The sequence below is a fragment of the Leopardus geoffroyi genome, chromosome B4 (assembly GCF_018350155.1).
Source record: "Leopardus geoffroyi isolate Oge1 chromosome B4, O.geoffroyi_Oge1_pat1.0, whole genome shotgun sequence".
In the NCBI taxonomy this organism is placed as follows: domain Eukaryota; kingdom Metazoa; phylum Chordata; class Mammalia; order Carnivora; family Felidae; genus Leopardus; species Leopardus geoffroyi.
This window is the reverse complement of record NC_059341.1, coordinates 126,364,195-126,500,844: the sequence shown is the minus strand read 5'-3', so window position 1 is coordinate 126,500,844 and position 136,650 is coordinate 126,364,195. Positions and strand designations below refer to the sequence as shown.

General features: G+C 47.9%; 1 protein-coding gene and 1 long non-coding RNA gene across 3 annotated transcripts; one reads left to right on the top strand and one right to left on the bottom strand.

Moving 5' to 3' along the window:
* Positions 1 to 18,189: 18,189 nt before the first annotated feature.
* Positions 18,190 to 23,980, bottom strand: LOC123590998. Of its 2 annotated transcripts, none has more exons than XR_006709069.1 (2): positions 23,251 to 23,980; positions 18,190 to 18,998 (listed from the first exon to the last, which is right to left on the bottom strand). It is a non-coding gene; the product is annotated as an uncharacterized LOC123590998 (long non-coding RNA). The 2 variants fall into 2 exon arrangements; XR_006709070.1 differs by lacking the exon at positions 23,251 to 23,980 and adding an exon at positions 19,272 to 20,469.
* Positions 23,981 to 46,733: 22,753 nt separating this feature from the next.
* Positions 46,734 to 120,464, top strand: NUAK1 (NUAK family kinase 1). The gene is made up of 7 exons (XM_045466226.1): positions 46,734 to 47,390; positions 79,669 to 79,789; positions 97,364 to 97,515; positions 100,600 to 100,665; positions 110,006 to 110,125; positions 111,929 to 112,061; positions 115,806 to 120,464. The coding sequence occupies exons 1-7, from the start codon at positions 47,133 to 47,135 to the stop codon at positions 116,957 to 116,959; spliced, it is 2,004 nt and encodes a 667-aa protein (XP_045322182.1). The 5' UTR covers positions 46,734 to 47,132; the 3' UTR covers positions 116,960 to 120,464.
* The last annotated feature ends 16,186 nt before the right edge of the window (positions 120,465 to 136,650 follow it).

Below are 136,650 nucleotides of genomic sequence, written 5' to 3'. Positions count from 1 at the left end.
AATTTTGAAACCCTGGGTCCTCTCACATCCAGTGCAGGATGGCCTTGATCATTCCTCTCCCAGCAGATGGCATGTCCATTCTCAAATCAGGTCTGATTGTATCCCTTAAGACTCTTTCGGTTACAGTTTCCAGAAAACCCAACTCAACCAGCACAAGATCAAAACAAAGAAACGAACAAAAGGAGTTGATTAGTTTATTTAACTGAGAAGTTCAGAATAGATTTGGTCCAGCTTTATCCAGAGTGTTATCACCGGAATCCTACCTCTGTCCATCTCCTGACTCTGCTTTCCCATCTTTGGCTTCATTCTTGGACTTTATATGGTAGTAGGATAACCATATTAGGTACCTACTCTAGGCTTAAATCTTTCTAGGTCCAATCCTGCCTAGTAAAGGCATTCTTTTGGCAGTGGTGCTTATACAAATCCCAAGATTTACTCCAATTGGACCGTCTTGGGTGAATATCCATTCCTGAAACAATCCCTACAAGACGAGAGGGATGGAGTTATTGTGATAGGCTTACATCTAAATCAATCACTGTGGCTTAGGGATTCTATGATCTGGTTGGCCAGGTCTGGGTCATATGCCCTCCCCATTTCTAACAGTTGTGGAGGGGTGGTTCTCCAAAAGAAATCTGAGCTACTATTGCAAGGAGAAAGGGGTTGGATGTTGGCAGGGAAGTCAGCAAATGAGTCAGCAAATGAGCATATACTAGTTATGTCACTTGTATGACGTTAAAACAAAAAAATTTAAAAAAAGAAAAATGAGGACATGTCAAAATAGGGTTGGGAAAATTGTGGTACACTTTTAAATGTTTTGGTTAATGAACACTTTCAACACATGCAAAAAAAGTTCCAAGGTCATAGAATCTCATTTGATGATCAGGGTCAGGAGCCTCAATTTGGGGCCCTCTGTGATGGTGAGGCCCAAGCCAAAGGGACTTCCAGTCACACTGTCCACCTCTTGACCCCTCAACTCTTCACACCAAATAGTTACATGTGCTCTCCCAAATGCTGTTCCTTAGCCCGAGATGCCTTGCCCTTACCCTTGTCCTTTTCCTGCTCTTTAAATTCATGCCCTTTAAATTTAAGGGGAGCCTGGGTGGTTCAGTTGGCTAGGCATCTGACTGTTGATCTCAGATCAGGTCACGATCTCTGGGTTTGTGGGTTCCAGCCCCACGATGGGCTCCACTCTGATGGCGTGGAGCCTGCTTGGGATTCGGTCTCTCCTCTTTTTACCTCTCCCCTGCTTTGCTCTCTTTCTTTATCTCAAAATAAATAAATATCATACGACTTCACTCATATGAGGACTTTAAGAGACAAAACAGATGAACATGAGGGAAGGGAAGCAAAAATAATATAAAAACAGGGAGGGGGACAAAACAGAAGAGACTCATAAATATGGAGAACAAACTGAGGGTTACTGGAGGGGTGGTGGGAGGGGGGATGGACCAAATGGGGAAGAGGCATTAAGGAATCTACTCCTGAAATCATTGTTGCACTATATGCTAACTAATTTGGATGTAAATTACAAAAAAAAAAAAATTAAAAAACAAAAAAAAAAAATCAAAATAAATAAACTTTAAAAAACAAACAAATAAATAAGTGCATAAATAAATTTAAGCAACCAGGCCTTCAAAAGACCACACCTGCATCACTTAGCCCAGGGACTGTTAATCTTTTTATGCCTTGGAACCTATTTTTAAAAAATGAAATAGTGATATAGTCATATACGTGCTTCTTTATTAATGTATTTTATAACAAGACCCAGCAGCGAGTCTAATCACTACCATGGTTTCGCTGGAATGATGCACATAGGTGTTCTTTCAAGGTTTCTGCCACAAATGAAATGTGATATTAGAGTATCTGTGATTTCAACTTGTGGAAAGGTCACAGGTACGGCTGATACCTCTGTGGTTTGTTGCCTCCACTCATAATAGAAAGGCATGCTTCATTTCAGTTAGAGGTTAGTGAAAATCAGATAATTTTTTTTTTCTCATCCAAGTCCAGAGAGCCCTTTTTTTTTTTTAAATATATGAAATTTATTGTCAAATTGGTTTCCATACAACACCCAGTGCTCATCCCAAAAGATGCTCTCTTCAATACCCATCATCTACCCTCCCCTCCCTCCCACCCCCCATCGGCCCTCAGTTTGTTCTCATTTTTTAAGAGTCTCTTATGCTTTCCAGGGAGCCCTTAACTTCAATCTACAGACCACGGGTTAGCAACTCTGCCCTAATCTAATTTACATGCCCCTGACCGCAGATCTGGAAACATGCTGTGTGTGTCTCTCTATCACGACCCTTTCTCTTCTGCTCTCAAAGCTGGAGCGTGACGTATGGGCCCCATAAGCCAGCCCATGACCCACCCTTCTGTCCTCTACAGGAGGCGTGGGGGCGCTGGGGAAGGTTGGAAAGGAGGCTGGCAGCCTTCAGCCTCAGCTCCAATCTCTGGCTCGATTCAGTGCCAGGCCAAACTGGCATACTTCATCCCATAAAGTTCCCACTCTGTGGAGAGAGCAATCCAGTGTTTCCTCATTGATGTTTCCCTGGCTCGACCCTTGGAGGAAGTGCTCGAAGCCTCTGTCTTCAGTTTCCACTTTCCTGGTGTTCATAAAGTGTTCCCCGAGGAACCCAAGGTCCATCTTTCCTTCCGGACTGAGGGATTGCATGGGGAAGGAGGGACTTAATAAGATGCTAGAGACCATCAGATGTTTCTTTATTCTCGTGAAGGTTTAGATCTCCAGAATGAGAACCCAAAATACCCAATTCTTCCTCAGACCTAAGGCTTTCATTCGAGTTTTTCTTCATCACACCAGTCTTTCCTCTTTATGCCCTCTCTTTCTCCCACCCTATGCCATGTCCTGATTAGGTGGCTTTGTTTTATAACCAGGCACCAGGAAATGACACGAACCACAGACCTCCCAAATGAACACCTGCTCCCTGTGTTTTTTGAAGGGAAGGACGGATGAACTCAATGGAAGGGCCGATCATACATTAGTTTAACAACCTCAGAGAGAAGAGAATATTGGCTTTCCTACAGTTTTCTTTTTTACCACCAAAAGGTTAAAAAGTGAAAATAAAAAGGCTGTGCTGTTAATGCACACTTTTACCACTGGGCCCTTTGTAGTCAGGCCCCGAGGGCCTCTAGCCCCACAGTGTAGCAGTTTGGTTCAGGTTTCATTTGGCGACTCTTTTGATGTGCCACTTTTGTTCCAGGCAATCTATTGGTTTCTTCCTGGAGCCAGTTGGCTCACCAGGTGATGGGGCTTTCGGTACAGGCTTTGGCTTATTGGGGTTTGGGGATCTGCAGATTGTGGGTAGACCAGAGGTCCCAGCAGGTGGTTGGTTTGTCCCGCAAGACATTTAAAAATTTGAGAGTAAGAGGCCTGCTTTTAAAAAAGTTAGGGTGTTTTACATACAAAAGCCTGGACTTTCAGCCTCTTCTGGAAAATTGCAAGGTCTGGAGGTATTGTCCCACATTCCCGTGCCCAGCTGCCACATTCACATGGGCTGGGATTCTTCGTTGCCCACAGCCACCCTCTGCCCTCTGTTTAAAACCCTTCAGGCTTGGGGTACCTGGGTGGCTCAGTCGGTTCGGCATCAGACTCTTGGTTTCAGCTCAGGTCATGATCTCACAGTTGATTGGTTGGTTTAAGTCCTGCTTTGGGCTCTGCACTGACAGTGCGGAGCCTGCTTGGGATTCTCTTTCTCTTCCTCCCCCGCTGTCTCTCTCTCTCTCTCTCTCTCTCCTCCTCAAAATAGATAAATAAAGATTTAAATAATTATTTCAAAAAACCCTTCAGGCTTCCCCTTGCTGTTAGGATACAGACCAACATTCTTCCCATGGCCCACAGGCCAGCACAGCCTGACTCCTGCCTACCTCTCCCAATCTCATCTTGTGCCTGGAATAATAATACCAATAATAATAATAATAATAATGATAGCAAACACATAAACAACAGCACTAAACATGTGCCAGGCTCTTTCAATCCTCAGGACAACCCTGGGCAGGAAGTACTGTTGTTATCTTCGCTTTACAGGGGAGGAAAGGAAGGCACAGAGAAGTCAAGTCACTTGTCCAAGAGCACACAGCAAGAGCTGGGAAGACTAGGACTGGGACTCAAACCCAGGCAGCCAGCCCCTTGGAGCTGCTGTTCTTAACCACAGTACTTCCTCTCTTGCACCCTAGTCTCATGGTTCCCTCCCAGCACAGGCTTTTATGGGCGCTCTTGCCCCCACCTAGCTTGCTTTCCTGCCCTTTCCCCAACCTTCTTCACCACTGGATTTCCCCTCATCCTTCATTTCCAGCTCCGATGCCACTTCCCCAGGCCGGTTCTTTGTGTCTGAGCCCCCGGAGATCAGAGCTTTGGCTCCTTTCCTCTTGAGCAATGCTCTCCGACAGAAGACTCCGTGAATTCAGATGAAAACCCTCCATGTATGTGGGGACCAGTCCGGTAGCCACTGGCCGCATTGGTTGTTGGGCACTTGGCTCGCGTGACTGAAGAACTGAATCGTTCCTTTTGTTCAATTAGTTTGTCTTAATTAGGTCAAAGTTGGAGTTCAATACGCCCTCGCTCCTGTTGGTTCAATCGGTTTCTGTCTCAGTCACAGACCCTAAGCTCCACCAGTGTAGACACGATGTCGTTTCCTTCCCATTGCTTCCCTGACCCCGTGGTCGGTGCCCCGCACATCCCAGATGCTGGCTGCACCGACAGACTGTAGAGTTTTTGTCTGCACCGGAGAATAGTGTGGGCAGGGGGGCAGTGGGACGCCCCAGGGTGGGTGGTGACACTGCTAACCATGGACTTGGGGCGGGGGCAGAGCTGCATTTGAACCCAGCCTCCAAAGCTTATGGGCTCCGTGAACCTTGGTTCTCTCACCGGGGATGTGGACATAGTCTCTAAGAGGATTGTTGTGAGGAATAAAGGAGTAATGGTTGATAAAAATAGCTAAGATTTATTGCCAGCTTACCATCCTTCCAAGAGCCTTCCACATATGATTTCATTTTTTCCTCTTAGGGAACTGAGGCACAGATGGGCTAGGTGACATGGGACACGTAGGCGGCACTGTGGTGTGGCTGTTTGAGCTCACCTGTTTCCCTCCCCAGCGCCTGCGCGTTACCATCCTGTAATGAGTCTGTTTGTGGCAGAAATCCCTAGCACATGTAACAGTTGCCCACTCCCCCATGTCCCTCCTCCCCTTGCCAGCTCTTCCCTGGTCCAGATGCAGCAGTGAACCCCCCTGTCGCCATGAGCCCCTTCTGGGGGTAGCTGTGGGCAGCCAGGTGCTGTGAGGCCCAGGTGGCTGAGCCCACCAGAGCAGGGGAACTCTGTCCTCAGAATAGGCCTGAGGCCCTAAGGCTTGAGGACAGGTAGGGGCCAGGGCTTCATGAATGGGCTGGTGACCCGTTCAATATCTTGGGTGACCCTGCTGCTGCCCCTGACCTTGTGCGCCTCAACTGGTCACCGTGAGCCCAGTCCAGCTGTGGGAGGTTGGCCTCTCTACCCTCAGGCAGGGAATCTTCCATTTAAGACTCCTCAGAAACTCTTCTTGGAGGGATTCAGACTCAGAGTGGGGGGCTGGGGGTGGGGAGTGGGGAGGAATGGAGAGGAGGAACGGGGAGAAAGGGGAGAAGTGAACGAAACTTTTGGGTGAGAGATAGGCTCTGTCCAGAAACAGGGCATTTGGGGATTTGTAACCTCTCGGGCAGCACTTTGTAACAAGGCCCATGCTGATAATGACAGCAATTATCACACCTTACACGTGCCAGGCCTTGTTCCCATTGCTTTATCCTTCAAAGTGGGTCTTATTACTGAACCCCATTTGACAGACAAGGAAACCGAGGAACAGAGGTTAAGTAACTTGTCCAAGGTCACCCAGTAAGTGGTTGAGCCTGAATTCCAATCCAAGCAGTTGGACTTTAGAACCTAAGTCTTTATGAAATAAACTCAGATTATCTCATTGCCTAAGTGCTTGTCAGGAATGCCAAAGCTTACCTATCTAGAATGCCCTGTTTATTTCATAGCTGGCACGTCAGAAGTCTTGAGAAGAGTGTTGAGGATTTGCTCAGAGATGTGCAGTACTCGTGACCGGAAATGGAGCTGTGTAAGAACCTGGTCCCCGACTTCGACTTCACTCACACAGTAAAGAAAAATCAAGACTCCAATTACGCGAAAACAACCAGAATTCCGCCTCTTCTCTGGCTTCTGACAGAGACTCCAATGAAGCATTTCCAGAAGCACGTCCTATAAGCTACTCTGAAAGAAGGGTCTGGAGGCAGGTGAGGTCTGGACAGTGCCTCGTGAGCTCATGGTGTGTATTTGCTCACTAAAGGAGAACTTTCTACATCATGGAGTTTGGGTAAATGTTTGAGCTGGTGGAACTTAAGGAGAGAGAACTAACTACGGCTCAATTTGGGGAGAAGGGGATAGAATTTAGACAAAATTGGGAGGGCATACAGTTATGGGGAAAGGTCACAGGCTTCAAGTTGGGCAGACTTGGAGATAGACTCTACCTTACTGCCTGCTGACTCTGGGTGAGTCCTTAGAGACCGCCACCTCATATGGACAACGGCCCTCATGTACATGTGAGTGGAGACGAAGTCATTGAAATACCTAAACTGGAGGAGTCAACTTGCCAGTGATAGCTATTAATACTTTTAAAATAATGAACACCAGTTCCAAATGTGTGTTAAGAAAACGCAGGTTCTTTGGGAATTAATAGGTATTACTTGTCAAAAGTTTCTGTGGCCAAATAAGTTTAAGAAACGCTTAGTTAAGCAAGAGATATCAATTTCTCTCTGCAGGACTTCTCAGTGCCTTTAACTGGGGTCTTGTCCAACTCCATTTCTGTTCATGTTTCTTAGGTTTACTGATTCTGATTCCTTTTTAAGGGAAAACTTTCTTTTCCATTTATCTTTTGGGAACTATTTCCCCTTTGTGCCCTCTAAATCTTAAAGTACCTGGAATCTTTTGTGGTTAACCAGCAAGGTTTCCTGAGCTAAAGGGTTGATTGATAAGTGTGTCACAGGAAGAGTTGTGTGGGATAAAACCGGCATTTATTGAGCGAGCACTAACAATGTGCTAGTTACTTTACACACATAATCTTATTTCTTTCTCACAAAGGTCATGTATACGCTTATTATCCTCATTTTATACATTGGGAAACAGAGGCTCGAAGAGCTCAAATATTCAAGGCTACCCAGGTACTTTATGGTCCTGCTGGGCTTAAGACCCAAGTTCAGGCTGACTCCAAAGTTTATGCTCTTGGAGTGGTGGGTAGAAGTTGGATTTTAGGGATGTCAGAAAGTGAAAAGTAATCGAATAGAGGAATGAGTGGCTCCTTGAATATAAACAGAGGAGCCCAGAGGAACAAGTGAGTTGCTGGACCACCTGCTTCTCTCTGGAGTGCTGGAGATGGGGACACACCTGAATAAATGAACGGGGTCAAGTTTCTTAAAGGGTGGCCAGCCAATAAAATGACAGTCTTCATTTAAATTAGGGGATAGAAAATGTGGGTAATTGAAAGAAACTGGCTATTTGGGCCTCCTTTGGCTCAGCCCTGGACCTTACCTGTGTTTAGTTTGGATCGACTGTGATATTCCTGCCTTGTTCTAACCTTCGTTTTGTTTTGTTTTCTTTCTTTCTTTTTTTCTTCTAATTTCAGAAAAATGACTTGGGAATTGGTTTCTGAGAAGTGACTTTTTCATTTTACATGGGATTGCTTTAATAACTTAATATTGTTATCATTTGCAATAATCCCTTGAAAATTGGAAATAAAATCTTTAGGGCACAAAACAAGCTTGCTTTCTCGCTTGTTTGGGACTGCTGATTCTCCTTAGCAGAATGAAATGGCACTGGGGAAAATTGAGCGTAGGGAGGGAAAAATGGAAAGTGGGCTTGAAGCCAAAGCATTTGGGTTCTCATCCCAGCAGAGCTAAGACAGACTTGGGGCTTGGCTGTGTCACCTTGGGCAAGTCCCTTGACCTCCCTGGGTGTCAGTGTCTTCATTTGTCAAAGAGAGGGTTGAACTACGTCATCTCTAAGCTGTCTCCTGACTCTAATAGTCCACAACCATGAGCTTATCGTGTGTGTAGGGATTCACAAACACACAAGGAGACCTCAGGACCACTGGCAAGATCAGGCTTGAGGTGCTGGGTCCGGGGATTACCGAGGGCAGGGGGGTCTCTTTCACGACAGCAACCCCGGGGAACCAGTGCTTGCTGCGGCTCCTATGTCATACCCTGCAAAGACCGTGTGGCATAGTGGTCACACGAAGGTTCGAGCCTCAGCCTGTCCACTCTGCTAGCTGAGCGGCCGGATGACATCCCCTACTTTTAAAAAGTATTACCCCAGAGTTTGTGATACACAGTTAGTTCTGGAAATCCCTGGTGCCGATCAACTCTCAGGTGTTTCCCACCTGTATGGTGATTTCATACCAGTTACCTTTTTAAAAAAATCTTTAAAGTTTATTTATTTTGAGGGAGAGAGAATGCATGAGTAGGGGAGGAGCAGTAAGAGAGAGAGAGGGAGAGAGAATCCCAAGCAGGCTCCGAGCCGCCAGCATGGAGCCAGATGCAGGGCTTGATCCCATGATCTCACGGGCCCTGAGATCATGACCTGGGCCGAAACCAGGAGGCTAATACTTAACGGACTGAGCCACCCAGGTGTCCCCATATCAGTTATCTTCTTTACCTGTGTGCAGACTCGTAGTGAGGGTTACGTGAGATAAGGTGAATGAACAGCGCTCTGTCCATTAGAAATGCTCGATAAGAAAACAGTAGCACAAGGCAGGTGCTCTGTCAATGCCCGTCTACCTGCTGTGTGTGTTATTGCAGCTGCCCACGCTCGTCCAGCCCCGCGCCCTTTCTCACCGCAAACATCCATCTCCCCAAACACATCCTTCTCCCTTGCACGTGCTCCTGTCGTCCGCTCTGCTTTCTCCTTTGAGCCTTAGTCCCAGAGTGGCTGCTTCCCCCCGGACATGACTGTTGACCCCGCTGTTCGGCAGGGTCAATTTTCCAGTTTTCCCAGCATGCTCTAGTTCCACGTCCTCATTGTCGGAGATGGGAATTCTGGAAGTCAGGTTTCCTTGGACATGACACCTAGGTGCTTCCTTTTTATTACAAAAGTGATCCATACTTATAACTGAAAACCTGGAAAATAGGGAAAGAAGAATGACATCTTCATTAGTCTAAAACTAAGAGCCAAGGGCAGAGACCGAGGCCCTTATGTCATATTTTCCTGCGTCCTTTTTGTCTGTCCAAAATGTGTTTGAATGTAATTGGGATCGTGGAATACAGATAATTGTATTTTCTGTAACTACGAAAAGCACTTGAGATATTATCACAAACTCTTCTCTTTGAAAAACAATATTTTATTTTTATTTTTGAGAGAGACAGAGCAAGGAGCGTGAGTGGGGAAGAGGGACAGAGGAAGAGAGAGAGAGAATCTCAAGCAGGCTCCATGTCCCATGCAAAGCCTGACGAGGGGCTTGATCCCACATCCCTGGGATCCTGACCTGAGCCAAATTCAAGAGTTCGACATTCAACCGAATGAGCCACCCAGGCATCCCACACCACAAACTCTTCTTAAGTGCACTTAGTAAAGGGCGTCTAATACTCCATCAAGACCGATGACTCATAATTTAACTATTTTCTTTTTGCTCAATTGAGAGATGTTTGCCGAGGCCCAGGCTGGGCAAGGCACTATATAAACTGTTAGACGCTTAGCTTGTGTCCGTTTTTGTAAGAGTATACATCGTCCAGGGGTGAACACTATTACACATAACAAGGTTTTTTCTAAATTTGAGATTATCCTCTTAGGCTAGGTTCCCGGAAGTTGGAGGCAGCTGACTATGGTTCATGGAAAAATCATAGGCATCCGAGTCAGACAACCAGGGCCTGGACTCCAGCTCTGTCTGTCAGTAACCGGATGACCCTGGACAAGTCACATACTCTCTCAGAGCTGTGGTTTCTCACGTCTGAAATATGGGTAGAAAGTCTCCTTCCCAGGAGGATTGTAGGGATCCAGTGGTAAGTGCTGAAATGAGGCATGGTACTCATTGAACCATCACGACCACAATATATATCCTATTATTGTGTTTGAGTCTGTGAACATTTCAGACATTCTATAGCTTTTCACCAAGAATAGGTCAAGGCCTCTTTGATTACCCTTCTCAGCTGTCATCTCTTTTTAGCTCACTTTGGACCTGGGAATGCCTTAACTAGCCTCTTCTCTCTCTTTACTTACCCAGGCACACCTCTCTATGAGGTTATAGAGAAGGAAGTGAGCCATGGGGTATACTCTAAAGAGAACCAACTTCTCTGTCTTCCTAATCTATCTCCCCAAGTGGCCTCCCTTGGTGCCCAATATCTCCCCTGTGAGGCAGATTCCTCTGGCCTAGAGAAGGGCTCTGGCTGGAGGCCTGGACTTATTATCAGAAAGTGGACTTTGAATTCTGCCTCTGTCCTCAAAGATTCTGGAAAGGAGCTTCTCCGAATCAAGTCTCCTCTGCCGGGAGGAGCCAAAGCGCCCTTTCTCTTGAAGTTGTGAGAATCCAAAGGCGTGTGTGAAGGTGGTCCCTGTGGGACAGGTGGCAGGTGGTGCCAGTGGGGCCTAAAGAGGTTTGGCCACCGAGTTCCTTCACCTCCCACTCTCCTCTGCTCAGGCCCACAGCCCTCCGCTCAGGTCTAGCTGATGTTCGCCCTGGGGGGCTCTTCTCCAGTCCTGCCAGATCTTCAGATTTTTGAAGGAGAAGCCAAAACATTTGGATTTTAAAGCGATCTCCCAAGTTTGAAATGTTAGCAAACCGTTACTTTCCCTTTAAGACTTCCTCCAGCTATCCCCCCCTCCTGGGGAGTTACCCCTCACCCCCCAAACCCGCTGTTTCTCTCCATCCCTCATCACCTTGCATAACCTCTTAGGAGCTGCTTACCTGTCTGATTCTCACATTCGTCTCTGAGTTATTGGCGGGGGGGGGAGGGGGGACGGATTACTTGGCCTGACCTACTCGCCTTCCTGGAACCTAGCACAGGGCCAGGTACATAGAGACGCTCAATAGACATCTAGAATGAACCGATGGATCGGTGACCAATGATGAGCTAAAGCAGGAAGACGGTATGTTACGATGCAGAACTTGCAGATTTAACGTCCAGGCTGATAAAAACAACACCAAAAACCCTTGAGACTGCCTGCGCTTGAGACCATAGAGCCCAGAATGCTTGTAATGAGAACAATCAGATTTCTGCCCTTTCATGTATGTTAAGCAAACTGCCCAATGAACCCCTCCGTCCTCTCCCCCGCCCCCCCACCCGCCCCGGGGCTGCTACTCTGCCGTCCTTGCATATCCCTAGGTGGACACGGATCATACGTGACACTCTGTAAAATAGCAATGCCCATGCATAAAGACAAGTAACACACACACACACACGATGCCAGGATATAAATGACATCAGTTGTGAGGGTAGCCAGGATACTGGTGGAGTTATTTTTTTTAAAGCATATTTATTTATTTTAAGAGAGAGAGAGTGGGGGGGGGAGTGTAGAGAGAGAAGGAGAGAGAGAATCCCAAGCAGGCTCCGTGCTGCCCGTGTGGAGCCTGATGCGGGGCTTGAACCCTCGAACGGGTGAGCTCATGACCTGAGCCGAAACCAAGAATCTGACACTCAACCGGCTGAACCACCCAGGCACCCCTGGTGAAGTCCTTTACATGCAACATTATTATGGTTATAATAGATAATTCGTGTAGTTAGACATAATTTTGACAGTGAACCATACAGAAAGGTACAAAGAATATTAGAACAAACGTCCATGTACCTATCACCTTGGATTACTGTTAACATTTTATCTTATTTGCTTGAAATATTTTTATGTGCATAAAAATTTAAAAAATTACAGATAAAGTTGAGATTTTCTTCTCCCTTCTTTCCCTATCCACTTCCCTCTTCCTCCTCCCCACATTTCCCGCCTCGTGCATTGCAGGTGCTGGTATCATGCGTCTAGATGGGGCCTCCTCCCCATCTTTCTTTTATACTTGGCAATGTTGTTTTGAATGATAAAAATGAGAAAAAAACTTTACCTTTCTTTACCCAATCCCTATTCTGTTAGATACTAGAACGAGAGACCAAAAGTCTCAGTTTTGAGGTCTAAATATTCTAGCAAGCACCTCTAGGAAGTGCATGGTCCCTAGACCCAGGAGGTGCTTTACAGAGCAGTGTTATTTGTTTACTGGGATTATGCACCTTTGGAACAACTAGAGAAACAGTGCAGTGTTCAAAGTTTACAATATGGTGGGTATTCTATTATTTAAAAAAATTTTTTTAATATTTATTTATTTTTGAGAAAGGGAAGGAAAGCTCGAATGGGGGAGGGACAGAGAGAGAGAGAGAGAGTCCAAAGCAGGCTCCAATCTGTCAGCACAGAGCCTGGCGCGGGGCTTGAACTCACGAACCATGAGGTCACCACCTGAGCTGAACACTTAACCGACTGAGCCACTCAGGAGCCCCAACATGGTGGGTACTTTAAATACACAACCTCATTTAGTCTTTCCAGGAGCCTGTGAGGAAAGTATTTCGTCCCCATTTTACAGCTGAGGACACCAGGGCTTAAAGAGGTGATGATATATCCCAGGCTACTCAGCTAACAACAGGCACAGCTGGATTCGAACCCAGGTCTGTCCGACTTCAACGCTTATGCAGGTGAGAGACAGCTGATTAACAGAGGCGGCAAACAGATTCAGGCCTGCTAAGCAAGGTTCTTGTTCTCATTAAATAGGGCTTCTCTTTGGTGCTGCTTTTTTTCACTCAGTCATAATTTTTCTGAAAACTTCTCTCCTTAGGGCAACATTTTCCATCACAAAAGGTGATTTGCTTTGGAAAAGTTTGAGTAAAAACAGCTCTGTATTTCTTGCTTTCCAGAGAATGGAAAAACACATGCTCTTTAGTTGTGTTTTTAATAGCTACTCTAAGAAACAGCACACAGACACTCACATAAATTATTTCTTCTTTGTTAATCACCCCAAATGCCATCCACAGTGTTTCCAAAGAACAGCTGGGAACGTGAGTTAAGAAATTGAGTAATTTCTTAACATATTTATTTTCCTTGTGAAATCTGCATCCTCTGCTTTTGAAAAAGAAATGTGTTTGCGATTTCTCAACTTGGAGTTATTTAACATTTTCCAAGGGCCAGCAGACCCAAATTTAACATTTTCCAAGTGCTTTGGGGGGCATTTAAATAGACATGGTTCCTATCTCAGATCTAATCCCATGAAGCAGGCAAAGATATAGGCAGATCTATGAATGAATAATGGCTAGGACCTGTACAGTGCTTTGCAGGTCAAAAGTATATTCGCATATGGTATTTTATCCAGAAGCCCGGAGGGGAGGGGAGGGGAGGGGAGGGCACATTGGGAAGAACCAGCATCCCCATAAGCAGAGGGAAGGAGAGGAATCGGCGAGCTGAGGGGAAACCCGAAGAAACGGATGTCTTAGATTGGGCTCAGTGAGTCGCTTAGGCAAAAAGGGGATTCAGTGGGAGGATCCTAGGGTGTCTCAGGAAAAGCAAATGTGTGCTCCTTCTCTCCTCCTTCTTTACTTCTCCCGAAACCCCACTTCTCTGGCAGTGGCTTCTCATCTCTGCTTCCCACTCTGCTCCTCTGTTTTCTTCGTTCCCTCTGTCCACGGGCTCTCTGTGCATCTCTGGGTACAGGACACAGAATGATCGCCTCAGCTCTTACTTGTCATCTTGACTCAAGCACCAACAGAGAACCAGAATTTCTTGTACCTGTTACAAATTTTAGATGGACAAAACCCAGCTGGCGCAGCTCGGGTCAGGTTCTTGGAGAGGGGCCATGGGGGCATGGGTCAAGGGGCCAACAAGCGTTTAACAGGCCTTTAAGTACCAGGCAGTGTGCTTATTGTCGAGACCTGACTGAATTTTTTAAACTGTTGTCCAGTGTTTCTTGTAGTGAGGCACGGTGCCTTGATTCGTGATTTCATCTCATCCTTACAGCAATCCTTTGAGGGAGGCATTATTGTCCCCATTTTTTTTTAACATAGGAGGAAACTGAGGCTCAGAAGATTACATTATTTGCCCAAGACACATAGGTAATAAGAGCCACAGCCAGTATTCACACTCAGGCCCGTGAGGCATATATTGCTTCTCTGAATGTTAAGGATTGGGTGATGCAACCACCATTATTTGAAAGATGTGTGAGAACGGGGGAAGGTCATGTTTCCTTCCCAAGTTTCCATGGAGGCTGGTACGCTCCTGTTTACACAGAGATCCTCCCTGGGTCCTGGTTTAGACTATGTTTTGAGCCTGTCTTGGTACTTCATCCGTTGGCTCTCCAACTCCTTCCTACTTCAATCCCAGCCCTAATGCAAGTAACAGCCAGACTTCTCCCCCCACTCCGGCCACCAAAGGTACCCTGGCCTCCAGGCAGCACTGATTTCCAATTTGTTTCTTTGCACCCCTCAACACAAGATAACTGGCAAAATAAGACTGTATCCAAACAAAGCTGTGCCTTTGTCAGACCCTTCTATGTTGTGACATCTTGGAGGTGGGGAGAGATGTGTGCTTATTGACCACGGGGCGATCGAAGGTGGCCTTGATGTTCATGGTTTCAGCCACCGAACTGTTTCCAGTACTGTTATAGAGCTTTGCTTGAGGCAGTGGAGGCAGGTAGTAAAAACCTTGGAGGCAGCCGTGTCTTTATAGCTGATAGGAGAATTCCATTTGGGGAGAGAACTTTATTGGTGAAAACACTGATGAAACTGGTTGGGGTGTGGCCCTTGGAGTGCACACCGAGAATATTAGGAGATCCCCCAAATCCAGGGTGATTTCCTTATCTAGACTGGGCACAACTTTTTAATTCTTTAAATTAAGCAACAGAGCAGAAGCTTCTGGACACAAGGAGATGTTGGGACCACTCGAAGACTGTTCTCCTGACCTTTTGTATCAACTTGGAACAACATTTGGCTATTGCCACACCACTCTCAGTCCTCAGCTTGGGACATGACTTTGTTTTCGATCTGTCTGGAGAGATCTCCCAGCTTGGGTTGGGGCAGAAGAGAGAGATTCATCCACACACGGATATCTGCTTTGAAGGGGGAGGTGGTATTTTTTTAAACTATGTTTATTTATTTATTTAATTAATTGATTTATATTTTATTTTAGAAGGGGGGGGGGCAGAGAGAGAGAGAGGGAGAGAGATAATCCCGAGTAGGCTCCGTGCTCAATGCGGAGCCTGACATGGAGCTTGATCCCACGACCCTGGGATCATGACATGAGCCAAAACCAAGGATGCTCACCTGACTGAGCCACCCAGGCGCCCCTGGGGAGGTGGCATTTTTATGAAGTGCCCTGGGGAAACTACTATTAGAGGGATAACATTAGCTCAAAACTCCAAAAGTTCAATTGAGGTGGCTTTAACAGGTCTCTCTTAGCAATGTAAAATTAATGTTAAACAACAAGGATGGCCCAGTAATTGAATGACTATTATTTATAGTAATATTCCAAGTATTCTATGTTCCATTTGTGTTAACACAAAATACATATTCCTGAAAAACATGTGCACAGATCTCAGTGTGACTCACTGGAGGCATAGAGAGACAGTCAAATATATTTTTATCTTTTTCCTGAAAAATAGAGGTGAAAAAATCTTAAAATGTCCATTGAGGTTGAAGATGCTCAGTCAGGAAATAAAAAAAACACACTAGGTATTTCTTTTTCTTTCTTTTTTTTTTAAATGTTTATTTTTGAGAGAGAGAGAGAGAGAGAGAGAGAGAGAGAGCGCATGAGCAGGGGAGGGGGCAGAGAGAGAGGGAGACAGAATCTGAAGCAGGTTCCAGGCTCTGAGCTGTCAGCACAAAGCCTGATGTGGGGCTCGAACTCACGAACCACGAGATCATGACCTGAGCCAAAGTTGGAGGCTCAACCAATTGAGTCACCCAGGTGCCCCTCACACTAGGTATTTCTAACAGAGGGAATTTAACTCAGGGTTTTGTTATAAAGATGTTAAAAGGGCTGGAAAAACAAAAAGGAGAAGGAGGAGGAGGGCAGGAAGAACAATAGGGAAGATGCTCGGGCAGCACAGCTACTGGTGTGCCCGACAGGAGCTGCTGCCCTGCTGGGGGTGTCGTTGCAGTGAGGTCTAGGTCAGTTGAAGAGGTGCCTCCTCAGCCCTGGCTGCTGAAACGAAGCTGCTTCTGTCAGGGTGGCTGGCGTCCAGAGTCACCCAGTGAGCCCCAGCCATCCCACCAGTCAGAATGCCAGAGGAAGAAACTTCTCACTTCCTCCCACCCGCCTGCTCATCTCCAACCAACAACATTTTCCATTGGTGGAAAGAACCAGGAAGCCAGTAGGCAAGGGAGCCTGGGAAATGTAGTTCGCATATACGTAGCCCCAGGTGTACAGACCAGAGCACAGAAAGGCAGCTGCAGAGATGAGCATCAGTAAGTAAATTATGAGCCCAGTTTATCAATGGGGGATTTGAACAAAGGTTTCCTGGATCACCAGGGCGTCAAAGAGAGTGGTGGAGCTTGAAAGAGAGCTGGGTGTGGAGGCTATTGGGGAGAGCCATGGGGGCTGTGGTTTGGGGTCAGGAAATGGTCATGCAGGAGAGCTGTGACCCTTCCCCCTACTTCTCCTAGTTAAACATTCTACTTACTTATTTAGAAAACCGGTGAAGGGTTTAAATCCAGTTTGATACCAGGAAGGGCCAGACAGCTTATGAAGGCCCAGAATTCTGGAGGCAGAGATAGGAGACCATGGATGAATGAGTCCCTGAGAATGTGCCCACACGTTGGATAGAATTAGTGTTCTTAACTGTGACTCTGTCTCCTAACAGCGTCCTGTGTAGATCTCAGGGGTTGGGGGGTCCAAAATGATATCTGTGTTACAAATAGGACCTTTGTTTGGAATTAGAAGACCTAGTTTGTACCTTTGCTCTGCCCCTTACTAGTCATGGGACCTTTGACAAGAAACCTGTCGAGGTTACTTAATCTCTCTACTTAGCTCAAATTCCTCCTCTGCGAAATCGAGATAGGAGTGGCTGCTTTGCAGGGTTGTTCTGAAGAGGAAATGAGAGAATGGGTGTGAAGCTCCTTGTACACTACCCATAGAACAAACTTTGGGAATGTCTTTTCTGCCCTTCCAGGACCAGCTCCTGTGTCACCTCTTCCTGGAAGCTTCTCCAGCTCTCAGGCAGAATCAGACTGGATTTCTTTTCTGCTCTCAAAATCCCATATGCTTTCCTTTCTTGGAGACCTCCTGGCAAGTTTCTAGGTGGAGTGTTTGTTGTTATGTCTGCCCCTTCCCCCCCTGACCAAGTTTACTGGACCTCCTTGAAGGGATTCACTTCATTTTACTCACAGTCTTATTCCTCTTTAGTAGCAGAATTTTTACCCGGGCACGTGGCTGTCCAGCATGAAGACTCCATTCCCCAGCCTTCCTTGCAGCTAATGTGGCCATGTGATCAAGTTGTGACCAATGGGATATGACTAGAGGTGAGGGAGGAGGTCTGTCTGCCTTCTCCCTTTTCTTTCTCCTTGGGCTGGAGTGCAGACCATATGGATGAAAACAACATCTTCATATTAGTTTCCTGAGGGCTTCCATGACGAAGTACCACAGACTTAGTGGCTTGAACAACAGGATTTATTGTCTCACATTTCTGGAGGCCAAAGACCCAACGTCAGGGTGTCGGCAGAGTTAGTCTCTTCTGAGGCTGTGAGGCAGAAGCTGTTCTATGTCTCTCCCCTGGCTGCTGGTGGTTTGCTGGCAATCTTTGTCATTCCATGGCTTGTGGAAGGATCACCCCAATCTTTGTTCTTCACTGAGTACTCCCTGTGTGCATTTCCTGTGTCTAAATTTCCCCTTTTTGAATTTTTTTAAGTTTATTTATTTATTTTGAGAAAGAGCATGAGCTGGAGAGGGGCAGAGAGGGAGGGAGAGAGAATCCCAAGCAGGCTCCTCACTGTCAGTGCACAGCCTGACGCGGGACTTGAACCCATGAAACCGTGAGATCATGACCTGAACCACAACCAAGTCAGATGCTTAACCAACTGAGCCATCCAAGTGCCCCTAAATTTCCCCTTTTTGTAAAGACAGCTGCCATGTTGGATTGGGGGGCGGGCGTCCACCCTACTCCAGTATTACCTCATCTAAACTTAACTAATTACATCTGCAACAACTCTATTTCCAAATCAGTTTACATTCTGAGGTACTGGGGGTTAGAACTTCAACATACGGATTTTTTTTTGGGAGGGTGGAGCACAATTGAACATGTAACCGTCTCATAGTGGGTGCTGTGATGTGCTGCTCAGATTACCTTTCAGGAGCAAAGGGCTCATTCCCACAGCTGCCCACTCTCAGCTATCAGCCAATGCTGAGAATCGCCCTCAGCTGAAGAGAGTCTTCTGGACCAAGGTCATACCGCCTCCCACGGGCAGCCAGTATCCAACGACTAGTCCTTGTGTGTGTGTGTAAAGGCTTGGCTCCCTCGTCTCAGTATGAAAAACCTGAAATGATATCACAGCCTCAGGGGTCTCCAAGGGGTCGGCTGAAGCCTTGGCCATGCCCGTATCACAGCCCGACTCCTCCCTCTGCTCAATCCAGCCGGTATCCCTTTTCACAGGTGTGGATCCTGCACGCTGACCTCCAGCTTGGAGTCTGCTTCCTGCGGTGCCCAAATGTCAGTAGACCCTACAAATTCAAGCAGAAGAGTCCTGTGTCCCCAAGCCTAAGGAGCTGCCCTATCAGCCCTGGAGTGTTATGTGAGAATGATGCTGCTCCTTCATTCAAGCTGTGACTACTGGTGGTCTCTGTCACTGTGTCACCATCCGTATCCTCAGCGGTTGTGGACGCCTCGGAGAGACAACTTGCGCTGGGCAGGTGAGTGCCCTCCTGGAGCTCTGATGGTCCTTCTAAGCCTGCAGTTTCCAGGATTCCCAGATTCTGTGCAGATGGCATGGTGGGCAGTGGTCCCCAAATCTGTGCATCACTAGGGAAAATGAAAAATACAGGTTTGGGGTAACCTCCAAGACCTCTAGCATCATTGTGGTGGCGCCCAGATGGCTGTGGCGCAGCCAGTTGGACAGCCGTCTGCCGGGGGCACGTGGGGTGCACTGGCATGGGGGAGCTCATTGAACTTTGCTCAGGAGACTTTGTTAAAGCTCTGAGTATCCCTCTTTCCACCTCTGTTACGTTTTTGGGCTTCAGAGTCCCCATCTCTAACACAGGACTAAGTTACTTGAAAGTCCCTTGCTTCGCCTACTTCAGAGAGTTGTATGAGGCCAAACTGAGTCCGGATGAAGGGCTTTACAGGGTCCAGGACCACTGTCTAAAGACACAGGATGTGATGATTGTGATTGGTATTGACACTGAAAGGCTGTTCTGGTCACAGGTTGTGGGAATGATGCTTGACAGATGGTGTTCCCAGAATGCTCCCAGGGGCCTTGTTACCGGGGGATTTTCCACTGAATGCAGTTCTCTTTCAAAGCTTTGTTTGAAACTGGAGCGTCAGCGAGGAGCCTTAGTTCATCCTGGACGCAGGCTGAGCAACTCAACTCACTGAGCGTGGGGCAGTCCTTTTATCTAGGCCTGGACCTTTGGTTGACCTGGGAAGAGAAGCTCTTTCAGTCCCTAAGACAGTTGGCCAAATACAAGCTGCAGGTTCATTGCAGTTTCCAGAAGTCTCTGGACTGAGTTGACCCAAACTCTGCCTTTCTCTTGGATTCGATCTTTGGGACTGGGGTGTGTGTGTGTGTGTCTGTGTGTGAGGGAAAGGGAGTGAGGAAGGGGGTGGAAGAGGGAAGGGCAGGGGACATCACAGCATATTGGAGCTGGAGGAGGCTTTAGATCCACCCAGTCCAAGCTCTTCACGTTGCCAGCCGTGTCACAAGGCTCAGAGAGGTTTAGAATGTTGCCTAACATCACACAGCAGATTAGGAGCCGGCTAGGCGCAGAACATAGGAATTTTAAACTTCTGGGCTTGGGTCTGTTTACCACCCACAGGGTTTGTCCACTGCAGCTACCTCAGAGGTTCCTCAGGGCTGGGGAGTAGAGCAGAGGGCTGGACTCATTTACTTTAACCCAATTTTACATCTCAATAACCGGTTCCTCCCTCTGGTGCTGCTAGATCCTTGTTAGATTAGCTTCTCCTCGGAGGTAGCCATGGGCAGTGACCTGGCTGACCTGGGTTGGCCCTGCTTTGAAATGCAATAGAAAGTTGGTTCTGTTCTGGCGGGAGGGCAGCAAGGGAAGCGTGACACCCTCCGTTTCTCAACAGACTGCCCTGACCACTGCCTGAAATGCTGCCATGAAAGGCCTTCTTTAGGGTTGCCTTTCTAGAGCTCCTCTATTTGAAACGTTAATAAATACTTTTCCATCTGACCTGCTATTGTTGCCTGAGAGTGTCTCAGATCTCAGGGCAGGTCCTGAGAGACGATTGAATGGAGCTCTTGTAGGGGTGGGGGTGGGGGTGGGGCGACGGGGAGAATAAGGAAGTCAGGACCTGGTTTGTGGGGCACACATTTTTCTCACTGCCGGAAAGTCCAGGGTCTCCTCCCACAGATGGAAAGCAGGGGGCTGGGGGAGGCTTCAACACCTGAGTGGGGAGGCTACTGGGGGACAGGGGTCCAGGCAGAGGGCTAGCTGACACTTCTGGTCATTTCAGAGGCATGGAAGGGCTCTTAAGAGCCTTTCCTAATCTCAAGGCCTCAAGGTAGCCTTGGTGAGAAAGCAGAGGTGGGCTCGGAGCAGAGGTGGGCCGTAGGAGGGCTTGCGAAGGGGGTGGGGGTCTTTGCAAAGGCAGGGGAGTCCTCTCCCACCAGTATATGTGCAGGGGAAACAAGAACTCTGCCCCCTCAATATATTTGCAGCTGCCTCCCCCACCATTGGCTCTGCCTTCTCACCCATGGATCAGCATTTCTTTGAAAACAGAGAGAACACACAAAGTTTTAGGGTCATGAATATCATAGAAAATCCAGAAACGCATTAATAAAAAACAAAAACAATCACTTATAATCCTGTTGCCCAGAGAAAACCACTGTGAGCATCTGGGCTGTGTTCTCCTGGTATTTGAGGGTGTGTGTGTATGCACGCATGTGCACGTATATGTGTGTGCATGTGCACATGTGAGTACATGGGTTTGCACACATGTGTGTGCACACGTGTGTACATACGTATACACATGGGCACATGTCCGCGTGCATGTGCACTGTGTGTGCATACGTGTGTGTGTATGTGTCTGTCCATGTGTTTATAGGATCCAGCAGACACAGCCCTCTTCCCCATCCGTTCTCTGAATGTTTTGAGAGAGTCTGCAGAGCTGGCAGGGAAGATCTAAATGAAGAGAAGAGAACATCACAGAGGTGTGGGTAGAGTGAAGGAACAAATACGCAGTGGTGTGGCGCTTCGGGGCCAGCAACGGCTGAAGGACGTGCATGCCCTAAGGATGCCAGGAAGGCAGAGGGATTCCATTTGGAGAGGCTGTGGCCTTGAAGCGGGCTACAGAGCAGGGTGCATGGCCACAGGAGGATGTGGAAACTGCCAGCAATCGGGCACCCTTTGGCCCTTGCGGGTCCTTCCATTGGCTGTGTCCTCTGAAAGCCAGAGGTCAAGGCTGCCCTGGTGGTGTAGGCCACAGGGGGCAGCACCACTGGGGCTCTTTCCCAGAGAAAGCGCACAATGGATTGGTGGTGGTGAGAGGTGCGAAGGAACAGACAACCGAGACTTCCTTTCCAGGGGAGGGGTGGGTGAGAGCTGGAGGAGGCTGATGTTGATGGTCAGCTACTTTACAAGTAAGTAAAAGTCAGGGATGGAACAAAAGCCTCTCCTTTTCACCCAACTCTTTATTTGTCTGTCCGTCTGTCCATCCATCCATCCATCCATGTATCTAGCATGTATATATATCTGTCTCTAAATTCCTGTAGGAGAATACTGTAGGCAGTGTGAGGCAGCAGCTAAGTGCAGGCTTTGGATCCAGTGCCCATGAGCCGGGATCGTGTCTGGACCACTTCACAGTGGTGGGAGTCTGTCTGAGTTGGTGATCTGACTTCTCGGAGGCTCAGTTTCTCCATGTCTCAATGGGCCCAGTGGTGGTTGGGAGGCTTAGGTGAGTGAATCTGTGTAAGATGTTTGGAACAGTGCCTGGCACATAGTAGATGCTCAGTTTGTAGAATTGTATTAAGAACAAAGGAGTGGTTGGGTCATATCACTTTGTGGAAAAAAAATAAAAAGAGCCAGTCACCGGGTTATGGGGTGGGGGCTGCTGTCAGCTTGCCCCCCCCCCCCCCCGTTTCTCTGGTTGGCTCACCCCAGGTTAGATTGCACCTTCCCAGTCGTATCTCCAGGGGCGACTCTCCAAAGGGTCTTTCTGGGCACTTTTCTTCTAGTTTATGCCTTTGAAAATGAAAATCCTCCTGGGAAGGGAGCCGTTCTCACTGAGGTGCTAAGAATTTATCAGATCTTGGCTGGCAGGCAGGAGACATTTAATGGCTCAGGATCAGAAAGGAGAGACCGGGGAAAGGAAGGAAGTAAGAGGAAGGGGGGAGTGTGACAGAGGAGCACAGGGAATGTGTGAGACACACAGCCCTCCCAGGGCCAGATGGGCACTGCTCCCTGCCTTCCCATAGGCCTCTGCTGCTGGAAATTCAGGGCGGCTCAGTGAGGTCAGCCAGGCCCCTCTCACATTCCTCCCTGCCACTTTGTAGGTCATGGGTCTTGAAGAGAGCCTGCTTTCTCACCTGGAAAATGGGAATGATATTCCCAAATTCGCTTGTAGTGAGGTTACACACAATAACGCACCCGTGGAGCTTGAGACGGTGCCTGGCACAAAACATACGGTCACAAGAGCAGCACATGGTCACGAAAGACAAAGCCAGGGGCCCCGGGTAGACATTTCTCCAAAGAAGATATACAAATGGCCGATGAGCACATGAGAAGATGCTCAACATCACTGATCGTGAGGAAAATGCACATCAAAACCACGGTGAGCTATCACCTCCTCCCCAGTAGTAGGATGACTTATTTAAAAAATACCTAAGAAATAAGTGTTGGTGAAGACATGGAGAAAACAGAACCCTTATGCACTGCTGATGGGAATGTGGAGCCATGCACTCACGTGGTTCCTCAAAAAGTTAAACATAGAGATTCCACGTGATCCGGCCATCCCATTTCTGGTACGTGCCCCAGAGAAATGAAAGCATGGCCACAAGGAGGTATTTGCACGCTCAGACGCAGAGTAACATTACCTGCAGTAGCCCAAAGTGAAAGCAAGCAGATGTCCCCTGATGGACACATGGATGAACCCCATGTGGTAGGCACATACGCTGGAGTATTATTCAGCCTTGAAAAGGAGTGAAACTCTGCAAGAGCAACAACGTGGCTGAGCCTTGAAGACGTTACGCTAAGTGAAATAAGCCCGTCACAAAGGGACACAGATTGGTTGGCTCCCCTTCTGTGAGGTAGCTAGAGGGGTCAAATTCCGACCGACAGAAAGTAGAATGAGGGTTGCCAGGGGCTGAGGGAGGACACAGGAACAGGGAATCCGTGTTTGAGGGGAACACGGTTTAGATCATGATCTCCCGGTTTTGTGAGTTCGAGCCCCCACGTTGGGCTCTGCACGTGGACGATAGGGCCTGCATGGTGTTCTCGCTCTCTCCCTCTCTCTCTGCCCCTCCCCTACTCGTGCTCTCTCTGTCTCTCTCAAATAAATAAACTTAAAAACAGTGATTAAAATGGTAAATTTTATGTTATGTATATTTTGTTACAAAAAGTGTACAAAACCAAAGTGAGGAAATTATAATGATTATTAACGGCAATCACTATTATCTTTCCGAAAGTATATTCTTTTTATTTTGTAAACACTCTTGTCTTCCCTAGTCAGCGCAATGCGGGGCTCTCCATACAGGAAAGCTTCCAACAAAACAAACCAAAACCGCTAAGCGAAGAAATAAAAGCCGTGGCAGTTATAAGATCTTCTCTCCCGGGGGCGCCTGGGTGGCTCAGTCGGTTAAGCATCTGACTCTTGATTTTGGCTGGGGTCATGATCTCAGGGTTCATGAGTTTGAGCCCCGCATCGGGCTCTGCACTTACAGTGTGGAGTCTGCTTGGGATTCTCTCTCTCCCATTCTCTCTCTGCCCCACCGCTCCCCACCCCTCAAAAAATAAATAAACTAAAAAAAAAAAAAAGATCTTTTCTTCTTGTCTGTCTTCCTCCTCCATCTCCTTCTTTCTGGAAGGCGGGTCCTCTGTCTCTGCACTGTTCTATTTCTAGAGCCTACCAAAGTGCCAGCATACTAGAATTTTTTTCAATGAATGAACAACAAAGGCTATTCCTAGGAAAGGCTTGTCTCTGCCCTGCTACTTACACTCCTAGACATGCGTCTTCAGGCAGCTGGCAGGTTACACAAAAGCAGCAGAGCAATTAAGAAGCTAATAAAAAAGACAGCCCCTCCCTCCCAGAGGAGGCAGAGCTATCTGAGTTTATTGAGATAGAGCCCACTAGGTGAAAATTCAAAACCTTTCGGGGCAGAGGAGCCAAGACTTTGCAAGAAAACAGCAAAATTCTCATCCCTTTCTACAAATGCTGAGTCCTTCATCACTAACCAGAAAAACAAGTGTCCTCTCCAAGATCCAAGTCACTTTCAGAGGGACTGGCCTCATTCCCTTTGAATTACATAAGAGGCTTTCCTGGCACTTTATTTTATTCATTGAACATTCCTTTGAGATGCTCTAATTCTGGGATACACAATAATCACTTCTTGGTAGAGCAGGATTTATCGTAGGGTTTGAGAGCTAGTGCAGTAAAATCCTTGGAGGCGGGAGTGGAAGACCTGTTGGCCTGTTTGGTTTCTCTTCACAGAGCGTTTGCAACCATTGTGGCCCTTTCTCATCTTGCAGACCACGTGACTATATTTGGCAGGAGAGAAGAACGGAAGGGGCAGAAGTGGGGTCTTTGACTTCACTGCCGGGGGCAGCAGGGGGTCTGGTCGTTGCCCCGTTTTATCCTTAACAGGGTCTGTGTGTGGTTACCGCACCTTTCGCCACCATCCTGTGCTCGCGAGGGTCGCCATTTGTATCAGCGTAACAGTGACTCTAACATCTGTGGCTTTAAACACCAGCCATTTATTCAGCTCATGAGACTGCGTGTGGCGGGTGGTTTCGCTTCTCTGGGCAGGTAGGGCTTACAGCTGCTGGCTCATGCATCAGTGGTCAGCTCCAAGATGGCCTGGCGCTGACTGGTCTAAAATGGCATCAGCTGGGTTGGCTCATGTCTGCTCCGTGTGGCCTCCCATCCTCTAACAGGCTGGCCCGGGCTTGTTCCTGTGGCCCAAGGCCTCGAGAGAATGAAAGTGGACAAGGGCCCTTGAGGTCCAAGCTTGGAACTATCTGGACATCACTTCCACTGCGGTTTATTGGCCAAAGAAAATCTTAAAGTCAGCACAGATTCAAGGAGGGAAATATGATTGCATGATTGCAGGCCTCCCCCCCCCCCCCCCCCAATAATCTACCTTTCTAACTGTACAAGTTTGCTATCATCTGGGATATCATGTGACTGGGAGGAATAATGAGATAGCACTCAGCACAGTGCTTGCCATTAGTCATGCTCAGGAAATGTTGGATAAATACATAAAGGCATCTTGTTAGGCAGAGAATATCATGGTAAAAATGAGATATCATTCTTGTCCTCAAGAACTTAGAGCCAGGAGGGTAGACAGACTCATAAATGGGTCGTTCTAACACAGTGTAGTCAGTGTGGTGATGGTAGTTTGTGGGGGATATTGCAAACACCAGCAAGATGAGGGCTTCCCTCATCCAGCCTGGAAGCAGGGTGGGATGTAGAAAAGCTAGAGGCAATAAAGTGGAGTGGTTAAGATCATGGTTTCCAGCCATTTTGCCCAGGTTGAAACCCAGTGCTGATATAGCTGTGTGACCTTGGGTAAGTCATTTGACATCTCTGAGTCTCAGTTCCCTCATGGTTAACATGTGGGAACATGTTTAATGTTAATGTTTAACATTAAAAGTAGTGCCTACCTCATAGCGTTTGCATGAGTTTTAAATGAACTCATGTTTGAAAAGCTCTTCTAACAGTGACCAGCACATAATAAGCGTTATATGAGTGTAAGCTAGGATTATTATTTTTCATAATTAGTAGATGTTAGTCAGATGGGGGCCTGGGAGAAGTCACAGCACTCTTGGGGTTGGGGGCTTGGTGAGACCTTACTCACTTCTCCCCTTCATATTGTGCGCTGAGAAATGAACACGGCGGTCAGATAGAGGCGAGATCAGTTTCATATCCAGCTAGAACTAGAGACCTCAGCTTGGGCTTGAGGCTGGTGTGGTGTTCCTGCTCCTTTTGCCCCTCTAATAGACTGGTTTACTCACCCCCTTTCAGGGGCTAAGTCCTGCCCTGGTGAGTTTATCACAGGGCAGGAGGAGAGGAGACAATTAACCTGGGTAGTATGCAGGCAGACAGGTTCCCTGGGAGAGACCCCACATGGGACGGTCCCCCTCTTCCCGCCTCCCCATTCAGACAGCTAGGGATTATGGAGGGAGGAAGTGAATTTTCAATACTCTTCTTTCCCAAGAGAGGAAGGAAAGAAAGCTCTCTTGATCACATGTAGACATGAGAGGCGGCGCAGTAGACCGTATCCTTATCTAGTGGATATTCACTGCCCCTCACTTCTCCACGGGAAATGTACACACCCCTGCCTCATGGACGTTTGCTCCCCAGCGTGACTTGCACTGGCCAACACAATGGAGCAGAGTGATGTCTATCACCTCTGGCCCAAGACTTGAAATGTGCTTCTGTTTGGCTTGGCCTCCTGGGCATCTGCCTCTGTCATGGGATCAAATACATACCCCTCGTACTTGTCTTTCAGCCTGGATCCTGCGATGAAAAGACGGGTGCAGCAGACTTGAACCTGGTCTGCGGCCTGGGGGTGCTGAGCCCAGCTGTGCTCAGCAGAGCCACAGAAGAGAGGGAAGCACAGACACGAGAAACAGACATTTCTTGTTGTAAGCCCCTGAGATTTGGGGGGTTGCTTGTTACCGCAGGAAAAGCTGACAACTAAATGTGTGTAATTGGCTGATGGTCAGTGACCACTAAGTGGGAGGAAGAGCATGAACAAGGACAGGAAGCCGCAAGCAGTTCAGGGAGACTAGAGCAACACGATGGGGTTCAAGGCCGGAGAGCAGGCAAGGGACAGTCTGGGGAGGATAGGTGTCAGCGATCAAGGTCTTTGCAGTTAGACTGAAGGAAATGAGAATTATTGAAGGGCTATTTCGGACAGTGATGTGAATAAAATTTGAACTTTTAACACATCCAGCTGAATAAGCAGAAAAGCAGGGAGAAAGCTGAGACCTAGCTCCTACCTTAAATAGCAGGCGGAACTTAGTGGGGCCAGGTCCAAACTGGAATTTAGGTCCTGAACCCTGTCCTACTTGGATGTGCCTGTTGAAAAGGAGAAGGGAGAGGTGAGATCAGGTTTCCGAGTCAAGCTGCAAAATAACAGGTTTGCTGTGGGAAGACCACTGGACCCGGAATTGGAGAAGGTAAGTGTGAGTCTCTTCTGCCACCTGCTTAATGTCACTGGCCTCACAGCATTCTGTAGAATTCTGCGGGCAAGTAACGAAAACTTACTGGAACTATAGAAGCAAAAGGAGGAATTACTGTAAGGATACAGAGACGCTTTACAGAACTTAAGAAAGAGATACAGCTGGGCCTTAGGAAGAGATCAGGAGTGTCAAACTCATCTGGGATCATACAGCTTGTCTCTGCCCATCGGCTTCATTCTTTGTAGACTGACCTTCTGTGCTTTGGTTCATGAAACGTGCAAAGGTAGACACCTCATAACTCGTGAGTTTACATCTTCTCTGTTCGAGTAGTCAGCCAACACTGATCTAGACTCACTTAGATAACTAGAAGAGACACTTTGATTGGCCTGCCTTGGGTTTATTGTCCACTCCCATCTCCATGAAGTCAGGGTCATTGAGCATAAACATCATTAAGGAACAATCATATGGGCAAGGTATCCTGCTCGAAGCAGGATAGTAATGCCCAGATTCATCTAGGGGAGTATCTCAGAACACAGACTCACTTGCTCAACAGAGACCTCAAATGCAGCAGCTTAAGTAAGATAGAAACAAGATAAATATTTCCCGTGTAACAGTTCAGTTATAAGCAGTATAGGGCAGAGAGACCACAGCTGAAGTACTAGCTGCTGGGCTGCATTTATCTGGTGGCTACGACCTGTAGCTTCACCCACCATGTGGTTCATTATGGCTCATCGTCTGATTCACTTTCAAGATGGTGGAAGGGGTAAGACTCCATCCTCTCTAAAAGCATGACCTCAAAGCTGCCCGTGTCTCTTTTGCTCATATCCCATTTTCTAGAACCCATGTGGCCAACTGACCTGCAGAGAAGACTGGGAAATACAGTCTTTATTCTGGGGTGCCATGTACCCAGTTAAAAACCGTAAGTTCTACTGCCACAAATGAAGAGAAGTAGAGTGGTGTGGAAAAACGAAACATCCTCCTACAGCATAATATTTCTTACCTCGACAAGTTGTTCTGGGGATCAAATGACCTGGTAGGAAAGCTTTATAAACTGTGAAGCATAATGTAATGGTATGAACCATGATAGAGAAACCTTCTTATGAGTTATTTGTAGTCCAATGTTGGGATGAAGAGGCTTTACTTTTGAGTCAGGAGTTCCTCGTTTATTATTTGTGTGACTTGGGTGAGTAATTCAAACTTTCTGGGTCTCAGTTTCATCAAAGATAAAATGGGGCTAACAATGGTGGGCTCAAGGTCACTCAAGGGTGTTAAGAAGATTAATTAGGCAATGTATGCCGAGTACTTAATACTAAGCTGGTCTATAGTGTTCAACAGTTATTAGTATTTACAGTTCCTCCTTAAAGTTAACCATTTGATTCCCTGGGTTGAGCTTTAACTGAATTTTGACATCTAATGGAAATCAAGTCTCTGAGAACTTTTCTTGATTGCCTCCCTAGAAGCCTTCCCCAACCTCCTTTCTCCTCCTCTGCCTCTTGCTGTAGAGACCGAATATGTCAGTATTTGCTTCCCTAGGCTGCTTTGTAGCTAAGTGTAACTATGGAGCCAATTCTGGTCAATGGGGTGTGCTGGGAAGTATTTTCATCTCTCATAAAGGGAGAGAAAGACATATGAAGGGAACTTCCCCTTTGCCCTGGCAGACCTCTCACCCTGCCTTCTTCATTTCTTTGCAAGCAGTAGTATGAGAATGTGATGTCTGGAACCATGGCAGTCATTTATGACCCTGAGGTAGATAATAACCCTAAGAATTTAAAAAAGTCAATAAGTTAAGAATGGTAGAGAAAAAGAATATTAAAAGCCTGTGTTCCTTTTTAAAATTTTTACATTTTTATTTTAATTCCAGTTAGTTAACATACAGTTATATTAGTTTCCGGTGTTCAATATGGTGACTTAATACTTCCATACATCACCATGTAGGAGTGCTGAACCAACCCTGGAATGGTTTACCTCCAGCCTTCTCATCATGCAAGATAATAACATGTCTGCATTGCTTAAGTCATTTTTTTCTTGTTTTATTTTTTTTTCCTTGTCACTAAACGCATTCTCATGGAAACCCTCCCATCATCGGAGGAAGGTACACCATCACTAAGGCTGTTCAAAAACATGTGCCACATGCTAAAAAGCCTCTTCCTCTAACAAGTATAGCAAGTGTACCCCCTCTTATGGTGACCACTCTGACATGGACACCATTAATTTTGGATTTATGCATTTTTAAAACGTCCGTGTCATTCCTCTATAGTTATACTCCTGAGTCAGCTCAGCTCTGTTCAACATTTACTTAGTACCACAACTGTATCATGGCATTAAGTGACGACACACATTGAAAAAGAGACCCAGATCCTGCCATTGAAGATCGCACAGCCTTGGGAGAAGAACAAATCGATGAACAGATAATTCCACAAAATGGAAAAGGCAATGGTGGTAGGAAGTACAAAGGAGGGTAACCAGCCACATGGCCGGGGGAGAAGGAGGGGAGCAAATCGTACCAGAAAATAGGATACTTATTAAACATCTACTACAAGGTGTGTGGAGTATATACACATACATACTTTTAACTGGAAGTACCAGTTCTGGATCCAACATAGGCACCTGAGGGCTGCTTCCTCCCAGCAAGGACCAGCATCTTTTTAGCATCAGCATATTAATTCATACATCCATACAAGGCAGAGAGTTGGATGGGGAAAGCACAGCCAGCAGGAGTGTCCCTAATCAATGTATCTAGGATCAACAAATTAGAGTTTGCTTATTTGCATATAGCCAATCAGAGTGAGAGTGTGAACAGCAACACCCCCAGGGAAACCAATCGGAAAGGGAGTTCCTCATCGCCAGGAACTGAGCTTTCTTAGGTGACATTGGTTAGCACTGCAGGGGCCATCCTGTGGCCTCTGCACCCCTTCCCCACTGCCCTAAGTAACTCTGAAGGTCTTTGGCCAGAGGCCCTAGATCATGCTCTGATGAGAACACTCCTATTGGATCCAACCCACGGTGATGGCGGACACAGATGCTGCGGCGTGCATGAGAACTTCTATTTATTCCTACAGGTAAGTGATTCTGACAGGTACCTCCCTGGATGTTAAGGCACTGATCAAGCCTTTTATCCCAAAGGAATATATGCATGTACATCAATAGGGAGGTTTAGTCTAGGCAGTTTAGATAATTTTATATTGGAAGATCTTTTATTGTTAAATAGTTCGTGTGTGTGTGTGTGTGTGTGTGTGTGTGTGTGTGATCTAAAAAGTGGACTCTGATGGGTTTCTACTTATGACAAGGCCAGTAGAGTGAAGGAAATACAGCTCACTGCAGCCTTAGACCCCTGTGGCTCCGACAGGGTGCTTCTAAATGGGGACTATGCCAGATACTTCTGTTAAATGTGCAGATTTTGTGGGCACCACTGTCTCTGTAATAAAATACCATCTGTAGGTTTCACTCAATAGGCCAGAGCCACAGTCAATGTTGGACTCCACAAATCCAGGAAAACACCCTCAGAGGACAAGGTCACCCTTATCCTGGCCATCATTTCCATATGCCATTTACTTGCAAAACTGATGGACAGTTCTCCTTCCCTTATATCGACACTTCTCAAGCTTATCTAATTCTACAATTAGAATGTCATCCTCCTGGCTAGAGTCAAACAGGTAATCTGTGTCTTATTAAAATACATTCCTCAGAGAGTGAGCCTTTACACTTAATAACCATAAAAAGGATGTTTTTACATCGCCTCCTCTCAGTGGATGCCCTTGACAATCCATCCAGTAAGATGGGTTTGACAATTGTACCTGTTTAATTGATGAGGAAACAGACACCCAAACAGAAGCCAAAATTGAAAACCTTGGCTTGGATTACACATTTCTATGGATGATCTAGGCTCCGGTGCCTCACATTGCTCATCTGTGAATTGGACACAATTATGCAATCGCTTTAACTCTCTTGGATGTTATCGGGAAGCCAGAATGAAGCATACTATGTTTTCCTTGTTTGGTTCATTCATTCACATTTAGCAAATGGTTCTTTGCAGTCCTGATCTAAGGGACAAAGGGCTACCAAGATGCCTGAGGAGAAATTGCTGTCACAACGGTAAAAAATAACAATATTCCCCAATAAGGCATACCTTAGTATAATCATCTTCAAATTACATTTGTTAGGTATTAGTCCCATTTTGCAGCTACAGAGGAAACTGAGGCCCAGAGAAGTTAAGCAGTTTGCCCAAGGTCACACAGCTAGTAACAAAGGGAGTTGAGGTATGACCCAGATCTGACTCCAGGGCTTTCCTTCTCCAGATACATGGCCTCTCCTACATTGCACTTTCTCTGCATTTTATTCCTTTCAACTGTGGCTGGGCCTATTTTATTTTATTTTTTCAATGTTTATTTTTTTATGCTTATGTGTTTTTGAGAGAGAGAGAGAGAGAGAGCGAGCAGGGAAGGGGCAGAGGGAGAGGGAGACACAGAATCCGAAGCAGGCTCCAGGCTCCAGGCTCCGAGCTGTCAGCACAGAGCCCAACGTGGGGCTCAAACTCACAAACGGTGAGATCGTGATCTGAGCCAAAATCAAGAGTTGGGTGCTTAACTGACGGAGCCACCCAGGCGCCCCTGGCTGGACCTGTTTTAGATAGATGCAACCAATCCGGCTTCGGCTCAGGTCATGATCTCACGGTCCGTGAGTTCAAGCCCCGCGTCGGGCTCTGTGCTGACAGCTCAGAGCCTGGAGCCTGTTTCAGATTCTGTGTCTCCCTCTCTCTCTGCCCCTCCCTTGTTCATGCTCTGTCTCTGTCTCAAAAATAAATAAATGTTAAAAAAAAAATTTTAATAGATAGATGCAACTGGATGCTAAAGAGTCACATAGTCAAATGGAGATCTGAGCCAGCAGGTGGGCCCATGACCCAAGCAATTTGGTGAGAGCTGCTGGAACATTTTAGGTAAAGGCCTTGGGGGCCCAAACTCTGGACAATTGCTGTATCTTGCTATGGCCAGGTGTGGGCTGGGTGGGCTGGTCACCATCTCCCGCCTCAGCAGCAGACTCTTGTTTCCCTTCCTTAACTACCCAGCTGGCTGCCTTGGTCCGCTTTGTCCGTGTCAGGATCTGGTCCCTGAGCCTCATCCCCTGTGCTATGCCTGCTGCGAGTGGCTGGTACCACAGCTCAAGAGCAAGCCTGCCGGTGGCCCAGGGCCGGAGGTGAGATGCAGAATGTCAGGCTGGAGGGGACTGCTGGATGGAAATACCCCAAGGACACATTAGTTTCCCTGAATGCCCTTCTGGCATAATGAAGGTGCTGAGAATCCAACCAGCTGCCCTTTCAAAAGAACACTGAAGGGGCTGCTCTTTCGGAAAGGGCAGGAGGCCAAGCTGAAGCCAGGCTGGATTTTCTTGTCCTGTCCTTTCCCCAGCTCTTCATTTTGGCTCCCAGGACTCTAATCTGGATGCTGAAAACTCACGGCCTTCCATTTCATTAGAAACAGGAGATGGAGACCCTGAGGCTAACCATACACAAAATATTTTAAGAGTGGCTTTCACAAACATGCTCTTTATTTTTTTTTTTTTCATTTTCACTGTGTCCATGTGATGAAAGGTATCATTATGCCCATTTAATAGATGAGGAAGCCGAGGCCCAGAGAGACTATGTGATATAGCAGAAAGTGTGCAGGATGAGGAGTTGGAAGATTGGGGTCCTAAGGTGGCTTTAATCTCATAAAACAACAATGGACACGAAGGCGGAGAATTTTGCAGTGCAGAGAGTTTTTGCATCTAGCTTTTTAACTCATGCACACAACAAACCCCATAGGGAATTTTATTATTAACTCCCATTTTGCAGATCACACTGTCAGTGACAGACCTGGTCCTGTAACGTCAGATTCTATTTTTTTTTTTTTCCTTGTATCGCTTCTCCCGGAGTTCCTCAAATTCTTTGAGTCTCTATCCCAGGAGCTCGTAATTTTTTGTAAAGTGCCAGGTAGTAAATATTTTTGGCTTTGACAGTCATATGGTCTGTGTCAAAACACCCAATTCTGTTCTTATAGCTTAAAAGCAGGCCATCGATGTCCATAAATAAATGGGCGTGGCTGTGTTCCAATAGCTCTTTATTTACGGCAATGAAATCTGAATTTCACTTAATTTTCAGAGATCATAAAATATTGCTCTTATTTGATTTTTCCAATGGCTTAAACATGTAAAAACCATTCTCAGCTTGTGTAAGGCACAAAAAAGCAGGCGAAGACCGTAGTGTGCTGGTCCTATTCTATCTTTGTGAAATTGGGGAGCAGTAACGCCTCTCTCTTGGGCTTGTGTGGATTAACTAAGACCATACAGACAATGAGCTTTGCACAGAGTACATCATCACCCTTATGCCACCCTACAAGAGCATGAACTTCCCTGGGCCTCAGTTTTCCCATCTATAAAAAGGGCAAGTTTGGCCACTTGTCACAGTACTAGTCTATAAACTTCTGCCAAATTGCTTCTTGATAAAGAGCTTTGACCACTTGCCTTCTTCCTGTCCTAAGGGCATCCACGCCTCCTGGATGTCCCCTGAATGAATTTTTCCACCCCACCTCGGTTTTGCCAAGTTCTTTTTCCCAGTCCTGGTCGTTGGATATTTTGTGCCTTGGCTCATTGGAGTGAGCGTCTGTTTTATGGAGTTTTTAATGGGCAGAGACTCAGCCACTTGGTGGTGCTGTGGGAAGATGTTTTTTTCTTATAAAGCCACCTGGATGCTTCTCCCCGAAAACTTCAGGAATCAAGATAGGGACGCCAGAAATAGTGCTTCAAGGGAAAAGAGGTGTGGTTCATCCCCGCGCATGTGTTTCCAGCATTTGTCCACACTGTGTTAATTTGGGCCGTCTGGGCTCTGTGTTCAGATTCTAGGAATCCTGAGCCGGGCACCTGCATTGGAGGAAGAAGGGACAGGCAGATCTGGCGAGGTTCCTGATCCATCTGAATACCTGTAAGTTTCCGAGTCTCCCCCCTCTGCTGCCGTGGGGGAGGGAGCATCTCTCTCCTCCCCATGTATAACATGCAATATCTTTTGGAGCCATCAAATGGCCTTTATCTTTCGGTGAGCTGACTTTTTGTGACTTTTACAGAACTGCTGTTTGTGAGATGTGATGTCACATGGAGTATAAGCCAAATACCTGAGTTTGAGTCCTGGCTCCTCATGCGTGCACTGGGAGACCTTGGGTAAGGCATCCCGTCTCTCAGCACAACCAGTGAAATACGGGAGGCGGGGGTGAATAAAAATATCTAATCCCAAGTAAAACAGCATTAGGAGATTTAAGAGAGACCACTCATGTGTGAGTGCTTTGTAAACTGTAAAGCATCACATCAGGGGGAGGCATTAGACACTTCCCGAGGGCAGAGGACCGTCTTATATTACCCTTTATCCCCAGCCCTGACACGGTGACTACATCGCCGTGGACGCTCAAATAACATGTGCTGGTTGAATGGATGAACAGGTGGATGTAGAGAGTCATGGAGGGAAGGGCAGATTGGAAACGTGCCTGTTAGATTAAGGGTGTCAGAGGATGAGGCTAGAGAGGGAGCAGGAGGAGTAGGTCCTTGAAAGGAGTTTGGGGCTTTTGTCTCATCTGTCAGGAAGGCAGCTAATGCATCCGTCACCAGCTGGCCGCCTGGGCAGCCCGGCTCCCCTTGGGCCCAGCTGCCAGGCCCTGGGCCATCTGAGGCCTGGGCGACTGCTCCAGAGCAGGGGGGCCAACAGCTTCTGCCGTCACAGGCAGGCTGGTGACTTGTGTGGAATGCCCTGTCTCTCGTGCCTGCTTTTGGAGCCTAAGTCCCTGGTGACAGTAAACATAGCAGCCTCAGGGCCTGACACTGAGCTGCCCTGGGTCTTGGCAGGGCAGGGCTGAGGGGAAATATAAATGGTTAGAAATATAAATAAAAACAGGACAGGTAAATATAGACATTCGTGTAGGAAATCTAGATCCCAAGACTATTTTTTCCTGACCTAGTTATTTTTGTTTGTTTGTTTGTTTGTTTGTCTGGGACAGAATTACTTGGGAAATTTAATTGCTTTACCTGGTTGTTAAAGACCTGATAGAATGGACCTAATATTATTATTTAAATACAATAAGAATAGCTATGATTTTGTCAGTGCTTACTACATGCCAACGTAGGTATTGTACTTGAGTGCATAGACGTAATCTTAGTACTAGAAGGTAAGCATTAACCCTGTAGGATCATATCAGACAACTCTGTAAGGTAAATATTAGCATATACTCATTTTACAGATGAAAGACCTGAGCTCTAATCTTTAATTGCTTACTGGGGTCATAGAGCCGGCAGATGAAAGAGCTGGAACTCAAGTTATCCATCCATCCATTTGTTCATTCCACGCATAACTACTGAGCACCTATCATATTCCCGGCACTGGGGATTTATGAGAGCATCATATACATAAAAATCCCTGGTTTTCCAGACAAACACAACAAACAAATAGGATGTGTAACAGATGGCATGCCAGTAAGTGCAATGGTGAAGAATGAAACAGGTAAAGGGGTAAGTAGCACCAGTGTTGGGATGGAGGAGGAGAGGGTGGGCTGCAATTTTAAACAGGATGGCCAGGAAAGACCCCATGTTGCTTTGACATCTAAGCAAAGAGTTGAATATGCTGGGTTGCCGAGCTGCTGGATTAGAGAGTAGAACTTTGATGACTTTGAACTTTGTCCCATGGGGCAAGTTGAAAAATTGGAGTCCATGGAAGATTTCTATGGATTCACCTTTCCCTTAAGTTCTTTCTTTCTTTCCTGGGCTCTGCATTTCTAGAGTAAGAAATAAGAAGGTAAACTAGGGAGGGGGTAAATTTAGTAAAATCCATCCATCCATCCATCTGTCTGTCCTTCCATCCATCTATCCATCCATCTATCCATCCATCCATCCATCCATCCATCCATCCATTTATACATCTTTCCACCCATCCCTCCATCCGTCCGTCCATCTGTCCGTCCATCCATCCATTCATCCATCCCTCCATTTATCCATCCATCCATCCATCCATCCATCCATCCATCCATCTATCCATCCTTTCAGTGCTCATAGATTACAAGTCAGATCTATACTTCTATCCAAATGAAGAATAAGATCTAGATCTATACTGTTGGAGACAGTAGCCACTAATCACGTGTGGCTATTGGGTGCTTGAAATGAGGCTCTGTCATGGGGGAATGAAAAATTTAATTTTATGCAATTAACTAAAATATAAGTTAAAAAACCCTGGAGCAGTGTAAAATAATTTTTTTATGAAATACAACTTTATTGTTTTGCTGGGGTATATTTCAGTTTGACCGTTGCAAACGTAGCTCTGAATTGAGGTTTACTTTAAGTATAAAATATACTACGGGTTTCAAAGACTTCGTACCAAAAGAAAGATATATAAAATATCTTATCAGTGGGTTTTTGTACTGATTACATATTGAGATGATAATATCTTGGGCATCTGAGGTTAAATAAAATACATTATTAAGATTAATTTCTCTCTCTCTCTCTCTCTCTCTCTCTCTCTCTCTCTCTCTCTCTTTAAACCTTGTTTTTAATGTGGCTGCTAGAAAAGATAAAATTCCATATGTGGCTCACATTATGTTTCTAATTGGGCAGTGCTATTCTATCCCTGACTATCCTGGAGTTCCCAGGCAACGGGGCGGAGCTGGACGCATAACTGAATGATTGTAATGCCATGAGGTAAGTGCTGTAATAGACCCAGGAACTGAGTACTCTGGGGACGGAGAGCTGAGCCTTTCATTCTGTCTAGCATAGGAGCAGAGGAGAGGTGATGTCTTAAGCTGGGTCTCCAAGGTGAGTAGGAGTTTGTTATCTGGAGGACAGGGAAGGGGGCATCCCAGGCATTGGGCACAGCATGTATAAATGTGGAGTGGCATGAAACAGAGGGGCCCCTGGAGCACATGGTCCTTGGTGGGGGGAGGTGGTGTGGATGTGAATCAAGAAGAGTACTGTTAGGGTCAGACCTTGCAGGGAAAGGGAAAGAGCATTAATCAGCAACAAAAAGGTATACTTGTTGGGCACCTGTGTGCCAGCCATTCTGCCAGATGCTCTCTCCTACATTAGCTTGTTTGTTGACTCCACCCATATTTGTTGAGGGCCTACTGTATGCTAGGCATTGTTCTGGGTATTGAGTATATAGCAAGGAACAAGGCAAACGTAGTCCCTGCCCTCATGGAGCTGACACGCAGGTGATAACACCCAGGACAAGGAGGAAAGAGGACAAGTTGAGGTCGAAAGAGCTCCAGCGACTTGGGCACATCACACAGCTGGTGAGCGCCAAGGCCAGGGTTCTAATCTGGGTCTTTCTGAGGTCAAAGCCAATGTTCTTCTTATCCTGGGATGCTGTCCTGACAGGCTAAGGAGTTTGGACTTTGTCCCGAAGGCCATAGGAGATCAGCAGAATCTTAGAAGAGGGAGACACAGAATCAGATAGATATGTGTTTTAGGAATGAACCACGGTGAGCACGAGGAGGAAGGCACTGAGGAGACTGACTGAGGTGTTGTGGTTCTTGCAGGAGCCTCCCCTTAGCCTTTTTCATAGTCCCCTGCCTCCATCATTTCCCTCCCTCCTCAATCTATTTAATTTTTTCTAATGTTTATTTATTCTTGGGAGAGAGACACACACACACACACAGAGTGTGAGCAGGGGAGGGTCAGAGAGAAAGGGAGACACAGAATCCAAAGCAGGCTCCAAGCTCCGAGCTGTCAGAACAGAGCCCGATGTGGGGCTCGAACCCATGAAGTGTGAGATCGTGACCTGCGCTGAAGTTGGACACTTAACCAGCTGAGTCACCCAGGCGCCCCTTAAATCTATTTTTAATACAATGGCTAGAGGGAGACTTTTCAAACCCAAGTCTGATTATGTCACTCTTCTAATCAGAATCCACCAATGGTTTCCTGCCTGACTCAGTATAAAACCCAGAGTTCTTTCGTCATTCCATAAAGCCTACAGGATTTTGTCCTTCATTCACTCTCTGGCCTTAACACCTACTATTCTCCTCTATTTCATTCCACTCATGATGACCCCCTCACTGTTTCATAAACATGCCAAGGATATTCCTGCCTCAGGACATTTGCACTTATAAGGCTTTGTGCCTGGGAGGCTCTTCCCTGAGGTATCCGTATTTATCCCCCATATAGCCAGATTGTACAATGCTTGCTTCCTTAGGGACTCTGCTCAAACCTCACCTTGTCAGAAAGTCTTCTCCTTACCACTGTCATCATTTTCTACCTCTTTAACTTGCTTTAGTCTTCTGGCCAGCCCTTACCATCACCTGACTGGTAGTACATTTATTTGTCAGTGGCTCACTATTTATCTGTCAACCTAAGGAAGGCAGGGTTTTTGTTCACTTCTGTATCCCCAGTACCTAGAATCGTGACAGACCCATGGTAAATACTTAGCTAATATGGTTGAGTGTATTCACCCATCCAGGGAGCAAAATGTGGAAATGAGCTCTTTCTATCCCCCTGCCTGGACAACCCCCCCCACCCCCGCCCCACGTAACCCCAACGACATCCAAAGGCTGTTCTATGATAGCCAATTAGAGTTATTGTCCCACATGACCCCAGTGCATCCCTGCATGTGATATATGTACTCTCCACTTTCCAGGGTGGCAAGGTGTGGTCTCCTGCTTCTGGAGTCCTGCCCGCACTTCCCCTGTTGATGGGGAGTTTATCACTCTTCAGTTTCTTTTCTCCCCAAGAGAACCTTCCAACGAATCCCCACTGTTTTATGCCCTCTGAGACAGGCTACCTTCTTTTACAGTACAATGTTCAGGACAGAGGAAACAAAGTCAGTGGAACCACTGGCAGTTATCTGCTTGCTCTGTCTTCTGCACACGTGAGCAGAGAAGGGAGGAAAAGAAGAAACGGGCAAGGGGCTCGAAGCTGCAGCCTCCAGAAGGAATCAAAAATTGTCAGCACGGAGGGGCATCAGAGGTCATCTCGCCTGGTGATGTCATTCCACACAGAGGCGAAGGCACCTGCCCAAGGCAACACCCCCGGGGACAACAGGGACCAGAAACCCTACCTCGTCCTGTTGGCGGTCTCCATACTACGGTGGATGCCTAAACAGATGCTGTCCTTCCCAGTTGGATCCCCTACCCTCCCCATCACCAAATAGGTGAGAAACATTGCAAGGGTACTTGGTCTGGGTTTTTTTCAGTTGAACCCCTGTAATAGCAACTGATTCTACTTATAATTCTCTTCCTGGCCCTCCCTTGTAACCTGTCAGGCACAAGACCGAATATAAGATATCGATAGCGTATCATAGGGAAGGTGGCAAATCGTATTAGCAGCTGACATTTATTGGGTGCCACCACCATCCCAGGCTGTTTATTGCATTAGCTCAATCAATCCTCAACAAAAACCTTTTGAGCTGGGTATTTTGAATGTCCCCATTCGAAAGGCGAGGCAACCTGAGAAAGAGAGATGAAGTCACCCAAGATCGCACACCTCGTAAGTGGTAGAGCCAGGATTTGAACTGAGCTGATTTTGACATTGGAGACTAGGCTCGTACCTGCCCTCCTTCCTGTTTCTCTAGCTGCTCAGCAGGGGAAGACACATAGCTTTCTGTTTTGACTTGTGAGTAAATTTTACTTTTTATCTTAGTCCTCTGTTTCACCTTCAAGGAGCCTGGGTTCTCCCAAGAAGTTTGGTGGCCAGTGGTCAGTTAAATGCTGTAAATTGTGTTTATTACCCATAAGTTGGAAGCTTCATGAGGATGAGACAGGGCCTGTGTTAGATGCCTGGTGTACAGGAGAAAATTAAGAGATATTGTTGAATGACTAAATTTGTCTTACCGGTTTATGACTGTTGATTACTGTGCTTAGTGGATCCCTGATACGTGTAATCCAGGAAAAGTGAAAAGAAAAATTCCGGCCCCAAATGATCCGCTTTCTCCTTAAATAAGCGAGTACATGGAACATATAAAAGTGGCACTTTCAGTTCTAAGTCTTCAGATGGTTGTTAGGATCTTCCATTTTGCTTTTCACGTGTAGATACAGACTTAGCGTAAGCTGTATGTATTAGTTAGGGCAGCACTAGCTGCTGTAACAAATAAACCCTCTAATTTCAGTGACTTCATAGAAGATTATTTCTCACTCACGTACCAGTCCAATGTTCTGGTGCGAGGGGGGTCTTCATTCCCCTTATTCAAGGTGATTCAGGGACACAGACTTTTTTTTTTATTTAAAAAAAAATTTTTTTAATGTTCACTTATTATTGAGACACACACACACACACACACACACACACACACACACACACACACAGAGCATGAGCAGGGGAGGGGCAGAGAGAGGGGGAGACACAGAATCTGAAGCAGGCTCCAGGCCCTGAGCTGTCGGCACAGAGCCAGACGCAGAGCTCGAACTCACAAACCGTGAGATCATGACCTGAGCCAAAGTCGGTCGCTCAACCAACTGAGCCACCCAGGCGCCCCTTTTCAAAATTTTTTAACTGTTTATTTAATTTTGCGAGAGAGAGACAGAGCATGAGGTTCAGAGAGAGAGGGAGACACAGAATCTGAAGCAGGCTCCAGGCCTTGAGCTGTCCGCACAGAGCCCGACTCGTGGGGCTTGAACCCATGAACTGTGAGATCAGGACCTGAGCCGAAGTCGGACGCTCAACCGACTGAGCCACCCAGGCGCCCCTGGTGACACAGGCTTCTTTTATCTTGTGACTCCACCATCCTCTGGTGTCTTGGAGCCCTCTGCTTCCAGCTAGGCTTTTTTTTTTTTTAAACACCCTGGCCTGGAAGAAATGAACATCACTTTGCTCAAATTCCATTAGAGAGAACTAATCATATGGCCAGGCCTGGATGCAAGGGAGGCTGGGAAATCTGTCCCCAGCTGCGCAGCTGTCTGTCAGCTCCTCTGTGAAAGGACAAGCATGAATATTTGGTGGTTAGCTAGCAAGCTTCTGCCATAGTGAAGAATATGTAACTTCTCAGGTTGCTCTTTAATGTAAGATGTCTACCAGGCAAAATTCTTAAGTCAGAAACGTCACAATCTTAGGTAATTTTCCAAAACCTCATCTAGAAAAATGGCAGGCTAGCGTCAACCAAAGCATAGGCATTCATTGAGATGAACTGAGATGTCAGGTAGCTTGGAATAGGGGTCAGAACAAAACCCGAGTCAGAGACTTGGGTTCAAATTCTGACTAAAGCAGTTACTGCCTGGTCATAAGCAACTTGACCTCTTTGAGCCTCCCGGTTCTTAACAGCCAAATGGGGGATCATAATGTCCACCTTGCGGTTTTATGATGATTGGAGGAAATACATAGAAAGGTCCTGGCAGACTGATCGTGGATACACGATACTGGTATTACTATGTGTTCTGAACAAGTATTTCTCAAGAAAGCAAACGTCCTTTCTTTTAAATGCTTTGAAAACAGAAAGCGTAATAAAGAACAAGTCATTAGCCTTACATATATATAAGTTGTAGCACAGTGCCGATGTCATGCTTCCAACTTCAGATGTTATAACCTCTGTCACGTAACCAGAATGAAGCTAGGAGACAGAGTCTAATTGAGTAGTATGATTAAACTGATTTTAATTGCCTCAATGCTAGTAGGAGTCATGCAAGATGAAAAATAAGCATAATAAAAACAATGACTGATTGAGTGCATACTTTATATCCTTTAACCTTCACACCAGCCCTCACACATATTATTGTTACCGTCCCTAACACCACCTATGTTATAGCCACCACACTTAAAAAAAAAAAAAAAAAACAACTTGTTTATTTTCTTAAAAAAATTTTTTTTTAACGTTTATTCATTTTTGAGACAGAGAGAGACAGAGCATGAATGGCGGAAGGTCAGAGAGAGAGGGAGACACAGAATCCGAAACAGGCTCGGGGCTCTGAGCTGTCAGCACAGAGCCCGAAGCGGGGCTCGAACTCACAGACCACGAGATCATGACCTGAGCCGAAGTCGGAGGCCCAACCGACCGAGCCACCCAGGCGCCCTTATTTTCTTTTTTTATAAATAAGTAATATGGTTTATTATCGGTTATGGATCAGGTAGCAGGGAGTCCATTCAATGTAACAAAGAAACATTGAACAAATATTTTCATCTCAAGTATAACCGCATAGTTAGGAACTTTCCCTGAAAAGGTTAAAGATTTGTTTTCTTTTCTTTTTTTGAAAACTACTGGAAAACACTCCTCACACAATTTATACAGGAGATAGAAACTAGTGAAAAGAAATCAGAATTTATATCTGAGTAGAAATTGCAAGGTAATTAGGTCACCAACCTTACAGAAACACTTCACACCACATACTTTGTTATAAATTATAGGCACTTTTGTGTGCGTTGACCTTTATTTGAAAAGTTGCTGTCAATTGCACCAAAACAATATGATATATTACGTCAAGTATTTAGAGACCATGATATAATTAGGTTATATTCAATAGAGAATCAGGGGAGCTCAGATTTTAAAGACCCTAAAATTCATACTGAAAAATCACATTTGCTCTAGAGGTAACAGCACTTGCTGTCCTGGCAAATGAAAGAAAACTGTGTGGGTGCTTTTAAGCTCCACCACCCCCCCACCCCGCCCTGTCTCTTTCTCTAAGGGTGGAGAAATGCACTTGCTAAATCAGTACTTTGTGGTATGGGCCGAGTGAAGTACAGAATTGCCTAGGGAAAGGGGAAGATATCTGGAAATGTAGAAGCAATTAAAGTCAATAATTGTACAATGCACTGAATTCCTCAAAGATAATGGGTTTTCTTCAGAGGCCAATCAAATGTGCTGCAAATCACTAGGAATTGCAGTGCCTGCCTATAGAAAGCCTGGTGGTGGCACTCATCTCCGCAGCTCCCCATTTATGAGTTTCATAGGGAGTCCCCCCTCCGACTTCCACCTGCCCACCCTGCAAATGTAACATCCAAGTGTCACAAGCCGCTGTGGCCTTCTGCTGACTGTCAGTAGTCTCTCGTCCATCCATACACTCAGGCCCGGAGGACACTACAAGATGAATGCACGGTAGCCACCACCCTTTTGAAGGTCAGAGAGTGGAGGCATAGAGAGGGAAAAGAATTGTCCGAGGTGGTCCATTGCACGGATTGTCCGAGGTGGTCAATTGCCTGGGATTTGAACCCAGGCAGTCTGACTCTGGAACTCAAGCTCTTAATCAGGCAGCCTGGGATCTTGCTGGAGGAAACGCTTTATCTATGTGAAAACACTTGAGCACAATGTGTGATAACATTGTGCTGAAGTGTGGCTCAGATTATAAATGCTATAGGAATTCAGTCTGGAGAGGAACTCCCAGTGCTCGGGCATGACTGTGTGCCAGGCATGGGACTGGGTGTTTCCACCCTTCCCATTTAAGGAGAGGTAGCATGGCACATACAGAAGGGGAAGAGCATGAGTTTTGGAACTGCACAGGTAGGGTTTAAATCCTGGCGTTGCTATTTATGACCTGTGCAATCTCAGGCAAAGTCAGTTTTCTGATGTGGTGGCCTTAACTGAAAATAGGGAGTATGACAACCACCTTACAGAGGACGGTTTACTATCATAAAATAGTATCAGAATACGTTAAGTGCTATTCACTCAACAAATACTGATTAAGTCGCAAGCATTTGGAAGCAACACTATTAGCCAGAATGCTACATTACACTTATAATAAACCCCTGATCTCACTGGTATAACACAGCACAAGTTTAATATTTGCTCACACTACTTTTCTTTTTTTAAAATGTATTTATGTATGTATGTATGTATGTATTTATTTAGTGTGTGTGTGTGTGTGTGTGTGTGTGTGTGTGTGTGTGGGAGAGAGCGAGCGAGCGAGTGAGCACGGGCAGTGGAGGAGCAGAGAGAGAGAGAGAGAGAGGGAGACACAGAATCTGAAGCGCGCTCCAGGCTCTGAGCTGTGAGTACAGAGCCTGACAGGGGGCTCGAACTTGCGAACGGTGGTGGGGGGAGATCATGACCTGAGCCGAAGTCGCCACCCAGGCGCCCCTCACGCTACTTTTCTAATGCAGATTAGCTGGGCCTACTCTGCCATCTTTACAGAGACCCACACTGGCTTGGTGAGGCTCTATCTCTGCATTTCCATGGTTGTCAACGTAAGATTGCCAGGGTTGAACTTTTGGGGCTCTCAAGACGTGCGGATTTGCCCATTGGCCCTTAAAAGTTTCTACCTGAAAGCAATGCGTATCACTTCTGCTCTCATTCCATTGGCCCAAGTGAGTCATATAAGGTGGTAGATTCCTACCACATCCCTTGGGAGTAAGAGGAGGGGTTGGGGGGGGGGGAAGAACCAGGAAATGCTTGGTGAACAATTTTCATCACCACTATGCAGTCTGTTTACCTGTAAAACAGATCGGGGAATCCATGTTTTAAGAAGAAGACACAAAAGCTCTGAGAGGTTAAGTCATTTGACCAAGGTCACACAGCCTATCCATGGGGGATAAACCGATACTTTGCTCACTCTGGCTCTTTAATTTCCATGCACAATGTCTAGAGACTTTATATATAAGCAGAATACAGTTTCAGGATGGGGGCGGGGGGGCCCTGCAAAGTGTGGAGGATAGAATAGAATTTGCATAGACATGGCCTTCCTGTTTGTATTATGCAATAATCAGTGTGCTCTCGGGGAAGGCAGGAGGGGGCAGAGAGGGGTTTATGTCATCATCAGCAGATGGACAGAAGTTTGGACAGAGAAGGATGCCTAACGCTGGAGTGTGGCAGAGGCACAGGTTTGGGGGACAGGATGACTGCAGCACTTTAGGCCATTTCTCTGGCAGCAGGGAGGGGGCTCCCAGGCAGGACAGGCTGTCGCGGGAGCCCAGGGTAAGGTGAGAAGGGGTAGACATGAGTGAAGACAGCAGGAATGCCGAAGGGATGAACCTGAGAGCTGCAGAGGAAGGTGGAGAGCGGCTCACTGGTGGAAAAGTAAAGAACCACCAGGCGGTTTGTACAACGCACGGGACATTCTTCATACCTCACGCTCCCTATCCCAGTCTGGTATACTGCACCATTATAAAAAAAATTCCCTAAGGCCTCTTTTTCTCTTGCCTTGCAGCTTCTTAGGAGAAGGTGTGTATGGGGGTGGGGGGCAGCTTCACCGCGGTGGGACGCCCTTCCACCGGACCCTCGGCCTGCGGGGTACAGTCACCGTTACCACCTCCGAGATCTGGTCCTTTCAGTTAGAGGAAAACTCCCAAGGCCCAAGGGGGCCAAGAGGCCTGCCGGTCGCCTCTTGCTCAGAGGGCTCCGGCCCTGCTCCCTCTGAGGTCCCCGGTTCGCCCAAGGCAGCCTCCGAAGGCAGCCTTCGCGGGCAGGGTGGGCGCCCGGCTCGGTCCTGGCGCCCCTGGCTCCGCACCTCTTCCACGCCCCCAACTGCCTTCCCTTCCCGGGCGGCCGGAGCCCTAGCTGGTGTCGGAGGGCAGGCAGTACCGCGGCGGGCCCCAGGTTCAGCCTCCGGGCCTCCCTTCCTCCCCGACTCCGCCTTTCCTCGGCGAGCGCGCGGGGCCGGGGTCGAGGCGCCCCCCCCCCCCTTGGGGTCCTCCGCCGAGCACAGCCGCCCCAGCCGGAGGAGGGGGCCTCGGAGGCGGGGTGCCAGCCCCGGCGGGGCGGGAGGGGTGCGCACTGCGGCGGAGGGGCCGTGACTCACCGCCTGTAACCCAACACCCGCCCTGCTCCCCTCCCCCAGCCTGTCCTCCGTCTCCGGCCTGGCGGCCGCGGCGACACCTAAAAGAAAATGAAGGGGCGCCCGGGCCCGTGGCACCCCCGGCCGGATCGCGAGCGGGCCCCGGCGGCCTCCGGCTCGGAGCGCTCCCGCTTCCCCCGTCTCGGGGCTCGGCGAGCCGCCGCCGCCGCCGCCGCCGCCCGGGCGCCAGCAGGCAGGGAGGCCGAGCGGCCGGAGCAGGAGGCGGCGGCGGGAGCGGGCCCGCGGTAGCTGCGGCGGGCGAGCCCGGGGAGGGGGCGCTGGGGCTTAGAAGCCCCCGGGCCCCGGCCCGGCCGAGCGAGGACAAAGCCCCCTGGCCGCCGCTGCGGCCTACCCCGCGCGGCACAAAGGGCGAGTCGCGACACGCACCCATCCCCCTCCCAGCTCGGGTGGCCCCGGGCCCCGGGCGGCGACGGGGAGGTGGGGAAGCCCCGGCCACGCCGCCCCTCGCTCCCCTCCCCCGGGGCCGGCCGAGCGCGCCGCCCCCGCCCCCGCCCCGTCTGCGCGTCCTCCCGGGGAGGGGTCGGGGGGCGCGGCGCCCCACATAACACTCCCCCTCCTGCGCTCGGAGCCACCCCTCTCCCCTCCCTCCTGCAAACACCGCCGCCTCCCCTGCCACCGCCGCCACCTCGCCTGACGCTCCGCAGCTCGCCGCGGCCGGGGGGCGGTGCGCGGACCGTGCGCGCCAGGGGCGCCAGATGTGCAGTCGCCGCTGCCGCCAGTGACCGAGCCGCAGCCCGAGCGGGATCGGGCCGCCTCCCCGATGCTGCGGGGGCGACCTTGAACGCGCCCCGGCTTCCTCGGCGGGGACCCCGACACCGCGAGCGCCGTGCCCGGTCCTGCCCTCTCCAGCCCGGCTCGCCCCGCGTTCGGACATGGAGGGGGCCGCTGCGCCCGCGGCCGGGGACGGCCCAGACTTGCGGCCGGGGGCGCCGGGCTCTCCCCCGGAGGCGGTGGCGGGGGCAACCGCAGCCCCCGCGGTGGCGGCGGCCCCGGAGCCCAGGAAGCCGCACGGGGTGAAGCGGCATCACCACAAGCACAACTTGAAGCACCGCTACGAACTGCAGGAGACCCTGGGCAAAGGCACCTACGGCAAAGTCAAGAGGGCCACCGAGAGGTTTTCGGGCCGAGTGGTGAGTGCGGGAAGCCCCCGGGGGCGCAGGGTCGGACGCGGCGGCGGACCCAGGGCGCGCGGGGCGGGGGTCTTGGGCACCGGGACTCTCTCGTCGGAGAGCGGCTTCCCAGGAACCCCCAGACAGACTCCTCACTCTCCCCAGCTCGCCGTGGCTCAGGCGTGTCTCTCTCTCTCTCGAAACACTTGTTACATCCTGTCTGCGCATATTTTGGGGGTTTTTCTCCCAGCAGCAAAGTAGTGTTTATGATTTGCAAACACTTTGCAACGTTGGGACCGTGGAGGTCTCCCTCGCGGGCACGCATTCAGACCAAGCCCTGGAATGCCTCGCTGCTCTAACTCCGAACAGACCCACATCCTCAGCGGGGTGCTGTGGTTCCCCAAGTCCTGTGTCCTGTAGATGAATGCGACCCCCCACTCCCACTCCTATTCCCCATCACCCTGGTGCTGCTGTAGCTGCAAGGGAGGGTGGGCTCCTGCCTCTGTTTTTTGTTTGTTTGTTTGTTTTGTTTTGTTTTGTTTGTTGTTGTTTGTTTTTAAAAGAGAAGGTTTGGGAGCAAAAGTTAAAGGCTGCTGCATGCCTGCGGGTTGTGACAGTTTGCCTCCGGCTTCTGGGAGGACTGAAATGCCCAGGGCATGGGTAGCCACACAGATGCCGAGCTGCAGCCTGACTCCATTGCATTTCAGGTCCTGGTTTCAGGGCTACTGAATTGCGGGGTCTGGCCCAGCCGCCCCACTCTTCGTGACAGCTGAAACCCTGCCAGGGTCCCAGCCCCATTTGCAGCTCCTTGAGTGCCTTGGGGTCTCTGCGTTGTCCTGAACTTGGTTTGTTGTCGTTTTCCTTTCTGCAGAACAGGCCCTTGAAATCCACACCGCTTGTGGCTAGAGGGTTGGGTTCAAAGTGACTGACTGTTGCAGAAAGATTTCGTGTGGTGTGTGGCAGAAAATTAACATGGTTCTTTGATTTGAAGCGTATCAGATGTATTTTAATCGATTTAGGGCCAAAGTCAGGAACTAATTATGATACTCCTTGCGTGCACTTTTGGGGGGTGTTTCGGGGCCCAGAGTTGCTTACACACTTAACAAATGACCACGGCGAAAAAGCAAAACGAACTGGCGAGGGAAGTGGCAGATTGATGTTGGTATTTTTCTTTTCGATCTCTACAGGAACAGTTCTGGTGGGGGTAGGGGGTACCAGTCAGAAAGTTTAGCCCCGCAATTCTCAAATATTTGGATACCTGGATAATTCCCGCATCCTAAGTTTCCCTGTTTGGGCTGATCCAACTGTATTCTATAGCTTAAAAAAAAAAAAAAAAAAAAAAAAAGGGTCTGTGATAGGTTAATTGGAAATTCGAGACATTGTGCATTGTATTTTGAAAGGCGTCTTCAGTAAACAAATCCTACAGCCAACAAGTGGTTCAGAATTCATTCTGGGCAGGTGCCACTTTTTTGTAGGTTGAAAATTCTGTACACACGGTTGTAAAGATGTACTTTGAGGAACGCACTTTCAGGTTGGTGGAAGAAGAGGCTGAGAAACATGCACTTCATTCATGCTTTTCTTCTGAGGTGATATTCCCCAGGCTGGATGTTGAAGAAGCAAGAAGTAAGCCTCGGTCCTTGCTCGTGTTGTCTTAATAGCTGTTGAAGAATCGCGCTGGGAAGCTGGAAAGCGGAATAATGAAAAACAGACGCGGCTGGAGCTGCAGGTTGAGGATGTGAGCCTGTGAGGGGTTGAGTGGTAAGGGTGTGTCTGGAGGACACAGAAGCCCGAATGCTGGGGAGCGGCCGCTAGCTGTTTGAAAGAATGAGATCTCGTCTTATGGGAGACACCTTTCTGAGTTTCCCTGGGGCTTCCTGTCAAGCATTCGTCTTGCTGTCTGATCCACAGACGAGGCTAGAGTAAAAGGGATTGCATCAGGAGACGGGAGCCTGCCTTTCTCTTTTGGTGGGTGTCTTTCCCTTTATTTGCAGAAACTCTGAACATTCCGTCGGGATTTAGTTGGACGGCCGCTAGGGGGCGCCCTGAGAACGGGAGAAGCTCCTTTCTCAGCCGGGAGACTGAAGTCCTGCTCTCTTATTGTCCAGCCCTGGTTGTTTCCCATTGTGCTCTTAATTTCAGCTAAATCTCTTGTTTTACTAAAAAATTAGGTGAAGATTTTGAGTCTGGTAGCAGATCCCAGCTCAGAAGCTGGAAATCCTCAAACTGCTTTCTATTTGATACATAAACTTAAGAATGTTAGCAGAATCATGTGGTGAGAACCTTGCATTAACCAGATGGGAAAACTGAGGTTTGGAGATGGGAAGGCCTCCTTGGCCTTGAGTCCTCCCCCTGCTGAGCACAGTGCTCACAGATGGTGTAAGAACTTAAGTGAGGAACAGGAATTGTCAGGTGGAAAATTCCCTATGCCTGGCTGAACAGAAAATAAAACAAACACACAAAAAAATTGGTCAGCAAGTCGTTCTTGCCTGTCCAGCGCTTGGTGATTCAGAATCTGTCCAGAGCAGCAAGGAATTTTCATCTGAAGTGTGGACTTGGAGTTTGCTTCTGGTTCTAAGGATGCACCTTGCTTTTTGGGGTGCGGTTGAAGAAACCCGAGAGAGCACTGTCTCCGGCCTGCCTTTTCAGTCTTCTGTTTTATTTTCATTTGTGCCCACGTCCTCTCAAGAGGAGCAGAGGCTTGAAGCTGCTTGGCCTGTGAGAGTAGCTGGCGTCCCAGGTGGGAGATGCTGTGGAATCAGTGGGACACCCCCTCCCCCTGTTGAAAGCAGCTCAGAGGCAGACAAGTGTTTAAAAATGAAAATGTTGTGGCTTTTAATTGCACATCTGGAAGGGCCTTTGGAATCAAACAGAGCACTGCACAACACCGTCTTCTACGTTCTGTGAAAGCCACTTCCGAAGAGAGTTGCAGGATCCCGAGCTCAGAGTGGCCGACTCGGCCTGGCCTGGTCCAGCCATGCTCCCCTCTGATTCCCAAATGTGGTTTGTGGCCACTGCCTGAGGGTGTCAATGACACAAGGGCTCCGAGTGGCTTGTTCCGGAGATGAACACATCCGACAAGGAAGCACTCTCGCAGAGGGGCTGAGAGCCCTGGCCAGCATTCAAATCCTGACTTTTCGCCAGCTCTGTGACCTTGTGCAGGCTATGTTACTATGAAACCTCAGCCTCCTCATCTGTAAAATGGGCTGGCAGTGGTACCATTTTCATGGACCTGTTGTAATAATTGAATAAAATCGTCTATAGAAAGCCTCAAAAAGTGAAATTCACCAATTTAGTTGCTTTCTTTTAGCAGATTCTTTTTTTTCCTCATCTCACGTGGACTTTCATTTAGATTTTAAGACCATCAGAGGGACATGGTGCATTGGACAAATTAGCCTTGTATCCCTCAGAGTGGTAGGGGCAACAATCGGCTTCTCGGCTTGATTAGGGAACACAAGGTGAACAGAAAAGTGCGCCCATGAGGAGCCGAGACAATCAGCCAGATTGTGATAGGATCTGAAAGCATTTCTACAGCCTTGAATTTGGGCTTTGTTTCTTGCACAACTTTTGTTTTGATACAGTTTTGGGCAGGGCTGCTGAGTGGAGCCCTGTGGCATAACACGGCATGCATTTTCTTTGAGCCAAACTGCCCGGACCTTCAGGCTGCTCAAACTATTGCCAAAAAAACCCAAACCCCAAAAACAAACATTTTGAGGAGAGGTGTCATGTGATCACCTCACCGTCAAGGGTTCGACTTTTCCCCTGCACCAGGTCATCTCTCCCGAGCCGGGGGCCGAGGTCTTCAGGAGGGGTCTGGCCCGGGAGTGGCGGATCAGCGGGCAGAGTGTACCCCTGGTTTGCCGCGGCGTTCCTGGCTGCCGGAGCTCTAGCTTGGGTGATGGGGCGTCTTCACTTAGCAAAGGAACTGCTTTCACCAAAAATGGGTGTTTGAAACCCTAGCCCAAAGTTGCTCCTAGCCTGGTGCCGGGAAACTGCAAACGAGGGGCACAATGTAGTAAGCGGGCCTGCTGAGGCAGGTGACGTGTGGCTGTCCCGTGGGGGTGGCTGGGGTACCTTATTGCAATTATGGCCCCAACCCACTTTCAGGGACTAAAGGGACATTGGCAAACATGTGGTCCAAACTTCTCCTCTTGGAGACGGGAAAAATAAGGCATAGAATCGTTAAGTGATTTCTCTGCGGTTGCACAGCCAGGAAGTAACCGAGCTGGGTCTAACCAATCTGATTCTCACTTTGGTGTTTTTCCATCACTTGTTTAATAAATCTTTACTAGAGCAAGATGTGATGCTCACTCCTAAACAGCTCGTAGTCCAGTAGCAAAGATAAAATGTACTTACAAATTTTGAGCTAATTCTGTGCAGTTCAACCAAGAGTTATTACCCTCTCCCCTGTGTTTCTCTCCATGTGAAAGGCCGGGACACAGGCATGACTGAGACCCACGGGGCTACCCATCTGGTGGAGGAGGCAATAAGCAGTCACTAGGTCTGAGTACCTCCTTTGTGTAGGACTGGATTATATCAGGTGATTTTCACGTTGGAATGTAGCTCCCGAAGCTTAGTACATTTCGCTGAGTTCAATCCTGCACAGGAACACCCCCTCCCCAATTGCCGCCGCTGCTGTGATTATTACTGGCTGATATTTTTGAAAGCTTGGGGTGTGACGTGCCATGCTAACTGCCTTACAGACATTTCCTCTCATCGAAGCCTTACAACAACCCTGAGAGGTGTGCAGGCTAGCTAGACCCATTTAACAGATGGGAAAAATGATGTTTAGGGAAGTTGGGTAACTTGCCCAGGGTCATACAGCTAAAGAATGTCAAGTAGTCGGTTTCGAAACCCGCTGCTGCTACAGAAACGGAGAACCTTCCTCATGTTGCACAATGGATGGCCTCTGGATTTGGGCGTGGTTCTTTGCTCATGGTGTCAGAAGACCAGCCATGGGGTGATTCTTTTCCCTGGGGGGGTTTCTTTGCTCTGTTTGGGAAGGGGCAGTGGCATAGTGGAGGATTAGCGAGGGCAGTTGATGTTCAAGATGACCCTTGATTTGGGTTTCAGGAGACTGAGATACAGGGAATTTCAGGCAAAGGAGATTTTAGGGTGAGCAGGCCGTGTTGCTTAGGATGCAGGGTTTGTGCTGGGAGGCAAGATTGACAAGATAGGATGGGGCTAGTAATAATAATATTTCATGATGGTAATAGCAGCTAATACTTTATGAGGGCTTATACCACGGGTCAGGTACATCACCATGTACATATTACATTTTTTTTTTTTTTAATGTTTATTTGCTTTTGAGAGAGACAGAGTATCAGCAGGGGAGGGGCAGAGAGAGAGGGAGACACAGAATCCGAAGCAGGCTCCAGGCTCCGAGCTGTCAGCACAGAGCCCGACGCGGGGCTCAAACTCACGAACCGTGAGATCGTGACCTGAGCCGGAGTCGGACGCTTAACTGATTGAGCCACCCAGGCGCCCCCATTGCCACGTACATATTAACTGATTTAATTCTCATAATGAGCCCATTTTCTAGACGAGGAAACCGAGTCACCGACTGTGAAGGTCACGCGCAGCTACAGGATCAGGGTTTGGACCCAGGCAGTGTGAATGCAGAGACCTTGACCATATCTCTTCCTCTAGGTGGGCTGACCTGGGTTCTGGTCGCAGCGGGGCTCTGAGCCCAGCAGTCTGGTGTGCTGGCTTGGAGAGGGGAGGCTAGCTTGGAGGTTTTCGCAAGAATTGAGGTATGAGGAGATAAGGATCGGAACTGCGTTGATATGTCTGCTTCTGGCAAACTGCTTGTTGGGCCATGAGTATGCTTTAATGAGTCAAGTCAGGGAGCTCTCCATCTGGACACACACTGAGTTCTTTGTTCCTCGAGTAGCCTCTGATTCTGGAATCCCTAGCGGGTCTGGAGAGGTCAGCTGGTTCACCTCCCTGCGTACAGGTAGAGATGTGCCCACACCGCACAGGACGTCTCACTTCCTCCTGGGAAGCCGCAGGAAAGGAGGATTGAGGCGAAGTATCTTGTCTGTTGGGAAGCCCTGTCTTATTACCTCCTGTCATTGCCTCACGTAGTGCCAAGCGCATAGTAGGTCCTCAACAAAGTCTTGTAGGATGGAACTGAAGTGAATGCATTGAGCAAGGGAAGATCTTAGGAGATGGAAAGGCCGTAGGTCATCGTCTCTGACCTCAAGGAGCTTTCTGATTTGGTGGGAAGAAAAAACAACGGCTGGAAACGAATGGCCGGTTACACAGCGAAGTCTGCAAAGACAGGCAGACCGTTCTCCGCACAGATTCCCTTTCTGTTACATGTGCTCAGGCACTCGTTAGGGAGAGAGACGTCTGTCCGGGGCTTGTCGGCTTCCTGGCCGTGGCTTCCTGTCCTCAGTGGCTCTGGAGTCAGACAGCCTCAGTCTCATTTGTCTTTCCCACATGAAAGTCCTGGAGCATCTGTAAGTTATGATTTGTGAAGTATCTGTTTTAAAGCAGAATGCATTTATCATCGCGCTGGCCCAGACGACGCTACGCAGGGCAGGAATGAGAAGATCCCAGGCCCCAGAGTAGGAGGGGCTCGGCCAGATGACCCACCCGTGAGCAGAGTCTGGCTGTATTGATAACATTCTCTGGAAACAGCCCAAGAGCAGCCAGATGTTGACTTCACGGCGGGGCCCTTCGGTAAACTTTTAACTGCGTTTTAAAATGGGGATGGCCAGTTCCACTCGTCAGCCTACCCAGTGATGCAAACACACGTCCACACGGAAACGTGAACGCAAATGTTCCCAGTGGCACGATCCACAAGAGCCCTAAGTAAGAGCAACCCAAACATCCGTCAACTGATGAATGGGTAAATCAAACGTGGTGTGTTCTTTTTCTTTGTGGAATATTATATCTGATCCATTCCACAATTTCATTTATGGAATACTTATGGGTTATTATTCAACAGTGAAAAGGAATGAAATACTGAAACGTGCTGTAACACGGATGAGCCTTGAAAACATTATGCTCAGTGAATGAAGCCAGTCACAACAGATCTTACATGGCTTGATCCCATTTCTGTGAAATGTCCCAAATAGGCCAAACCGTAGAGACAGAAAGTAGATGAGGGGGTGCTTAGGGCTTGAGTAGGTTGGAAGGAAGTGGGGAGTAGCTGCTGACGGGCACGAGGTTTCTTTCTTGAGTAATGAGAATGTTGTAACATTATGATGGCGGTTGCACAAATATGGGCATATACCGAAGATCCCTGAGTTGTGCATTTAAAACGGGTGAATTTGGTGGTATGAAAATTATATCTCAATAAAGCTATTACTAAAAAAACAAAACAGGGGCGCCTGGGTGGCTTAGTCGGTTAAGCGTCTGACTTCGGCTCAGGTCATGATCTCACGGTCTGTGAGTTCAAGCCCCGCGTCGGGCTCTGTGCTGACAGCTCGGAGCCTGGAACCTGTTTCGGATTCTGTGTCTCCCTCTCTCTCTGCCCCTCCCCTGCTGTGCTCTGTCTCTCTCTATCTCTCAATAATAAATAATGTTAAAAAAATTGAAAAACAAAACAGCAACAAGCCGGGGCTCAGGGGGGTGGGGGGAGTAAGGGGCTCAGGGGTGGAGGCCCATGTCTGTCAGGCCGCCAAGATTCCAGTCTGTGGGTCCATAGAAGTCTCGTGCTAATGTTGTACAAGACGAGGAAAGCAGTGACCTGTGTGCCGTGGCCATGAGAGCACCCTGGAACCAGAATGCCCGGATCCACATTCCGTCCCACCGCTTGACAATTTTGTGACCTGGGGGTGTTACTCATCTCCTTTAAGCCTCTGTTTCCTCATCTGGGGCTTATGATGGTTCTTCTTCCCCAGACTGTTGAGAAGATGGAAGAAGGTGCCGCGATGCGGCTGAGCCTTTAGACCCGTGCCTCACACATAGCGGATGCACAGATGCATAGCGGATGCAGCTGGGGCTTTTGCTGGTCTAAAAGGGCACATTTGTCTGAATTAGAAAATGGCGTCCCTCTAGGCGAGTGAATAGGAAAAGGCTCCCCTCCTGGCCTGAAGCAGCCCCAGACTGATGGCTCTGGGAGAACCAGATGCCATTCACTTGTCCCTCCACGGGGCCCCCGGGTGTATATGTTCTGCACACCGCCACCTGGCTTACCTGGCGGTGGCTTTCAGTATTCTTATTAGCTGCCACTCATCACTGCTTTGTGGCTGAGTTGTGATATTCAGACACGACATACTAAAAACACATGACAAAGACACAACCTATGCTGGGGGCTGACGTACCTTCTTTTTCTTTTAATCTAGTGGTAAAGCAGATGTATGAATGAGTGCGTGCTAAGTGCTCAGGACTGTTGGCAATTTCAGAGGAGAATATGACAAGTGCTGCCACCGAGATCCTGAGAACCTAGTTGGGGCGTGTGAGTAATACATCTGGAATAATCTGGGGACACGCAAGGTAGGATATCAGTGGGGTGTAGAGGAAGAGGTTCAGTGTCGTCCCTGCCACTTGGCAGCTGGATGATCCTGAGCGAGCCACACTTTGTCTCCGAGCTTCTGTTTTCTCGTCTAGAAAGTGTGGCTGCCGGCATCCCACCAAGTGGGATTGGTAGGAGAGATAGGATTTGGAAGCTTCTGACGCAGAGCCTGGCGCCTAGCAGGCTCTTGAAAACAAGGGCTGGTGCTACTATTTTGGTGAGAAGTACCACATAGAGTACCCGGTGACCTTCTTATCTTGGATCATGACTCTCCCTGCTGAACACGGAATTTGCCACGTCCTTCAAGGTTCCCACCTGGGTGTCCAGACTCCCACTTCCTTATTACTCTGTCTCGGCCCTTGGTCCGTTCCCTTCAGGACATGTAAACTATGGGGTGCCTGGGTGGCTCAGTTGGTTAAGCGTCCGACTCTTGATCTCTGCTCAGGTTATGATCTCACGGTTCATGGGTTTGAGTCCTGCGTCGGGCTCTTCACTGACAGTGTGGCGCTTGCTTGGGATTCTCTTTCTCTCCCTCTCTCTCTCTCTCTCTCTCTCTCTCTCTGTCCTTCTCGCTGCCCCTCCCATGTGTGTGCGCTCTCTCTCAAAATAAATAAATAAATAAAAAAAGAACATATGAACTATGTGGGTTTGACGAATTGTCTGTGTATGCCCTCCCCTTCCTCCCGCTTTGGGAGGGAAGCAGGGGTGCGTTCTTACTCCTCCCTGCATTCTGGCCTGTGGCCTGGTGCCCTTCCTATAGTAGGTGCTCAGTAAGAATGAATGAATGAATGGATGACTGGGGAGTGCAGCAGCAATCCTGAGAAGGGGGGCTCTGTGACCATGGGAGGCAGCAGGAAGGGTCCCTTGGGTCCCCACCCTCTTCCCTTTCTGGGTCACCCCCCTCCTCACCACTGTGTGGACAGGCGTGGAGAGCCTAGCATTGTCAGGTAAGTGCCTCTCTCTTGCAGCTCTGCACCCCTGCTGGAGAAGAATAGGAGGAGGGAGGAACCTGTTTCCCACCCTGGGCAGCTGCCCCTGCCCCCCACCCCCGCCCGCCCCCCACCACCTCCTTGGGCTGCTCCCACAGCCCCCCATCTGAGAAGCCTGGTGGTCAGCTCTGCAGAGGAGGCAAGCTTTAGATGCAAAGTGCATTTGCAAGATTTGCAAACCGTTTTCTCCCTGGGTTGTAAATCAAGTGCTTTAGGAATTGTAAACCGACTGGAGTGCAGAGTTAATGTACGTCTGGAAAAAACACCATCTTGATTTGCCTTTTAAACTCAAGAGAAGAATTCCATGTCGCTTACTTTCATTAGAGATACTGAGACAGCATGAAGTTTCCCCAGGGACCGTGCTAGGAGGCATGTGTGGTAGGTTCCCCCTTCCCTGGGAGGGGAGGGGGACAGCCGGTTCCAGTGTCTCAGAGCCCAAGGGCAAATTTCCCAGTGTGAAGGAGGGAGCTGCTTCTTTGTGTTAGAATTTTCTAAGGGCCCCCTCCCCTCCCCCACTCCCTCCTCTGTGTCAAGCTCCTCATATTCAAGTGGCTCCAAAGCCACCAAGACCGCTGATTGCTGCAGGTTTGGAATCCTTGCTGGCCATTGTCTTCCCCTCATGCCCTGGGCTCAGCTCACGTGTGATTTGCCTAACTGCCAAGGGACATGACTGCCAAGGGACACTCTGTGTCTTCTACAGGATGGTGAAAAGGAAGTGGATGATCCAGTCTATGGATCTGAAAGGGAGCATGGGGGCGGGTTGGGTTTCAGAGCCTGCCTGAACCTCCTGTGTAACCTTGAGATGGTCAGCCTGGCTCAGTTTCTTCATCTGTGACGTGGGAGTGGCTGTGAAGATAAATGAGCTGTGTGTCAAGGTCCGAGAAAAGTGTGTGGTCCACAGCAAACGCTCCTTAAGTGTTATTCTTGGAAGGAGCCCTCCTGGGAAAGGCAGGCCAGCGTGCCGGCTGTCCTTGTATCCCCGGCCACCTGGGTGCTGCGTTGTCACTTGAAGTAGGTACCCTAGTGTTGAACCCCCTTTCTTCACCTGTAAATCGAGGGGCTGAGACAGACTGTTCTCCAGGCTCACAGGAAGAGAATCCTGGGATTCACTGAAGGAAATTGGTAGAATGTAGATTTCATTTCCCGTTGCTCGGTTTTTGGCCAAAGGACTCCTTGTTGCAGGGGAAGGGAAGTGTCTTTATTTCTCAAAACTCTTTTCCGATTGTCTGGTGCAGGCTTTGACAAGTGTAAGGAGACTTTTCCCATGCGGAGGGCCATTACCTTCCCGGTTCTCGGATCCCATTGGATCTGTATACACTCCCCTTCAGCTCAAGGCAGGCACCGCTTTTTCAAGGATGTCTGTGAGGCAGGTTCTGTGCCAGATTCTGTGTGAGACAGAAAATTCTCACTTTTAAAGAACCTATCGGGGCGCCTGGGTGGCGCAGTCGGTTAAGCGTCCGACTTCAGCCAGGTCACGATCTCGCGGTCCGTGAGTTCGAGCCCCGTGTCAGGCTCTGGGCTGATGGCTCAGAGCCTGGAGCCTGTTTCCGATTCTGTGTCTCCCTCTCTCTCTGCCCCTCCCCTGTTCATGCTCTGTCTCTCTCTGTCCCAAAAATAAATAAACGTTGGAAAAAAAATTAAAAAAAAAAAAATAAAGAACCTATCAGTTTTCTCATGTGGAAAGTGGGACGGTAATAGCAGAACATGCTTCCTAGGTGGATAATTACCTTGTAATGGTTCTTAGTAGAGTTGAAAGTGAACTTTTCCTTCAACTAGCAGAATGAGTGGGAGGGAAGAGGCTCACACTCCATTGAGTAGGTGAGCTCCGAGCCCAGCATGTGAATGTGTTTGGATGGAAAGTCAAGGCAAGGATGTGCTCACTCTAGGGAGAACCCCAGCTTGCATTTTCTTCGTGGTCATAGGATATCTGTTTCCCAGGCAGAATCAAATGGACGTCCAGGGGACGCCTGGGTGGTTCAGGCAGTTAAGCGCCCAACTCTTGATTTCTGCTCAGGTCATGGTCTTGAGGTTTGTGAGTTCCAGCCCCGTGTTGGGCTCCGTGCTGACAGTGCGGAGCCTGCTTGGGGTTCTTTTTCTCTTCGTCTCTGCCTCTCTCTTTCTCTCAAAATAAATAAATAAACTTAAAAAAAAGCGACATTGAGGGAGGGAAACCTCCCTCATTGCATGAATGGGCATGCAAGCAGCTGACAGCAGAAATCCTGGAGAGGGGAGGAATTAAGTGGAAATCTCCACTGAGACCCATCCACCTTCTCGAATGTGTAGGAAGGTTCAGAGCAGATGGAGGGTATGTTCCCTAACGGTCTTAATAGCAGGAAACATTTACTGGGTGACGAGTGTGTGTGCCAGGCGCTGTTCTGAGTATATGCCTTCTGTCCTCTATCATCAGTGTGTTCATTTTGCAGTTGAGGAAGAGGAGTCTTAGGAAGGTCAAACGACTTGCCCAAAGTCTCAGAGCTGGGATTTAGGGCAGGGCTATCTGACATCAGGGTCATGGTCATAATCCCTCAGTTCCCTAGCCTTTCGTGGGATGGGACCTTGGAAGCTTCTGGAGCCCCCTGCTTTGGTTTTTTTCACCCACACACTGGATGGTGAACACCCACTGAACCCAGGCTCAGAGAAGTGGTCTCCAAGCTTGTGAACATGGCAATTGGAGGAACTTTGTTGCATAATCTCAACTAATTCAGTTATCCTTCTCGTTTATGTCCTCCCGGTGCCTAGTTCAGGGCCTCACACACAATAAGGATGCAACAAATACTTGTTGAATGGCTGTGGGGCGTTAAGAGTCAGCGAATAGTGTCAGGAGTCTTGGGGTCCGTCCCCTTCTTGCCACAACTTGAGCTGTGTGACCTGGGGCAAGATGTGTCCCTGCTAGGCTGCAAGATGAGGGCCGTCTGTAAGATGAGGGCTCTGGGACAGATTTTTTGTCAGGATTGATTATTCATTCAACAGACATTTGTCGAGGGCCAGCTGTGTGTCAGACACTGCTCTGCTCTGGGTGATAGCGAGAGAGTGATGGTCAGGAGATGGGGTTCCTGCTCTCCCAGAACCCCCTTCCCAGCCTCTTCCAGGGTCCGCATTCGGTGAGTCTGTGTGTCTTGTGCCCACGCTGCTCTGAAGTGGCGGTCACCGAGGCTTCCCTTGTCCCTCCACTAGAATCCCGGCTCCGCCAGGGCAGGGATTTCGTCGGTTTTCTTACCGATGAATCCCAAGCGCCTAGCCCCATGCCTGGCGAATGAATAGAATGTCAGTGATGTGCACGCACGCAGGCCCAAATGAATGATTCAGGTATCTCTCTCGCTAATAAAATCACTGCATGTGAAACTTCTGGGGCTAAAGCCCAAGAAGAAAATTAAGGCACAGAAGTACCATGTTCCAGGAAAAACTCCGTCTCTATAAAAGCAAGATGCAGCCAAGGTTGGGAAGGCAGGTTTATTATCTCTGCTAGCTGTGGGATTAGGGAGTCAGGCAGGATTCCTCCATTTGTCATCTGGTGATGCTTTTTGCAAACCACAGAGAAAACAAAACAAAAACAAAAACTCTGCCCCTCCGCCCCTCTCCCCTCCAGCCCCCCTCCCCCCCGCATGCCTTCTTTATTTCAAGCAGAAAACGCACTTGCTTCTTAAAACAGCTCATGAAGGAAAAAATTATAACAAATATCTTGCATTTCTCTGGTGGCGGCACAGTCTGAATTCCTTTCAGCCCCACAATGAGTTCTAATTTTATGAAATGTTTGGATTAGCCACCAATTTTCCGGTGGAATTTAGGAGGCTTGTCCTTGTCCTTATGCTTGAAGCGGAGAAATCTCATAAAATCCATGCAGTGTCCTGGGCCCAGTGGGACGTTCCAGCCAGGGACAGAATGACCGACCAACAACAGAGTGGCGGGGCCGGGAGAGATGTCTCTGGCAGCCGTGGGCAGGCTTTGCGGGCGGTGCTGTGTTCCTGAACTGCAGTCTCTGGGGCTTGGCTGGGCTGCATACCTCTTCCAACTGATCATGGGCTATAAAAATTCCAGCCCGAGTACAATGCCTTGTACCTGACCTTGTACTTTCAATTCTTGGAGCCAGAGAACATTAGGGCATCTGGTAATTGGGTGAGAGGCATTTGATAACACATGGTGCTCTAAGCGCCCACCCCGCCTCCCCGCCCCCGTAGTACATATTGCCTGTGTTATCATTTCCCGTTTCCATTTCTTGTTCTGCCTTTAGACCTGTGCTGTCTAATAAGGACACATGTGGCTGTTAAAATTAATCACAGTTAAAACGAAAACTTCAGTTCCTTGCTCACACCAGCCCCCTTTTAAGTGTCTGATAACCCTGTGCGGCCAGTGCCTACCACTGGACGGTGCTGAAAATGTTTTTCCCATCGCCATAGAAATTCCAAAGGGCAGCGCTGCTCTAGATGCGGAGTTTAATGGGAGAAGTGTGCCACCCCCTTACTTGGCGTTATTGGCTCCATACACAGTGTTTGTCACTCTCTCTGATTATCTCTGAGCAACCTCATTCATCATCTCTTCTGTATCTTGGGTCTAGAACACTGCCTGGTATGTTGCAAGCACCTAGTAAAGATTTTTAGGATGAATGAAGTCTGATTCAGCATTGGTCTGCATGTGCCTTATGCATAGGGGGCCCAGATAATCGAACCAACACTTAAGAGGATTGTAATCATTGAATGGATTCACCTGGCATTTGTTGAGCACATACTGTGTATCGGGCGATGTGGGAGGCTCCGGGGGTGATACAGACACGGATCTTCTAGCTTAGCCAATCCAGCGGTTCTTAAATTTGTGGGGACACGTGAATCTCCTCTGCTTGTTGAAACGCACCATCCTTGGCATGTACCCCAGAGAATCTGATCCAGCACGGCTGGGGTAGGACTTAGGGGGACCTGGGAGTCTTTAGCATTGTAACCGAGCAACGCAAGTAAGCATGGTGGGATTGGTTCATGGTCTCTGCTTTGAAAAACACAGCTCTGGACAATGGGAAGCTAGTTGCTGCATTCATCTGGATACACCACCCCACTTTCTTCAGTGCACACCTTTTCTTGTGGTAACTGGAGCACCCTATGACCTTGGGGTTCTTATATTGGGCCTGAAGCTTGAGGTCTCTTTGCCTGATATCCTCCCATGGGGTAATAATAATGGCAAACAGTTACATAGCAGCGATCGTGCCTGGCTGTAGCCTAAGCGTGTTAAATCACTGACCTAAGTTCATCCCCGCGCTAACCCTAAGAGGTGCACACCACGGCTCTTCCCATTTTACAGTGGATAGACTGAGGCACAGAAAATGAAGTCACTTGCCCACGTTTGCGGTACCCGTAGATGGAATTCAGACCCTGAAATGCTGTGACGCCGCTGCTCACAGTCACTGGGCTTTGAGCAGCTGTCTCCTGAATGTTGGACGGGCCTTTATATCCTTTTCTGCCAGTTGCTTGGAAGCGAAGTTCAGGTGTGTTGATGAAATGCCTGTTTAGGGGATTAACATCTGTGGCCATTATGAGCTCTGTTGATCTACAGATGCCCATCCCTGGCCTCGAGGAGCGGAATTAACTCACGCCATTTGTCAGATACTCCCTTGAGCCTGCCACGTGCCAGCCCTGCACAGTACCGCCAGGTGTAAGGGACTCGCACTTGACCTAATGGGGGACACGAGGGATAGGCAGGGGCTTCCTGAGAAAGTGTCACACCCAGGATAGGCTTTCTTCTGGACAGGGAAAGCAACGTACACCTTAAAAACTAGGTGTTCCCTCATTTTGCTGCATGTGATTCTTGCTGTTTTTACATAGTTCCACTGTATGCCTGTGTCACCCAGTAGGGCCTCTGTGTGTGTGTGTGTGTGTGTGTGTGTGTGACAGGGGTCTTTCCCCCACCATTTTTTAACCACTTAGAAATTCAGGAAACCCCTTAGAGTGGGGAGCGGCCCAGAATTCTCGACTCACTTGTGAGAGCCTTGAAAGACAGACACTTAGAGAGAAAGATAGACACCGACAGGTACTCCCTATGTGCCTCCTACAAGACACACTGAAGGAGGGCAGCTGACACGTGACTTCTCATTTCAAGCAGCTTTGTCATGGGGTGATGGTAACTACCAATTTGCAGTGAAAGAAGAGTAGCTGATCTGCCCACGGGGTCAAGGCAGCACCTGAGTTAGCTCCGGTCCTTCCGACCACGCTGAGGGCCATTCCCACTACATCACTTGTTCTCAGTCCTGGCCGAGCAGTGGAATAACCTTTTGAAAGCTCTCTGGAGATGGGGCCTGGGCATCGGCATTTTTTAACAGTCCCCCAACGTCACTGTCCTGCACCGAGTTGAGAGCCCCTGGCCGGCGCACGCTGACTGCAGAGGTCCGAGGGTCTGTACTCCTGAAGATGCCCCCGTTGGTGCCTGGCCAAGTGGGGACCTTCCCCACAAGAAGGCAGGTCCCCTCCCCGAGCCTTTCCACCGGTTTGCTTTCTCCAGGGAGGAGTGGTGTGTCCGAAGCCATCCCACTGGACCTGGGCCGGGACCTTTTGCTCTGTTGCATCAGAGGCTGCCCGTAAATCGGCAGCTGGCTTGTTTTCTTTCTAGGCCCCAGTTGTAGCGACCTTTGTGTGTCTGTTTATTTCAGGGAAATAATTCCATCCTGCAAAATCAATTCCCTGGGGGCTACAGAAGTACATTTGGAGGGACTTCTTTTAGTGGGGGTGACCTGAAATGTCCTCTTGAAAGAGGCCACAGCTGGTCCCCTTCTCCCAGCCCCTTCTCACTCTACCCTCTGACATTGTCCTCTCGACCTCTTGAGATTTTGAAGGTCTCATTGTAGTTTTCTTACTTACACATATCTCTGCATAAGGCCTATTTGTTAACACTAATAACAAAAGTAATTTGGAGCACTCAGCAGCATTGGGCACACTGCTCGGCATTTTCTGTGCGTTATCTTATTGTATTTTACCTTTTCTTGGCAGTGAGAGAGTAAAGTTTGCTATCTAGGGCTTTTGATCCCTAGCATGGAAGGGCTTACAGTCATGTCATGATTTGCTGGCCTTGTCGGAGGATGAAGGGTTCCATGGACTGTAGAGGCCGCCATATTGGGGCAGTCAACTTGGCGGGGATGACAACGGCTAGTTGGCTGATTGCACAGAGGGTGTAGGGAAAGCACAGGGTAGTGCTACAGCCTCTAGTGTTCAACCTACCTTGAGCCTCAGTCAAAGAAATGGAGAATACGGGTTAATCTGATGCATCGGGTAAGTGGACATACTGAGTTACCATAGAGAACTCTAAGTGTATTTTTGCAGGTAATTGAAGCTCACCCATTAAAGAGCCAGTCTTTTAAAAAATTATAGCCATTTATGATGGAAATCCCTTATGCTTTCTTTCCTTCTTAAAACAAAGTACCTTGAAAATAAGACCTTTTATTTTTTTTGATGTCTTTGGGGAACTTCTCCTGAATGGTCCTCAGAACTTTGTTTTGGAGTTCTTGTGTCTGCTATTTATAGTTTTTCTGCTTTCTCCCTCATCAGCTTTCATTGCTTTTTGTGACCTTTTTAAGTGATAAAATTCTTCTTCCCCTATAGCAAAAATAATACGTGCCCAATGCTGAAAGCTCACACAACACAGAAAAGTTAAAGATTAAAGTTGTCCTGTCTTGATTCTATCAGTGAGGCTGCCTCTGGCGGCCTTCTACTTCCATTTTTCCACTTCCCCAAAGATTTGCTGTGACCACGCTTGTTATAAATACTAGTAGGAGAATTGTGGGTTACCATCTGTGGGGGCTCGGTGCATGGATTCGATGACATTTCTTGGGTGGCTTTCCTAAGGGTTTATTTCCCTTCCTTGTATAATCTTCACAGCTGAACAGGCCCCAACGGTGACTTTAGTGAACTTCTGTTTTCTCCTGTAACAGGATGAACCATTGTGGGGGGCGTAGGGCTGGCCAGGGTCACTCAGGGAGCCCGCGTCCAAGCTGGGTCCAGTACGTTTTCCATTTCACCATCTCCCTGTGTTTGCGGGTTAAGGGATATGTGGCGTTGGAATGAAGGAGATGCTGCTGTATTTGAATAACTAAGACCAGGAAAAGACCTACCTTGGAGGGGGCTCCAGTGACAGATTTTTAAACTTCTTTTCTGCGGGAGTAAGTAGCAGAATGTGGCCTCCTGTTCGGCACACCAGACCCACTCTCTGTTTGAACATCAGTCTTAGATTAATACCGAGATGGACTCAGAAACACACTTGAAAGCAACTTGCATTATTATCCGTACATAGCTTACATTTTATGACCTACTTAAAGATGCAGGGAGCATAAATCTTGGGGAGGACTGTCTTATTTACTTGTTCGTCTTTTCTGCAGATGGGATGCTTGCATCAGAGCCGGGCTGGCCTCAGATGTCTGATCCAGGACATTTTAGCTGAACTGTATGAGTCCATTAAACAAATGTAAGGGTTTTTGGGAAAAAGGGCTGTGTCTCAAACCAAATGTTTTACATAGAGAACATCTGGGGAATATTGGTATTTGTGTGTACAGTACATCAGAAAGCAGCTTGGTGGGGCTCAGCTGGGATGTTTCTGGCCTGTGGTTGCTGGATTTGACAGTTTTGTTGTAAGGGAAAAGTTCTTATGAAGTGTTGCCATAAAGGCAAGGCTCGCTCCAGGAAGGGCTGTCCTTGCTTAGCCGCGCACTCAAATTGTTCTGATTAGCTCCCTGGCCGCCTCGTCCACGAAATCTCAACAGTCTGATATCTGAGCTAGTTTTCCCCAAGGCTGAACCCCTGGAGAAGGGAGGGTCGCAATGCCAGGACTCAGGGTGTTTCTTCTTTGCCCCGTGGTTCCGGAGGTTTGATGAAACGTAGGAACAGGTGTGACCCAGCACCAGCCACAAAATCCAAGTACCTGGGCTGACAGTTGCACGTTGCCTTTATGACCCTGTGGGGGCCTGGGGAGTCCTTTTCTCTTAGTGTCAATTTTCCTGTCCTGCAAAACGAGTAGCCTGTCTCATGGGGTGGTGGGGAGAGTACAGTCAAGTAGGGCAGCATTTCTAACATAGTGTGTGGGGGTTGTTTGCACACCCGGGTATTCCATCCATGGGTTTGTGGTCTTACCTACAAGTACAGAGGCGATGTAGACTGGAGTGGAATCCGGGATATTATCTGGGTGGGTTGTCTGACTTTAGCAGCCTGCAGATCTTGGGCCAGCCTGGTGGTAGTGAGTGGATGGATGTTCTCATCCTTACAGAAGTTAAGACAATATTATGTTCATCATGTCTGATTAAATTCAACACCACTAATGTTCTTGGAATGTCTGCTGTGTGCCAGACTCTTTCCTAGATATTGGGGACACGAGGGTGAACAAGGCAGTTAGGGTTCCTGTCCTGTAGGCTCTGTTTGCTGTGTGTGTGGTATTGACCATGAATGATCCTCCCTTTTGTTGGGTTATATGTTGACTGTGATTTAGGTAGCACGGATGAGGACTAGTATACTCATGTGCTCAGGCGGCCATAACAGAATTCCATACATCAACTGGCTTAAATAACAGAAATTAATTTTCTTATGGTTCTGGAGGCTGGACGTCCAAGATTGGAGTGCTGGCAGGGTTTGGTGTCTGGTGAGGCCTCCCTTCTGTGCCTGCAGACAGCCACCTTCTCACTGTGTCCTCGCAGCTCCTTTGTGGGTGTTTGCATGCTCGCGGGGGTCTCTTCCTTTTCTTATAAGGACACTCGCCCTGTTGGATCAGGGTTCCACCCTTATGGCCTCATTTACCCTTACTTACTTCCTTAAAGGCACTTCCTTCAAATAGAGTCACATTGGGGTTTAGGGCTTCAAGGTCTGAATTTGGGGGGACACAATTCAGTCTACAACAACTGGTAAATATTTTATACACGTGAACATTCTTTGGCAGAGAATAATGGCTAGACTTTTTCCACCAAGATAGGTCAAAATGATCCTTACGGAACCCCCAACCAGCCAGAAAAAAAAAAGGCAAAACTGCATGGCAATAGGATACAGCTTTATTGTGGTGTGAGAGGAAATTATTGTAAAAATTACATCTGGATGGTTCCTAAGGATGGCATCTTGACTCATACCAGTCAAGTGAGACATGGCCCATTTTATGGAGGAGGTGACTGAGTATAAGGCATGCACTATGTGTGAGCAAAAGGGACAGTGGAGATGTGTCCTTTTTAGGGATGGAAAAGTGAGTGGGTAAAGTCAGACTCAATTCTGGTCTTATTTAGGAGTGTGAGTGAGACATGGAAGTAGAAGTGTGTGTGTGGGGGGGGGGAGGGGGGGCGATGCATGGAAGGACTTCTCAGGAGGCCCCACCTCTGAGCACATACATCAGTTCACCTGTGATCTCACAAAAAGACACTTTTCTGGGAAGGGTCTTGGAGTCCTAGAAAAAGCATCTTCTTGCCCAAATTCTAGGGTCATGTGTTTACCTATTGGCATCAGGAGGGACTGGTAGTTTCCTTGTCTATGCTAAACCCTCTGTATTTTCTGGTCCCATCCCCCACCCTACCTACTCCCAGGCACCTGCCTTGACTTCTCTAGCCCACGACACCGAGGGTGCTTGCCTCCTTAGTAACCTTGTTCTCTTTTCTCATGCCAATGCATTGACATCTCCCAGTAGAAGTTAGGGGTCTTGGTTGCTAATGACAGAAATGACATTGCTAATGACTCTGTGACCCATTTAAGGAGAAAATTAATTTGTAAGGTCTGGTGTATCCCACAGGACCAGGCTGGGGGAAGGAAAAAACCCAATGCCCCAGCCATCTTCAAACCACTCAAAATTCAATTCTGGGGAAAGAGCGTCTTCTTAGCCAAATTCTAGGATCATGGGTCCACCCACTGGTATTGGGAGGGTGCCTTATCTTGACTGACAGTCTCTTTAAAACTGCATCTAATGGCATCCTCAGAGCAAAGTCAGGGCATTTCTGCCGGTAGAAGGATGAATGGGTACAGGACAGGGAGGAGCTCCCATGTCCCCCTCCTTTTCCAGTTGGATTACAAGCAACTTGAAGGGAATGCCTGGGTCATGTTTTGCAGGACCTGGATCAGTGCCTTATCCAGAGCAGATCTCCCAAAATTGCTTGCAGGAGAATTGACTCATGATTGCTTCATTTTGGGGACACACCTCCCAGACCCTCCTCTCTGATTCTGCCTCTTGCCCAAGTGCATTGGCTGGGCTCACAGAGAAAACCAAGGAAGACCAATGGATGTGCTTTTGAAGATGGAAGCATTTAAATATTAGCTTAAAACAAGACGTGGGGTGGGGATAAGGCAGTGTCTTCAGAGACTGATACAGCTCATATTTATCAGATACCCACTATGTGCCAGGCACTGTGGCACTCGCTTTGTGGGTGAGGTACAGAGCTTAAGAATACAGTTATTAGGTTTAGTGAGACCCAGATGTCCTATGTATTAGTTGAGTGCCCTAGGGTGAGTTACTTCACCTCCCTCAGTCTCAGTTTATATTCATTGAGAAAGCAGAAATAATAACATTTTTGCAAGAATTTAATGAGTGAAAGGTTGAGAAACAGGGTGGTGCCCAGTGCCTGGCCCATAGTCAGGGCTTATAACCAGGAATTATTAGGCTTACTCTCAGCTATTGTGAATTATCTCCCAGTGCTTCCGGGTGGGTACTATTATTATCTCCATTTTATTGATTTATTTATTTGCTTGTAAATAATGGAAATCTATTTTTCACAGTTCCGGAGGCTGAAGTCCAAGGTCAGGTGCCCGGGAATTCTGTGTCTGGGGACGGCTCCCTGCGTGGTTTATGATCGACCATCTTCTCACATCGTCCTCATTTGTCATAAGGGACCAGAGAGCTCTCTGGGGTCTCTTTTCTAAAGGCACTAATCCGTTCTTGAGGGTTCCACCCTCATGACCTAATCACTCCCTGAAGGCCCCATTTCTAAGTACCATCATGTTATCTCCATTTTAGAGACAAGGTCAGGCTCAGTGATTTCAGGACAAGTAGGGATTCAACACTGGAGAGGCAGATAAATAAAAGAAGACTCAGTGGCAGGTGGCTGTGTTTAGACATCTTTTTAAGGGTCCTTTTCACCCCCCCCCAGCTATATTGAGATATTATTGACATATAACATATGTAAGTTTAAGGTGTAGAACGTGATGACTTTATACACATATATATTGCAAAATGTTAACCCTTAGTTAACCATTCCATCCCCTCACATAATTATCATTGTATGTGTGTGTGTGTGCGTGTGCGTACATGTGCACAAGTTCATGCATGGTGATAACACTTAAGATCTCCTCTCTTTAACAACTTTCAAGTACGTAAGGCAGTGTTGTTAACTGTGGTCATTATACTGCACATCGGATCCCCAGAACTTACTCATCTTATAGTTGGAAGTTTGTGCCCTTTGACCAACATCTCCCATTTCCCCACCCCTCGGGCCCTGGCAACCACCAACGTATTCTCTATTTCTATCAGATTTGCTTTATTGGATTCCACATATAAGTGAGATCGTACAGTATTTGCCTTTCTGTGTATGATTTATTTCACTTAACAAAATGTTCAGGCTCCTTTTTAATATCTTGGAGTCCATTTGAGCCACAGCTTTTTGCCCGCAAGGCACTGGAGGTAAGGTGAGTAAAACAGAAATGGTCTCTGTGTGAATGGCAACCGAGGTCAGCAAAGCAGACCTATATCTGCATTCCGGGGGCTCATGGTAGGGGACAGATCTGGAGGAGTTGGTCAGCTGAAGAAGCTAGTTGCAGATGATAGGGAGTGGAGGGATCCCGGCAGATAAAATGACAAGCACAGGAGTGCCTGGGTGGCTCAGTGGTTAAGTGGCTGACTTCGGCCCAGGTTATGATCTCACGGTTTGTGAGTTCAAGCCCCGCATTGGGCTCTGTGCTGACAGCTCAGAGCCTGGAGCCTGCTTCAGATTCTGCGTCTCCCTCTGTCTCTGGCCCTCTCCTGCCCTCACTCTGTGTGTGTATCTCTCTCTCTCTCCAAAATAAATAAACATTAAAAAAACTATATTTAATAAAAAAAAAAAAAAAAGAAAATGAAAAGCACAGATGTCCAGAAGCATCACACTCTCCACTCGGGCTGTTCTTTGGGTCCTGGTAAGAACCACAGTCCCCTGCCCCAACCTCCCTGGGGGTAGGAACTAAGTGATGGGTGCTGGATGAAGCTCATGGAGGTCACCTGCCTAAGGGGATGGCAGAAGATGCCCGCTGGGGACTGAGCGTGCTCCTTGGGGGTCAGGCTGCATTGTCTGGGGCTGGGCATGTATAGCTGGAGGTGCTGCTGTGACAGGCATGCCCGGCAGGTTTGTAGGGAGTTGATTAGCAGGCTGGGAAGCATCGGGGTAGATTGTGCAGTGGGGCTCTGGAGCAGGGCCCAGCCTGCTCACTCTCTGGGCAGTGGACAATGAGAGCTTCCTTTGGACGGAAAAGAAACTCTGGTTTGTGAGAAGATGCTGAATGAGGCCCCCAGAGGGACGGATTGTAGCCCATCCACTGTTCCTTACCTGTCCGGTATGTCTTTGCACACTCTGATTGCCACGATTCAGCTTTCCGAATAGGAGCTCTGTCGGGATAAAAATAACGTCTGAAGAATCTTTCCTTTCACTTATTTATAAAATCATCTGTGGTTAAAACACGCAATATAAAGCCACGCCCCTCCTTTTTTTTTTTTTGCACATTCTATATATTTCACCATCTTAAGAAATTAAAAGGGGCGCCTGGGTGGCGCAGTCGGTTAAGCGTCTGACTTCAGCCAGGTCACGATCTCGCGGTCCGTGGGTTTGAGCCCCGCATCGGGCTCTGGGCTGATGGCTCGGAGCCTGGAGCCTGTTTCCGATTCTGCGTCTCCCTCTCTCTCTGCCCCTCCCCCGTTCATGCTCTGTCTCTCTCTGTCCCAAAAATAAATAAACGTTGAAAAAAAAAAAATTAAAAAAAAAAAAAGAAATTAAAAAAACACTTTTTTTCTTTGTTCTGCTCACCTGGATCAGCTAAATTCAAGTGACTAATTCTTTTTGCCCCCCTTTGGAAAACTAATTACGTTTCTCAGGTCTTTTGTGGCCCTTGTGCATTGTTCGCAAGGTCAGGGCTACAGCAGCAGCCTGAAGTTAATATTTAAAAGCACGGTTTTCAGTGAATTAAGAAATAATGGGATAAAACCCTCCCAAGTATGCCTATTCATGTGTGATATCAAATCAGGCTTCAGAAATTGGAACGAGGTTTGGACTGAATTGGACTAAAGACCGCGTCCCCTGCATGTCTGTGGGCAGAGAGCCCCCGACATTAGATGGTGAGATACTGTGCCGTGATGTGAGACGGGTCCTACTTTGCCAGCACGCTTGGGAGTATCTCCCCATCTTGGCTTATTACTAACGCAGCAGGTCTGGGGCTTGGCTGCTCTGGGGCCTGCCTCGTGTGTGCATGGCTAATCTTTGGGTGGCCGTTTTAGTCCTGCTGCCAGCTGTGGCTTGGAATTTGATTAGCACTCCTTGCCCAGAGTATTAATCTCAGACTGAAGTGAGATTCAGGAATCTTCCTGCACCTCCAGTGCTGTTATTAACTCTGTGAACTTGGGCCTGTGCTTTCACCTCCCTGGGACTCAGTTTCCTCACCTATAAAATGAGGGGGTTGGCATAGAACATTCTGAGGTCCTCGCAGCTCTGACATCTGATGTAACGGTGATCAGTGATCGTTATACCTCGTGCCCGTGACTGTTTGCCTTCTCAGCCCTCCACCCTGTACACAATCTGTCATCCTGGTGGGGCTGGACCGCTTGTCATCCTCATCTGCAGATGAGGAAACTGAGTCTATGATAGGCCTGCCTGAGTACCACTGTTCAGGGGCACCTGGCCAAGTTGCCGTGACTGAGGGCAAGGCCAAGGTGCTGATGTGGTTTCTTGGCAATTCTGGCCGTGGTTCTGCTGGGCTTGGAGATTGATAAATACGAGTTACACAACCCTAAGCATATCCAAGCTGGGTTACGAACGGCATCAGAGTTATTGGATGCTACCGGTCGAGGCTGTCCAACCTCTGCCCTCCGGCCAGGCCCTTCCTCTCCCTCCCCAGGACAGTTGGAATCTGGAAGAAAAGCAGCTGCACTTTAGAATTCTGAGTTGGTGTTGCATTTGGCTTTTAGAAACGTGAAAGCCCAAAAATAAACAGCTGCCTGGCCACTCGAGTTCCAGCTAAACAGGCCTGCGTTTTCCGTCTCTCTGTGACTCTGCTGTGGTCTGTGTAGCATCTCTTGTGCTAGCAGAGGCCTTTTTTACGCAGGGGGGCTTGGGGTTGTTCATTAGAGCCTGGAGAGACTTCTGGAGGCTTCTGCTAAGAGAAGGCTCCCCACAGCCCCAGCCACATCCTCTCTCACAGAGCGGTCAGAACGCGAGGCTCCGGGGCTCGCTTCCTCTCTCCTCCTTTGGAGACATTTACTTTTTCAGGTGTGGGAGCCCCAGGTTGTGTGCAGAGCATGAAGTAACCCGTTAGCAGCCAGCTTCTGGGGCCTCGCAGCATGGGAGCAAACCTTCCATTTGCCGGGGGTTAAATTAATGCGGGTCGCAGCATCCCCTCAGGGAAGCAGCTTGTGTTCAGTCCCCCTCTATATAGATGGGCAGTTCATTAATTCTCACTAATCATCCAGTGTTGAATATGACCGCATAGTGTTTGGGTTACGGCGTAAGAAATGCCATCATGGCGACATTAACTCTGGTTTAAGTAACATAATGGCAGTTCTCATGCTTCAAAGTGCGGCAGAATCACCTGGGAAGCTTGTAGCAACTGCTGATGCTGGAATTCAGTACATCTGGGGTGGGGCCCGGAAGCTGCATTTTGACACTCAGCACCCACAGCCCCCCTGGGCTGCCGGGGCCTGGTGCAGGTGGTGTTCTCGCTCCCCACTCTTTGAGGGAGGAACTGCGCTCCCAGACAATCAGATGATGTGCTCTGAACTGGCTTGTTGCTTGCTTTTGCCATGGCCGCTGTTGTTAACTTTCCATTGGCCTTTCTCCGCACCCCTGCCCCCCATCCTTTGATTCCTGCCTGGTCAGCCATGGCCGCTATCTGGTGTTTACAAACCCCAGTACAGTACAAGGAGTGTAAACGTGCCCGTAATTTCTGAGCTGTGAATTCCACTTCCTTTGTGGCATCACCCCATGCAACAATGACACGCTTAGCCCAGTCCTTGAAGAGGGGGTGTGGAGAGCAAGGGAAGCCTTGTGTACGTCGATAAAAAACATCCCAGGCCTCTCTGGGGGTCCCGTGAGCAGGCCCTAGCCCCGTCGGATAAAAATCTGATTTGCCGTTCAAATTCTGGAAATAGAACACATTTTTCATGGCAGGAGAAAAATGAGCATCATCGGAGGACACATCATCTCTGATGGGGAGTTTTTGGAAATCAAGGATGGAGAACTGACTTAGAGAGGATTATATTTTCAGAACCTTTTACAAGATTAAAGGGCTGGTGGTGGTACAAGGGGGTTGCCGTTCTTTGAAGAAAAAGCTTTTCCTTACACACGCCATGCTCCCTGGCGTCTGGGCGCATCTCCTCAGCGCGTGTTGATACAGCTCTTGGCTTCCAACCTGCTTCTGTCTGAAAAAACATCCATGTAATGACATGAATCAACAAGCCGGAGAGGAAGAGGCCCATGGGCCCCGTGGAGGACTTGGCTCGGGTCCCTGTAGGGTCGGTTGCATCATGGCAACTTGCTCGAGTGTTGTCTCGAGTTGGCCAGGCTCCTCAAAAAGAGCTGGGGGTCATTTAATTAATTAGGGGCTTTGGCTGCAGGATGGCCTCCTGGGTGGCATCACCGTGGTGATGGCCACGCATAGCCTTTCTGAATGGAAGCCATTTGGTGATCCTGGGGTCTTTGGATCTGTGTGGCCGGGGTGGAACTGTGCCTTGCCACGAACTCTGACCATCAACCAGATGAGAGCAGGAACCCCTACGCCGGCCTCCGCCCTGATTTGGCTGCTTACCTCCACTGCAAGTGGCCTCCGGGCCCCTTGGTGAGAAAAGATCCCCAAGCTGCTCTGACTCAGTGCCCTGGAGCTCCCGTGGAACGTGGCCGGGTATGAGATCACACCTTGTGAATGGCCGGGAAGCTGCCAGCTCCTATTGCCGGGATTAGAATGCAAGCTTGTTCCTACTAAGTGATTCTAATGCCGTGTTTATGGTCATGTTCCTTCCCCGCTACTCAGACCCCCAATTCTGCCTCCTGAGACCTCACATATGACCCTACAAAACTTCATGTGCTTGGAGGGGTCCCTTCACACTGACCTTTGAGAGCTTCTGTCACTTGCCGTGTTTGCTGTCTACCCCAGGTTCATCCACAGCTTCTAGAATCATCAGGTGGTGGACTCAGGCTGCCGCGGGTGAAGTCTTAGCACTATCTTTTACAAACTGTGTGAGTTTGGGCAGTATTTGTCTTTTCTGTGCCTCAGTTTCCTCCTGTAACAAATGAGGTTTTAGTTAGGATTAAATGAGATAAGGTCCCCTGGCACACAGTTAACACTTAATAAATGCTAGTTACTGCTATTACTAAGAATATTGCCACTGGTCTTAAACTGTTGCTACGTCCTGGCCAAAGAGCATTAAGACCTCACTACTCAAAGTGTGGTCCCTGGACGTGCATCGCTATCATCACCTGGGGGTGCGCTTGCCAGAAGTGCAGAATCCCAGGCCCCACGCTAGACCTTTGCATCCGGAATCTGCATTTTAACAAGCTGTCCGTGGCCCCTGTCTGAGAAACACTGTTCTAGGACAGTCTCTGCAGGCTGACGTGGCAGTGAATGAGCATCTGTGGGAGGTGGCTGTGGAGGGAAAAGGGCAGTGATTCTCCTGGTCAGAGCCTGGCAAATGTAGAACCTGCCCAGAAATACCTCCACTCCCCAAAGCAGGACAGGAAGACGGCTGGCTGCCCCGCTCTCTGCAGGCGCATAGGCTGGATGTGAATTTTAACCTGCTCTTGCTTACTTATTACAAATCTGGGGAAGGGGAGGAGGTATGTACTGAAAGGGGAGGGGAGAGGCCTATAAGATGATTTGCTGTGGGTTCGTCCCCCCGAAAACATGGTCCAGGACCCTGTGTCTGCCAGGCCTCGTTTATAGTCATCACCATCAGTAAAAGCACCTAGTGTGCTCCAGGCACTTTACTTATGTTATTCCTACTCCTTACAACAGCCCCAAGAGGTGGGCCTTGCTAGCCCCATTTTACCGATGAGGAAACTGAGATCTGTGATGGTCAGGCTCCCGGAACGAGGTCAGCTAGTCAGTAAAAGCCTGGCTTTCGCAGCCACCGTCTGCCTCCCAGAACCCGGCCCAGTGACCAAGCTCTTAACATTCACAGCAGCCGCTGTGGCAAAGGACACCCAGCGGGCTGCAGAACAGGTGGCTGATGGTGATTATTCCAAAAAGGAAAAACTGCCTCCATGGAAGAGGAGACTGGGCCTGTTACATTTAACAAGGGTTGGGGACTGGCTGGGCTCAGTGTGCCTCTTAAACAGGCAGGCACCGCAGGGCAGAATTCACAGGTCCGCAGCCAGCCCCGCTGCTGCCTACGGTTTAAACATTAAACTATAGGGTGGCCTTATTTAAAGGCAGACCGTTTTATAAGGCACACGGTGCTGTCTAGACTTGGGAACATTTATGAAAGTGGTTGTACTGCGCGTGAGTTCCCGTCACTCTGAAGGCGGAGTGACATCTCTCTGGCTCGTGCAGGAACAAATTGGATGTTTTGGGGGGAGGGTGTATGGTTTCAGACATTTGGTAATCTCTTCCTGCTGGGCCCTTTCCCCACCTCTATCTTTCTTTGTCGATGTGGGCGAGGACTGAGGGAAACTGGAGAGAAGGTTTTCTCCAGAATTCTGGCACCCGTGTGTGTTTCTTTGGTAGCCTCCGGTCATGAGGAAAATTGCGTGATCACTTGTGTAATTTTTGCTTGTTGCCCTTGTCCTTCTCCTCCTCTGCTCCCCACCCCCCACCCCAACCTTGAGGGCTGGGGCAGAATCTTGCTGGTTTTCCCTTTTGTGTAGTCCCAGCACTGTGCTTGGTGCCTGGTAGGTACCCAAAAGGAGTAAGTGAATAAACAGTCCAAATGCAGAGAGGCCGAAGTGGATGTCTTGAGGCCATCTTTTAGCCTCATTCTAGGCCATTCTATTCCCCTGGTCACCTGCACAGGTGACCATAAGAAGGAGATGGGGGCAGGGGGGAATAGTCCTGGGGTTGCTTTATCCTTCTGTCTGGTCTCAGGCTCAGATGCCATGGTGATCATGGTGGGTGAGCCCCAGCTGCTCTGGGCTTCCTGACATGTCAGAGGAGGGTACAGTTTAAAGACCTGGAGAGAGATTCTCCTGACTTTTATGTACTTGGGGAACATATGTTCCCTAGGCCTTTACTTGCTGGCCCATGAGGAACCAGGAGGAATTCAAGTGTGCTCCAAGAATGAAAGGAAGGAAAGCAGGAAGGCCCTATATAGGGGGCAGTCTCTTCAGGTTAAACATGCTGCCATTTATTGAACACTTATCCTGGGCCAGGCATGTTCCAAGCACCTGACGTTTCATCCTCACAGGGTACCTGTGAGGCAGGTACCCTTCTTTCCCTACTTGATGGATGAGGAAACTGGAGCACAGAAAGGTTATGTCACCTCTCCAAGGTCACACAGCTAATGAGTGGTTTTAGCCCGGACTCAAAGCCATGTTCCTGACCATTACACAACACGGCTTTGCCTTGTGCTGGCTCAGGTTATCCTTCGACTTCATGAAGCAGGCACCACCTTAAGTTACAGGAACTACACTTATAGATCTCTTTCTCCTTTTATAAACAACTCTTTAAAATTGTGGCAACCATTCTTAGCTTTCTGGGTCCTACAGAAACAGGCCATGAGCTGGATTTGGTCACAGGCTGAATATGCAGCAAACCAAGAAGCATTTCAGATGGTGCAGAATGTCCCCACGAAGATGAAGTAGGGAAAGGTGTGGAGAGAGGGAGGTGGCCAGGAGCTGCCTCATCCCCTAAAGGGGTCAGGGAGGGTTTCCCTAAGGGATCCTGGAGCTGAAGCCTGAATAAGGATGTAAAGATCCGTGACGTGTAGAGCACTTGGCATAACGTCTGCACCGTATAGGAAGTGTTCCACGACCACCTGCTGTTATTACAGTGGTTGTTACTGTGTCCGTGGTTTGCCATTAACTGGCTCTGCGACCTTGGGTGGGTCATCTCACTGCCCTTGGGAGTTGACATGAGAGTCTCCCCCTGGCCTTGACAATTGCATGGTTCTAAGTGATTTCTAGCCCGCCTTCTTCGATGGACTTCCCACCAACCCTTTGAAAGAGGGGGCAGAATGAGCCCTCTTTTACATTTTCAATAGAAGATTCATTGTACGAAGAGGGAAACTTTTGTGGAGGGACAACCACCATGGTTATTAACATTTATGGAGCCCTTTTAGTTTCCTCAGTGCTGAGTGGGGTTTTGTTAGAATGTGAGCACTTTCCTTTTCATCCTGGGCTGGAAACATCCCCCTGGCAAACGGCGCTGTGAGACAGTCGGCCTCCTGCCCCACTGTTGGGGGGAACTGACCAGTAGGCTTATTTTCTTACCCCCCAGAATGTCTTTACCCTCCCCTGCCCCTGGATGGGGAAAGAATTTCTTCCTATTGTCCTTTGACAGTAGAGCCTCCTTGAGGCCAAGTTCAGCCTGCTGCATAATCAAAGGGGTGGTTTCTCCCCTGGCCCATCTTTAGTCCATGGAGGAATGCAGGAGGTGGTCCAACAGCCACCCACATCCTCCATGGCCTGTGTGTGCTCACAGTCTGCTTCCTCCCAGAACAAGCTCCCAGGATCGCAGACCCTGCTCAGACAAAATAAAGCCTTCCAGTCATATCTTTACATTTGACGTCAGCGCAGGGAGGCTTTTCTCGCTGCATACTGAATGGGGCTTTCGGAGGGCCTTGAGCCCGGCACCCTGGTGAAAAGGGGCCTTGAAGCTGGAGGCTCATTCATCTCTGGGCAGCCTCCTTTTATCCGGCCTCCGCCTCGGGGTCTGCTCCCAGTCTAGGGGAGGACGGTGCCTCTCCCTGGGTTTACAGCAGGGCGTCCAGCGTTTCCAGTCTGCTTTGTCCATTCCTTGATTGCCCTTGCAGTAGGATGCCAGAGAAAAACGAAGCATCTTCCCAGTGTGCCTGTCTTGGTGGTGGTGTTTGACTAGAGTGGTCCTTCTTTTTATGCTCCGCTTTCACTGTCGCCTCTCTGGTCTGGGCTCTCATCACCTAACCGCAGACATCACCCCTGCCTCCCCCTCCCTTCCCTCCTTTCTCCTCCCTCTTCCTTCCCCTTCTGTCTACCTAGCACCTGCCTGCCTGCCCACACTAAGGGTTTTTCAGGCCTGCCACGTGCCAACGCGGAGTTAAGCACGGGAGATAAAGCAGTGAATAAGATCCCCGCTAGTTTAGAGCCAAGTAATGACACAAATACTGATTTCATTACAGCTGGGGAGGCTTTTGCAAAGGAGAGATATGTGGGCCTGCTAGTCCATTGACATTTGTTGGGAGGGCAGCAAATGGCAAAAACAGCAATGATAATAGTAGCTGCCCAATTCTCATTGAATTATAGATGGGCTGATTGTAGTTTTCATATATAGTGCCTGGTGGGGACCCGGTGTAAACCAGAAGATGCAAACGTTCCCAGATGTGAGTAGCTTCCTGCTGAGGCTGACAGGGCTTCCCCCTGTCGTAATCGAGGTGTGGCCGTGGGCTGCTGGTAATGAGGACGCTGTCTCTCCGGGGTATTTCATGTCTCTGTGATCCAGAGGGATGAGTTAAATGCCTTCATCTAGGAGAGGGTGGTCCAGGTGAGAGCTGACGTCATAGGAGGACCACTTTGGAAGGGACTAAGCTGGCTGTTGGTAACAAGCTTCCTTGTTACCCACGGACACCTTCCTCCCCGCCCCCCCTCCCCCCCCCCCCAGAGTACTTTTTGCCTCCCTTAGAGCCAGGATGAACTAAATTACCAAGCAACTTGTTTAGGAGCAAAGATGAATCCACTGGCCAACATATTTTTCCTCATTAGATTCCCGTTGTCATTTAATGCCTTTTTATTTATGTGTTTCTTTTGAGCGATTGCTCTGCTCGTTGGCCCTGGCAGGCCTCTACAGTTTGCATTTGCAGACATTGGCACGGGGATCATCTGGGGCCAGGCAGGGAGTCTGGCTGTCCCTCCCTTTGTTTCATCCTGATTTTTCTATAGCAGAGCCTTTTTGTCTCGTCACGTCACGTGCGATGGAAGGTGCCCGGGGCCAGAGGAAGGATGAAGGAAGGATTTGGCCTCTGAGCAGTTGCACAACCACAGCATAGGCTGGAGTCTTAAAACCCTGCATTTGAGCAGAACTGGCCTGGAGAAGCACCGTGCAAGGAAGCTTTCACCAGCCATTGCTGCGGCAGCTGCCCGCTGGGGCTGAGTGATACTGATTTCACCCATCCATGTTTAATCATCTATACCCTGTAAACTGAGCTCTTCGGTTTCCTTTTTTCAAAGCATCAGGATTCCTAGAATAAACGAGTTTGGTCACGTGAAGCAACCTCTGCTTTATGGAAAAACAACAACAACAACAACGACACAAGGGAAACAAGACCAAAATAAAACCCCCTAACCCAGCGTCCCAAACCCCAGGCTCTTGGACTCTGACGTTTTCTGTTGTCAGGAGAAGGGTGTTTTTGCTATAAATGAAAGGCGTGACAGGGGGTATTTTGAAGCTTTGTTTTGGTTATTGTCGGTTCTGCCAACAAGTAACATCTGTATTTATTTTCCAAACTCCCCCAATGGCTGATTTGCATCTGTTTAGTCCTCTGAGTAACATTTCATTTCCTGACTTTATAGGTTGCTATAAAATCCATTCGTAAGGACAAAATTAAGGATGAACAAGACATGGTTCACATCAGACGAGAGATTGAGATCATGTCATCCCTCAACCATCCTCATATCATCAGTATTTATGAAGGTCAGTGATTTTTTTTTTTTTTCACCCGCGTATCAGTTACCATTTCTCATACCATGGGGCCTGCCAAGATTTTTAGGTAATTGCCCTTCTGGGCAAGAGCCAAGTAGTTTTTTTCTTCATGATGCAAAAATAGCTGGGTGTTATCTCCTATTTGGTTACCTCGAACGCAACCAGACACACGGAGCACGGCTCCCTTTGGTCATAAATAGCTCTGGCTGGTGCCTTCTTCCGCCTCCCGGCCAGTTCCTTGGCGGTTGCTAGGCAACCCGCCTTATTAAAAGCCAGTATGCGAGACAGCCGTGGTTTCTGAAAAATGGCAGTTTGCTGGGTGACCAGGGTCATGGTGGATCCATCGTAAAGGTCATTGCCTAACGCAAATGCCCCAGTGGTGGAGTAATGAGTTACTCCAAGTTAGGCTCTTTGAGCTGGGAATTAGCTTTGAGCAGGTCCGGGAAGTACCAAGAAAGAGGAGGGATCTCTCGGCGGAGCAGATGCCTCACAAATGGAGTCCCAGTCATAAGTGGTGTTTGTGGAAGAGCGGGGCTGGGAAAAAAGTCACAAAAATGCTTGAGCTTCAACTCGTTGGTCCTTCCTGGGAAGAAATGGAGAGTATAAACTTCCTATAGCCTATCTTTTCTTTTTTTAATATCTTGTAAAAAAAATTACTTGAGCAATATGTATTTATTGCAGAAATTATTGAAATACAAAAGTTAAAATTTAAAAATATTTTCAGGGGCATCTGGTTGGCTTGCCAGTTAAGCATCTGACTTTCGCTCAGGTCATGATCTTGCGGTTCGTGGGTTCCAGCCCCGCATCGGGCTCTGGGCTGACAGCTCAGAGCCTGGAGCCTGCTTGGGATTCTGTGTCTCCCTCTCTGTCTGCCCCTCCTGCGCTTGAACTCTGTCTCTCTTTCTCAAAAGTAAATAAAAAATAAATAAATAAATAAACAAATAATTCAGTTCTAACCCCCCAGTTCTAATATCACTCTGGCTATATTTATTTATATTTTATCTACTTTTCTATATCTGAACATGATTTTTATCCAAAGTTAGAACTTACTGTTTATACCATTTTTTAACTTAAAATTTTTTCATGTTTTATACTATGCATCTCTTTCTATGTCAATAAATATTCCCTGTAGGGACAGTTTGAAAGACTTTATAGTATTCCATTTATGGATGTATCATAATTTACTGAATCTGATTCCTTTTCTGAAATATTTAAGTTGTTTCAGATTTCTAGTTATTATAAACAGAGCTTTAGTGATCCTCCTTGTAATCATTTTTATATTCATTTCTGTAATTTTTTTTTCTTATGAGAAATTTTCTAGGCTTGGACTTCCTGAGTCAAAGTGTTTCTCCAGAATATTTTTAAATATACAGTCGAGTCAGAAAAATGAACCTATTTTTAATTTGGTATAATCGTAATATTTTTAATTATGGTCTGAGCATAATAAGTTACACAGTAGTGGCTAAGAGGAAGCCAGATGGTAACCTGAAAGTTTTTCTGGTATCTATTCTAAGTGCTCCTTCTTCTGGTTCTCTGCTGTGTTTTGCCATTTTTCCTCCTGTTGTTTCTATTTTTTCTCCTCATCCAGAAGTAAATGTTGGTAACAGGTTTTATCTTGATTTTTCTGAAGCTCATTTTTGGAGCCCTTGAGGATAGAATGCTTGAGGGAAATCTTCGTTCATTCATTTATTCTCTCCACAAACATCCCTTGCAGTCATTCTCCAAGTGCAGACTCTGAACCAGTAACATTAGTATAAATTAGGATTGTTAGAAATGCAGATTCAAGGGCCTCACTGAGGACCTGATGAATGGGCAACTCTGGGGTGGGGCCCAGAAGTCTGTGTTTTTTTTTTTTTTTAATTTTTTTTTTTCCAACGTTTATTTATTTTTGGGACAGAGAGAGACAGAGCATGAACAGGGAAGGGGCAGAGAGAGAGGGAGACACAGAATCTGAAACAAGCTCCAGGCTCTGAGCCATCAGCCCAGAGCCCGACGCGGGGCTCGAACTCACGGACCGCGAGATCGTGACCTGGCTGAAGTCGGACGCCTAACCGACTGCGCCACCCAGGCGCCCCAGAAGTCTGTGTTTTAATGAGGATGGGAACCAGTGGCCTACCGAGTGTCTGTGTCTGGTTAAGCACTGTGTTAAATGTGGTTAAAAATCTCATTTTCAAGGCACAATACAAGGCATGATAGAAAAATACTATGTAGGTATACAAGCAACATATCTAGCACTGTGGAGTCCTGGAGCTTAGATGTTTTTATGACATACAGGCTGGGCCATGAAGGAGGTGTGTTTTGTTTTTATTTTGTTTTTTCTTTTTTTGAGGAAGAATTGGCAAAAGTAGAATTCTACGTTGATAAAATGAATCTGAATATGCCTGTCAATGAGGGGAATTTCTAGAGTTTAGAAGTGAGTGGAGATACAAAATGCAGGATGAGAGTGAGTTTTATACAATTCTGAGTGTTTTTCCTCCATGTGACCTGATTACCATGAAAACCTGAAGGCAGCTGTAAAGGATGACCAGTACAATGTGGACCCGTGTGGGTGCCATGCTCTGTGTGCGGTGCTGTGCTTGGGATTTCTTGGCTCAGGGGAGGAGCCTTCTTTATCAGGAAGTTGGAGAGAGTGCAAGCCCAGTATGAAGTTTGCAGATTATTTGGGAGATGGTCTGTGATAACTGAAGTCTGGCACAGAGAAGCCTGACTTCTTCACTGGCATCGTGCTCACTTTGGCCTTGGGAATCCTGAAGGTGGAATGGAGAACAGGAATCTGTACTCTCAAGGGAAGGACAGAGATGAAACTTAATGGGAAAACATTCTGTTATCAAGGTCAGGTTGGTCTCAGTTCAGCTCCTGCTGGAGGCTTCAAGAAGAAGAGAAGCCCTTGCTTATAACTTTAAAGATGGGTACCACATAATTTAAAGTTCTTTGGGTGACTAGAAGTAATTTCCATCAAGGTCTCAGGTGGGAGTTTGGGCCTCAGTTCATAAAACCCTATCAATAGGTTTTCGGGAGTCAGGAAAGAGCCTGAGTTCTGAAATCAGACTCTTGTGTTTTAGTCCCAAATCCTTCACTGTGGCCTCAACATGAGACTTTGAGCAAGTTGAAGGGTTTCTCAGGGCATCAATAACCACACCTATAAGACGGGGGTAACAGTTCTACCTCTAAGGGTTGTTGACAGGATTAAATTAGATGATACATGTTCTGGTAAGCTCAAAAAAGGTAATTATCGTGAAGACAGTGTACTCATTACAAGTGGTTCCTTTGGCCTGGTCCATTGGCAAGGGCCAGTGGGTAAGCTGCAGAGTGCTTATAAACCCCCTGAAATAGTGTATAACTGCACTGTCCAATACAGAAGCCACTAGCCATAGATGGATATTTAACTTAGAATTACTAAAATAAAATGATTAAAAATTCAATTTGTCAGCCCCACTACTCACATTTCAAGTCCTCGATAGCCACATGAGTCTTGGCTGCCATATTGGACAGCGTAGATTCAGATCTTGTTCATCCTTGCAGGATAGGACCATGCTGGTATGTAATGTTTTAGATGTTGGGCAGTGCCTACATTAGTTTTTTCTGAGGAGAGGGTGGGTAGGTTTTGTTAGATTGTCAGAGGGATTCCTGACCTCAAATAGGTTAAAAAAAAAAACCTCTACTGCCACCAAACATTTTATGGCCTGCAGAATACCATACAAATGAAATGAATTGTTTTTATCCAGAAAACTCCCAGGGACTTAAATGTGGATTTTTTTTTTTTTTTTTTTGGCTTTTAATTTCTTAGAAATCTCTGGTTTCTGTTCTGTTCTCTTTCCCTTCTCCCACGCAAGTTCTGTTTCTCCCACATCCACTAAATAACTGTGGAGGAGGGCAGCTCTCCTCCCTTCCCCGGAGGTTTGGAGCCAGGGATCGCCAAGGCGCTCTTCCAGCCCCTACACCTCCACCTGTGACCCCACAGTCTCCAGGGTCTTCTGACTTTATCTGCTTTGCTGCCCAGGACACTGGGACCCGGCTTTGAGAGCTAAGTTAGATCTCTCGATGTCATCTGTAGAACTCCGTATAATTTGCAAAGCTCCCCCACGTCCCACCTTATTTGCTCCCTGTGGCAAACCTGTGAGGTGGGTAGGCCAGGTGTCCCATTTTTCAGTTGTGGAGACTGAGACCCTGGAAGGTTAGGACTTGCTGGGTGTATCAGTTTGGTGTAGCGGCCACAACAGGACGCCACAGACTCGGTGGCTTGCACAACAGAAACGTGTTGTTCCTCTGCTCTGGAGACTAGAAGTCCCAGTTCTGGGTATCAGAGTCAGAGGGTAGCTTTCCTCCAAGCCTTTCTCCTTGGCTTATAGATGGCAATCTTCTCCCCGTGTCTTCATGTGGTCTCCCCTCTGTATGCATCTGTGTCCAAATTTCCCTTTCTTGTAAGGACACCAGTCACACTGGACTAAGGCCCATTCTGATGTTCTCATTTAATCTTAATGATCTTTTTAGAGGCCCTGTCTCCAAGTAGGGTCACATTCTGAGGTCCTGGGCATTGGAATTTCAACCTATGAATTTGGGGAACCCAATTCAGTTCATAACACAGGGTATCATGGCTAGCTGGTGGCCCTGGCACACAGGCCTAGTGACCCCATTTGTCTTTTCCTCCGCTGGGCCTCAACCCTGTATTTCTGATCTGTGTCTTAATTTGCAGGCTCTGCAGCCTACCTCCGTGCCCTAGGCATCCTCCTTAGGTTGGCCTTTTCAATCCTTTGCATCCCTGGGGTGTGGTAGGGGCAGTGTGGTGGCAACAATGGTGGGGACACCTGAGTGTGTGGTTTCTCAGCCAGTCACAGTGTGAAGGGGAACCTTCTCCCTGGAAGCTGATTGGTTGCCTGACAGGCCAATCAAGAGCCTTAGCTGAGTACCAAAATATACAAATTTGCCGAATGAAAAATCAGTGCTTCGCATCTAACCGGCTGTTTGGACATTAGCCAAGTGAATAGGACTATTGAAGATCCTTACAATTTCTTCTTTAGCCAGGACTTTTATGATTTAAAGCGTGCGCACTCACACACACACACACACACACACACACACACACACACCAGTAGCAGCAGCAGCAGTCCCAGCAGTAGCAACGTGGTAGAGCAATGATGTATCTAACCCCGTATGTTTAGGAACTTTGGGCTTTCACAAGGGGAAGGCACTATCTTGGACTGTACTATCCATGATATTGACATACTAGTTCCAGAGAAAAAGCAATTCATTCATTAACAAAATAAAAATACAAATTGGATGCTTATTACATGCCAGGGCCTGTTCTAGACACTGAGAATATTGGGGTGAACAGGACAAGCTCTGGTCTCACGGGGCTGACATTCAGTGAGTGAACAGATACGTGGCTACTGAGCTGAAGCCTCAGTGGAACAGGTAGTGAGCCCGCCGAAGTTGCGGGCATGCCAGGCAAGGGGAACAGCATGTGCAAACGAACCAATGCTCAGAGGAGGGAAGGACCTCGTGTTGACAGAAGTGACAGAGGGTCTATGAGGCTGAGGGAGCGAGTGAGCAGCAGGGGGTGGAGGAGGATGAGGAGGGCCAGATTTTGACCACATTGACTAAAGGAGGGCTGTGGCTTTCATTCCAGGAATAGGGCAAAGCCACCGGTTTTGAGGAAGAAAATAGTTTTTATTTACACTTTAAAATAATACTAATAGCTATGAGTTATTGAGTTTTACCCTGTGCTAGGATGTGTGCTTGTATCATCTCAGTTAATTCCTTATGTCCACGAAATGCATACTGTTAACAGCTCTGGTTTATGGTAAGGAAGTTTTGTCTTAGCGGCCAAATAACTTCCCAAGGTCACACTGGCTAACCAGTGGTGGACCCGAGAGCTGAACCTAGTCCCTGGCACTCTGAGGCCGGTGCTCCTGATCCAAGCCAGATCATCTAGTGGTCTGCAGATGCCCCTAATTGGGGACAAGCGTTATTCTGGAACCCATGATCGAGAGAATTCCCTGGCGTTCATAGGGGTTGCTGCCCTAAATATGTGAGAGCATTAAATCCCAGCTTTGTGGGTATTTTAGAAAATATTTCTGCAGACATCTCAGGGAGAAGTGTGGGGCCCAGATCTGGTAAACTCGAAGATCAAGTGTTTCCTTTCAAATGTTTCTTTCTCAAACCAGACCCTGGGGTTACTTTCCTATTGACCTGTGGGTGAAGGTGATTAACCCTCAAATTTGTCAACTCTGTGTCAACACAAGCCGTAACTGGTTTCTAATGCTAAGTAAATAAAAGAGGATAGACCTACACCTTCTAGTATGTGGTACTAAGGATAATCACTTAATGGAGAGAGAAGAGGAAAAAAGAAATCTCCGGCACCATCTCTGAGATGGACCCGTTTCCAGTCAAAGGAATTCCATTCTCTCAGCAGGGTGGGAATTGACAGTATGGAAATAACAGCTGAAAAGGAAGTGCCCGCCAGAGCTTTCAACTCGGCTGCCTAGGGTGGAAGAGATAAAAACAGTTTTTGCCTGAGGTTCTGATTTCAGGACCCAGAGCGCAAACATCAAAGGCACTTTGTCTCGCCCTGGCTTCCCCTTTGAAAGCCGAGGAGACCCGATCCGCAAAACCACCAGAAATGAACTTCTTGCCGCACAACACTTTAGGGAAACTTAGCACCCCATCTGGTAACAGCACCCCTCAGGGTAGGGGTGGGGGGGAGGGGTGGGTGGAGGGAGGGAGGGGGATGGGGGTGTGTGGAGTGAGGGGGAGATTCCCCTGGTGCCTTCACTTGTCTGCCCTTGGTTTTTGAAATCTCTCTTCCTGGCCCTGCAAGATTACATCGCCTCATTGGCCCTTTGCATTGCCATATGCTAGACCAGGCCAACTCTTTCATCACGTCTCCTATCTTAGGTAAGGGTGGTCCTGGCTTTCTGGAACCAAGTGGGAAGCCTATTGGGCATTGGTCAGCTGTGATCTCCCACCTTTGGAAGAGTTTCTGAAGCTTAAAAAAGCAAAACCAAACAAACAAACGTGCCTTCCTCGATAAGCATATGGGTCTTGTGAGCCTTAGACCTGCCGCCCTGGAGAAGATGTAAAGGAGTCTGTATTCTAGAAAATTCTCTGAATTCCTACCATAAAGACACTTTGGGTGGGTTTTCTATCAGTTAAAAGCTCCTTCCACCTTCCTAGATGTGTACATTACAGTATGCTTTTTCAAGCTACCTTTGCCTCCTGAGGATGTGATAGACCTTTCCGGAAGGGCATATTATTGTTCTTGCCTCCTGGCGAAAATCACTGCCGTAAAACTCCAGCCAGAGATGCAGAGGAGAAACCAAGAGACAGGGTCTTTGCAAGAGCGCAAAGGCTGTACTGTGCGCAGCAGGCTTGGAGGACAGCATTCTACCTCCCCCTCTCAACTTACAGCCAGGGGCGGTGGGGCTGGTGCAAGACCTGCGTCCCTGGGATACAGCAGAGGTCCTGTAGAGTCAGAGTATGGCTGCCTCTGGAAAGTAACCCCTTGAGAATGGCAGAACCCTGATAAACTCCAGTAATGTACGTGAGCCACAGTTCTCAGAGGGAGCCCAGACCACAGTGACAACATTGCCCCCCCCCCCCCCCGCCCCCAGATGGAGGTGGAGTCCCCTGTTCTGTGTCATAACCAGCCCTCTGGGTAACTGTGATGCACTCTCAAGTTTGAGAACCACTCTATTAGAGAAACAGCAGCTCAGCAGGTCACAAACCAAGGCAGGGCTCATTTCTAGCGTCAATTGTTTGGAAATGCCTACAGTGGAAGCAGTTCACATTTTTCTTCTCAGGTTCGAGTGCCTTAATCCAGCTTTCTCAGGCAGCAAGCAGATCCTGACTGAGGCCTTTTTGAAGGCAGGGGATGGCAGAATTGATCTAACAAGGGCTGTTGGTCATTAATTCTACCCAGTGTTCTCATTCATTCATTCGCTCGTCTAGTCATTCATTCATTTGATCACTTATTACTTTCACAAAAGTTTATTGAGTACTTATGTCCCAGGTACTTTGCCAGTAGGGCGAATATATATTTTATTGATCCAAGTGGGCTTCGATTTGAATGAGCCAGGTGCTCTTCTAGTTGCTATTGTATGACCTTGGGCTAGTGACTTAACCTCTCTGAGGCTCAGTTCTGTTATCTATAATATTGGGCCAGTAGCTCCATACTTTCTAGATAAGGGTGTGAGGATTAAACCAGATCATGAATAAAATTGCTAAGTACAGTGGCAGGTACATGCTTAATAAATATGCTTGATAAACCATATTGATTATTCCTGATGTGGTGTTTAGGGCTCTGAGAGGTCTTTTCGTGGCTAGAGTATCACCTTCTTTTGGGAGGTGCTAGAAAAGGTTGAGGCCAGATCGCCTACATCAGGGATTCTGGATGCTGGATGCACACTGAAGTTTCATGGGGCGTCTGTAAAAAATACTGATGCCTGGGCCTCACCCCTGGGGATTCAGATTTAATTGGCCAGCCTGAGAAATATGGACTTAATCCTGCAACCAAGAGGAAATGAGCCCTGCTCTAGAAACTTGTCTTGGTCTGATCATTTGTCATCGGTGAATTCCAGAGAAGAACGTGTGTCTGGCAGTGATCCCCAGTGAGCAGTGAGCGATACCTTTGGGCTTGGGTTTACTTACTTAGCCATTTGGTTGCTGCCCTCATCAGGGACTCAGAGCCCCATGAAACAGTTTGTTGAACTTGGCAAAGTAGTGTATTATGCTTGTGTTTACTCTTTTGAACCCATGGCGAATCGCTGAGCATTTTAACACACTGCCTTTGCTGCCAGATTCGCAAGTTCCACGCGACGTCTCTGCAGACCGGATCCAAAAGTAAGGACTTTCCCTGGTTAATAACACAGCACCGGAGTTTTCTTCACTGTTAGTCAGACGAACGAGCTCTTCGGCCCTGAATCTGTCCAGCCACGTTTCTAATGAGTTTCCTATTAAGTTAGCTATTTGACCTTCAAGTGTATTATTTTCATTGTTTTCATTTGATTACACCCAAGTCATTTTTCCAGAGGCTGGAGATTAGAAATAAAACAACTAAAAACTAATGCTACTCCGTGGTTGTCCTGCCTTGCCCTCTTGGGTTTCCTGGAATTCAATATTTTCTAATGCCTCAAATAATACCACTTGTACTTGAAGTTAATTTTTAAAGAGAAAAAAAAATGGAACCGTGTTGTCGTTTAATATAGGATCTTTTGAACTTAAGTGGGATGGCTCTGCTAATTTGCCTCAGAGGTCAGCGGCATGCGTTGAGGAAGACGTCCCTGAGTCTTAGTCTTCTATTTCTCTGTTCTCCCAACTCCCTTTCATCCCTCAAGAGCACACATGTGACCTCAGGTGCAGATTTTGCCCATGCATATCCTTAATAGTCCTGGATTTGATTCAGGCATGACTAAGACTCGCTCCTTACTAATAACAGGCTAACACATGTACACGTGCTGTGATAATCTGCACAATGAGGATAGGTGATCTTCACCTTACCAGATGAGGAAACCGAGGCTCAGAAAGGTAAGGTAACTTGCCAAGGTCCTTCAGCTGGTAAGTGGCAGAGCCTGGATTTGAACCCAGGTAGCCTGGCTCGGGGAGTCAGGTTCTTAACTATGGTACTGTGTTGCATGATGAGGCAGATCAGAATTCAGAGTTGACAAGATAGTCCTGAACCATACATGGTGGAGCACACAATGGCTAGAAGCAGAGGTGTGATAACAGCAGGGCTGACTTTTCCACCCTGACTGCTGGTAAGGGTGGGATGAGCCCCTGTAGCAAAGCCCTCTGTGGGGAGGGGAACAGTAAGGTGGTCTTCACCGTGGGGAGAGGTTCTACCATACTCGTTGCCCAAATTGCATGCTTTTTTTTGGAACTTCACTGTGTCAAGTACAAGAGCCTTAGCATCAGCCTGGGGTGGTTCTGAGATGTTCTGATCAATTGTCAGGGCTCTCTCAGATTCAGGATTGGGTGAGTGTGTGTGTGTGTGTGTGTGTGTGTGTGTGTAACAAACAGGCCTGGACGGAGCAATAGAGAAAACGATCAGGGAGACTGTGGGGCATGGCTGATGAATGTGTGGTGGTGGTTGATGGAACGCATCACCTTATAACCCTGCTTGTTTCCATGGAAATACCCCCAGGGGTGGTTGTGGAAGGAAGATGGAGTCCAATGGCTGGACCAACATGGTGCCATTGATTCTCTCTCCCATGAAGCTCCTTCCTTTTTCCTGGCCACATCCCCTGCCCTCCTAGGATTTGTTATTGGGCTCCCAAGTAGCACTGATGGTCCTACCAGGAATGAATGGTTCTTGACAAGCCTTCTGCATCCTTTCTTCTGCAGGTAGCTCATACACTTTCTTACTATTTCTTCTGCCTTCTGTGGGGTCCACTGCTGGTAGTGGGTGGCCTGGTTGGCTATGGTTCTCCTTGCACATGCCAACCGACATCCAGAGAGAGTTTTAGTTTAAGAAAAGACAATTAGTGAACTAAAGAGCCTTTCATTGTCTAAGCCAGGAAACACATTGATTCAACTCTGACCAACTCATTGACAGTGGAGAGCTGCCAGCCCAGTTTAATTTTCTCGCTCTCACTGCCATGGGCTTTCGGACTTAAGGGATCAGAGGACCATTTTATGAAGCCATGAGCCCATGAGGTGCTTGAAATTTAGTTCTGGGGAGGAAACTTTTGAAGAATGGATCTTGTATTGACTAACGGGCCTATAATTAGGTTGCAGACAGTTCTTGCAAAGGAAAGATAACTCCATTTCTGAAATGAAAAATAAGCTACTTTCCATGAGGATCCTATGACCTTTAATAAGAGCACATCTCTGAGGAGTGGAACGGTGTGTCTGTTTGAGGTTTCAGGGAAGCAGTAAAATGTTGTCATGCAGGGAGGCAATCCCATGGAAAGAATGAACTAATTTCAGATATGGAGTTAATTGAAGGCAAAGGCATGAGGAGAATCCTGACTGGTCCACTCTAGGCCCTTGGCTTTGTCTTTTTTTTTTTATGTTTATTTTGAGAGAGAGAGAGAGAGAGAGAGAGGAAGAGAGAGAACATGAGTGGGGGAGGGGCAGAGAGAGAGGGGGACAGAGGATCTGAAGTGGGCTCTGTGCTGATAGCAGAGGCCCACTGCAGGGCTCGAACTCACAAACTGCGAGATCACGACCTGAGCCGAAGTCGGACGCTTAGCTGACTGAGCCACCCAGGTGCCAAGGCCCTTGGCCATTTTGCTTCACATCGACAGAAACTAATGTTCCTCTTCTGACGTTACATGTAAACCAGAAAGACATCCTCCATTTTTTGTAACCTGCTCTCCACGGAGCATCCTGTAAACCGATTCCCACCCTCTCCCTTCCCAAGCCCGTCTTCTTCCCAAATGGCCTTGTGTATTTGGTTCTAAAATGGCTGGCGGATGGTTAAAATCCCAAGATCTCCTCACTCATCAGTGTTTCTCCCAGGCCAGAGCATTGTTTTGTAATACGCATTTTCTCGAGTTATACAAGTTGTGTTATTCCCCCCGGGGGCAGCAGGAGGGAGTCGTTAGGAGCTGGGTAATTAGCGTGGTTGTGAAAGCCAGACAATCAGAAGGCAGAGCTGGACTGTCAAACTGAACATCTGATGAAATTCAGAATTAATTTGGAGAAGTAGCTGTTGCTATAGTAACCAATCCCCACTCTCCCTTGAAATGGAAAATAAACAGAAAACAAGAGAAATCATTCAAGTTGGTGTCTGGGAAGAAGGCCTTTCTGCGGGACAGTAGAAGAAAATGGACAGAGTTTGCATTATCAGTCTGTGCAGAAACAATGGTAAAACCATCTCATGCAAGCAAAACTCTCAAGGCATTTTGGGTGGTCCAGTTCCATGCCTGTTTCTTTAGCAATCTTTTCAAGCCATTCGAGTTATCTCACAGATTTTTCTCTCTGATCATCTAGGTGCTTAAAGTCTGTATCACACAGGTTAGCACTTGATTTATTTTATAAACACTGCTAGTTGTATCCAGCTAGGTTGCAGCTCCTCAGGGCAAAAACAGTGCCTTATGTTGCCTTTGTATCCCCTTTAACTAAACAAAGCAAAAAGTGCTCCAGATTGGTAAAAAAGCGTTTTCAGAAAAGCAGTGATGCTGGTCTCTTCAATGAAGGAGGCTCTTTATTGAGTATTATGCAAGGAAAGTAAATGGATGATGGTGGAAAGTGGTGGAGAGTCGTGGGAAGAACAGAAACTTGTAAGTCATATAAATTTGGGGTCAAATCCATATTGGTTACCCGCCCAACACAAATGCGTACAGGTGAGCATTGAAAGACATGCATGAGAATGTTTACGGCAACACTATTCACAATGACCCGCACCTGGAAACAGCCCCAATACCCATCAACAGTAGAATGGACACAGCCCTGACATACACAACGGAGTACTGGTCAGCAACGAGAGTGAACAATCTTCCATTACGTGGAACAGTCATGGGTTATTCTTACAGTGTTGAGCTAATGCAGCCAGCCGGACACAAAGAAGATATACTGCACGATTCCACTTTTAGAAAATTGGCAAAATTTATCCCTGGTATTGACCGATATTCATCACGGAGGATGTTCAGCCTGGAGGATGTAGCCTTGCAGGGGGTCAGCCCTGTTGTTTCACCATCGGAGTGCCGGCTCCCTATTTATGAAGTAGGGATAATGTTAATACCTATCTCGTAGGATTGTTAGGATTAAAGGTGACAATCCATGGCATGCAGTAATTGTCCACTAAGTGTTAACTATTGTTATCACAAATAAGCCTTCTGAGGAAGGAGAGATTACCATCTGACAGGGAAGGCTCTTGAGGGGAAGGGAACTCTGGTCTATTAGGCCCAGGATTCTGGGTGTTGCCCTGTCCCTTGCTCTGTCTATTTATGATGGTTCTTCACAATGTTTGGGCATATCTGACTCCCCCACCCCCCCACCCCCCCCCCCCCCCCACACACACACAGAACTCCTTGTGGGCATTCAAGGCCTCTGCGGCTCATTCATAGCCCTCCTCTCCTTTCTTGTCCCTTAGTTACTAGCACCTGCCAACTGCCGCTGGTTCTGCTCCTGTCTCTGCCCTGGCTCATGCAGCTCCTTCTGCCTGGCCTGCCTTCCCCAGTCTTAACTTGGTAAAGTCTTCTCTCAATACCCCACCCCCACCCGCCCCCTGTGCCATTCCCATCGTGGGTACTTTACAGAAGCGTATCGTTACACTTAAATCCTGGATCTGCAGCAAATGGACATGGCCCCGTGCTGTGGGCTGACTCAAGCTGAGCTAAGTTTCTATTCAGGGTTTTGATTTTCCTGGTAGGCCTGGCATGTCAAGGGCCATAGTTTTCCTTACCATTCTGGAGCCACTGGGCTTCTGGGCAAGACTGGCCAAGAGACACAGGCTTTCATTTTTCAGAAAGGAAACCCTTCCCAACTGGTGGAAAATAAGCTTTTGCTTAGTGACTAATAACATAAACACAGACAAGATTTCTGGGCTTATAAATAACCAGTTGTAAAAGTGCCCAAGGGAAGCGGCCCTTTTTGCCAGAAGAATGGCCAAGAGTTCCTATCACCTCGCTGATAGTGACCTTAACGTGGGCAAGGAGTCTGGGGCCAAGGGCGCGGAAGCTGGTTATTCTTCAGGACAGACCCCCAAGGCCTTGCTCTTTCTAATATGTTAGAAACCCTGGGCTCTTCTGGAAAAAATAGTACTTGATCTCTAAGGCCCTTCCTGCTTGAAAATTTTGTGATTCTGCGGCAGCCACAACACGTTTTAAAGAGCGATGGCAGCGGGGAGAGCAAAGTCGTAGGGTTTTATTTTGCAGGAGCTGGCTGAGAGGCAGATGAAGTAATTCTGAGGAGAGCTCCCGTTTATTGAGCACTGGCCGGAGGAGCAAGACCCGTGAGCTCACGGAGTGCCCTGTGTTTGACTGATGAGACCAAGGGTCAGGGGGTTCACGTATAGGTGTATTAGTGTAGTGGCTAAGAGCGTGGTGAGTGTGGTCAGACTGCAGGCCTCGGCCTGGCTCCGCCTCAGACTCTCTGTGGCCCTGGCAGTTATTAACCTGGGTGAACCCAGAATTTCTCACGTGTACGATGAGGACACTCATAGGACCAAAGCCATATGACACAATTCCTGCAAAACACTGGTCAGCTCAGTGCCAGCACACAGTAGCCTTCAGTAAGCGCGCTGTTACCAGGAGGGACTGGAAGCTTCATACGTCTCACCGTGTGGCCTCCTTGGTGAGTCATTGAGGTACCAAGTCTGGAACTGTTGTTTGCATTTAGCTAATCTAGGGTTACAATCAGGGCCTTGACCCTGAGGCTTGGCTGTGCTGCTTCCTGTGGGAGGGGTGGGGGTGGGGTCGCAGAGCCCAGCGTGGCCACTTGGACAGTTCTGTCACCCGCTGCCTGCAAGCCCGGCCTGCAACAGTTGAGGGGCCGATTTTATCACTTGGATATTATCTCATTCACCCATTGTTCCCCAGCCTGGCTCCTGGTTAGTTCCTCTGGATGTCAGTAGGGGTGTTGAAATGGCCAAATCAACCCGCCAAACTCAGAGTCAAAGAAACCAGACTCTCCTAGGGTGATTGAGCATTGATTAGCATTTTCCAAACATTTTGCCTACGTTTGATCGCAGAACCCTATTTTTCCTGCAGAGTCTCTTACAGGACTGTGCTCCACAGCACATGCATCTGGAACCGTTCCCCGGCCCCCCTCTAAATACAGAAAGCCAGCTGAGGGGCAAGAGTGAAAGGCAGGAGACCGGTGAGGACGGGGCCTGCAGAGCAAGGGGTGGCTGGGGACGTCAGACAGGACAGAATCGAGATGCATTTTAGAGGGAGGCCTAGAAGGACTTACCGATGGGAGCTGTGTAGGAAAACATCCGGTGCAGTGAACTGTTGAAACGAGTGTGTTTATGTCTGCATGATACCAAGTCAGCCGATTGGAAAGAGACCGAAACGGTCCTGTGTCTGTACCAGGCGAGTGACCCACACCTTGTGATAGTCACTGAGGGGACCAGTGGTTTGGCCTCCCCTGGGGACGCATCAGACTTTCGTGTGTAGGGGGGTGAGGCTCCTTCTTTATTCCCCTGTCAGAGAACCTTCCCTCTTTCTTCCTTCCCCACCTTTTAAAATTAGAAAGCCCGCCGTCCTGTGCAGGACATATCACTCCATCATTTTTGGAGCCTGAGCCGTGCCTCCCGAGGCAGCTTTTCCAGTTTCCAAAGTTTATTGTTAATGAAAAGGGCACAACAGGCTGAGATCCCTGGCAGGAGCCAAGGTTGCAGGGTACCCCGAGGCCAGCAGACGCAGAAGCAGCCAATTTTGTCTGGCTGTTCTCCTTCCTCCTCCTCCTTCCCCCTTCATTTTATCAGAGACGTTTGGCTGGACTTGAAGAAGCCAAGAAGGAACTGGAGGGGCTTGAGCTTCTAACAGCCAGTGACAAGGTGTGGGAGGACAGAGGACCCAGGCCTGGGGCATGTTCCAGTTCCATTCCGTTCTCATTGAGTGTATCTGGGAGCCTGGCTCAGTGCTAAGGCCCTGGGGTCCGATAATATCAATCGTCACAATACTAGCTAATGTCACTGAGCACATGCCATAAGTGCAGGCCTTGTTCTCAGCATTTAACAAACCCAGTGTCAATAAACACTCCCAACAGTTCTAAGAAGTGCTTACTAATGTTATTTACATTTTACAGTTGACCAAACTGAGGCACAGAGAGGGCGGGCAACTCCCCTAGAGTCACACAGCAATTAAGAGGCAGACCCAGGAATCCTACTTAGGCATGCCTGATTCTAAAACCAAACGTTTTATGTCTAAAAGTCCAGACTCACAGTCCAGGCAGAGGAAATGGGTATGTAAATCAGCACATAAATGTATGCGGTTTGAAAGTGATACACGTATTAAGTAGCCACCGTGAGGGGCAGAGGGAACCAAAATAGAAGCCATATTTGAGTTCAATCTTGACAGATGGGCCGGAGTTTCCCAGACAGGTAAGACAGGGAGGAGTAAAGGCAGGGGGAAGGAGGTGGGAAACAGCAGTCATTGGCAGGGGAGGGGGAGGGGAGAGAGAGAGAGAGAGAAAGAGTGAGAGAGAGAGAGAGAGAGAGAGAGAGAGATTGTGAGAAACGACAAATGGTCCAGAACTGGTGGACATCAGGGGCCTGATGGGGGAATGGTAGAGACTGATGAGATGGAGGGATGTGGGCAGGGGTCCTTCAGGGACCGTCTTGGGTACCCTACAAAGGTTTTTATACCATGTCCCTCGGGAGTGATGGCTTTCAAAACAATTATTCTTTATTTTGTCTTTGCTCAAAGGATGTCCATCTTTGTGAAAGCCCAATGGGGCCCAATAGCAGCAAAGTGGCTTTGGTGCAGGTGGTGTCGAGGACCTAGTGCCTGTGCTTTGTGGCCTCCCCTGACCAGCACCCATGGGCATCTGCTTGATGCTCCCTCCCAAGGACTTAGTCTGGCAGAGTGTGAACATCACTGCTAGAGAGAGTATCAGGGTTGGGGAGAGAGAAGCGGTTACAAGTATTTTGGAAAACAAGTTCCCTGGTGGTGTGGGGGTTGAGTAGGAAGGGGCTGAGTCAGGGAACCCAGCCTGGGGTGGGGGGATTGCAGTGGTCCTGACATGCCACCACATTAGGCTATGGCATCACGGGTCCCCACCAAGGCCAGAAGCCAGAGGTGAGCCGTGTCCCAGTCTGGCAGCTCAGCCAAACTGTGCAAGTCTCCGAACTTCTCTCGCTCTCAGTGTCCTCATTTTCCAATTACTGGTATTTCCCTGAAAGTTTGCTGTAAGATCTAAATAAGTCAGTACATGTGGGGCACTCAAAACCTTACAGGCGCCTGGCACAGAGTAAAGGCTATGTAATTATTTACTGTAACTGTCCAGAATGCATTTAGGAAGTTTTGAGCTTGCTCATTCGATAATTGTTCATTGAGCTCCCATGTCAGCGCTCTGGGTGCTGGGGATACAGCTGTGAATGAAAGAGACCAACCCTCATTTACATTCTAGTGGGGGTGACTAAATCAATAAATATGCAGAATACACGGAATAGGGCTAGGAAGGGTCCACAGGACCACACAGGACCTGGTGGGCCACATTTGGAACTTTGGGTTCTATTTTGAGTGAGATGGAAAAGTCTAGAAGGTTTTGAGCAAAGAGGTGACAAGTCCAGCCACCCATTTTGGGTTCAGAGTAGCTCGTGAGGTCCAGGTCGCTGGTCCATATCGAATGGTTAATAGATGGTAGATGTTTGTCGTACAGGGGGCCGTTCTGGTGGGCGGGGCTTAGGAAAATGATCCTGATCAAGGGCTGGGGGCCATCGGAGGAGAGAGACACCTTTCCCTTAGGGTTACAGAGGTGTGTCCAGTAACAATAGCGTGATGTCATCATCTACCTGGCCGGAACACTCGCCCAGCCCCTCGTGACGTGGAATGGCCTGACTGCTGTCTCTTGGCCCCTGCTCAGTGACATCTCCGTCGTCCTCCCTCGCACCCTCTGCGGTCATAAGTGAGCTTGTTGGATAAACAGGGTGTTTGTGTGTTGCCGTTCCCCCCACAGTGTTTGAGAACAAAGACAAGATTGTGATCATCATGGAGTACGCGAGCAAGGGGGAGCTGTACGATTACATCAGTGAGAGGAGACGCCTCAGCGAGAGGGAGACCAGACACTTCTTCCGCCAGATCGTCTCCGCCGTGCACTATTGTCACAAGGTACGGCTGCGCCCCGCCGGGGCTTTGCTCACAGATGGTTTTGATGGTGCCACGTGATCCTTTTCATAGAATTCAGGTGATATCTGTTCATTGTCATATGCATGGAGAGCTTATAAAATAGAAGAAAATCACCATCCCCCGTGATTCCAGAATCCAGGCATAGCCCACAAGTGACACTTCTGTGCATTGCTTTCCAGTCTTTTTCCTCCTACTCTTAACATCTATTTTTTTATTCGAATTTCTTATTTTGAATAATTTTAGAGGCACAGCAAAGTTTCCAAGATAATACAGAGAGCTCCCATTTGCCCCTCATTCATTTTTATCCTAATGGGAACACTTTACATTACGGCAGTACATTTGTTGAAACCGAGATACTAACGTTCAGGCATTGGTGTTAACAAAACTACAGATTTTATTTAGAATTCACCAGTTCCCCCCCCCCCCCCCACCATGGCCTTTCTCCATTCCAGGATCCAGAGCACCACAGTATGTGTATTTTTTATATTGGTGTCTTGCCTTTTCACTTAGTATTTTAATGTAAACCATTTTCCCACATTACTAAAAATTCTCTGTAATTATTGTGATTGTTGGCCATTTAGGCTGGTTCCAATTTCTGGTTAATATATTGTAGTGATTGCTATCTTTATATATTAACCTCTTCCACTCATCTGAATGATTTACCTGAGGGATATTCCAGAAGTGGAGTTACTAAGCCGCTGGTTGTGAACTTCCTGTGCTCTTGGTATCTTTCCTCACATAGGTTACATCTGCAAAGGTTACGTACGTACACGTACATTTTATTGCAACACGCCTAATGGGATGTGCTCATGATACAGCCAGGTTGGCTACCCTTTGTCTCTGGAGAAGGAAATGAAGGGCACAAATGATTCTAAGACGTATTTCAGCCATCATTGTTACTAATTATGTTAATCATGATCCCATCCTATTCATGCTGTTTATTTCAGGAACATTCTTTCACTTTGAGGACAATAGTGACTTGAATCCAACATGGCGTCCAAAATAGAGTCAGCTTCTTCATTCAAATGATTGCCACATGGGGCCTTCTGGCTTGCTAAATATTCTGGTTAATTGAGAGTGGCTCTGTAAGTAATTATAAGATGATTATTCAGGGGCGCCTGGGTGGCTCAGTCAGTTAAATGGCCGACTTCCACTCAGGCCATGATCTCATGGCTCAGGAGTTTGAGCCTTGTGTCAGGCTCTCTGCTGTCAGCACAGAGCCTGCCTCAGATCCCCTGTTTCCTTAACTCTCTGGCCCTCTGCTGCTGGTACTCTCTCTTTCTTTTTCTCAAATTAAACGTTAAAAAAATTGAAAAAAAAAAGATAATTCAAATCTAAAACCTTTAATCCACATGAACACTGTTGGACTTCACTTTGCTAACTCCAAAGGCACCGATCAGATCAAACAGTATTTTATGCTTTATCATCAGGCATCATCTTAAAGCACTACAGATCATATTTTCATTATTTGAAGTGGGTGAAGACTTAGGCTTTTGTATGAATGGGGCTTTATCAGACTCATTCCATCTTACTATGAAAACTAAGAATGCAATAATATAAACCAAACTGCTCCCAATATTTAAAACTAGAGAAAAATGGGGTACCTTGTATTCTGTATCTTTCCTCCAGGAGCCTTGGTTTGTATATTTCTGAATTCAAAACACATCCTTGAAGTTTTGTGTTAGAAAAAGGGTAGCAGAAATACAACTTTTGTGTCTTCAGCCAGTGCTTTTGGGGATATTAGGAACTGTCAAATGGAAAGGAAAATAAACAATAAAGCACCGACTATAAACATGCAGATTCTGAACTAAAGAAATCTTTTTTTTTTTTTAAGTTTATTTATTTACTTTGAGAGAGAGAGAGAGAGAGAGAGAGTGCATACGGGAGGGGCAGAATGAGAGGGAGAGAGAGAGAATCCCAAGCTTCCGGCAGTACGGAGCCTGATGTGGGGGCTCAAATTCACAAACCGTGAGATCATGACCTGAGCTGAAATCAAGAGTCTGAAGCTTAACTGACTGAGCCCCCCAGGCTCCCCTAAAGAAATCTTGAATGCAACACTAAGAACTTCTAGCCAGTTGGTTTGCTTACAACAGCAGCTTCGATTGCAAATGCCCTTTATGCCAAATGATATTAAAAACTCACTCCCTGCTGTTTGTGCACCCAGCCCAATGTAGCTGGTTGTCTCCGTTCCACCTCTCTGCCCACGCCCACCCACCTCTTTAAAAGATCATTGGGTTTTACAAAGGATCATGAGTACTAGTTGTTACTGCTGTATAGACCAGCAGTCTGTTGGTTAATGACTGCTTTTCACCCTCTGTAGGCTAGCAGCCTGTCACTGAGCTTCAGCGTCCAGCCTTGCCAGAGTTGGCTTGAATGGAAGGGTCACGTAGGATGGCAGGGACCTGCTTTGGTCAGTCCAGCGGCTAGGGTCTCATTGGCCCCTCCCACCGCCTCCCATCACCTGAGTCCTGCCAGCAGAGAGGGACTTATTGAACCTTCCCTCCCAGCTGCTTAGGAAATTTCCATGGGGGTGTTACTGTTCAGCTCTGAACAGATCTGGATTAGTTTCATGGGTCAGAATAGATTGAGCAAGTCCCCTTTCCAGCCTTGGGCAGGCAGGCAGGCAGGCAGGCAGACAGACAGACAAGCCAGGTCTGTGAGCCCCACTTTCTGAGTCTCCAGCAGAGATATCCGCTTCTTCCCTGGGAAGCACACTACAGACAGACATTGTTTGTCCCTGCCTGCGACTATATTGCTTTCACACAGTGGAATTACATTCCGACAAAGAACCCCCCTGCTGTTTTACAGGCTCGGAGGGAGAATGGATTCCAGTCATTTTTCCCTTAACCACACAGCAAGTGACTAATGCTCTCCTGTCCCTGGTCATTGGCTGGCGGAGAGCTTCATGACAGTGAGAAAGGCCTGAAGGTTGGAGGCGAAGACCACCGGGCTGGCGCATTTCTTTAATCTGTCAAATCGTTCCCTTTGCTCCCCAGCTCCTGCTCCCTCTTTCTTGATCTCATCCCAGCCATCCCATTCAGTCCCCTGCCTGTGTTCTCATTTCAGAACGGTGTGGTCCACCGGGACTTGAAGCTGGAAAACATACTGCTTGATGACAACTGCAATATTAAGGTAAAGCTCGTGTCTCGTTGATTGATAATACGGAGCCTGGGGATTGTGGCTGGTGGGGCTCAAGCAGCCCCAGGCTGCAGCCCAGAAGTCAGGCATCAGGCGGCTGCTGGGTCCTGCCCTGGCAGGCAGGTGCAGGCAGTCATGGGGCTTAAGCCATCAGTTGAGTTCGAACACTGAAATTCAACAAGCATTTCTCCAGCTCCAACTGGATGCCAGACATTGATTTTCATGCTGGGATGACTACAATATAGTCCCCGTCCCCAGGAAGCTCATGGTCTATAATCATCGCCATAAAAACACTTAGGACAGTAACAGGTTGCACATGTTACTGATATGCAACTTGCCTGATATCACTTCCATTTAATCTTCCCAACCCTGTGACACAGGCACTGTCATTTACATCATTTCACCGATAGGGACGTGAGGCACAGAGAAGTTAAGTAACCAACCCAAGGTGACACAGCCGTAAGTAGTGGAGTTGGGGTGTGAGCCCATGTCTGCGTGACTCCTGAATGCTTGAGTTGCCAGCAGGGTCCCAGGTTATGGAAGAGTTGGAACTCCTTCCCTGCCACCCTCCTGTCACTGCCATGCCACCTCCGTCGCCCTCCCAACCCTCCCACCCCCGTAGCCAGCCTTGGGACTGGGCAGCTGCCGGACAGGATGATGGCCTGTGCTGCCGGGAAGGAGCATACCATCAAGGGATGGGCGTACTTTTACGGAGAGTGTTATTGCTGGCTGCTGCTGGAGCTGAGGCAAGCTCTACCGGCCAACGGGGTTCAAGTGCCTCCTGCGGAGCTCTCTGAATGTCCTTTTGATCACGTCTGCAAAATAAGCAAATACGGTTTCAAAATAAACGGAGCCCGCCGCATGGGTTTCATTATGAAATGGCCTCAGTACTCCCGCCACCAGGGGATCCCTCTAATTGGCCGCTGGTGACGTTAGTGCCTCATCCCTGGTCCCGGGACAAAGCATGGGAATGACCTCGCATCGTCCCCTCTTTTTGTTGCTGTTGCTTTCATTTGAGGGGGTGCATCACAGGGAGACTGTTTCCTCTCTTGGAGTTTGGATTCTGTTTGCAGATCGTGGTGGCAACCATGGGTTAGCATCATCCTTTGAGAGGCTCCCAGAAGCCATGTTAGGGTGACGTCTTGTTTTTGCGAGTAGTGGACTGTGGTCACACATTTCTGTGTTGGTCCACAGAATAAGGAGGGAACAATTGGTCAAACAATTTCTTCCTAGGATCAGGCGGTGCAGTCTCAAGGTCTCTCCCTTTCTGGCAAAGTGGCTGGATTATTCTCGTAGGAGCACTGACTGTGTGATTGGAAAATTCTGTCCTGTGTGGCTTACTAGCTGTTTGCCATCGGGAAAGCCACTTCATCCTGCTTCTATGACTATAAAACGGGGTAACCATGATGCTCACAGGCTTGTTTTGAGGACTAAGCAAGATACCCCGTGTGTAGCTTCATACATTGCTGAGCACCGTGCAGTGAGTCAGGGTTCAGAGCGGCGGCTTTGGAGTTGGGTAGCCTGGAATTTGAATTTGAACTGCAACTCTGCCCCTTACTAATGGCAGTATTTTAGATAAAGTACTTGCCTAAGCCTCAGTTTCCTTGTCTGTCCAGTAGGGATGCTGGTCCTGTCTCTGGGGATTGTTGTCTACTTGTCCAAGTTTACAGTGAGTACTTCCTGAGCAATTACCATGTGCCATGACTTGTGCCCAGTCCTGGGGAGTCCATGGCAAATGTGAGGATTTTAGACCATATATACTCAGAGCACTTGGCACTCAGGTCTTCGTGTCCGAAGCACCCGTGCAAATGGTTGGCCACCAGAGAGGACGTTGAACAGGGAGTCAGCTGCTGGCAAGGTGCCTGGGTCCTGGGGAGTGGTGGCCAGGCCATGGCTAGATAATTGGGTTCTTGTCCGAGGGACACATTTCTAAGGGTTTGTGCCTTCCACCCTGGTAACTTTCTCAGCGATTCGTCCTGCCACCTGCCCTGGGAGCTCTCGAAATGAAATGTAGTCTTTACAAGGCCTGGAATGTGAGCCTCTGGCTTGGGGATTGGCTTCTGTGGGACAATGTGACCTCTTGGTCCCATGATGTAGTCCCAGAAGTGATAAGGCACATAGCTTCCTATGGAGTCATAGAATTTCCCAATGGAGGAGAAGAATAGTTAGAATTCTGAAGGCAATTGTTCTGGGAACAATGGTGCAGGAGCCCAGGGGAATGGCTCATGCAAATGAGCCATAGGGCAGTGGGGTTGGGCCTCAAGGCTCCCAGGACTGAGCCCTTCAGTCTGCGCTCCCTGTCCTTTGTGTAGGTGAATAGCAGATGCACAGAACGTTAATAAAATTGAACTGTCGGTCGTGTTTTTTTTCCTTGTCTTTTCGTTAAGAATCTCTACTCCTGGCATTGCCCAAGGTGAAACACACAAGCATGGGCCCACGCGCGCGCCCGCCCCCCCCCCCCCCCCCCCACATCCGCACAGAAACCAAACCTTTCCATTCCCCAACACGAATTTTTCCTTCTGCTTGTTCAAGGGATGCTGCTAGGGTCTGAGAATCCTAGAGCTTGAAGAGCGTTGAGGGTCATTTTCTGACCCCCTTGTTTGCATGATGAAGGCCCAGGAGGTCTAGGTGACATGCCCATGATCATGTGCAGTGAACCATGTGGGCTTTCTGTGTCTCTGTTTCTGCAGAGTGTGGCCCAGCACTTGCCACACAGCGGGTACCCTTAAGCTGTTTGGGTTTGGGGTGAAAGGATGATGGCCAGGATTACAACTCCCATGTTTGACTTCTGGGCAAATTCTCTTTCATCATTTCACACGCACTCCCAAGGTTTTTTTTTTTTTTTTAAATACGTTTCAGCTGGTGTTGATTTGTCTTCCGGCTGTATCTGCCTGGCTCTTCTCTTCCTGACTCAGCACTTTGCTGGAAACATACTTAGAAAGGGCATTGGTGGCAGAGGCAGCAGACACATGACCACACACCGGCCTCCGTGTTCTGGAGAGCCCATGGCATCAGCGTCTGGACCGGAGGGAGAAAGCCAGCAGGATAAGAGCAGCCAGGTCCCTCTCACAGCCCCCGCTGGTGCCTCCCTAGCCTCAGTTCTGGTTCCTTCTCCAGGATTCCAAGGCTGGGGGTGGGGGAGGGGGGCTTTGGCCCAGGAAGCCTCTAAGCATGCTACTGGTTTAAATGTGACCCATGCCGCTGCACTTTGGTGTGAGCCAGGTAACTCGTTGTCCCCTCTTCTCTGCCTGATGTTGATTTGCAAAGGGCACATCTGGCATTGGAAATTATTTATCGGGCCACTGTGAGAGGGCGTGGCTTCTAAAAATATTCGCATAGTCTGTTGGCAGAAAGAATGAGAGCAATGTGCCTCTTTGGGTTGCATTCCCTACTGCGGAGAGGCCTGTTAAAGCCTCTGTGGAGTAAGCCTATGTCTACTAAAATAGACGCCCGGCATAGCAGTAATTTGCAATTAATAAAAATGGGCCAGATTCACATCCCACTCTCTGGGAGAATGGAATGCTGACAATTCCCATAGAAGGGTCCTGTAAAAATGCCTTGAAGTAAGAGGTCCAAGCACTGGGGTCAGCTCGCCTCCTCAAAGAGGGCTGGGAATTTGGTGAGCTCCCAGGGTTCAGAGTAGAGGGGCATAGGGGAGATGGCCTGTTGCCCCTGATGACAATGGACTCAAAGCGGCTGCGGACAAGAAAAGAAATTTGAATGGCTAGGGCTAAGATGAGATAGAAATCTCTGAGGCTTCACAAGGCCAAATGGGGCAGCTCAGGATATGGCCTCTGGGCTTTGATTACATGCGTGTGAGAACTCTGCATTTGTGCATTTATTAATCTGTTCATTTGTTCACTCACCCATTTACGTGTGTGTTTGTGTATATGCGTGTCTCCATGCGTGGCTGCATTCACTCATCTATTTCCGCACTTACTTGTTGAGCAAATTGAGTATGTCCTATGGGCAGTACATATTCGACCACAGACATGTACTAAGTTCCTACTGTGTACCTGGCCCCGTGCTGGATGCTGGGATTTAAGAGTGAACCAGAGGGCCAGGTCCTTATCTTCTCGGAGCTCGGAATCTCACAGTTGTTAAACCAGCATAATGAGCCATGAGAAGGATATAGAGGTGAGTGAGGAAGATAAGGTACTGAATTTGACCTAGAATTCCAGCTGGGGACACAAGCAACAGACGAACAGATATAGAATGTAATTGTCTGGTGGTGAGGACAATCTGGCTTTTGCACACGTGGTTCCCTGTGTTTGGAATGCTCTTCCCACTGCTCTTTGCCTAGCCCTCCTTTCAGTCTCAGCTTGAATGCCTCTTCTTTCAGGAAGCCTTCCCTGATCCTCCTTTCTTGGCAGGACCAGATGGCCTTGCTGTGTGCCTCATAGCGCCCGTGTAATGTGCTCTGGAAGTGCTGAGCAGGAGGTAGTGATTCTGTTAATTATAAAAGGACCAAAAAGCCTTTGCTGAGGCAGTGGTGATTGAACTGGGTTTTGAAGGATAGGTAGGAGTTTGATAGAAATGTGCTGACAGCCTTCTACAGGGAAGAAGCAGCAAGCACAAGAATAGCGCACGGAGGCTGGGAAAGGAAAGTGATCTTCATTGAGCCTCTGCTAGAAGCCGGAGTCCTGTGCCAGACCTGCCACATGCCTTACATCATTTGGATCTCAGAATGTCTCCACTGGGGTGGGTCTGATTATCCCCATTTTACAGATGAGGAGGTTCCTGCAGCTGATATTGGCAATGGGGCTGGCTGCAAACCTAAGGCCGCCGGACTCTAAACACCCAGGCACCTGATCAATTCTGCCTTCTGCCACTACTACCCAATTTTGCCCCAAATCTAGGTGAGCATCACACGCGGGCACTTTTTTGGCCTTTGGCTTCAGTCTGCCTTGCCTTGTCTGGAGGCAGCTTGTAGACAGTTGTTCCTAGGAGGGACTCTCCAAGAGCTGTTGGTAGCCACCGGCCAGGCTGCCGGAGTCATGACGGCCAGGGCAGCTGTGTAGGGACGCCCCAGTCGAGTGTGTGGTGAGCCGTGATGGGTTGCTCATTAGCATCCCCTGAGAAGCTGCTTCTCAGAGGTGCTCTCAGTTAAGAGCTTTCCCAGGTCACTTGGGATTGGTCATCTCCCAGCTGGTGCGGAAGCTGCCGACCCGAGGACCTCAGTGGAGCAGGGAAGGATTAACGAACCGCCTAAATTCAGTGCTGGTAAGCGGTAGGGCTGGGATTTGAACCCAAACCCTCAAACCCTTCATCCCTTACTTCTCCTGTCGTGCAGAACAGCCTCCCACCCTGGGCATGCCTATTCCAGAAGTGGGTGATGGTAATTTCCCTTTGGCTCTTTGGTGGGTTTGTTTCTTAGCAAACAATTGTTAAGCGGACCAAACCACCAGCAACATCATGACGGCTGTAATCTAGAGTCTGTCGTCCCAGGACTATTCCAAGGGCTGCTCGTGCCTGTTCTTCTCTCTCACGAAGCTTTCCGAGGTGGGTTCTATTATTAGTCCCGTTTTGTAGGTGAGGAAACTGAGTGACGTGGCAGGTCCCACCCATCACCCGCTAGTGCCACGTCCACGGTCAGCCCCAGATTCTTCTGATCTGTCCAGTCTGCTGCACTTCCTCTTAGACGCTGCAAATGACCGTCAGACCATTGCTTCCAACACCCTCCTCGTCAGCATGTTCCCCCAGCGTTTACCCACCGGCAAGCAGATACTTCCTTTTTCATCCTGTGAGCTCACAGCGATTATTCACAGAGGCCCAGGGTTAACCGCCGCCCCTCCCCTTTAGGTACCGCGTATAAGTGGACCCATATAATATTTACCCTTTCGTGTCTGGCTTGTTTCACTTAGCTGGGAGTCTTCAAGGTGCATCTGTGTTGTAGCGAGGCTATTTGGAAATGTGAATAATCACTTCCTACCGTATCTTTCTACCTTTGATTTTTATCCAGCAGGACATCCCTCTAGAATGGCTTGATAATAACAAAAACTCCAAAAATTAAGGACCTGCGTGTTGTCTTCTCAGATTCTTTTCTGGGGCCCAGGCTGAACGGGTATTGGCCCAGTGTGGGGACGTGATTTTGAGCCAATACGGGGCAGAACAAGCCCATCACCAGAAAAAATTCAAAGTAGTTACCTTCTCCAAAGGTTACCGATGTGTCGGCAAAATACGACTTTAATTCGGTTATTTTCGTTTTATTATGTTTAAAATCACTATTTCCAAAATTTCAGGTTTGTCAAATTTCCCAGATTTTTTTTATTACACTGTCTTCATGGTTTCTGCCTTTCCCTCGTATCTTCTGTGCTATTTTACTTCATATTTTTATTTTGTTCCGTTCACTTGTAAAAAATGTATTAATTTGAAAAAGGGGCCTTAAATAATTTCCTGAACTGGAAAGCCAGCATTGTTTTGAATACCGTGAGGTTGATAAAGCTATGGATACAGATTTAATGGTGGGGAGCAAATATTTATGGAGGCCCAACTCTGTGCCAATGTCTGTCCTAAGCATTTTACATACTTTTTGTCATGTAATTTTCACCATGACACTGTGGAGGTGGGTACTGTTCCTAACTCTTTATTTCATTTTATTTTATTTTATTTTATTTTATTTTATTTTATTTTGTTTTAGAGAGAGAGAGAGCATGAGCTGGGCAGAGGAAGAGAGAGAAAGAGAGAGAGAGAGAGAGAGAGAGAATCCCAAGTAGGCTCCTTGCTGTTGGTCCCGAGCCTGACACAGGGCTCGATCTCATGAACCTTGAGATCATGACCTGAGCCAAAACCAAGAGCAGGTCGCTCAACCAACTGAGCCACCCAGGCACCTCCCTACCTCCATTTTACAGATAAGAAATTGAGGCTTTGAGAAGTTTTAACCAGTGGCCATTTCTGCTCTTATAGTCGATAGACACTCCCGATGGTATGAAATTTTAGAGCTGGAGCCTAAGTTTAGGTGGTTCAAGGTTTAAGAACTCTGTGTGTGTGTGTGTGTGTGTGTGTGTGTGTGTGTGTGTGTGTTGATTAATATTTCTTTTCCGTTGAAGTGCCAAGAACACGGGGCTAATCTACATTTCTATAAATCTTCTGTCAGTGGCAATGACAGTTTTACTGGGCAAGGCTGATAAGCATCAGTCTGAGAGGATGGGAGGGGTCCCTAACATAAACATGCTTCTCAGGACAGCTGCACAGAAAGCAAGGGCGCCCAGACTTAGAGAAGTCTGGTGCGAGTGTGTGCGTGCAGGGATTTGCACGCCGTGGTGGTGGTGGGTGCCTCTCACGCATGTATTTGGCAACCGTGGACATCACGGGGTAGGAAGGGGATATGTTTTCCTCGGGACGCACACTGCGCTGTGTCTGCACCTTGCCTTGGCTGCAGTTGCAGAGGCCGAAGCCCTGGGACTTCGGGGCAGGCCCCAGGGCATCCAGCCATTCCCTTCCTTTCCTGATCCACAGGGCACACTTCATAAGCTTCCAACCAACTTCCTGCAAGCAAATCGGAGGCCTTGATAAGAAAGTGGAATTCAGGGCAATTAAGTGCAATGTGAGCCCAGAGAATGCGTTTTCTGAGCGTGGTTATACACCAGCTGCTTTCAATGACATTCCATTCATTCATTCAGGGACAACTTTTAGAAAATAGCCTTATTCTGGGGGCTGCATTCAAGACAGAGCCTCAGCGCCACTGGGGCCAGGCTGAGCTCTGGGCATGTGAATCACTCAGCCTATTTATAAGCCCCAAATGGAAATCGGCTTGGAGAATGGCAGAAGCTCAGCTCGGAAGGCTGGGGTGAAGCTTGCAGATTTTCGGGGGGTGGTCTTGTGCACGCAGTGGACTGAAGCTTTAGAGGCACGGGGTTTCCATGGCCGCCTACTAGTCAGCTCTCCTGAGATGCATCACCTCGTCTCCTTAAACCTGTTTCCTCATCTGTTTAAAGAATTGTGTTTAGATATCCATAACATGAAATTTGCCACTTTAACCATCTTTTTAGCTGCACAGTTCAGTGGCATGAAGTACATTTGCATTGTTGTGTAAACGGGGTTTTGGATGAGATTAGAGAAGGGGAAAGTGCTCAGAACAGTGCTCGATACTTGGAGGTTGTTCAGTAAGTGGTGCAAGTTTCTTCCCCTCCTTCCCCTTCCCCTTCTTCTTTTTCTCCTTCCTCTTTCCTTCCTTCCTTTTCCCCTTCTCTTCCTCCTTCTCCACCTCCTCCTCCACCTTCTTCATTTTTCTATTAATTACCTTGTGCTTTTCAAAACATTTTGCCTATTGGCATGGCAAGTATTCGTTGGGTGGGGAGGGAAGACGTGGAACGTGCAACCTGCCTCGGGGACTGGAGTCTAACAGGCAAGGGGAAGTTATATATACGACATATGTGTATACATGCGTACATAAATGTACATTATCTGTATATATGGGTGTGTATTTATGTGATGTATATATTTATGCATGATGCACACACATGTACACACACAGAGAAGAGTACTGCCATAGAGGGTAATGAAACCAGGACAGAAGACAGTGATTCTAAGGGATGTGCCGTACCAGAGAACCAGGGTTGGGTAAAACATTTGCGTGGAGCTTGAAGACTTAAAGGTTTACGTTCATGTTCTCATCTGGATTGATTGATTTTTTTTTTTTTTTTTTTTTTAATTCTCACAATAATCCTGTGATCCAGAACAGGAAAGGATCCTGGGTTCCCATTTTCTGGTGGTTCAACTCAGAGTAGCTAAGGGACCTGTTCCATGTCGCACAGAGGGCTGGCGGCAGAGCTTGGCCTGATTGTACAATGACTCAAAATCCAGGGCTCCGGGTCCATTTCATCTAGGGTCACAAGGTTTGGCAAAATACGGTTCTGGTCAGAGTGCGGGCAGATGAAAATGCCGGGGTATCAGCGGCACTGGTCGGGGTTTTCCAACGTGTGATATGCTCTGTGGGTGCAGAGTGAGTTTAGCTGGGCCACAGGTGGGCGGTTTCCAGATCAATAGTTGTGTACTTCGCTGTGCATCAGAAACATCAAGCCAGTGATTTCCTGGGTGTTTCTCAGGGCAGGCCTAAACTGCAGTGAAGATAAAGGCCACGCGGGGAGTAATTTTGAGTAAGTAAGAGAGCCTGTAGTGGGCGGATGTGACAGAGTTGTGGTGGGTGGCAGGGACTGCAGCTGGGAGTCCCCGGCCCGGTCCTGTGGACTCCTTCCTTTATGAAGACTGAGGACCGGAGAGAGAATGGTGACCCAGCCGCAGACCCACGCAGGCGCCCTCGTGCTCAGATGATCTAATGTAGACATTCGCTGGAACGCTAACAGGCCCCCCTTGGCCTTGCTTCTCTTTGTAGATTGCTGACTTTGGGCTTTCCAACCTGTACCAGAAGGACAAGTTCTTGCAAACGTTTTGCGGGAGCCCGCTCTACGCTTCTCCTGAGATTGTCAATGGGAGACCTTACCGGGGGCCAGAGGTGAGCAAGCTGCTGGTGCGTGGGGGGTGGAGGTGGGGGAGGAAAGGGAGGAGGGAGGGTGAGAATTGGATCTAAGCAATACTTAAGAACAAACAAACAAAAAAGCATGCCATGCAAGAAGACTTTTCCTTATATGATTATAAAAGCCATAATGGAGACACCTGGGAGAAAATTTGAGAAATCCAGAAGATAAAGTTACCTTAACATTTTTGTGACTTCTCTTTTAAACTTTTTTCCAATGTAGATCTCTGCATTTCAAAAAATAATTTCAGTCATTATATATATGTGTATACATATGTGTGTCTGGCTTTTTATTAGCTTAAAATCATATTGTGACATTTTCTAAATTTGTTATTACTTAAAAGCGTGGTTTCTGATAAAGACATGTTTTATTGTACGAATATACCATAACTTAATCACTTCCCTAGATGTAGACAGATTGTTTTTAGTTTTTCCCTGTTAGAACAAATCAAAAACCAAACCCCCAAACCCCTAACTCTGCAGTAACTGTCTTTTAGCATGTATTTTTGACAGCATGCATTTTTGATTAAGGAATTACAGTTTTAATTGCACCTTCTAATTCACGAGAAATGTGTTTATTTCTTTACATGCCTAAAGGCTCTCAGGGCCACTGTGAGAGATGTGTATGTGTAAATGCTATTTTGAAAATGCGTGAGTTGTGAGTGATTATTCTCTTTAAAAGGAAGGTTCTCTTTATGGAGAGATCCACCCGCTGGTTATCCCTTAAATAGCAGCTGCTCAGTGGGTTGAAATGTTTCCTTCCAAATATTTATCTGTTTGAGAGTGTTTGAAGGCAGGGCTGAAGGGTGAAAGAAGGATGCCAAGGCCCCCTACCAATTGTAGTGAAGAGAAAGTCTTTCTAAAATAAGAGTGTAAGGAAGGAACATCAGACTCAATTTACGAAACTCTAAAAACCTGACACACTACATTTATCAGAGGTAATAAATGCTTCTTTGATCTTCGATGACCTCTTTCCAAGGTTCTAAGCTGGCAGCCTGCGATCTGGCCAGCAAGCAGGCTTTATTTGGCCACATTAGTCTTTCTAAAAGAAAATTGACCAAACCTTTAATAATTGGGAGAGTTCACATCAAAGTCCAGTTTCTGACTTCTGAAAAACCAGAGGATCTGTCAGTGCTGGGCTCGCCTGGCTATGTGGAAGCAGTTTGCCAAGGGGAGGCTGCCTCTGTAAGGTGGATCAATGTACTCTACAGTTTGTCTCCGTCCCCAATGCTCCACGTCGTACCCCAGATTCTCTCTTGCTTTGTTCATGTTTGTTGCGTGCCTGGCTCTCATAAGCATTTGAGTCTTTAGCCCCTGACCCATCTGAAGAAGGTGCAGGAAGGAATTGATTCCTGGATTCAGAGTGAAGGGTCCTATGGCCCAGTCTTGTACCCATCACGTTGGCAGAGAGGGGCTCTGGGGAAATATCGTTTGGCTTTCTTATGCCTCAGTAGTCTCATCTGTCAAATGGGGTTGAATATAATCCAGGCCCTACCTATTTCACATTATACTGAGGATCCAAGAAGATAATCTTTTTAAGAAAATTCTCACGTAGATTGGTACTGTCGGTCTCTTTTGGAAATGGAAAGGTCAGGCTCTGAAGCAGCCCACAGCTGCCTTGCCTATAGTTGTCAGGCTGCGGGCGGGAACCTGTCTGCCAGGGGCTACGTTCAGTTCCTGGGGTCGTTGTGGGTGGCTGCTCACAGGCAGTGAGGCCGATGGATTGGAAGGCATCCTGGAACCTGCTTCTGAGCTCCTGTATACCCTGTCTCTCTGCTCCAGGTGGACAGCTGGGCCCTGGGCGTGTTGCTTTACACCCTCGTTTATGGAACGATGCCCTTCGATGGTTTCGATCACAAAAACCTCATTCGGCAGATCAGCAGTGGAGAGTATCGGGAGCCCACGCAGCCCTCAGGTGCGGTGCCCTTGGAGGGTCAGAGGTCGAGCGGGAGTGGTTGGCTGTCCTGCCTTTGCTCACACTTGCTGCTTCTGTGTGAATGTCTATAAGGAGTCTCCCGTTTTTCCTCTTCAGATTTTTGCCTTTTGGCAAAGCTGGCTTGATAACGCTGCTCTGCCCAAACCTTCCCAAATGGAATTTCTAGAGCAAATGCTCTATACAGTAGGCAGGCTGGGAGTCCTGCTTGTGCGAACCTGGGCAAGTCCCTTACCATTTGGATTTAGTCTCTCCACTGTTAATTAAAATTTTGGAAGAGGGGCGCCTGGGTGTCTCAGTTGGTTAAACGTCTGACTTCAGCTCAGGTCATGATCTCATGGCTCATGAGGTCGAGCCCTGCATCGGACTCTGTGCTCACAGCCTGGAGCCTGGAGCCTGCTTTTGGATTCTGTGTCTGTCTCTCTCTGCCCCTCCCCAACTCATGCTCACTGTCGATCTCTCTCTCTCTCTCAAAAATGAGTAAACATTAAATTTTTTTTTTTAATTTTGGAAGAGATATCCTATGAAGTCCTTTCTAGCCCATGCAGTCATATAAACCACCTTCAACTAGACTCAGTGCCAGGAGGGTGGCAACCGCTCTTTTTCACTGCTGTGCCCCGGGGGCATGTGGTATGGCGCTTGGCATCGTTTATTGCTATAGCAACTCTACCCCTCCCCCCACCACTCCAAGTAAATTGGTGGCTTATTTTCTTTCTTTCTTTCTTTTTTATACTGGAAATTTGCTAAGATAATAGATTTCAGATGCTCTCATCACACACACACACACACACACACACACACACACAGTTTAACTATGTCAGGAGATGAATTAATTGGTTTGACTGTAGTAATCATTTAATCATGTGTATGTATACCAATCATGTTATACGCCTTAAATATATCCAATTTTTAAATTTTTCCCTCACCAGTTGTCCTGTAAGAGACAGCACTAACAAATTCAGCTGAGCTGAATATACAAAAGCAGGGGACATTTACTCTTACAGAATAAGGCATTCTCTCATGAGTTATAGTTACCGATCAGAAGTGAGACAAGAACTATACACACCTCGAGAAATAGTAGCTACATAAGGGTTTAGAAGGAGCTGGGTCTCTAATATTCTTACTCACGAACAATTATCAAAACGCATCCAGCTAGTGGTTTCTGAATTAGCTCTTTTCTTTGTATGTTTAGGATGAAAATAGATGAGCTGGGTCATGAAGGATTCTGAATGTTTCTTCTTTCATGAAGTTTTTCTGATCTGTTTTACTACTTTGGATAACAAATCTAATTCAATTCCTGATTTTTCTTCTCATATCAAAATAAAATGGAATCACAAAATAAAATCTTTAGTAATCAATAAAAAAAAAAAATTCGGTGGTTTAAACAACAACTAGGTACCGTATCTCTCGATTCCCTGGGTTGGCTAGAGCTCTCCTGGCCATGCTTGGGTTTCTCCTACAGTTGCATTCAGATGGCCACCTGGCTGGGTCTGGTTGTATGACCCCTGCTCACTGCCCTTCCACGTGGGCTCCCCTCCACGAAGTCCCTCCCCAGGCCTCTCTCTCCAGGAGGAAGCCTAGACTTCTAACATGACAGCTCAGGGCTCTTAAGACAGAGAAAGAAGAAGGTTCCAGGCCTTCTTCATGTCAGCACCGGGAAGCCAGATAATGTCACTTCTGCCATGTTCTGTGGGTCAAAGCAGCCAAGGTCATAAGCTTCATCCCTTGATAGGAGAAGGTCATGTGTGGATGGAAAGTCTGTGCACATCTTTGAAATGTAGTTAACACAGAGCTTCATAGATAGACATGCTACACACACAATGCACACACACACACACGCGCGCACACACACACACAATGGATTCTCATTCTTCCCAGTAGTTATGTTCTACAAAGTCGCTCTGAGCACTGAGGTAGTGAATACTGAAGCACGACTCTGAGAGGAAATACAGGGTTCAATCTCTGGTCACAATATTTTTGTCAACGGATCAGCATATGATCTTGTTTTATGTATATGTCTGTTTAAAGACACCTCATTTGAAATATCTTATTGGCTCATTAACATCAAACTCATAGCCAACAGCGCTATGACTCCTATCTGAATGAAGCCTATCTAACACACGTATTTTCTCCATAAGGTGTGTCACAGCCTTCTCGAACTTAAGAACCATAGACAGTACTTTAGCACTGTGTTGGGGGGGGGGGCCATTTTACACGGTGAAATCACCAAAAAACAAGGACAAAAATATAGAAAAAAGTGGACTATTACAGGCTGTAAAAAGTACACATTTTTACAGTATGAGGGTGGAAACAAGAAGGCAGGGCGTCATCGCCTCCTTCGAACTCAGCTGGGAACACACATACAGGCTGGGGGTGACTCAAATTCTTGCCACTTTGCAAATGTATGCAAATGACAGGGAGAGTGGCCGGGTATTGGTTTTGGGGTTACAAATCCATTTTAGTGAGCAGGAGAATTGAGAATATAGAATCTGTGAAGAATGAGGGTTGACTCTTGACTACTGTGTTATACATATATGTATATATGTAGATGCTTATTTATTTATTTATTTAAATAAGCCAGCCTGGTGGGTTTTTTTTTTTGGTTTTTTTTTTTTTTAAGAAATTTCCAGGTGACCCTCACGGTGGTCTTATTTGCCTCATCGGCTAACCAACACACAAACACAGTTCCTGGCACATTGCAGGAATTTAGAAGGTATTTCCTGAATGTCTGAAGGGAACGATCATCCTGTTACTTTTCAGGGGCGTAGCTCACCCCTGGTCTCATTGCCTGGCCCCCACCAGCTACTCATTAGCCTACACAAGCTGCTGAAGGGGAGGTGGGGCCTGGGAAGTGTAGATCCTTCCCAGGATCTAATTCAACTCCCATTGGGGGAAGCACAGTTTGATCTGAAAAGTCAATTTATAAGCTGTGAGAATCAGTTGGTTCCTGTGGCCTCCTCAACATCCCTTTGGGCCTTTCCCCTAATCCTCTGGCAGCAGAGATTTGCACATGGTATGTCTCAGCCAGGCTATAAGCAGATAGCAGATCTAGATGAGCTCTCAGATCTGACAGCTCGGTAGGCGACAGCTTATGTCAGAGAGGGAGAAGAGGTGAGCTCACTGGGTGTGGGTCTCAGAACCTGGCCAAGGCCCGGGGTCAGGCCAGCCTTGGGGATGGCCCCTCTCCCTGCCCAGGTATGCCAGATGTGAGCCCCTCTCCACCCTTCTCTGTCTTTCCTTCTCTGATGAGGAGCCTTTTTCTCACCATCTCAGCCCTCAGTTTCCTTTTCATGCTGACACACTTTCCCCATGACCTTGAGCATGGTGTGTTTCCACGAGCCTACCTTGGAGGTCGAAAGAAAAGCCTCGGTAACCTCCACCTGTTTTCCCTTTTGGTAAAACGATAGCCACCGAAGGAATGGTGGGGCCTGCTTGGGGCCGGGTCTGGAATCTGTTCTGGTTACCTGGACTTCCCCATTTAATGAAGATCTGAGCTGATGGAGAGCTTGGTAGTTCTAGGACATTCCTTTATTTCTGTGGAAAAAACGTGCCAAGATGTGACAATGCACTGGCCTGTGGTTCTGCGTCCTGATGATGCTTTTGATGTACTGTCTGGAAGACATTGGCTCCCATTCCCTAGTGGGGTCTCCTTACCCCTACAGTGGTGGCCCTGTCAAGGCCAAAGGCTTCCGTGCGACGTATCATTCTTCTTCTCTTGTCCCACAGACGCTCGAGGACTCATTCGGTGGATGCTGATGGTGAACCCCGATCGCCGGGCCACCATTGAGGACATCGCCAACCACTGGTGGGTGAACTGGGGCTACAAGAGCAGTGTCTGTGACTGTGACGCACTGCACAACTCCGAGTCACCGCTCTTGGCTCGCATTATCGACTGGCATCACCGTTCCACGGGGCTGCAGGCCGAGGCTGAAGCCAAAATGAAGGGCCTGGCCAAACCCGGGGCCTCAGAAGTCATGCTGGAGCGGCAGCGGTCACTGAAAAAGTCCAAGAAAGAGAATGACTTTGCCCAGTCTGGCCAGGACTCGGTGCCCGAAAGCCCATCCAAGCTGAGCTCCAAGAGGCCCAAAGGGATCCTGAAGAAGCGGAGCAACAGTGAACATCGCTCCCACAGCACGGGCTTCATCGAAGGCGTGGTCAGCCCTGCCTTGCCCTCTGCTTTCAAGATGGAGCAGGACTTGTGTCGGACTGGTGTGCCCCTCCCAAGCTCCCCCGAGGCAGAGGTGCCGGGTAAACTCAGCCCCAAGCAGTCGGCCACGATGCCCAAGAAGGGCATCTTGAAGAAGACCCAGCAGAGAGAATCGGGGTACTATTCGTCCCCAGAGCGCAGCGAATCTTCCGAGCTGTTGGACAGTAACGATGGGCTGGGCAGCAGCATCCCATCCCCCAGCCCCCCAGACCCAGCCAGGGGCACTTCCCACAGCCTCTCCTGCCGCAGGAAGGGCATCTTGAAACACAGCAGCAAGTACTCAGCAGGGACCATGGACCCGGCCCTCGTCAGCCCCGAAATGCCCACACTGGAATCCTTGCTGGAGCCCGGCGTCCCTGCCGAAGGCCTCTCTCGGAGCTACAGCCGGCCCTCCAGCGTCATCAGTGACGACAGCGTCCTGTCCAGCGACTCCTTCGACTTGCTGGACTTGCAGGAGAATCGCCCTGCCCGCCAGCGCATCCGCAGCTGCGTCTCTGCTGAAAACTTCCTCCAGATCCAGGACTTTGAGGGGCTCCAGAACCGGCCGCGGCCCCAGTACCTGAAGCGGTACCGGAACCGGCTGGGAGACAGCAGCTTCTCCCTCCTCGTGGACATGGACGATGTGACTCAGGTCTACAAGAAAGCGCTGGAGATCTGCAACAAGCTTAACTAGCTCCCCAGGGTGCAGGGGGTGGGTTGTGGGTGGGTTTTGGGGGAGGAGTGGGAGCAATGACTTGTGCTTGTGAGCTGGTTACCTCTTTGCTGGCCATGACGATAGACTGAAAAAGGACTGGTACCATCTTGCTTGGCCAAGTCCGCAGCCTTGCGCCAGCACCTGAAAGGGAGAAGTGGGTTCTCTGCCAGTCCTGCCAGCTGCCAGTCAGAATTTGGGTCCGAATTGGCATTTACTTTGCGGCACCTCTCGGAGGACCGGCTTTCCGGGGGAGGTGGTGGTGGCCAGCGCTAAGAGGGTGGGGAGGAAGCATATGGGAGCGGGGGCGTTTCCCTAAACATCATCCAAATGCTTCTGGAGGAGGGGCAAGAGAGCCTGGGGCCGTCTGCTTCGGGTGAGCTCAGAGCTTGCTTCTCTCCTCCTCACATTGGCAGGCTTGGTCTGACTGCATGGGGTCGGCAAGTAGATTTCAGCAACCTGAAGTTGAGTCAGTGATTTGTTGATAGTGGCTGCTGGGGGTGCTGGTTCGAGTCGCCTAGGCACAATGGGAAGGAGTGTCGTGATTGAACCACAGTGGTGCCATGGGATTGGAAAGAGAGGGTGGTAGTGCCCACGCCACGTAGTCGCCATCCTGGACCCAGCTCAGCCCTGGGAGTGTTGGGTCAAGGCATCCTGTGGGCTCTGTGTTCGTCCTTCATGCCGCTAGTGTGACCTTTGCTAATTTGCTAGTCTACCTGGAATGGAAGACAGGGCTTCGGTCAGAGGAGAATGCTCTGAACACTGCTAAGGACTTAGAAGAGTCAGCCCGTGGTGATTTGGGGGCTTTTTTGCCGTCTGCCACTTCTTTCCTGATGTCTGCCTTGCTCTTCAGCACAGCCTTCCGAGGATGGACAGGGAAAAAGTTGGTGGCATCAGAGGTCAAACCATGGTGTGTAACTGAGCTCGGGACCCTCTGTGGTCTTTGGGCAGATGAATGGAAATTGATCCTCACCAGCAAGGGGGCAACTTGTCGCTTTCTTTAACATCTCACTGTTAACTGGAATGCTGCCTCTTGGGTTCTCACCTGCACGAATTGGATGTGATGTTGCCATAGGAGTAATGGGCTCAACCATTTACCCTGTTTACTAATAGCAGATGGGTTCCCATCCACTGAGTGTGGAATCCGCAGAGGCAGGTCAGTTTGCTTCCAGGGAGTTCGTGTTTGGTGGGATATTTGGATCAGAAAAGGAAAGTTAGGCAGAAGGTACTCCCTCCCCCCCCCCCCCCCCCCCCCCCGCCCATATCTAAGTATTCTGTCATGGGTTTGAACTCCTAGGCTTTGGGGGAAAAGAAAGCTGAATCCATTCAAATGAATAAGGTGTTGAAAGAGCAGAGTGGGGTGGGAGAAAGCGTACAGGAGAGGGAACATTTCCCAAGGAGCCATCCAGATGGTTCTGGAGGAGGTAGGAAAGAGGTGTAGTAGGACTCTTCGGTTAAAAAGTAATATAAGTAAGTATTTAACTTCTGGACCCCCAGACTGCCAGTGGTAAGATGTCAGTCTCACAGTGGGACATCTTCAGATACTGGGTATGGAATTCGTGGTTTCTTTGGGGAATTTGGGATGACTTCAGATCCTACTGGCCTGGGAAAATTGAACCCTTTGATGCAAGATGGCCAACCTCTGGTAGCCACATAGATATATAAGGAGGACTAGTCTTGGGGGTATTTTTGGGAAAACCAATAGACAGTCGTTCATAAAGAGATGAGAAAGAATTCACCTTAAGGCACTGAGAACAATCATTGGAATGAAACTGCCCTTTTCTCGAGGAGATGGCTCCAGTTGTCCCCTGTCGCTAGCTCTGGGGTTGTGGCTTGTGCGTGCCTTCAGGTTGAGCTGAGTGGTGCATTACGGGAAGCTTCTCGATTTTCTTTCCTTCAATGCCGCCTCCTTCCTGAACTCCAGTATAGGTTCAAAGGGAAAAAAATCTGTAGATAGCTAATTGTGTGTGGGGGATGTGTGGGTGCATGGAGGGCATCCTGCAGCCTGTGAGCTCCCCACTCCATGTCTCATTTCATGCAACCTTTTCTGAACAGCCTACACTGCCACACTGCTGGTCCGTCACACGTGGCAGCTCGGCCAGCCTAGTTGGTGGCTGTCAGTATGACTTAAGGTGTAACACCTACGAAGGTATAGCGCCTACCTACTGGTTGATGTGTTTTTTCCTTTTGCCAAGTGATTGCATTTGTTTAATATTTTCCATCCTTCTAAAATGACACTATTAAGGAACATCACTCTGCTTCTCCCCCTCCCCGCAAAGCCCCACACCTGCATGTTCTCTTTTGTCAATAAACACCAACAGTGGGTTGTGGCAAAGACAGCCTCCACTCAGAGGCAGAGGTTCTGAGCTGAGTCCTACTGTGCTGCTAACCAGTTGATGGCCTTAGGCACCTGCAGTGTTTTGAGGGCTGGAGGGGTGGATTAGCCAGTCTCTCAGGCCCTGCCTGCTTCCGACATTCTGCTAACATCCTGTGATTCTAGATGCCATGTTGACTGTGTCCTTTCAAGGAAAACCTTGGAATAGAGAGAAGAGCTCTTGACGAGCAGCTCCCCTGCTTCCTGATTAAGTCCTATCATCCCTACCAGTCCATCCCCAACCAAGGAAGTCATGCTCGATTCATTTCCATGGAATTTACAGGTGAGAGACACTTTCATGACCTGGTGGACCAAGCAGGAGACTCCATGTCAGCTGTCCTGGTCCTTTCCCTGCCTCTGTGGGCCTCTCGGTGTCTTAGTTTACACATCTGCCAAAGGAGTAGAATTATACTTCTTTTTACAGGTAAATTTTAAGGCATGATCAGTTTTCAGGAAGTGCTTCAAGACCCTAGGCGAAATGAAAATGCTAAGCGCTCTCTGACTTTCCATCCCTGTTATAAGGTGCTTCTTCAGATGATGGGGAGCCCTTGGCGGGGGGTGGGGAATTCAGGTGAGTGTTGCTCTGGCCTGCTGTCTTGAGTACAAATGTGAATGATCGACTGACTGCTTATTGCCAAACTGGAAATGTTTTGTAGGGATTTACTGGCATGGTATCATTCCTAGAAGAAGAAGAAAAAAAAAAAAAAAAAAAGAGAGAGAGAGAGAGAGAGAAACTTGACTGCACATTTTTTTTTTTAAATCCGTGTTGTGACTTTTATTTAATTTCTATTTTTTTTTTGGTAATAAAAAGTTGACTTTTTTATTTGAATTTGTCTTTTTTTATTTATTGGTCTGAAAGGCATTTCAAAGGTATTATAATAATATATTGGTGTAATTTAATTGGTGCAACATGCTTTATGGCTCCAGTCAAAATTGGTTTTCATTCATTTGATTGGTTTGAGCCCAGAACAGCCTACCGGGGGGAAAAAGCTGGATAACCACCCAAAGTGTGTGTATTTTCATTGGAAACTGATTTTTGTTTTGTTTTTCATTTTTCGTTTTGTTTTGTTTCCGTTTTTATTTTTTAAATTAAATAAATTGCAATGAACTGAACTGAACTGGGACCTTGCTTCTTTATTTGGTTGTTTTCCTCTGAGTTAATGAAGTGACAGACTGGGTGTAAGTAGCAGAAACCCACCCAAGCTAGCTGAAACACAAAAGGGGAATTTATTTGAAGTTTTTGGAGAAGGAAATGCAGCTGGAACCAGAACTGGAGCAGTAGGAGCCAAGAGAACTCCAGGCCCTTTTATTCTGCCCTTCTTTGCACACCAGCTTTCTCCTTCTCCTCCTTTTGTAACCTTGCTTTCTCCCTGATCTTATGACTTACCCCATACCTTGCAGGTAGTCCCAGTTCTGGGTTCCAGAAGAGACTACTGGCCCGGTTCCTTCAAACTGGACTGGAGTGAGAAAATGAATAATAAACAAGTAAACAAATAACCCACCCAAATTATAGATTGTAATAATTACTATGAAGGATATGGATAGGGTACAAAGATAGAGATTTAAGGGAGGGGGTACCTTTTATAGAAAGAATAGTCAGGGAAGGTATCTCTGAAGAGGTGACATTTGGTAAGAGATTGGAAGAAGAACTAGTTCTATGAAGAGGGAGCATTCCAGACAAAGGGATTAGTATATGCAAAGGCCCTGGGGTCTTCAAAACAGAGCTTTACGGGGTTAATTTCTGGCCCATTGGCATAGGACAATCCTGGTCCCGGGAGTGTGGTGTTTTGCTAAACATATGTGGTCAGGTTCTAACGTGGACTGGCTATGATCATTTAGGACTCTGTGTACCCTTAATTACAAATGGCCGCCTCCTTTGACAGGTGGTCCCCAGATGAGATACATGCCATGACGTGCAATTTTAAATAAGAATATGTTTCCACTGCAGAAAAATCACTGCCAATTTATTGAAATTTATGGAGAAGATGTTTTTAATCCGCAGAATCATGCAAAGCTTGGGGCATGGAAGCAGAGCAACAGTAGTGCTCTATGAAGACCAGAAAGTTCAGACGAAGGGTTTCATGTCACAAAACCTGCCCCATGCTGTCACAACCGTCTAGTTCCGGTGGGAAATTGGGTGGGGGGGGGGGAATTGGCAGTCAATGTTTTTAAATTATGACAATTATTTTCCTAGTGAAGGAAAATTTATGGTGCTCGTCTCCACCTGACTGGGAATGTGCATTGCGTCACGACCCGCTAGTTTCCCCATCCAGCCCCTGTGCTGGTTTTCATTTGTGAATTAGTCGGGATAGGCTATGTTATGCTAAAGTAACAAGTCCCGAAATGTCAGTGGCTAATATGATCAACGATTATTTCTTACTGTCACCAAGTCCAAAACGTGTGGGGCAGCTCTCTTTGTCATGTCTTCTCCACACAGGCGCTCAGGGATCTGAGCTTCCTCCATCCTGTGGGTCCGCCATCTTGGGGTCCTCCATTTCTAGCTATGCAAATGAGGGATAGAGAGACCACAAGTGAGGACCTTTTAAGGGTCAGGCCTGAATGTGTATACATCACGTGTACCCTCCTCCCGTTGGCCACAACTCAGTCACCTGACTCCAACCTAATTTCCTGGGTAGTCTTTGAGCCTATAATACTTAAAAAGTGGAAAATAAAATGGAGTCAGATGGGCACATAACAACGGCTCTTCCACAGCTTACGTCTGCTCTCCACAGGGAGGTCCAGCACAAAGAAAAGTCATTTCTGTTGATATTAACTGAGTGCTTACTGTGCTGCAGGCAGTGTGCTTACCCTTTACATACATCATCCCTTTTAATGCTCCTTTAATGTTTCAATGTTTCCTGATCTCCATTTTTAAAGATGAGGAAACGGTGTTGGAGACGTGCAGCATCTTGCCTGAGTCCCCCAACTATTAAATGTGGAGCTGGATGCAAGCCTGGCTGACTAGCTTCTGAGCCCAAGCTCTTAACTGCTGTGTTGTGTCCCTGGGATGATCCTTCCTTAAGTCAAACTCCTTGATCATAAGGCCCTTCTTGTCACTATCCTTGTCCATGTAAATGGCATTTTCCTGCAGGAGCTAAATGGACACAATCGGGAATGAAGACACGGGCCCAAATCAATGCACTCTCCAAACAAATATGGTGCCAGGGTCTAGAAGATTTCATCTCAGTAGATAAAATTAATAGAGTGGGTTCAGGTGTCTTAACTCCTCTTGAGTGGAACGGGATGGAGAATGAGTCTTTCTCTATTCTGAGCACATGCTGTGGCTCCAAACTCAGTAGTAGGCCTTCAGTGGCTAGATTTCTTCTGTCCAAAGACGTGTATTCACACACACCCAACAGTGCTGTATAAACTCTCTCCTGTGCTGATGTGTCATCTCAGGGGAGCCCACTACCGGAGGGCTGAAAGCTCAAAGCAACTGCTTTGGAGTCACACGGAAACACGGGATGCCAGGCTGGCTGCACGGACCTGCTTGGCATCAGGCATTGCGAAAACTTCCATCACAAAACACAGAACATCACCGTGTTTTCAAAACCTAGAGCAAGGTGACAATGCAGGCATGGCCTCAAATCAGACTTCCAGAGGAACACCTCCCTGTCAGGAGAAACTGAGGGTGGGGAACAGCTCATTTTGGGGGCAGCTGGAGAAAAGGAGCTCCAATAATATAGCTATCCTGAGAAAGTACTTCAAATAGAAATTTGTGAATCGCTGAAGCTGAAAAACATCTGATGCGGCAGTGCCTGGGGCATTCCAGAAGCTTCAACCATTAGGCTTTGGAGCCCAGACAAAAGGATGTGTGCAGAGCAGAAAGCCAGATGCAGACCTCTGAACCAGGCCTGCTGGTCAGCTCCTAAGAGGCCATGGTTGTGGGTTCAGTCCCTGTGGGGTACAGATGGTTCCTGGCAGGGGAAGCTGCTTAGACTGGCTTCTCATAAACATGTAAATCTGGGCACCATGGTGATAAAGTAAAGAGTCGTGGAGGCTTGGGAAACATCAGCTCCCCTTTTCAGAGAAACAACTCATAATCACATGCTCAGATCCTTTTGGGATCCAGAATCGTGGGATGCTGCTGCCCTTGAGGCTGTTGGAGCTAAGGAGAGAGCATCTTGACATGTGCTTCTTCCGTGTCCAGTGCACCACTGGAAAGGGAGGGTGGGGAAATGCGCCCTGGCTCTTTACGTTTCCACTGGAAGTGACACAAGGCGCGGTGCTCACATCTCATCTCTCCTCATCACTACAACCTAGAATGCTAGAGGCTGCTATTATTCCATTATCTGTGCCATTATAAAGGGGGTGTCTTTTTAAAAATAAGGTTTATTGAGGTACAATTCACATACAATAAAACATACATGAGTCTAGTTTTGAGGAGGTTTTGAAAAATGAGTACGTGCACGTGATCACCACCAGAGTGAGGATAGAGAACATTTTCACCATCCGCAAGTCTTTCTAATGCTTCTTCCCAGTTTGTCTACACTCCACACCTTTGGTCTTAGGCAAACTCCCAATCTGCCTTCTGACACCATCTCATACAAATGAAAGTTTTCAGCATGTACTCATTTGTGTCCAGCTTCCTTAATTCAGCCCAACGCTTTTGAGATCCATCCATGTGGTTGCAAGTAGCTGTAGTTCATTCCTTTAAAAAAATTTTTTTATTTATTATTTTTGAGAGAGTGAACAGGGAAGGAGCAGAGAGAGAGAGAGAGAGAGAGAAAGAGAGAGGATCCGAAGTGGGCTCTGTGCTGACAGCAGGAAGCCCGATCCTGGGCATGAACTCATGAACCATAAAATCATGACCTGAGCCAACGCCAGATGCCTAACGAATGAGCCACCCAGGCACCCCATGTAGTTCATTCCTGTTTATCGCTATGTGGTATTCCATTGTATGAACATAACACCACTTGTTATTATGAACAAAGCTTCTCTCAACATCTGTGTAAAAATCCTTATTGGGACATATGTTAGCATTTTCTTGGGTAAATACCTAGGAATGGAATTGCTGGATTTTATGGTACATGTATGCTTAACTTTAAAAGAACAACAGAGTTTTCTATAGTGGTTGTACCGTGTGACATTATTTCCGAAAACATAGGCGAGTTCCAGCTGCTCTATATCTATTCCAGCACTTGACGTTGTCAGTCTTTTTAATTTTAGTTACTTTAGTGGGTATGTACTATCTCATTATAGTTTTAATGTGAATTTTCCTGATGATTAATGATATTGAGCACCTTTTCATGTGCTTTTGGGCTGAGTATCTTCCTTTGTAAAGTATCTCTCCAAAATTTTTCCAGATTTAGAAATTTGGTTGGTAATATTCATATTATTGAGTTGTAGGAGTTCTTTATACATCTAGACACAGGCTTTTATGAGATATACATTTGCAAATATTTTTCCCATTCTAAATTTTTTTTTTCAACGTTTATTTATTTTTTTTGGGACAGAGAGAGACAGAGCATGAACGGGGGAGGGGCAGAGAGAGAGAGACACAGAATCGGAAACAGGCTCCAGGCTCTGAGCCATCAGCCCAGAGCCTGACGCAGGGCTCGAACTCACGGACCGCGAGATCGTGACCTGGCTGAAGTCGGACGCTTAACCGACTGCGCCACCCAGGCGCCCCTATTTTTCCCATTCTGTTTGTTTGCCTTTGTATTTCTTAACAGAGTGATTTGAAAAGCAGATGTTTTGAATCTTGCCAGAATCCTTTTCATAAAATACTTAATGGTTTGTGCTTTTCATGTCCAAAGAAATTTTTGCCTACACCAGTGTTGCAAATATTTTCTCTGTTTTCTTCTAGTAGCTTTACATTCAATTTTTTACACTTAGGTGTATGCTCCATTTTGAGGTAAACTTTTGTTTACCGTGTGGGAAAGGGTTGAGTTTCATTTTTTTTACATACAGATCTTCAGTTGTTGGAGAGCAATTTGCTGAGAAGCCTATGCGTTATTACTGGTTTTGTTTTAAATGACCTTAAAATGACCTTTTAAACAAAGAAACAAATAAATAGAATTACCTTAAAAATTAAAAATCAGACAATATCTTTCATATTTACACATAACTTTATGTTTGCTGTGTTTTCTATCCTCTGTGTTCCAAGCTGCCTGTTGGTATCATACTTCTTCATGGAGAACTTTCATCAACATTTCTTCTAGTCAAGGTCAGCTGGAGACTACTTCTCTCAGGTTTTCTTTCTTTGAAATAAAAATCTTTGTTTCAACTTTATTTTGCAAAGATATTTTTTCTAGTTATAATATTTTAGGTGATCATTTTTATCTCTTGTTCCTCAAAGTTATCACTCCATTATCTTCTAGTTTGCATACCTTCTGATTAGAAGTCTGTGATCATTTTTCTCTCTGTTCTCTGTGACATTTTTCTTTTCTGTGCAACACCTGATATTTTTTATTTATTATTTTTTCCTCTGGCAATTTGATTATGATTTCTCTTGATACTTTGTGTATGTGTGTGTGTGTGTTTAGCCTTCTTTGGGTTCATTGACCTTATGTCTATAAGTTTCTAGATTTCATCAAAACTTGTATTTAAAACTTTTTTTTAATGTTCCATTTTTACTTCTGAGAGAGACAGAGACAGAGTGAGAGTAGGGGAGGGGCAGAGAGAGAGAGGAGACACAGAATCCAAAGCAGGCTCCAGGGTCTGAGCCATCAGCCCAGAGCCCCATGTGGGGCTCAAACCCACAAACCATGAGATCATGACCTGAGCTGAAGTTGGATGCTTAACCAACTAAGCCACCCAGGTGCCCCCAAAAGTTGGATTTTTAAAATTTCCATTATGTATTCAAGTATTTTTAATATTTATTCCTCTCCTTCCTCTCCTTCTAGAACTCCAGTTACATACATGTTATACCACTTGATATTGTCGACATTTTTGACAATGAGGCTGTTGACATTTCTCAATCTGTTTTTCCTCTTTGTGCTTTGTTTTGGATTCTTTTGGTGTGTCTTCAAATTCACTGATCTTTTCTTTGATAGTGTTTAATTTGCTCTTAATTCCACCCAGTGAAATTGTATTTCAGATTTTGTGTTTTTCATCCCTATAAGTTCCATTTGGTATACATATGCATTCAGCAATGTCTCTGTACTCTGGCTGGTGGAAACATGAATATTTCCAGCCCTGGGTGAACTCTGAGAACTGTTTAGCTTGTAGCTTCCCAGTGATGATTCTTCTTCTTCTTCTTCTTCTTCTTCTTCTTCTTCCTGTTATTTTCCTTTGCCCAGCTTCATGGGCTTTCTCCCTACACATGCACAGATCAGTATTTATCTAAAGGCTCAGTATCCCCATGCAGATTTCTGGAGCTCTTTGATTGTATAGTGCCCTCCTTTCCAGTACTCTGTGCCCTACAATCTAGCTGCCCATGGCCTTCATGATCTCTGTTTGGGTTCCTCTTTCTGGGGAAGAGATTTACCATAGAAATTTCCCCCAGGTTAAGCTGGTACAATTGGAGGGTTTACCTTGTGTTTTCTCTTCTACTGGGGATCGTAGTTCTACATTGCTTGTTGCCTGATGTCTGAGCACAATTGTTTAATATAATCTGTTCTGTCTTGTATTTTGTTTTTACAATGGTGTTAGGAGGTATTTCATAGGAGTTTCTCCTTCATAGATAGAAGAAAAGTTGAAATGAAGCCATTTGCCCAATCACAGAGATAGGTGATGGCAGAACTGGGTCTTAAACTCAGATATGACAAACGTCAAAGCCTATGTTTTTCACTCTTTTTTTTCTTTAATATTTATTTATTTTTGAGAGAGACAGACTGTGAGTGAGGGAGGGGCAAAGAGAGAAGGAGACACAGAATCCGAAGCAGTCTCCAGGCTCTGAGCTGTCAGCACAGGGCCCCATGGCTCGAACTCATAAACTGTGAGATTGTGACCTGAGCTGAAGTTGAACACTTAATCAACTGAGCCACCCAGGGGCCCCCTATGTTTTTCACTCTTATCAAGATCCTGTTCTCCCCCCAACCTCTCTCTCTCTTTTTAAAATATCACATTCCAGAAAGAAGTCAAGTGAAAATTCTATCAGTGAGAAGCAAATTGGTTATTTTGCTTGCTGGTAATTTCAGTAAAAAGGGTTAGCCAGGGAGTTTGCTATTATAGTTGGGCTGCTTCTCAGAGGTGCCATTGCCAAAGTGAGCTTTCATTTATTTTCTTCCCCTGTGAGTGAGTGGAGAAAGCGTGGGACAGCTTTTCATTTATTTGCTCACTCGTTCACCAATTCTATCATTGATTCATCCATTCAAGATTATTTATGGAACACCTACTGTGTTCCGGGCACTAGGCTTCTCTTTGAGAGGGGAAGGGAGTGGGAACTCCTAAAGATCTTCTTTCACTGTCTTTCCCCCTCTCCTTGCTCGCTCCCCCAAACCTTTAACATGAGCATGTGGAAAGGGCCCAGATGGTGACATTGTAGGTTTGTCTCTCCCCGGATTCTGGTGGAGCTTCTGAGTGGTTAGGAGGGAAGTTAAGGCCTCTTTCCCTATTAAAATAAGGGCCAGGATCCCTGGGAGGATATCACACATTAAGCTATTGTCAGCTGAACCTTAGCCAGCCATTAATGTTTCAGGAAAGATTTATTAAGTGCTAACTGGGAGTAAGAATGGAGAACAGCACAGACCCCTTGGGAATCCTTGGGACAGAAGGCAAAGGCAAGGGAATTCTCACAAGAAAGGTGGCAAGAGAGACTGAAATTTTGCCTCGAGCTGAGCCGTCTAAGGATCTGGCTCTTGCCCTCTTCGGTCTGGGTGTCATAATGACAACCAAGGTGAGTGACATGTTGTAGGTTATGGGTCCTCCCCAAGCTCATTTTGTCCTGTCTCTCGATAGCCCCTGGAAGTAAACATCAACACCGCAGAAGAGATGGAAGCTTGGAGAAGGGAAGTCACGGGCTCAAGTCATGCAGCTGGTAAGTGCATGGTCTGAACCTGAACTCAGTCAATCTGACTACGGGGATTCCCGTCCCAAGTCTGCTCTGTCATCTGAAAATGCAAAGTTGTTTGCGTTGACCAAAAAATCTCTGCCTTCATCACCCCTGCCATCTATTAAGCATTTTGCATGTGCAACCCCTCTACACAGCACTACGTTTTGTGCCAAAGGTCATCTGGGCTCATGCGTGTCCTCCAGATGTTTGTGGCCCATCTTGGGAACCAGTTCTTCCCCTTTGTGGCTGGTCGGTTGGAATGGATGTGAAAAGCAAGTCTGGCCAACGAGCGCCTGGGAGACCAAGAAATGACAAACAAAAGGACACAGAGATGTTCTCATCTTAAAGCTCTGTGCTCCATCTGGGCAACTAAATTGGGCAGAAAATGCTTCTGAGGAGAGCAGGAACAAAGCGATAGCCTATCATTGGTTTGCTGCCATTGGAAAACAAAATGCAACGTATTTGCAGGGTGAGGTTGCAAGGCTGTTTACAACAGAGGCACCGGCAAGCCTCAGATGAAGGCTAGATGGGTTAATGAAATAAACGCACTTCCTGCTTCCCCTTGATTTATATTTCTAAGCTTGCACTCCATAGTAATTCAATAAAGCTGAAATGGCAGGAATGTCTGGCAGATTTTTTGAGAATATGATACTTGGCTCATTGTGGTGCTTCAATTTCAGTGTCTGGATAAGAGAGCGACACCAAGGGACATCAGAAACAACTTTCGTTTTTCTCTTTCAGCCTTTACTGTCGCAGCACAGCTCACTTCTTCTCAACTTTATTCATGTCAAAGTAGCAGGTTATTTATTGAAAGCTTCCTGAAGATTATGGTCTAGTTGAGAATGATGAGGTTTTCGCTGCCCAGCAATCATGGTCCTTACAATTTGGAAGTTTATGCTTCAGCTCATGATTTTTCTTTTCCTCTTGATGTAACGAGAGACTTTAGCTCTGTCCTCTGAGCAATTCTGGGATTGATCCTCATGGTCCTTTTCCTCTGTTAGTGGCACAGGGACTGTTTGAAATCGCTGCCTTGTATGCGTATGTGAGATGTGCATGGGGGGAGGGGACAATGAAAGGGAGGGAGGGAGAGAGACAGAGAGAGGGACACAGAGAAATGTATCAGTCTTAGACGAGCCCATTTAGTTTCCATTCTAGTAGCTTTTGTTGAATAATATTCTGTCACTGAAAGCTCTATAATACCAATCTGCTCTTTTTGTTGGTCCTGCACCACTTTCTGTGGGGATCAACCACTCCCAATGCAAGGTGGCTCCAGGGGGGCGTCACCTTCTACCCTGAAGGAGGAATGAGCTCTTCACCCACCCTAACTGGTTGGATTTCTTTTTCTCCTGGACCCAACGATTGGTCCTGGGTTCACTCCAAAACAGAGCCCAGCAGTACCATATGGGTGGTTAAGTGTGCATGTTGGGGTAGAGTGACTTGTATTCTTTTCCTTCTTTCTTTTCTTTTTGGAATGACCATGGGACTGATGTAAACCTAGAGATACTAATGGCAGCCAGTTTTATCACCAGGTGGTAAGAAAGATGACCTGAGAATGCAGCCAAGAGAGAACAAAACAGAACTAAGAAAGTAAATTAAATGTGTATTGTAGCTTTACTTGAACTCTTGGGTCCAGCTGTCCCTGAAGCAAACACTAACCCAGGACTTTACAATTATGAGACTTAGTCCCTGTTTTTTGCTTTGGGTTTTGGTTTTTGGCTTAATTAGTTTGATTTGGATTTCTGTCCCTTGCAACTGAAGGATTCTTGACTGATACAGTCTCTGAGCATAACATGGACCCAAAAGCCAAAAGAAACTCTTAGTAGAATAGTGGTGATGAAGACAAACTTGGCTTCTGCCCTCACATTGTTCATGGTCCAAAGGGCTGTCATTTCAATGGCTGTATTAGTCAGAGTTTTTAGCTTCAGACACTTCAGACACAAGTTCTGGTTCTTTTATGCAGAAATGGAAATTATTGAAGGTTATTCAGTAAACACAGAGCCTTCAGGAAGGCCAGACTTTGAGACTATAGGTGCAGACACAGAATTCTGTTGTAGAACTTGTCAGGAGGGGACCCCCCCTCCCCAGCCAGCCCCAGCGGTCATAGACATTGCCCCCTGCACTGCCAACATCTGACAGGGTAATGCTGGGGACAGGCCACTATTAATACAGTACCTGTCACGGTGACTGCCTCTGAAAATTGGAGGTAGCTGCCACCACCTTTCCTAGAATAGACCCTCTGTGGGGTCTGTACCTGGGTCAAAGCTAAGCATGGATTTGTCTAATTGGTGGGGACGAGGTTGCATGCCTGCACTCTGATAGCAGTGGAAGTGATTACCTGGTCTCTCTAGTAACCTCTACGTTGCATCATGCCTCACAAGATGGGGACGTCTTTGGACATAGCACATGCCTTAAATATGTTAGGTAGCCAGATAGGATGACAAATCCCCACAGTGTTGACCATATTAGGGAAGGTTAAGTTTGAGCACATACCATATTCAGCCCCAACTCCAAAAACTGTGAAGTGTGCTGCATGGAAGGCCCAGGTGGGACAAGCTTGGCAAAGTAGGTGCATGTGGCCTTTTTCCCCACGAAGCCACACAACGAACGCTGATTCTTTCCTGCTTGCAAATTACCTTCTAGTAGAATCATAATAATAAACATGAGACAAAATTAACTTCCAGTTTGTGATTGATAAGGTAGCGAATAATCTCACTTTTTCTACTCTCAGCTCTGAGTCTATGGAGAGACCCACCTAGGTGGTTAGCTTGATTACTTACCTTTATTGCTGATACAGAAAAATTAGAGGCTATGGCTTGGGCCCTCGGCCATATTGGGGCTTTTGCTCTTTCTGTCTTTAAGGGAGGCAGGGAGAGGTGGAGAAACTGGATGGACACAGCCTCCCCCATGCGGGATGTATCACCTGGGACCAGGGGAAGAAACTGAAATTCCTGTGGGCAGATGGTAAGCAAGAGAGTGACCCCAAATGGCCCCAGGGGAGCTTGCCCTATGCCCCTTTTCTGGTCTGACCAGGCAGATAATCGCTGTGCACCATGGGAGAGAGGAGAAAAGGTAAGGACAGCGTGTGTCCCTCTTACCAATATTCCCTGCTGTCAAGAGGGAAGGACATCCGCCCTCCTCTGTCCAAACGGGAGCAGTAAAGTACTCTCCTGGTACCATCATTACTTGAGGTCTTCCTCTGTGTCAGACAGGCTACTGAGCACTTTATAAAAATGATCTCATTGAACTCTCATGAAAACCTGATGAAATGACCCAATAAGAGCTAACACATATTTAGTGTTTATGCCAGGAAATGTTCTAAGCCCTTGGCATCTATTCACTCGTTCCTCACCAGCAGGGTTCTGGCACGAAATAGGATAACTTGAGGAGATTTTCATAAAAGGACAGTTTCTGGGGGTATGGTTAGGGAGTAGGGCAGATGCCAGGGAACTTCAGTACCCAGGGGTAATGAAGAAGGAGTGAGGATGGGGCGGATCCTGGGCTCTGGAAGGACACGGCTATGTCAGGAAGGCCTCCGTGACAAGAGCTGTCATCAGGCAAAGCGGCCGGCCAGAGGTGACCACCGGAAAAGGCTGTCTCCTGTGCAGTTTTTCGAGCCCCACTTGGCCATGCAAGAACAGGCCTTCTCAGGCCTTCCCGGGAGATAAGGACCCTCTATGGCCCATGCCAGGCTTATCACCTTGTGTGGGAATATCTTCCCCTGTTTCAGGCAGGACGGATACTCTTTTGTCCAAAGCATGCATGTCATATGGCGCTTGGCCAACCCCACTGTTAATGATCTGTCCTCCATGGGGAGAGGAGAGTTGTCTTCTGCCGTGGCACAGAAGGGTGCCCAGAGGCCGACTTCCCTGCATTGGCCACTGGGGGAGACCTACCCGCCCTGGGGACCCATGCCCACTATCGAAGCTGACCTTGTTCTGTCTCTTCTCTGTGTATGGAAAGCATTGTTCCGTTCGGTACTTGGCCGTGTCATGTTCTTCTTGCAACTCCGGTACCAAGATGCAGGGGGCAGAAGCGTTTAGAGTCCTTGCTGGCATTGGAGCTGGTGTGCGGAATTCTGCTCGACCGTCACCCTGTGGGGAGGAAGCTCAGAAATGACCACGCTGGCGGGGATCTCGGTTGGCATAGTTGCCACTGGTCACCTTGAGCAAAGTGGGGCAAGACGGAGGGTGTCTCTGGAGGGGCGGGTGGGAGGTGCCCAGCAGAGGCACATGCTGCCATTGTCCCTGTTTTCTAGACAAGGAAACCAAGGCTCAGAGCGGTCGGCCAGATAACAAGCCCAAGGTTCTAGCAATAAGATGTGGCAAAGACAGATGACGGCTCGTTCCCCTCACTATACAGCTCGCGCTCACCAGTCCCCGTGGCGCCTCTGGCTGTGCCTTCTTGCCTCTGCCAAGAGACCCGCAGGCCCGCGTGCCAGGCTGGAGGAGGGGGACTGACATCGACTGGGTTTCATCTTTGTGTCAGACAAGGGACTAGGCAGTTAATGTGACAGGCCCGTTGAGACAGGTGTTACGGGTTCCGTTCCATGTGTGAAGAACCTCGGTCTCAGGGAGGCTAAGTAACTTGCTCAAAGCCACACAGCTGGGTTATTAAGTAAGGTAGTAACCTAGGTCTGTCGGATACCAGAGCCCATGATCCTTCCATCGTGTCGTGGGGCAACGGCACGAGGCAAGAGAGGAAGGGCGAAGGAGAGCGAGGCAAAGAAGCGCGGGACATTTGGAGAAGGCGGGCGGCAGTGGAGGGGCATTCAGGTGGCGACGACCCTCTTGGGGCTGGGAAGCATAAGGCATGTGGGCAGGAATCCCGGAGTGCCATCTGGAGCTCCACGGAGCCCCAAAGCAGCATTTATTCCCGCAAAATCGGGACAGCAGGTGCATGCTGGGCTGCAGCTTCGCACGGAAGCACACGAGCCTTGTGCTCTGGGAAGAGGCGGCCGCGCAGGGTGCTGCCGCAGATGGGAGCCTAAATCGCGCGGCGGAGCGGCGCGGCCACAGCCAGCAGCATCTGACTCCCCGGCAGAGTGGTCATATGTTCGCCATGTGTCTCATCCTTCCTCCTTCGACTGCACTTTCTCCAGCTTCCTCCTCCCCTCTCACTTGCTTTCGCTATTTTTTTTTTTTTTTTTTTTTTGCTTTTTGCTTTAGCTGCGGTGTTCTCAGGTTTCGCCTGCATCCTCGCAGCGCTTGGGGATGCATGTTCCCTTTGATACACTTCAGGCCTCTCCAGTTCATTGCATTCAAATCAGAATCCCTTCCTCCCGCGCAGGCAACCTGCTTCCCGTCCTCGCTGGTTTCCCATTTTGCTTAATGGCACCGGATGTACACGATGGAAACCTGGGAGGAGCCAGCCCTGCTTCCCTTCCCCTCCCCTCCCCCCTCCTCCTCCCCCTCTCTGTCTCCAGGCTGCCTCTCCTTCCACCACCACCACCATCACCTTGGCTTTCACCCTCACCTTCTCTCTCAGGAGCCGAACTCCCCAACTGCTTTGCCCCTTCTCACTCCTGCACGCAGGCACGCAGACTCTGGAGTTGTTCTAAAACATACATCCGACCCCACTTCAAGACATTTTCTAGGTGACATCTACCTGCTTAGCAAGGAGGGGAATTTCACGCATCGCAGAGTGGCTTTGGGAAGGAGGCTATGGTGGGCACGCTTGGGGCCCCCACGAGATTCCAGCCCTAATGGGCTACCTACCTGGCACGTGTTATTCGGGTGAGAATCAGTTGACCTTAAGATAGGGAGAAGACCCAGGTGGGCCAGGGGCGATCACAGGAACTCTTCACGGCTGCCAAGGGAGGCTAAGTAAGGGACAGCCACAGAGGTTCCAAGTACGAGAAGGATTCAGTGGCCAGCCATGGCTGGCTTAAAGATGGAGGGGCCGCAGGTCAAGGAAACGGGAATCCCAGTCCTGTTGCTGCAAGGAACTGAGTTCTGTCAACACTGCGAATGAGTTCGGAAGTGGGTTCTTCCCTAGAGCTTCCAGAAAGGAATGCGGCTCTGTCAGCACCTTGATTACGGCCTTGTGAGCCCCTGAGCAGAGAGGTCAGCCACGTCAAGCCAGATGTCTGAACTGCAGAGCTGTGCGATAACATGTGGCCGCTGTGTTAAGCCCCTAAATTTGTGGTACTTTGCCGTGGCCGCCCTAGCAAACTCGTACAAACAGGACGCCAGTTCCGAGGGAGCTGAGCACGCCCTGTGCACCTGCTCCTGGCCAGGCACTGTGGTGGGTCCTTCCCACTGCTGGGCCGGACCACGCCCTGAGCGGCAAACGCCAGAGAGGAGCCCCAGTTGATCTCAGCAGAAGAGGACGGGAGACGACTCCCAGAATCTCCAGAAGGTCTGGGAAACAAGGCTTGGCAAACTAAAGGCTTGGGAATATAAAGGAAGCGAGTGGCCAGACCTCAGCCAGAATCGGGCCACAGAGCCAGTTTGCTGAGGAGACCTCCACCACCTTCCTGGCTGCTTTGCTACCTCAGCCGGGTCTGACCTCTGGCCACAGGGCTCGGCTTCCCTAGAAAATGAGACGGTCCGGGTCAGAATGGCCAAAATGGACCCTCCTCCTTCCCTGCTTCTGTGGATCCTCACTCTGAGATTTGAAATCCTGGGCAGGTGCGCCTGCTTGCTCTGGACTGGGTTGTAGACCTAGAGGTTTCAGATGTAGGGAAGCCAAAAAAAAAATGACCCACAACCAATGACAAATCATCCCATGTCATTTCATTTAACCCACAGGAGGCTCTTATTATCCCCATTTAGATGAAGAAACTGAGGCCCCTTGGGGAGGTAAAGTGACTTGAACCCGGGTCACCTAAGCCTTGAGAACATCACATGGGATGTCGCTGCTGGGTGAAAGTCAAGGTTCAGATCTCTTCCGAGGAAAGAAGAGCCAGGGGGATCCTGTTTAGTCCTTGGCTAAGAGGACTCTGGATAGATGGATTGAACGGGGGCAGGAGCCCGCCAGACACAGTCCTGTCCTGTTTGCTTGCGAGGCCTGAGCATGGCAGAACTTTATCTTCCCTATTTGGTAAAATACGCTTGCTAATATCTACCCTGAGGCGGCCCCCTTTTGTACCATTTATTTTGTGACACGGCCTGCCCTCCGTCAACCTCAAATGTAGACAAGGGATGTCTGAGGCCCTTCTGGAGACCACCATCAGGAGAGCTCACCTGTCTCTGTCTTGCCCACCCACACCAGACATCAACGCTCTCCCTGCCTCGCTGTCCTTCCCCACTCGACATTGCAAAGGAAGTGAGATGGAGTCCTGAGAATCCCACTCACCCAGGACTGTGCCTGGGCACGACGGCACAAATCCCAGCATTCATGGGGCATGGGATCCCCCTGGTGTGTCCAGCACTCTGGGCACCGTCGGGCATCTTTGTGCAGTTCTTTCCTTCTGCTCCCTATCCCCTTCGCTCTGAATCCAGGCCAATACCAGAAAGAACTAAAAAGCCCTCATTTGGAGCCTGTTTCCTGACACGGGTTTTCTGGAGCACATCCAGACACAGGCCATTGATCGAAAGAGGTTTGAGTTACTGGTGCGAGGACCAGGCTACAGGCAAACAAGCCACACTCAGATCTCACAGTAGGGGACACCAGGAAAAGTCATCTGCGAGGGCAACTAGTAGCTCTGGCATTCGCTTCGTTTTAGACATTTATTTCTGGTAAACATTTAATACATACATATATACTCGAGACACATATAAATATACATTTAATGCTCAAATCTACAAAGTAAAATGGTCAATACATAAATCTTTGATATTTGTTGCACACCTAGGGCTATGCGGTGGAGTATAGGAATTAAGTGCAAGGATTGCTGAATACCTACTATGTGCCAGGCACTCAACACACAGGATCTCATTCATTAGCCGTATCAGCCGCTGGTGGGTGTCGTCATTGGTGTTTTATAGATGATACAGTGAAGATCTAATGTGCGGGGGATGGGTCTCCTATCCTGCCAAGTGTAGTGGATGGATTGCTGCTATTATGATTAATCATCATGATCGGTCATAGTCATGATTACAAAACGTATAGGGTCAGTGGTAACAGGTGTTATCTGGACCACAACCTATTGGGTGTCTGAGAGGTGGGACTACAAGATGATGGCTGGGGTCCATTGTCCAAACCCCACTTCCTGTATCTATTGAGACATACTCTGTCCTAGGTTCTTTGCTCACGTAGCTCATCTTAATCCTGACAAGCGCATCCTAAGAGAGACTTTTTGATTAAAAGTATCTGAAGCATAGGAAGAGGCTAAGAAATTATTCAAGTTCATATCCTCAATGGGGATTTGAACTCAGACTCTGGAGTCTGCCTTCTTTACCACTAAGCCGTATGCCTCCC

What these genes read in the sequence shown, in the direction of transcription:
- NUAK1 (XM_045466226.1), top strand. Translation starts at nt 47,133, where the DNA reads ATGGAGGGGGCCGCTGCGCCCGCGGCCGGGGACGGCCCAGACTTGCGG. An exon ending in TATCATCAGTATTTATGAAG is followed by an intron (nt 79,790 to 97,363) that starts GTCAGTGATTTT and finishes TTCCCCCCACAG; the next exon opens with TGTTTGAGAACAAAGACAAG. An exon ending in CCGTGCACTATTGTCACAAG is followed by an intron (nt 97,516 to 100,599) that starts GTACGGCTGCGC and finishes TTCTCATTTCAG; the next exon opens with AACGGTGTGGTCCACCGGGA.